The sequence below is a fragment of the Leopardus geoffroyi genome, chromosome D1 (assembly GCF_018350155.1).
Source record: "Leopardus geoffroyi isolate Oge1 chromosome D1, O.geoffroyi_Oge1_pat1.0, whole genome shotgun sequence".
Taxonomy (NCBI): Eukaryota; Metazoa; Chordata; class Mammalia; order Carnivora; family Felidae; genus Leopardus; species Leopardus geoffroyi.
Genome location: NC_059329.1, coordinates 57924106 through 58067822, shown reverse-complemented (window position 1 = coordinate 58067822; position 143717 = coordinate 57924106). Strand labels below are relative to the sequence as shown.

The 143717-nt window shown below is 39.6% G+C and overlaps 3 protein-coding genes, 1 non-coding gene and 1 pseudogene across 10 annotated transcripts; 2 read left to right on the top strand and 3 right to left on the bottom strand.

Annotated features, from left to right (window-relative positions):
• The first annotated feature begins 25310 nt into the window (after positions 1-25310).
• MRPL48 (mitochondrial ribosomal protein L48) lies at positions 25311-93568 on the top strand. The gene is made up of 12 exons (XM_045482469.1): positions 25311-25454; positions 31257-31362; positions 31572-31625; positions 39183-39364; positions 49235-49287; positions 52173-52210; positions 56363-56416; positions 64809-64897; positions 79582-79751; positions 89805-89907; positions 92020-92109; positions 93273-93568. Exons 1-12 carry the CDS (start codon positions 25311-25313, stop codon positions 93345-93347), a joined length of 1158 nt encoding a protein of 385 aa, XP_045338425.1. The 3' UTR covers positions 93348-93568.
• Positions 93569-101099: 7531 nt separating this feature from the next.
• On the bottom strand, positions 101100-104190 carry LOC123601185 (cytochrome c oxidase assembly factor 4 homolog, mitochondrial). Of its 3 annotated transcripts, none has more exons than XM_045484072.1 (2): positions 103960-104190; positions 101100-101947 (listed from the first exon to the last, which is right to left on the bottom strand). In XM_045484072.1, the coding sequence occupies exons 1-2, from the start codon at positions 104116-104118 to the stop codon at positions 101681-101683; spliced, it is 426 nt and encodes a 141-aa protein (XP_045340028.1). In that variant the 5' UTR covers positions 104119-104190; the 3' UTR covers positions 101100-101680. The 3 variants fall into 3 exon arrangements, with proteins under 3 accessions (XP_045340028.1, XP_045340030.1, XP_045340031.1); XM_045484074.1 differs by lacking the exon at positions 103960-104190 and adding an exon at positions 103838-103947; XM_045484075.1 differs by lacking the exon at positions 103960-104190 and adding an exon at positions 103661-103817.
• Positions 104173-142479, top strand: PAAF1 (proteasomal ATPase associated factor 1). 5 transcript variants are annotated; one of them, XM_045484059.1, is made up of 12 exons: positions 104173-104272; positions 108276-108316; positions 112079-112182; positions 116093-116182; positions 123231-123329; positions 123977-124127; positions 125589-125783; positions 130004-130119; positions 130248-130303; positions 131616-131698; positions 133634-133716; positions 137949-138383. In XM_045484059.1, the coding sequence occupies exons 1-12, from the start codon at positions 104226-104228 to the stop codon at positions 138024-138026; spliced, it is 1143 nt and encodes a 380-aa protein (XP_045340015.1). In that variant the 5' UTR covers positions 104173-104225; the 3' UTR covers positions 138027-138383. The 5 variants fall into 5 exon arrangements, with proteins under 5 accessions (XP_045340015.1, XP_045340017.1, XP_045340014.1 ...); XM_045484061.1 differs by lacking the exon at positions 137949-138383 and adding an exon at positions 128073-128164 and having other exon boundaries at positions 104175-104272; XM_045484058.1 differs by lacking the exon at positions 130248-130303 and adding an exon at positions 128073-128164 and having other exon boundaries at positions 104176-104272.
• Positions 136444-137307, bottom strand: LOC123602189 (annotated as a pseudogene).
• A 934-nt stretch (positions 142480-143413) lies between the features above and the next one.
• TRNAK-CUU lies at positions 143414-143486 on the bottom strand. The gene has a single exon. It is a non-coding gene; the product is annotated as a tRNA-Lys (tRNA).
• Between the last annotated feature and the right edge of the window lie 231 nt (positions 143487-143717).

Here is a 143717-nt window from a genome sequence, read left to right as displayed (position 1 = left end):
TCAGGTCATGATCTCATGGTTCATGAGTTCAAGCCCCACGTCAGGCTTTGTGCTGACAGCTCAGAGCCTGGAGCCTGTTTCGGATTCTGTGTCTCCCTTTCTCTCTTCTCCTCCCCTGCTTGCACTCTGTCTGTCTCTCTCTGTCTCTCAAAATAAATACACATTAAAAAAAAAAATGGGGAGTGATAACCTGGCTGATTCATTCAATAAAGCATGCAACTCTTGATCTCGAGCTGTGAGCTCAAGCCCAATATTGGGAGTAGAGATTACTTTAAAGAAAAAACTATCAAAAATACTTCCCAAGTTAACAATGAAATAAAATCTTACAGGATCAAACAAGCACCATCTCAAACTCAGTGATGAATTGCTGAACTAGAATTAAGGAGAGACATAAATTAAGGGGGGCTTTCTATGAGAACTCAAAATACTGTCTATTCTGGCCTATCAAGACAATAGCTGTATCTCCAAACCTCCTTCCCTATCAAAATTTACTCACTTTTGGTTCCTCACAGCCAAGTGGCAAAAGGATTTTGGAACACACCTCTAAAATGAAGTGGAAAATTGGGTGCCTGGGTGGCTCAGTTGGTTAAGCATCTGACTTCGGCTCAGGTCATGATCTCACAGTCTGTGATTTTGAGCCCTGCGCCAGGCTCTGTGCCGACAGCTCAGAGCCTGGAGCCTGCTTCAGATTCTGTGTCTCCCCGTCTCTCAGCCCCTCCCCTGCTCATGCTCTGTCTTTCTGTGTCTGTCAATAATAAATAAACGTTAAAAAAAATGTTTTTAATGAAGTGGAAAATAAATGATAAAAACCCAAGTCATGGTATGGACATTTGTGTTTTGTGTGTTGCTGTTTTTTTTTAATATTTGATTTAAAAGTAGCTTGTCAGGTCTGGTTGGGCCCTCCCCACCAGTAACCCAGAACCGTGGCACACACCAAGAGCAGCCCACACCAAGAGAATATTCAAAAAGAAAACCTCTTGCAAACATAAGTGAGTGGCTATTTTTTCTTCCTGATGGGTACCAGGTTTTCATTATATTTCCTGAAATAGCTTTTAAAGTAACATCTGAGGATTGGAGCTATAATTACTTTGTAATTCCTCCAGAACTTTATGAATCAATTCCTCCCTGTTGCCTCCCTGGTCCCTGTAGTCACCTAGACAGGTGATGCTTTTCTTATCATTTTGAAGAGAGATGTGGTATAATCCACCTCTTCCCTTAGCTGTTTCAATATTTAAGCTAGCATTTTGCATTGACACATACACAGCCTCACTCTTCTCTGAAGTTGCACTCATATTTATCCAGTTCTGTGTATAAGTCATATGTATTGCCTTCAGAGATCTTATGGTCTAAAAATTATATATCAAGTGCATGGGGTTCATCAAATGGAAAGTTACTTGCGGGGGTGGGCAGGGAGGAGGAATTAAAGAGGCCTTTTTCCAGAGTGCTTTCACCAACACTTTCTGCTCCATGATTTCTTATGCACTCTTCTCCTTACCATAAACACTTTCCCCTCCCTTTCTCTCTCCAATTCCTACTCATCCTTTAGGTATCATCTTTCAAAAGTCTTCAAGAAGAATTCTCTGTCTGCTCCATCCCCACCAACAGTGTAAATACTTCTACCTGTCCTCTTCTTGTACCTTATTCTTCCCTATCACTTAATTGTTATTGTTAATTGTCAGTGTTCCCCACCTGACTGTAAGCTCCATGACGTCAGAGCTCATGTCTTGTATACCCAACACTTGCAGAGTGCTTGACATAGTAAGCATGTGACAGTTATTTGCTGAATAAATGAAATAAATGGGAGGCATTATTTTTAGCTTTCATTAAAGGATGAATGAGATTTGGGCATGTGAAGATGGAAGGGCGAGAGCATTTTGGAGGAAGAGAACATCACCTAAAATCACATTATGTAAGGACGCCTAAGTGGCTCAGTTGGTTAAGTGTCTGACTCTTGATCTCAGCTCAAGTCTTGATCTCCAGGTTGTGAGTTCAAGCCCTGCGATGGACTCCATGCTGGGTGTGGCGCCGACTTGAAAAAAAAAATCACACTATGTAAATTGATACTACATTCCTTTTTTTTTTTTTTTTTTTTTTAATTTTTTTTTTTCTTCAACATTTTTATTTATTTTTGGGACACAGAGAGACAGAGCATGAACGGGGGAGGGGCAGAGAGAGAGGGAGACACAGAATCCGAAACAGGCTCTAGGCTCTGAGCCATCAGCCCAGAGCCTGACACGGGGCTCGAACTCACGGACCACGAGATCGTGACCTGGCTGAAGTCGGACGCTTAACCGACTGCGCCACCCAGGCGCCCCAATACTACATTCCTTAACACCACTTACGAAAAAGATGCTCAGAACAGATTTGTGACTAAAAATTTGGGACAACGAGAGAGGACAGCTTTGGCAGCTCCAAATCAAAACTATCTGGAACGGTTTTCTTTAAACAATTTTAAAGCGATCATTAGAGGCACCTGGATGGTTCAGTCAGTGAAGTTTTCCACTCAGATCATGATCTCATGGTTCGGTCCATAGGTTCCAGCCTGGAGTTGGGCTCTGAGCTGACAGCGCCGAGACTGCTTGGGCTTCTCCTCTCCCTGTTTCTCTGTCTCTCCCCCATGCTCTCTCTCAAAATGAATAAATAAACTTTAAAAAAAGTCCTCAAAAAAAAAGAGGTAGATGAGGAAAAACTGCCATTCTTCTGCCATTAGATGTGATTATATAAGGACATGATATCTAGAGCATTAAGAAAAAACCCAACCCATTGTTGATGGCGGAGCTAAAAGCATCATTGAGCCATTGTACCAATCCAGGAAATGGCCTTCCTCTGGATATCTTTTTAGCAAAACAACAAATGTCTTTGTATTTAATAATGTCTTCAGATGTCTTCATCATTGTTACTTGCAGCTGAAAGCATCTGACATTCTCATCTTCAGATCTCTTAAAACATCTCACACAATTCCTTGAGCATCAGTTATGCAATACTGTGTGTGTGTGTATACATAATACAGTGATAGTTATCAAAAGGAACTGCCCTTTTCTGTTTACTACTCCATAAAAAGAATTTATTAATCTTGGAGAGGCAGGAAATCAATAGAAGTAGAAAACTGCCCAGGTAAAAGGACTGTAATCATATTGTTCATATTTGAAACAAATAATAGCTCTGGCAGGAATTCAAATTCCATCAAATGTGAAGCCCTTCTAGCCCACTCTGCAGGTTATCATAATCATCACTGCTAAAAATAATAGTGGGTCAATATAGAAAGCATAAAAATGAAAAATGCTCAATAATTCAAGGTGACCAATGAAACGAGTAGAATTAACACAAAGTATGTTTTAAGTGAGTCTCATTTTTTTTTTAAAGACTATGAGAAAAAAAAAAAAGAGGAGGGAGGCGTCATGTCAAAATCAGTTTTCCAAATACCCTGACCTACAAAGATGTGCCATGGGAGAAGTATAAAGGTTATTCAGTCAAGGTGGAGGAGAAGGTGGTAAAACCTCAATGGAATCATCCTTCCTGTGATTATAGCCAATTCATAAGCTAAGTCAGAAGATATTTTTGCTACAGACTAATCTACAGAATCTATTTTTGATAATTCCATTTTGTTCCGTTCATGTGAATCATGGTCCTTGTTATGAATAATGTGATTTCTCACAGCCTTAGATGTGGGGTGTTACTTCCAGGATTTAAAATTGCAGTGGGGGAAGAGGTTGCTTCTTTTTATGCCAGTCCAGAATGTGTAATACCTGACACATTGCTAGAGCTCTCCTCTCCCCACACTGTATCCCCCACAGATAATAAAGTCTCCTCTAAGATGTATAGGAGAATGAATCACTCCAGTTACCACTAAGAGATAATCACTCTCAGAGTAGAAGAGAACAACTGCTTCTACTGCTGTTTATGTAAAGAACAGAGCATCTTAGGACAGAAAAGTGGGACCAATACTGTTTGCACTAAAATGCCAACAGACTGTACAGCCAAATTGTAACTTGCCTAAGAAGCCAAGAGAAGCCATCTTTTTGTGAACATTTCTCCCGATTTTTGAATAGCACAAAGTGACTAGGACTTATTTTTATTTAATTTAATTAATTTATTTAATTTATGTATTTATTATCTATTCAGTTTATTTATTTTACGAAGTCATTACATCCAGTGATGTGGCTGATATAGCTAGCTGAAACTATCCAGTGAGATAAGAAGCCACAACATCACTTGGGAAAATTAAACTAACTTCCAGTTACAGGATGAGAGATTAAAGATGTTTCTGCTTCCTTCCTTTTCTGGAATTGTTCTAAAACAAAAATAAAAAATAAAAATGCAAACTCTGGCTCTCTGTAACCCAGAGCCGTAATATTTTAAGTTGGGAGACAAAGATAGAACAGCAGTAACTGACTAAACAGAGCGTAGAAAGGGCTCCCTGAAGGAGAAAGTAACAAGAAGCAAGTCAAGTAACCAAACAGAACCCCAGAAAGGTTCAAGAATGTGAAGTACCAAGTACTACAGAAGGTAGGGGTAAGGAATGGGGCCAAAACCAAGGGAATTGTATCAAAGACTACATAAATAGTAGTCATGAACCCATCTGCGTCTATGGAAGAATTAAACACAAGGGGCTCTATAACCAGGCACGGTGTACTAGGAGTACTAGGCTCAGATAACCAGGCATAGTGGAGTGCTAGGGTAAGGTGCCACCAGAAGATAGGGGAATTGATAACCAAAGGTCTCTCCCCATGCCCCGTTCATAACACTGGCAGTGTTTTATATGCCCTCCCCAAAAGACTGAAAGATAAGCTGAAACATCCCAGAAAAAAAGACCTGTAAATTTTGAATATGGGGGTAACTTCGGTAAAAAAAAAAAAAAAAAAAAAGGCCAGGTGAGGGGCACCTGGGTGGCTCAGTCGGTTAAGCGTCCAACTTCAGCTCAGGTCAGATCTCATGGTTCATGAGTTCAAGCCCCACATCGGGCTGTCTGCTGTCAGCACAGACCCTGCTTCTGATCCACTGTCTCCCTGTCCCTCTGCCCCTCCCTGCTTACGTGCTCTCTCTCTCTCTCAAAAATAGATAAACATTTAAAAAAATTTTTAAAAGCTGTTTGACCACTAAATCATTCTATAATGAACCCTTCTAATCAGTAAATGCTACCTCCTCACATTGACCTTCCAATTAGTTTGATGTCTGCTATTAAAACTGAACAAACCTTAAAGGTTTCCCATATACTTGATAAAAGTCTCCAATATGAAACAAAGAAAATAAAACAAATAAACCAGCAAGAAATAAGTACGAAAGTCTATGATGAGAGAAAAGCTATTGCATTTATGAAAGAAGAACAAGATCATATAAAAAAATTTTTAATGTTTATTCATCTTTGAGAGACAGAGACAGAGACAGAGAGACAGAGAGACAGAACATGAGTGGGGGAGGAGCAGAGACAGAGGGAGACACAGAATCTGAAGCAGGCTCCAGGCTCTGAGCTGTCAGCACAGAGCCAGATACAGGGCTCGAATTCGCGGACTTCGAGATCATGACCCGAGCTGAAGTCTGACACTTAACCGACTGAGCCACCAAGGTACCCCAAGATCACATTTTTAAAAAAGGAACACAAACAAAAACAGGCTTTCTTAGAAGTTAAAATTATAACAACCAAACTTTAAAAATACAATAAAAGAGGGGCAGTCAGAAGAGCATATGACTCTTGATCTCAGAGTCATGAGTTCAAGCCCCACACTGGGCATAGAGATTACTTAAAGATAAAACCTGAAGAAAAAAGAAAAGAAAAAAGAATTGGAAGATATTAAGGAAATGTTCCAGACAGCACAGCAAAAAGCTAAGAGATGGACACTAGATAATTTGAGGAGTCTTTAAGATTAATCCAGGAGATGCGGCATACAAATAACAGGAATTATATGGAGGGAAAACAAAGAAAACTTTAGTATAAAAAAATTATAAAATAAATTATATAAATAAAGTTCTCACACCCGGGGGGCATGAGTTTACAGATTGAAGTGTATGTCAGTTGCCCAGCAAAAATAAAAGAAAACCACATCAGCTTATATCATGAAATTCCACAACATCAAAGACAAAAGGAGATCTTAAAAGTTCCCAGAAATTAAAAGCAGGACATATTGAAAAGATTGAAAACCAGAATGGCATCAACCTTCTCAACAATAACACTGGAAATTGGGAAACAATGAAGCAATTTCTTCTAAGTGAAAGGATTTTCCCAGCTATGCAAGGTCTCAAAAATTCACACTTTTCCAAAAAGCTATTGGAAGACCCAAACAAGGAGCTAAATGAAAGAAAAGTTACAGATCCAGGAATCATAAATCTTATACAGGAAAAAAGTAAAAGGTATTCTCAGGAAATGCAAAGAGTAGTCACAGGGCAACAGTTGTACAGCAGGCCTAGAGAGTAACCAGTAGAGATGCAGCAGAAAAATGGAAGTTAAATTTAACCACATAGGAAATGGAGTTGAGACAACTAGAGGAAAAGCTGCCAACAAGTGCAACAAAAACTAGGCAAATGGAAATAGCATCTTGGCACTATCAGACTTTTTTTTTAAAGATTTTATTTTAAAGGAATCTCTACACCAATGTGGGGCTTGAACTTACAACCCTGAGACCAAGAGTCACAATTCTACCAACTGAGCCAACCAGGTGCTTCGAGCGCTATTAGACTTTCTTTTTAAATTTGATTAATTAATTTGTTTGTTTGTTTTCAGTAGGCTTCACACCCAGCATGTGAATAAAGGGTTTTGAACTCATGACCCTGAAATCAAGACCGGAGCTGAGATCAAGAGTAACTGACTGAGCCACCCAGGCACACCCCCACTATTTTAAGACTTTCTTAAACGAGTCATATATACATAAATATGTATGTTATTATACAAAGATACATATATTTTCTTGATTAAACAATTAACTCTTTTAAGTTTTAAAGCTCTTCTCTAATTCTTATAGTTTGCCAGTCCCTCATTAAACACTAACCATATGCTACCTTCTATTGTTGTTAAACTTCTTTCAGAAAACTACTTATTGAGTATCTATTAACCACCCTAATTTATTTACACTTCATAACAATGCAATGAGTTAGATACCATTATCTTCACTTAAAAAATGTGGGATTTAGAAAATCAGTAATAGAGCTAACAGGAGATGGGAATCACTTAAGTCAGGAAAGTTACTGTCGTCCTTGACTTTTTCTTCTTCTGTATCATCCACCATCTAATCAGTCACCAAACCCTATGAAAGCTACTCTTTAACATCCTTCTATTTAATTGTCTCCATATTCACTGTTACCATTAATAGGATAATTTGAATGAATCTGGGCTTTCATGCTCCTACCACAGGCCCATTTCTCATGGCACTAGAGTCCAAAGGAACACAAAAATGTCACTTTCTGCACTCCACAATGTTCTCCAGTAGAGACTTTCATTATATCTACGATCAGGATCAATCTGAAGAACTTGTCAAAAATTAAGATGATAAAGCTCTAAACTGAAGCTACTAAGTCAAAATCTCTGAAAGTATGGCTTTGGAAACTGATTTTTAACGGGTCTAACAAGTGGAATTTTATGCACTTTAAGTTTGAGAATCAGTCTATTACTCCACACTTTCTTTGTGTCCTGGTTTGTCAATTTGATTATAAGCTATTTAAGGTAGGAGTGTGCCTGATGCATATAATGTACTTTCTGGGTCTTATATGTATTTGGTGCTCAGAAAAATATGCTAAGAACCGAATATTGAATCTATGTGCATGGCAATATATATAAAATAAGTTAAGCAAAGGGTGCCTGGGTGGCTCAGTTGGTTAAGTGTCCAACTTGATTTCGGCTTGGGTCCTGATGTCATGGTTCGTGAGATCGAGCCCCACATTGGACTCTGTGCTGATAGTGTGGAGCCTGCTTAGGATTCTCTCTCTTTCTCTCTGCCCCTCCCCTGCTTGCTTGCACTCTCGCTCTCTCAAAATAAATAAATATTTAAAAATAAAAAATAAATGCATAAAAAATAATAAAATGAGCAAATACCATCAATAATCTTTAGAACTTATAATTTTTGTGGTGCCTGAGTGGCTCAGTCAGGTAAGCTTCTGACTCTTGATTTCAGCTCAGTCATGATCTCATGCTACATGAGATCAAGCCCCACATTGGGCTCTGCACTGACAGTGTGGAGCCTGCTTGGATTCTCTCTCTCCCTCTCTTTCTGCCCCTCTCTTGCTGTTCTCTCTCTCTCTTAAAATAAATAAATAAACATTTTAAAAAAAGGAACTTATAATTTTTACTTGACTGCATCATTTACTCCTATATTAAGAGGGCATACATTTAAATGCAGAGTTGAATGTATATTAAATATTTACATAAATTATTACTAATTAAGATAAAAAATGTTACTAGAGACAAAGAAGCATATTTTATAATGGTAAAAGCATCAGCCCATCAAGAAGACATAACACTAATAAAGATAAATGGACCTAATAATACATGAAGATTTAATAATATATGAAGCAAAAACTGACAGAATTGAGGGAGAAATAGACAATTCAATGATAATAGTTGGACTTTAATACCCTACTTTCAACATGGATGCAACAAATACACATGGCCTAAGATAGGCCTGTCTTTATGGCCTAAGATATGGTCTATCATCATATCTTAGGCCATAAAACAAAGTCTCAATAAATTGAAAGTATTAAAGTCATACAAAATATGTTCTCTAACTACAATGTAATGAAATTAAAAATCAATTAACAGGGGTGTCTGGCTGGCGCAATAGGAAGAGTGTGCGACTCTTGATATGAGTCATGAGTTCGAGCTCCATGTTGGTTGTAGAGATTGCTTAAATAAATAAATAAACTTAAAAAAAAAACTTTAAACATCAATAACAGAAGGAAATTTGGGAAATCCACACATATGTGGAAGTTAAACACTACACTCCTAGGTAATCAATAGGTCAAAGAAGAAAGCACAAGGGAAATCAGAAAATATTTTCAAACGAATTAAAGAAAAACACAACACACCAAACCTTCTGGGATACAGGAAAAGCAGTACTTAAAGAAAAAATTTAAACTATAAATGCCTATGTTAAAAAGAAAGAGGACCACAAATCAATGGCCTAAACTTCCACCTTAATAAACTAAAAGAACAAACAAAAAAGCAGAAGAAAGAATATAAAGAAGATTAGAGCAGAAACATATGAGATAAAGAATAGCAAAACCACAGAGAAAATCAATGTAAACCAAAAGTTAATCTTTGAAAGTTTAACAAAATGTATAAACCTTCAGCTAGATTGAACCAGAGAGAAACAGAGAGAGGAAGCAAAGACTCAAATTACTAAAATCAGGGTGAAAGAGGGGACATTATTACCAACAATAGAGAAATAAAAGTGATTATACAGGCATACTATGAAGAATTAAATGACTATAAATTAGATAACCCAGACAAGATGATCAAATTCCAGAAACAACAACAACAACCATACAAACAAAAAAACCCATAAACTACCAAAACTGACCCAAAAAGAAATCTGAATACATCTTTAACAAGTAAAAAGAAAGAATTGGTAATCAAAACACTTTCCAGGGACACCTGGATGGCACAGTCGGTTAAATGTTCAACTCTTGGTTTCAGCTGGAGTCATGATCTCACAGTTCCTGGCTTTGAGCTCCACATTGGGCTCTGCACTAGAAGTGTGGAGCCTGTTCGAGATTCTCTCTTTTTCCCTCTCTCTCCCTGCCCCTCCTTCGCACTCTCTCTCTTTCTTGAAAAATATATAAATAAACTTAAAAAAAAAAAAAGAATTGTGTATCTGATTAAAAATACTTGATTATCAGGGCGCTGGAGACCTCAGTCCGTTAAGTGCCTGATGTCAGCTCATGTCATGATCTCATGGTGCATGAGTTCCAGCCCCAAGTTGGGGTCTGTGTTGATAGCTCAGAGCCTGGAGCCTGCTTCGGATTCTGTGTCTCCGGCTCTCTCTGACCTTATCCATCTTGCTCTCTGTCTGTCTGTCTGTCTCTCTCTCAAAATAAATAAACATTAAAAAAAAAGTAAAAAAAAAAAACCAAACCTGATTATCATTCATCCAAAATAAAAATATAATAATTAAAAAAAAACTTTCCAGGAACTGGATGTCTACACTGGTGAATTCTACCAAACATTTAAATTTGAATTAATACTAATCCTTTAAAAATTCTTCCAAAAAGTAGATAAGGTAATGTTTCCCAACTCATTCTATGAGGCCAGTATTAACCTGTTACTGAAACTAGACAAAGACACCAAAAGAAAAAAAAGTAAACTACAGACCAATACTCCTTATGAATATAGACACAAAATTCCTCAAGAGTATACTAACATACCTAATCCAGAAGCATATAAAAAGGATTATGCACCATGACCAAGTGATATTTATCCTATGAGAATCAATGAACATATTATACCGTACGAACCGAACAAAACACAAAAATGCGTTATCATCTCAACAGATACAGAAAAAACATTTGACAAAATCCAACACCCTATAATGAAAAAAATACTCAACTAGTAAAGGAAGGAACTTCCTCATCCTGGCAAAGTGCATCTGTGAAAACCCCAAAGTTAACATCATACATACTGAAAAATGGAACGCTTTCAACCTAAGATCAGGAACAAGAATATCCACTCTCACCACTTGTATTCAACTTTGTATTTGAGATTCTAGTCAGACCAATTAGAGAAGGAAAAGAAATAAAATGCATAGAGATTGGAAAGGAGAAAATATCCCTTTTTGCAAATGACATCACCTTGTATATACAAATCCTAAGGCTTCACACATACACACACACACAAGTAGACCTAATAGTAAGTTAGTTCCATAAGGTTGCAGAATACTAAATAAATATACAAAAATCAATTGTATTTCTATAGATAGCAATGAGCAATAGAAAGTGAAGTTAAGAAAACAATTCTACTTATAATAGCACCAAAAAAGAATAAAATATTTAGGAACAAATTTACAAAAGAAATGCATGATATTTACATTGAAAATGACACAATAATTAAAGAACTGAAAAAAATTAAAGAAGACCTAAATAAATGGAAAGAGTTCCCATGTTCATGGATTGGAATACTCAATACTGTTAAGATGGAAATACTCTCCAAATTGATCCACAGATTCAAAGCATTCCCTAGCCAAATATCAGCTGAGTTTTTTGGTAGAAATTGATGAGCTAATTCTGCAACTCACACAGAAATTCAAAGGACCCAGAAGAGCCAAAACAATCAAGACTGTAGTACTAGCATAAGGATACACGCATAAATCAATGGAATCAAATTGAGAATCCAGAAATAAACCTACACATTTCTGGTCAATTGATTTACAACATGGTGCCAAGACAACTTACAGGAAAAGAGTATGGTCTTTTCAAAAATTGGTGCTTGGACAACTGTATATCCATTATATATAGATTGTATGTATGTGTGTATATATATATATATATATATATATATATATATATATAGTCAAAAAAATTAAAAAGGGGCCCCTGGCTGGTTCAGTTGGTAGAGCATGTGACTCTTAATCTCAGGGTTGTGAGTTCAAGCCCCATGTTGGGAGTAGAGATTACTTTAAAATAAACAAATAAATAATTGATTAATTAAAAATGGATCAAAGACTTAAAAGTAAGAGCTAAAATTATAAAACTCTTAGAAGAAAATATAGGTGTAAATCTGTATGATCTTAGATTTAGAATGATATTTTAGATCTGACACCAAAAGCACAAGCAATGAAGAAAGAATAGATAAATTAACATTAAAATTTAAAACTTTTATGCACCAAAGAGTACTATCAAGAAAGTGAAAAGATAACACTCAGAATGGAGAAAATATTTACAAATCATAGATCTGATAAAGGTCTAGTATCCAGAATATATAAAGAACTTTTTTAAACTTTTTTTTTAATGTTTATTTTTGAGACACAGAGAGACAGAGAGAGAGGGAGACACAGAATCTGAAGCAGGCTCCAGGCTCCAAGATGTCAGCACAGAGCCTGACACAGGGCTCGAACTCACAAACTGTGAGATCATGACCTGAGCTGAAGTCGGATGCTTAACCGACTGAGACACCCAGGCACTCCTAAAGAATTTTTTTTAAAGATTTTATTTTATTTTTTGAGTAATTTCTATATCCAACATGGGACTGGAACTCACAACCCCAAGGTCAAGATCACATGCTCCACTGACTTAGCCATCCAGGTGCCCCAAGAATATATAAAGAACTTTTATAACTCAACAATAAAAAGACAACCCAATTAAAAATGGACGAAGAATTGAACACACACTTCTCCAAAGAAGACATATAAATGGCAAATAACCACATGAAAATACATTCAATATAATTAGCTATTGGGGAAATGCAAATAAAAAAATATAATGAGATACCACCTTACAAGTGGCTATAATAAAACAAAACAGAAAACAAGAATTAGAATTAATGTAGAGAAATTCAAACTTTCATACATTACTTTTGGGAATATAAAAGGGTGCAACCACTTTGGAAATCAGTTTGGTACTTCCCCACAATCTTAAACATATGGTTACCATATGACTCAACAATTGTACTTCTAGGTATACATCCAAGAGAATTGGAAACATATGTCCACACAAAAACTTGCACACTAAGGTTCACAGGAGCATTATTCTTAATATCCAAAAAGCAGAAACAACTCAAATTTCCATCAATTGATGAACGGGTAAACAAAATCAGATATATCCATATGATGGAGTATTATTTAGCCACAAAAAGGAATGAAGTGCTGATACATAAAACAACATGGATAAACCTTGAAAACATGCTAAGAACCTGGATGCAAAAGGCCTCATATTAGCTTTTCCTTTTGGGGATGATGAAAAGATCTGGAATTAGATAGTGGTGATGGCTGTGCAACATTGTGAATCAATACAAACCACTGAACTATATACACTTTAGAAGGGTGAATGTTATGATATGTGAATCATCTTTCAATTAAAAAAGTAAACATAAGTACAATAGTTTATGTTATACAGAAGCATTGTCACAGGTATGGTTTCTTCTTTATTTCTTATTTCTTTATTAAAAAAAAATTTTAAGTAACCTCTACACACAACGGGGAGCTCAAACTCACAACCCCAAGATCAAGAGTTGTATGCTCCACTGACTAAGCCATCTATGCAACCCTTCTTCTTTACCCTAATCGAAGGTAGGATGAAAAAGGGGTTTTAATGTTCATGATAACTGGATGTTTATGTTAAATATTCATGTTTCTGGAAAAATCAAAACTATGGAGACAGTAAAAGGATCAGTGGTTGTCAGGGGTTCAGAGAGGAAGGGTTGAAGAGATAATTTTAGGGCACTGAAATTACTCTGTATGATATTAAAATGGTAGATATATATCATTATACATTTCCAAATTCAGAAAATGTACAACACCAAGAGTGAACACTGGTGTAAACCATGGTCTTTGGGTGACAATAATGTATCAATATGGGTTCATCAATACTAACATATGTACCATTCTAGTGGAGAGTATTGATAATGGGGGAAGCTATGCATGGGTTGGGGCAGGAGATACTTAAAGAACTTTTGTATCTTCATCTCACTTTTGCTATGAACATAAATGTGCTCTAAAAAATAGTCTATTAAAAAAATAACAGTACAATAAATACCCATGAACCTAATCCCAAGTCTGTATACACTGTTTAATGTGTTTCAACATTTACTATGCACAAATGAAACACAAAGCAATGTGCCTTGTGCTGAGGAGGGGGGAGAGAAAACAAAGTTTGGACATCAACTTCATGTAAACACTGAAACAGGGGCACCTGGGTGGCTCAGTCGGTTAAGCATCCAGTTTCCGCTCAGGTCATGTTCTCATAGTTCATGAGTTTGAGCCTCACATTGGGCTCTGTGCTGACAGTGCAGAGCCTGCTTGGGATTCTCTCTCTGTCCTGCTCTCTTTGCCCCTCCCCTGCTCTCTCTTTCCCTCTCTCTCTCAGAAATAAATAAATAAAAACTTGTTAAAAATAACAAAAATTGGGGGTGCCTGGGTGACTCAGTTGGTAAAGCATCCAACTTTGGCTCAGATCACAATCTCACGGTTTGTGAGTTCAAGCCCCGTGTCAGGCTCTGTGCTGACAGCTCGGAGCCTGGACCTTGCTTCGGATTCTGTGTCTCCTTCTCTCTGTACCCCTCCCCAACTTGTGCTAGGTCTCTCTATGTCTCTCAAAAAATAAATAAATGTAATATATATATATATATATATATATATATATATATATTACAAAAATTAAACAAATCCTATTTTATTTGATTCTCTATACCTATTACCACTGAATTATTATATAATTTAGGATGTAAAGGAAGGATATTTTTGTAATCAAAGAAATGTGTTTAGTTCTTAGCAACAAAATACAAAGAACATTTCTAATGAGATTTCTAACTCCTTTGCCAAATCTCTTCTCTCTACACATTCTCAACATTTTAAATTAAAAATTGACAATAAAAAATAAACAATCATTTTGTTTATTTGATAATTTAATAAATTGACAATTTAGAGGCAACTGGGTGGCCCAGTCGTGAAGCCACCGACTTTAGCTCAGGTCATGATCTCACGGTTTGTGAGTTTGAGCCCCGTGTCAGTCTCTGTGCAGACAAGTTCAGAGCCTGAAGCCTACTTCGGATTCCGTGTCTTTCTGCCCTTCTCCACTCGTGCTCTGTTTCTCTGTCTGTCTCTCAAAAATAAATAATTATTAAGAATAAAATTAAATTGACAATTTATTAAAATTGTCAAAAAATAATTCGACAATTTATTAACTAATAGATGAGGTACTTGTGTGAGGATAGTTTGACATGTATTCAGCCATTGTGGAACTTAAAATGAAGTTGAAAAGGAAAGACATATGAAAAGCTTAAATGTTAACTATACTGGAATAAAAATAAAATAGTTTTTTAAATTTCAATTAACAAAATAAAAGTTTAATAAAGATTCGAACAACATTTTAAAACAATAAACAGAGATCTCACAAAGCATTGCATGTCCAAATAAAGTACTAAGGCAATTAAGAGGTTAGAGAAAAGAGAGGTTACCTCATGATGCATTATATTTATGACAAGGATGAAATCTCAGCTGCATCTCAGCATAATAGAATTTGAGTAGATGGAAGGGGAGTAGAAAAGGTAAAAGTTCTGAAACTTGTATAAAAATATTATAATAATATTATATGTTATATATAATTATCTTTTATATATAAAGCTGTGTATAATTATATACTATATATATTATATATATAACCAGTGTCAATATATGTCTTCAAGTCTCCTGAAAATTATTACTATTAAGACTGTTCCCTTGTGCTGAAAATGTCAGCATTGCATAGTAGAGCCAGGCTGAAAAGTCTCATTATTTTCATCAGAAAAAGTAAGATCCTAAATTGTTGTTTTTGTTGCCCAGATCTGAGATTATCAAGGTTAGTGTATAAACAGTCTTTCCAGAAGAGGCTTGAAAGAACATCTACACTGCAGCTGTATTCCAATACAGACAACAGGGTTGATATGTGCCCTTTGTCCACACTCCACTGTAGTCTGATGAGAGAGGAAAAAAAAAAAGGCACAGGTTGTTTGTTTTGTTATTCATTTACTAACATTGCCAGTTAGGAATCCTTCAGCGGAAAGAAAATCCAACTCCAAATAGCTTAAATAATAGGGCAAATCACATTAAGAGGTTCCAAGCTAGGGAAGCTTCAGATTTGGTTAATTTCTGCCTAGCAATGTCTGCAATGACGAGGTTCTTCTGTCTTTGCTCTGTTTTCTTCAGTATATGGACTTTTTCTTTAGATACTGGCTTCTCCAATAATGACAAGATGGATGTCATAGTTGAGGTTGACACATCTAGACACTATAAAGTCCAAAGAGAGAAGATGGCTCGATGTATCTCTATTTAGAAGTGAAAAACTTTCCCCAGAATCCCCCCTGCAGATTCCCTATTGCAGCTCACTGACCAGAATATATTCATATACCTATCCTAAATCTGTCACTGGCAAGAGAAATGGGATTACTATGACAAATACAAAAGTATATGACTTTGTGGAAGGAGACAGATTATTGTAATAAAACTATAATTTTGTTATAAAGGGAAAAGATTGAAAATGACATTTTGCAGCCCACCACCAATGTTCACTACACTAACACATCAGTTCAGTTTCAGGTATGCTCGTTTCCCAAACATTCATTTGTTCATTTATTCTACAAACACTTTTGCCTGTACCAAAGCACTATGTACCAAGCACTGTGTTTTCCTACTGGAAGGACAAAGCATTAAAACATTTGGTTCCTGCTCTCAGGTTTATATCAATCTCCTGGTCAGAAAGCTATGTAAAACTGAACTAAACTAAACTAAAATATAAAATGAAATAAGTTAGAATAAAGTAAGTAATAGAGATGCAGGTACGTTAAAACTAATTTACAAGATCTGCTAAGAAGAGTGTATTACTGTTTATAGACTTCAGAGATCATACATATATTTCATATTTCATCGACCACTTTGAAACTTAATTACATATGGGTGAACTGTAATTTCCTCCTCCGAGAAGAATAGGATTTATGTCCTATTTTGATGACTTTTCTATGTATATTTTATTATAACCCGAGCCCAAGAAAAGACTCACTGTTGGTGATAAGTCTTTTTGCTACTATACTATACTATACTATACTATACTATACTATACTATACTAGTCTGGAGCTCAGAACTCAAGTCCGAGCTAGAAGTATAGATTTAGGAGTCATCACTTTACAGGTGGTGATTGTAGTCATGAGGATGGATGTGATTACCTAAGTAGAGTATACGCTGAGAGTTCAGGAGAGAATCCTCTGGAATAACAGTATTTAAGGGCAGAGAAAATGGAGTGCCTGGGTGGCTCAGTCGGTTAAGAATCCAGCTTCGGCTCAGGTCTCTTGATTCGTGAGTTCAAGCCCCATGTCGGGCTCTGTGCTGATAGTTCAGAGGCTGGAGCCTGCTTCAGATTCTGTATCTCCCTCTCTCTCTGCCCCTCCCCCACTCATGGTCTGTCTCTCTCTGTCTCTCCCTCTCTAAAATAACTAAAAACTTAAAAAATAAAAATAAAAATAAAATAAAGCCAGAGAAAATAATCTGTGAAGAAATACCAGAAAGTTAGGTGGAAAACCAGGAGAGAGTGGTGATCAGAAAAGAAGGGAAGAGAAAGTTGCAAAAGGAAAGGTGTGGTCAGCAACACCAAATGCATCAGAGCAAAAACATATGTTGTAGACTGAAAATCATTCTTTGAAACTGCTCTCAAAAGATGAATGGCTGCAAATGGGCACAGGAGTCTTTTGGGGTGATAAAAATGTACTAAAATTGGATTGTGATGATGATTGTACAATTCTTTGACTAAAAAATCAGTGGATTACTGTGCACTCAACATGAGTGAATTTTACCATATGTAAATTATATATTAGTAAAGTGGATTTTTTTTTTTAAAGAGTCACCGGTGGCCTAAGTCAGAGAAGTTTCAATGGTGTGAGAAAAACAAAAACCAGATTTGGATTTAGGAGGACGTGGGAGATTAAGTAATAGCAGCAAGAAGTGAAGACTCATTGAAGGAATTTGGTTTTTAAGAGGAGGAAAGAAAACAAACAGATCAAGAAAAAGAGAAAGGTAGTGAGTTTAGTTGTAGGCATATTCCTACATACAGATCAAGAAAAAGAGAAAGGTAGTAAGTTTAGTTGTAGGCATATTCCATTTGAAGTAAGAATCCAAATAATTATAGGTAAATAATTACTACTTTTTCCTTTAGAAGTAGAAACTGAAGTAGTAGAAATTTAGTACAAGTTTCCACAGTAAGTGGAGATAGAGCTGAAACTACAAAGAAAGCAACACACAGCAGATTAAGTTTCCCTCTTTGGTCTCTAGGCAAACTCTTTTCCCAGAATTACTGAGCCATGAGAGTATCAATAGGGCTTTTTCATCTCTATCAGCTTCTAGGCATATATGATTCAGCTGATTTTTCAGTATATATAGTGAAGAAAATCTCTCCACTCTCATTTCAGTTCCTCAGTATGAGGAAGTTTTTCCTAATATTTAACCCAAATCTCTCCATTCGGAATTGAGTGCTTTAAAACTGTTCATCTAAGGCGTATCCTGGGTGGCTCACTTGGTTGAGTGTTGGACTTAGGCTTAGGACATGAACTCACGATTTGTGGGTCCATGCCCTACGTCAGGCTCTCTGTCTGGTCTCACAGAGCCTGCTTCAGAGCCTCTGTCTCTGCCCCTCCCCTGCTCATGCACTCTCTCTCTCTTTCTCTTAAAAATAAATATTACAGGGACGCCTCGGTGGCGCAGTCGGTTAAGCTCCGACTTCAGCCAGGTCACGATCTCGTGGTCCGTGAGTTCGAGCCCCGCGTCGGGCTCTGGGCTGACGGCTCAGAGCCTGGAGCCTGTTTCCGATTCTGTGTCTCCCTCTCTCTCTGCCCCTCCCCCGTTCATGCTCTGTCTCTCTCTGTCCCAAAAATAAATAAACGTTGAAAAAAAATTAAAAAAAAAATAAATATTAAAAAAATAAAATAAAACTGTTCACCTAAGGGGGAAAAAAATGTATGCTGTTGTGCTTTCTGTTGTCAATGTTTACAAGGTCACCAGATATCCTCCAAAAATATTAGATCACATCTCTAATCTCTCTAGCCTAGTTTTCTCCATAAGAATTAAATTAGTAATGCCTGTAGAGCATTTAGCCTATACAGAGAAAAAACTCAATAGATAGTTACTATCATTTGGAGGAGAGAGATGAAAAAAATAAAGAAAAAACAATTACAGATGTCACTCTCTCCCACCTTGGAATACCATCCCTTTTATAGTATTTTATGGAAAACTTAACATTAGTATCTAAACTACTAACCCATTTTCCTTATAAACTCGTAAATTAGGGAATTAAATTACTCACATTACAAAACAATCCATCAGTTGCCAAGGACTTACAAGGTTTCTTTTTTTTTTTTTTTAAAGATTCTATTCTTAAAAAAATTTTAATGTTTCTTTATTTATTTATGAGAGAGAGACAGAAAGCATGCACATGGCGGTGAGGGACAGAGAGAGAAATTCAAGCAGGCTCCCCACTGTCAGTGCAGAGCCCAATGAGGGACTTGAACTCATGAACTGTGAGATCATGACCTGAGCCGAAATCATGATTTGAGCCGAAATGAAGAGTTGATGCCTAACCAACTGAGCCACCCAGGTGCCCCTTAAGATTTTATTTATTATCACTATTATTTTTTTAATGTTTATTTATTTATTTTTGAGAGTGAGAGAGAGAGCACAAATGGGGAGGGGGAGACAGGGAGACACAGAATGCAAAGCAAGCTCCAGGCTCTGAGCTGTCAGCACTGAGCCCGACATGGGGCTGGAACACACAAGCTTCGAGATCATGACCCGAGCCAAAGTTGTACATTTAACCGGCTGAGCCAGCCAGGTGCCCCTACTTTTTATTATTATTTTTAAATATTTATTTTTTGAGAGAGACGGAGAAAGTCTGAGCGTGAGCAGGGGAGGGGCAGAGAGAGAGGAAGACACAGAATCTGAAGCAAGCTCCAGGCTTCGAGCTGTCAGCACAGAGCCTGATGTGGGACTTGAACTCATGAACTGTGAGATCATGACCAGAGCCAAAGTCTGACACTTAACCGACTGAGCCACTCAGGCGCCCCAAGATTTTATTTTTAAGTAATCTCTATACTCAACATGGGCTTCAAACTCACAACCCTGAGACTGAGTCATACTACCTACTGAGCCATCCAGATGCCCCCTCCCACTGCTGTTTTCTAAGATTTTTTGCATGTTTTTTTATTTTGAGAGAGAGAGAGAGAGCACATACCTGCATGTGTGAGTTAGGGAGGGGCAGAAAGAGAGAGGGAGAGAGAGAATCCCAAGCAGGATCCACCCCATCAGCACAGAGCCCCACCCAGGGCTCCATCCCACAAAATCCAACTGTGAGATCATGCCCTGAACTGAAATCAAAAGTCAGATGCTTAACCGACTGAGCCACCCAGGTGCCCCTTTAAGACTTTTAACAAAGTTTTGGAGTGCCTGGGTGGCTCAGTCGGTTAAGCATCCCCCTCTTGGTTTCAGCTCAGGTCATAATCTTACAGTTTGTGAGTTTGAGCCCAGCATCAGGCTGGGTGCTGAATGCACTGAGCCTGCTTGAGATTCTCTCTCTCCTTTCTCTACCCCTTCCCCACGTGTGCTCTCTCTCTCTCTCTCTCAAAATAAACAAACTTTCAAAAATATATATTAAAAACAAAAAGTTTTTTTAAGTTAAAAAATTTTTTAATGCTTATTATTTTTGAGAGAGAGAGAGAGAGCACAAATGCCCCCAAAAAGATTTTTAACAAGGTTTCTTTAAGCACCACCTTCTTAAGTATTTGTTTAGGGATCATTAAATTCCATTAAATTTCTACCCGAAAGAAAAACAAAAGTTCAAGTATAACAAACTACTATTGATTAAATATCAATCACAAATTAAGATAAAGCACATTTGAGATTTAAATGAAAAAAGAGTAAGTCGTTCTCGAGCTTTCCATTTTACTACACAGAGAATTAAAATATTGATCAATCCTGTTTAATACCAGATATTTATGCTTCAATAGCAAGGAACAGGCAAAAGCCATGCTGATTCCAAGACAGAGCTTGACTACAGACAGTGTACTCTCTTGCCCTTATAAATACAAATGCTGGAAGGGATCAGTATTCAAAATTCAAAGAAACAAACTACACACAGATTAACAGCACTTTGTAGAAATATTAGTATACATGTAGTTTTTGTTTGCTTATATGTAATTTCAGTGTCCTGACTTATATCTTCCAATAATTATAAATTTTTGAGGACACAAATTTTACCTTCATTTGACCTACATAAGCCTAATCCAATGTTTTACTATAGTGGTGTTCAATAAAGACATTGAAATAGGGGTACCTGGGTGGCTCAGTCAGTTAAGTGCCAGACTTCAGCTCAGGTCATGATCTCAAGGTTTGTGGGTTTTAGCCCCACATCGGGCTCTGTGCTGAAGCTTGGAGCCTGGAACCTGCTTCAGATTCTGTGTCTCCCTCTCTCTCTGCCCCTCCCCCCCCTCACGGTCTCTCTCTCTCTCTCTCTCTCTCTCTCTCTTTCTCTCTCTAGCTGTCTCTCTGAAATATAAATAAGCATTAAAAAAAGACATTGAAATAATAAATGTGTAATATTGGTATATTATAGATTGCATTGCCAGATAAAATATAGTATGCCAAATTAAATTTGACTTAAAATTTTATATTCAAATTTAACAGGGCATCCCTATTTTTATTTGCTAATTCTGGCAACTCTAAATATGGGTAACCTGTTGAAAAACAAAATTTCACTGAGTAAATTTTAAAGACTTTATTGGCTTTATTCAATGATTCATGAATCATGCAGCATCCAATCTGGCACACAGAAAGTGGCTCTGAGGAGCTGTACAAAATGAAAGACTTTTATAGGAGTGGAGAAAAGGAAGTTATACTAGACAAAAAAGAGGACTGATTATGCCAAGGACACTTTCCTTTAGGGGGTGGCAAGGGTCTATCAGGTAGATGACTTAACTAGTGCTGATTAGGCAATGTTTGATTGACTGGTTTAAGATTCCATTTTGGGGAGAGCCAACACTCTAAGTTAAGCCTCAGTTTGGTGGCACAGAGCTTAGCATTAAGTGACTCCATTGGGGCCTGTTGTCTTGTTTTTAACAAACCTTTAGTAAGAAATCAGATTTTGCAGCCACATAGACTAGCTAAGGGCTTCTCTCCTTAGTAGTGAAACTGCTCTAGTCTGAAAACCAAGGGATCCCACATGGTCATCCGAGAGTGAACTAGAAAACATGTTATACTATAATGGTCTCATTTTATAGAGAGGATAGAATAAAATATTCCCTATAATTCTCTGCAGAAAAATTCTCTACAGATAATTATTATGTCTTTTTATGTTGCTGCGAAGGGATACGCTCTGCAGGTAAAAAATCATATCTATATACACTTTTCTTTCAGATTAGTTTATTTTTAAAGCTGATTCTAATAGAAGATTGGCTCAAGAGATAGGAAGATTGGTAGAAAGATTTAAAAGAGGGAGATATTATTATTGGTAATTTCTCCACTTATAAAACTAAATGCTGAGTGAATGCAGCTTCTATTTTAGACACAAATTTTTTTTAAGTTTCCAAAAGTAAAAGCGTCCATATTCTTTTTAAAAGCACATCATAATATGTCAATGACCCCACCACCATTACCACTTACTTTGATTAGGACAGGTTCTGAGAATTCCTCCCTCCTCCCTTTCTGATTTCTAATTAACTGCTCCTCTACCAAAGCTTATAGTCTTGAAGGAAAAAAATGATGGTATTTAAAAATGTCCAGAAATGAATGTTATGGGGAAGCATGGGAATTACCTACACACCACATTCATCCTGACTTGGATATATGATGGGACTAGCCTTGTTCGAGTTCTAACAGGGTATACCATGTAAATGTCAGAGAAAGAGAAATTGCCAATACATACTTTACAAATTAATTGATAATATAAGAATAAAGAAGCTAATAGATTTAAAGTGATCTGTAGATATTTGTTGAATAAAAGGAATTTAAACTTCAGACATGTGTGCCTAATATTTTTAAAAAGACAACTTTTGGTAGTGCCTGGGTGATTCAGTTAGTTAAGTATCAGATATTTGATTTCTGCTCAGGTCATGATCTCACAGTTTGTGAGATCTCCAGTCTCTCTCTTTCTCTCTCTGAAAATAAATAAACTTAAAAATAAATAAATAAAAAGCCAACTTTTAGAAGGGAATTTCTTTTAATATACACTGGTGAAAAAATTAAAGTGAAATTGACGTTTTGGCTTTTGGCTTCAGTAGAAAGCCCCTCAGGTAGCTCAGCCAGGAAAGATTTAGATTTCTAAAATCCTAGTATTCCAGGCTATGAAGTAAAGTGCATTCTATAGATGTTATATCCTGAAGTGAGCCAGGATCCTATTTGTTTCTTTATCAAAGACATCAACTTTCATTTCTTTGTTTAATACTGACCCCTATATTATCCACTCAGAGTTGTCTACTGTCATAATAATTTGATCTTTATATACACCCTTCTCTGTTTAGACTAGGAGCAAAGTTGTTCTGAAGATTCTAATCTATTATGTTGTCTTATTGAAGACAAAACTCCACTAAATAACTTTAAGTGTGTGTTTTCTTTTATTTATCACTGGTTGTGAATAGAACGCTAGAGTTCAGGCCCAGCTGTTATTAACTTCCAGTGACCTTGTGTGCTCAGGCTTTCTCCCTGTACCTTTCAATTTTCTCCATCTGTAAAATGAGATGGGCCACATGATCTTGCATTTGGCAATAGTTCCTTAAATATGACACCAAAAGCACAGACAAGAAAAGAATAAATAGATAAATTGGACTTGACTAAAATAAAACACTTTTGTGCATTAAAAAAAAAAAAAAACACTATCAGGGGCACCTGGGTGGCTCAGTTGGTTAAGCATCTGACTTCGGCTCAGGTCATGATCTCACAGTTCGTGAGTTCCAGCTCTGAGTTGGGCTCTGTGCTGACAGCTGGGAACCTGGAGCCTGCTTCAGATTCTGTCTCCGTCTCTCCCTGCCCCTCCCCCACTCACACTCTGTGTGTCTCTCTCGCTCTCTCATTCTCTCTCTCAAAATAATAAATAAGCTTAAAAAAACCACTATCAAATGAGTAAAAAGACAATCCACAGAATGGGAGAAAATATTTTCTAGCCATATATCCAGGGTATATAAAGAAGTCCTACATACACTTCAATAATAATAATAAATAATTTTTTTTAAAAAATTAAAAAAACTCCTACAACTCAATAGTTTAAAGATGAGCAAAGGACTTGAATGGAAATTTCTCCCGAAAAGATATAAAAAATGACTAATAAGCACACGAAAAGACGCTCAACATCGTTGGTCATAAGGTAAATGCAAAACAAAACTACAATGAGATATTTCACGCCTACCAGGATAGCCATAAAAATTAAGACAAAATCAGAAAATAAGAAGTGTTGGTGAAGATATGGAGAAATGGAACCCTCAAACATTGCTGGTGGTGATATAAAGTGGTCCAGCTACCATGGAAAACAGCATGGCAGTTCCTCAAAACTTTGAATCATAGAATTACCATATGATCGAGCAATTCCATTCCCAAGTTATATACTCCAAAGTATTGAAAGCACAAAGTCAAATACCTGAATGAAAGTGTTTATAGTTGCGTTCATAACAGCCAAAAGGTAGAAAACAACCAAATGTCCATTAACTGATGAACGAATAAACAAATTATGGTATATCCATACAATGTAGTATTATTCAGCCATGAAACAGAATGAAGTACTGATATGAGCTACAACATGGGTGAAACTGGAAAACATTATTCTAAAAGAAGCCAAAGACAAAAGGACAAAAGCGCATAATTCCACTTAGGACATGTGAAATATCAATAGGCAAATTCAAAGAAACAGAAAGTGATTAATAGGAGGGGGCAATGGGGAGTTATCACTTAATGGGTAGTTTCCATTTAGGGTGATGAAACATTTTGGAAATAGATAATGGTGAAGTGAACGCCATCAATTTAATGCCACTGGATTGTATGCTTAAAAATGGTTAAAATGGAGGGTGCCTGGCAGGCTCAGTCAGTGGCGACTCTTGATCTCTGGATTGTGAGTTAAGGCCCCACATTGGGTGTAGGGATTACAAAAGAATAAAAACTTTTAAAAAATGGGTTAAAATGGAAAACTTTGTTATTTACATTTTTCCACAATTAAGAAAAAATAAAAATAAAAAGAGTTGGTCCTAGGATCAGTTAATCTCTAAGTAGGGTGGTTTATTTAAGTTCCAGAACAGCCCACACTTACAACTGTTGTACCAATCGTTAATTATTAATGGTATCCTCTTAGGCTCTGAAAGCTGTCTAGTTTGGATAATAAATTATATGGTCATCCTATCTCTAAGGATCTCTAATTTTCAATGGTTCTGAGATCCTAACCACGGGCATTAGGACCTTGGAAAGGCTTCATGATGACAACATCTCTAGAAAACTAAAACCCACCGGCCTCCAGGCAACTGGAGGCAGTGCGGGAGCCGTGAGCACTTCATACAAGCGCCTAGCTCCCAAGCGATCAATCAACTCTTTCTTTTGGGTTCCCAAAGCGCACGGCGGAGAAACACTGGGAGAATACGGCGATAGTGGATAGAGCCAACAGCCCCACCCTCCTCCGCCCCGCCACTCTCAGCATGGCTGCCCCTGTGGAAGTGGGCGAGGGAGCGGCCCACCTCTCTCGGGCCCCAGAGGGGCGGGCCCCGGAAACCAAAGGGCTTCAACGGACCAGTGGGGAGAGACAAGGGGCCGGAACTAGCGAGGGCGTCGGCTGCAGGGCAGTGAGGGATGGGGGGTGGGGGGTGGGGGTGGGTGGTTCTTGGGCCAGGCTGGACTTGAGCGCGTGTTGTGGTTGCCACGTTATCCCCAGCTTTTGCTGCTGGATTTTGCCCTGTTGGATGCCACCGTCAGAGCTTCCGGTTTGAATTCCAGCTGAGTTGATCAGTCTCCACCCTGTTCAGTGCTTGTCCCTCCCCTGCAAAGCCAGCCCTACTCAAATCCCAGCTGTCCCCTCCCACTCCTTTAAGATGACTCATCTCAACATCCCATCTCTGAGACAAATTGACGACTCCAGGTGTGGCCTGACGCTTTTTAACTTAAAACAATTTTTTCCTGATTGTAAAAATATACGCATAATTTAAAAGATTGTGATAAAGCAAAAATGATTTATTACTCCACCAACCAAACTCAATCAAGATTACAGTTTGTCATTCTTCCTTTTTTTGTTCAACTGTGTATCTGTTTTAACACAATTGGGACAATGCTGCATAAAATTATCTATTGTTGTTACATACTATTTTTCTTTGTCATTTTAATTATATGCATAGTATAAACTATTCCATGGATGAATGAGCCATAATTTTCATGTTCCCCCAATGAGCTTTTTACATTTTTTTAAATATTTATTTTTGAGAGAGAGAGAAAGTGTGAGCAGGGAGGGGCAAAGAGAGAGGGAGACAGAATCCTAAACATGCTCCAGGCTCTGAGCTGTCAGCACATAGCCCAATATGAGGCTCAAACTCATGAACCACGAGATGATGACCTGAGTCCAAGTCCCGCCAAGTCACAACTGACTGAGCCACCCAGGCACTCCTTCCCCAATGGCTTTTTAAACACTTGGAACTTTAAGTGAATAGTCAGTTGGAGGTGGGGCAGGTAGAGGAGAGATAGCTAAGAGCTGGGCTATTCCACAACTTCATCCTCCACAAGATGTAAGTTCCACAAGAATTAGATTTTAGAGCGTTCAGAGATGTTACAGTCTTAGGGTTCTAGAATATTACAGTCTTGAGAAACTCAGAACCATTAAATCTCAGAGTGGTAATAAGAGTGCTGAAGAAACAAATCCAAACTTTCACCAAGGCAGAAGTATCCAGAGTTGGAAGGCCTGGCTTCCTCTTAGCCAGACTTGAATCATTTATTCACTTGGACTAAGCCTTAGTTTCTTCATCTATAAAATGGAAATAACAACCACAGAATTTTTCTTTAACTGGTTATAGTCTACTATGGCAGAATAAAGGAATCCATGGTCATTAGAGATGGAAGGACTTTAGGAATATGTGTGTGTGTGTGTGTGTGTGTGTGTGTAGTGTATTTATTGTATTATATGTATAATAATGGATAAAAAGGAACCACTTCTAGATAAAGAAGAAAGCAAGAGTTTGGGAGGGTAGCCCCATTCACTTGGCCTTTTCCTCATCTGAGAGCTTCTAATGCATCACCCTCCTTTTATAGATTTCAGTACGTAGATTTGGGTACAGATTTGAGGTGTATACAGTGGAAATGACTTTCTCCATGTCACATACTGGTAGTTTTTCTTAATTTTTATCTATTTTTGAAAGAGAGAGAGACAGAGGATCTGAAGCAGGCTCTGCGCTGACAGCCCAGAGCCTGATGCGGGGCTCGAACTTACATACTGTGAGATCATGACCTGAGCTGAAGTCGGACACTTAACCAACCGAGCCACCCAGGCACCCCTAGTTTTTCATGATCTCCAGTTCTTTCCCTGAACATGAACTATTTCCTAAAACATAAGAATGTGTATAAAAGACTGAGATTGCAGGAATAAAAGCATTAACACCAAAGGAAAAATAGGTTACAGACATAAACAGGCAATTCACAAAGGAAATACAATTGAATAACAAAGCGTGGAGGAAAGGTTCAACCATACTAAAAACCAAAAAAGAAAACATGATTTATGAACAACCAATTCTCAAAGATTTGATTTTATTGAGATATAACTGATATATAACATTATATTAGTTTCAGATACATAACATAATGATTCAGTATATGTATATATTGTGAAATGATCACCATAATAAGTTTAGTTAGCATCCATCACCACACCTAATTATAAATTTTTTTCCTTGTGATGAGAACTTTTAAGATATACTCTCTTAGCAACTTTCAGATATACCAAAAGCATTATTAACTAGAGTTAATACATTACATTACATTACAACCCTAGGACTTACTTATTTTGTAACTGGAGTGTATTTTTTTTTATGTTTATTTATATATTTTGAGTGTGTGTGTGTGTGTGTGTGTGTGTGCATGCTCTTGCACTAGTGGGGGAAGGGCAGAGAGAATCCCAAGCAGGCTCTATGCTATCAGCAGATCAGCGAATGGGCACCCCCATTCACAAAGATTTTTGATATACTTCCACAAAGTATGCATTCACAAATATTTTTGATTTTTACTTACCAAATTTGGAAAGTTTTCAAATATATTAATATTCAATGCTCGTGAAGATGTGGCAAAAACAGGATTTGGTGCCTCTGAAATAAAGTTTGGCAAAATGAATCAAAAGTCTCAAAATGAATCTGTCTAGAACTAATTCTGCTTATCATGATAGCTATCATAAGAAAGTAATCTTAAATATGAAGATTAGTATAATCTGCAGTACTGGGGCACCTGGGTGACACGGTTAAACTTAAACGTCCAACTCTTGATTTTGGCTCAGGTCATGATCTCATGGTTCCTGGGATCAACCCCTGCATAGGGCTCTGTCAGCATGGAGCCTGCTTGGGATTCTCTCTCTCCCTCTCTCTCTCTGCCTCTCCCTCTGTTTGCACACGCGTGTGTGTGCATGTGCGCACTCTCTCTCTCTCAAAATAAGTAAATAAACTTAAATAATAATGATAATGACCTGCAGTATTGAAAGTAAACAATTTAGGATCCAAGGATACATTTTTTTAAAGATATGCATTTTCTTTTTTTTTTTTAAGTTTATTCGTTCATTTTGAGAGAGACAGTGCAAGTGGGGGAGGGGCAGAGAGAGAGGTGAACAGAGGATCTGAAGCAGTCTCTGTGCTGACAGCAGACAGCCCCATTTGGGGCTCCAACTCACAAACCATGAGATCATGACCTGAGCCGAAGTCAAAGGTTTAACTGACTGAGCTACCCAGGTGCCCCTCTAATGATACATTTTTTTAAGTTTGTTTATTTATTTTGGGGGGGGGGGAGGAGGGGGAGTGAGGAAGGAGAAGGGGCAGAGAGAGAGAGGGAGAGAAAAAGAATCCCAAGCAGGCCCAGCACTGTGAGGGAGGAGCCCAATGGGGGTCTTGACTCACAAACATAAGATCATGACCCTAGCCGAGCCGCAGTTAGAGCCTTAACTGACTGAGCCACCCAGATGCCCCTCTAATGATACATTTTTATAATAGAATATTATGCAGCTACAAAGTGATATTTGGAATGAGTTTTTAATTTTAATTTTTTTTTTTGAATTTTACTTATTTATTCTTTAATGTTTATTTATTTTTGAGAGAGAGAGCATGAGCAGGGGATGGGCCGGGGGGTCGGGGGGAAGGACAGAGGATCTGAAGCGGGTTCTGTGCTGACAGAAGTGGGCCTGATGAGCTTGAACTCACAAACTGTGAGATCATGGCCTGAGCCAAAGTCAGACGCTCAACTGACTGAGCCATGCAGGAGCTCCTTTAGGATTTTATTTTTAAGTAATTTTTACACTCAACATGGGACTCAAAGTCAACCCCGGGATCAAGAGTTCCATGCTCCACTGACTGAGCCAGCCAGGTGCCCCTGCAATGAGGCTTTTTTAAAATATTTTTTTTAATGTTTATTTTTATTTTTGACAGAGAGAGACAGAGCATTAGTGGGGGAGGGGCAGAGAGAGAGGGAGACACAGAATCGGAAGCAGGCTCCAGGCTCCGAGCTGTCAGCACTGAGCCCGACGGGGGCTCGAACTCACAGACTGTGAGATCATGACCTGAGGTGAGGTCGGACACTCAACCGACTGAGCCACCCAGGCACCCCATGAATTTTTAATAACCTAGGGAAAATGTTTATGTCATTATGTACTGGAAACAAAACTGCCCCTAAAATTGTATGAAGACTGTGTTAAAACTATTTTTTAAAGACATGGATAAAAGAAAAATACAATAAAATGTTAAAATAACAGCTATCTTTGGGTAGTGTAGATTAAAAAAAAAATTTATTTTCTGTCTTCTCCAAATGCTTTACAGTAAGTATGCCCCACCCCTACCCTTTTTCAGAAAATGCTCTCAAAGGCTCAAGGAAGTGTAGATTATTATAAGAACCATTTACATTTTGGTTAGCAAACCTTGGAGACAAAGGTGTTAAACTTCTACAGCAAGCTCAATTTTTGTCCACAAGTATTTTTGGGGGTGCCTCTGATGTGTAAATGCTATAAAGATGCTGGGAGAAACACATGCTGAATCAGACAAGGATTCTAAATCAGGCAGCATGGTCTGGTAGTCAGACACATAAAAAAATCTGTAAAAGCTATAAAATAGATAATAAAGTCCATAAAGAGAGTATAGGAAAATATGTTGCACAGTTATCAGTGTAGTAGGAGTAATGGGTATGTAACAGAAGTGGTTAGAATGGTAAATTGGAGGAGCACTTGGGTGGTTCAGTTGGTTAAGCGTCTGACTCTTGATTTTGGCTCAGGTCATGATCTCACAGTTTTTGGACTCTGCCCAGCCTGCTTAGAATTCTCTCTCCCTCTCTGTCTGCCCTTCCTCTGCTTGTTCTCTCTCTGTCTCAAAAATAAATAAATTAAAAAAATTTTTTAATGTTTATTTTTTTAACGTTTATTTATTTTTGAGACAGAGAGAGACAGAGCATGAACGGGGGAGGGTCAGAGAGAGGGAGACACAGAATCTGAAACAGGCTCCAGGCTCTGAGCTGTCAGCACAGAGCCCAACGCGGGGCTCGAACTCACAGACCGGGAGATCATGACCTGAGCCGAAGTCGGATGCTCAACCGACTGAGCCACCTAGGCGCCCCTTAAAACAAACAAACAAACAAACAAACAAATAAATAAATAAATAAATAGTGGTAAATTGGAGATGGATCATGAGAGCAATGAACGCCAAGGTAAGGAGTGTGTTGTTAAATTAGAGAACTGTAAGGAGCTATTGAAAGTTTTGTTTGATTTATTTTGTTTGTTTAAATTTTTTCTTTTAATGTTTATTTATTTTTGAGTGAGAGAGACAGAGCATGAGTGGGGGAGGGGGAGGGGCAGGGAGAGAGGGAGACAGACTCTGAAGCAGGCCCCAGGCCCTGAGCTGTCCAGCCCAATGCAGGGCTCGAGCCCAGGAACCATGAGATCATGACCTGAGCTGAAGTCAGATGCTTAATCAACTGAGCCACTCAGGCACCCCATTTTTATTTTGTTTGTTAAATCATAATCTCCGTTATATGTGCTTCAAATGACTGCTTTTGGAAATGAACTGGGGTGGGGATGAGACTGAAGGTTTGCAGATCAATGAGAAGGCCAGCACAATAATTCAGGTAGAAGACTGTGAAAGTGGACCTTGGGCAGTATGGAGGTAAAGAAAATGAGCATTCAAATAAAGATAGAGGATAGCTGGAGATGAAAGTTAGAAACTCCTATCTGAGTAGTTCAAGGAGGTAGTATTATTCTATGAGGAATTTATTTCAAAATCTGCCTCCACACCATGATCGTGTAAAATCTGCACCTGTGTCTCCTCATCCCAAGCTACCAGGCAGGAGAATTGCGCTAGAGGTTATGAATAGTTTGCTAGGGTGAAATTATGTTCTTTCTGTTTTTTGTTTTGTTTTGTTTTGTTTTTCAGTATACATTTGGTATCTGGTGCAAGGTACAGAAGGAGGGGAGGAGGATGGCCTCTCAGGTGTCCAAGTATCCTAGTGGCCCTGTGCTGGCCGAGCTTTGTGCACCAGGTACTCTCCCAGTATCCCTGTGCTAGAGGCTGGGCTGGACTAACCTGAGCACAGGTTCTGGGTTTCTGGAAGGATTGACTGAGTTGCACACCTAGCTGCCTGATAAATGGTTCTTTGTACCCTTCCTTCTTACAGCCTTCTATGATCTCACTAACCATTCAAGCTTCCCTCTTGCAGCCTCTTTCATCATCCTTTCTCCCTTTCTCCAGGGTTAGGTAATCCCTTCTCACTGGGCCTAGCCCTGCACAAGCAGAAAATCCCTGGTAAAGTGTAGGCTGGTGAGTCAGCATCATTCCCTTCTGGCTTTCCTTCTGGTAGCCAGCTCTCTTTCGCCTCTGGCCTTTTATCTTTTGATTTTTTCTTGTAAGTATGATTTTCTTTGTACCAAAACCATTCCAAAGAATAGAAGCTGAGAAGTTCTACCGAAGTTAAAATAGTTCTCAATTGGAGGTAGCTTAATGCATATATATTTTACTTTAGCCATAAACTAAGAGCTATTTGGCAACGTTGGGAAATTTTTTATAACAGGTACCATAGAATTATTACTTTAAAGGAAGTTTAATCTGAGATCAAACATGTTCTTCAAAAGGGCCTCCCTTTATTCTCTCTTCTTCCCTAAGGCTTTCTCTGATGTGGCTGTGCTGAGGACTGGAGCAGGGTTTTTTTTAAAGCTTTTATAGAGGGGGTACCTGGGTAGCTCAGTTGGTAAAGTGTCCAACTTCGGCTCAGGTCACGATCTCACGGTTCACGAGTTCAAGTCCCATGTCACGCTCTGTGATGACAGCTCAGAGCCTGGAGCCTGCTTTGGATTCTATGTCTCCTTCTCTCTCTGTCCCTCCCCTGCTCACGCTCTGTCTCTGTCTCTCTCTCAAAAGTAAATAAACATTAAAAAGAAATTAGGCTTTTACAGAAGGTTGACTTGTAAAAATAAAGCCAGAAAGGCAAAGTTCCTCCATGTTTTTTTGGTGTTGCAAGATCTTGGAGAAATCTAAACTCCATAATTATCACTAAGAACTTTTAAATGTTCTTTCATTCAATATTTGTTGGAGCCTCATTATGTTCTATGACCTGTGCTAAATTATTGGGATACGAAGAAAAATGAAGAATACTCCTTTAAGAATACACTGCTCAGGACTAAGTATGAGATGAAGTTGGGGCTCCTGGCTGGCTCAGTTGGTAGAGCACGTGACTCTTGATCTCAGGGTTTTGAGTTCCTGCCCCACACTGGGTGTAGAGATTACTTAAAAAAAAAATCTTAAAAAAAAAAAAGATAAAGTGGACAAATATTAGGAGACCTCTGTCTGGAGCGGGAGGGGAATTTACAAGGCTAAAGAAGTTGGTGCTTCAGTGCACTTAGCCTCCGTTCTTATCTGGGAAAAGACCTCACTGTGAGTCCCTCAGTAAAGTTGCTTGTGGCCCAAATTCATGTGTACTGTATAGACACCAGTTCACCAAGTGTTTTTTGAGATTGGCAATGGGAGGATCTCAGCACTTGTAGTTTGCTTTTGGTGTTGGTGTTGTTGACCATTAGAAGCAACATCCAGAGCTAGAAATATATTGTCATTACCCTGTTTTTTGCCACGTCCAAGTTGTTTAAGCTTAGGCAAGCCACCTATCTTCTTCCCTTTGGTTTTTTATCTACAAAGTGAGAAAACTTACCTATCGTAACTTTGATAAAATTGCATAATGTTCATGTAAGTTGTTTGAAAAGTACAAAACAATAAACAAAATAATATCTGTGTTAATCTTTTAGGTGAAAAAAATTACTCCTTTAAAAATGCTCACAATGCAAATAGTGTGTTGAGAGAAAGTGACCTCGATGTGGGGGAGGGGCAGAGAGAGAGAGAGAGAGAGAGGAGAGAGAGAGAATCCCAAGCAGGCTCCATGCTGACCATGCAGACCCCAATGTGGGACTTGATCTCACAAACCTGAAAGATCACAACCTGAGCATAAACCAAGAATTGGAGGCTTGACTGACTGAGCCACCCAGGTGCCCCAATAATTTTTTAAAGTTTGTTTGTTTGTTTATTTATTATTTATTTTGAGAGGGAGAGAGAGAGCGAGAGAGAGCAGGGGAGAGGCAGAGAGAGAGAGGGAGAGAGAGAATCTCAAACAGGCTCTGTGCTGTTAGCACAGAGCCCAAGTCAGGGCTTGAATTCAGGAACCATGAGATCATGACCCCAGCTGGGAGGACCAGTCAGATGCTTAACCAACTGAGCTACCTAGGCACCTTGCCCCAATAATTTTTTTTAAGTTTATTTATTTATTTTGAAAGAGAGAGCATGCACAGGGAACGGCCTAGAGAGAGAGAGGGAGAGAGAGAATCCCAAGCAGGCTCCACAAACACAGAGCCGGATGCAGGGCTTGATCCCACAAACCTTGAGATCATGACCTGAGCTAAAATCAAGCATCGGATGCTCAACCAACTGAACCACCCAGGTGCCCCGTAATCATTTTTTAAAGTTAAGTGATCACAAATTACTATTTGGTTCTGTTATCCTTAGCCCTACTATCTTAGCTGCCTCTCTTATAATATCCACTCATCATGAAGGCAAAACTATCCAGAACATGGACCCAAAAGGATTTGTTTCAGGCAACCTTTACAGGTGGCATTCAAATGTTCTACCCCTTTTCTTCTATTTCTCCCACTGGGGAGGTCAGGAGGAATTTGGTGAGCCTCAATCTATTTCCCACTCTAGGATGATGGCCCAAGGAGCTTCAGGAAATAAAGTGGGGGGTGGCAGCAGGTCACATGCCAGGGAGAATGTTTCTTTATATACACATTTCAGTTAAACTTGAAGTTTCTGAAACATTCACTAGTCTCTCTTTTTCAAAATCACACCATGAGTGGGGCACCCAGCTTGGCTCAATTGGTAGAGGGTGCAACTCTTGATCTCCAGGACATGAGTGCAAGACCCACATTGAGTGTGGAGCCTACTTAAAATAATAATAATAATGTTATCAACAATAATAATAATAACAAATCACACAGTGGGTAAATGATGGAAGCAGGGTTGGATCTGAGCCCATATTCTCCGCACATTCTCCCATCTCTATGTGTCTACTATGCCACTTATGGATGTACAGACAAGAATGATGTCATAGAGGTAGGAGAAAAAAGAGAAAGAAGAATAGGAAGCTTTCATTTCAGTTCACCAGATGCATATTACTATAGGCCAGGCCCTAGACTAGATGTTGAAGATACAAAGATGAATAAGGTACATCCTTTAACTTGGGCAGCTCATAGTCTGTAGGAGGATAAAGCAAGAAAGCAGGAGCCTTGGTACCTGGAAAGTTGGCCTGTGTTGAGCTATCTTGGTTTCTCTAAGGGAGTCTTAGTTTTTAGAGGCTAGAGACAAAATAAGCCAGAGAAATTACAGAATAGCTGGAGATACAAGGATTTCTGGCCACATCTGTATGTAAGTGTCTTTCTGGCAAACTCAGCAAGCTCATATTCCTTTATAACACATGACATCATCAACTGAGCTTGGAAACAATAATATCCATTCCAACACATTAATAGATATGCTGCTATGGTGTCTTTACATCCATATATGCTGATTTCACCTTCCTTTTGGGTCCTAGATTCCTGACCTTTTAAAGTATTCTAGTTGTCTTGAAAAATCCTTGTGCTTTGCCAACAGAATTAATTGTCCCTTTCTTCCTTCTTATCCCTCTTCCCCTCAGCTTTCTCCCTCCTCAGAGTGTATGAACAGTACAAAGATAGGTTTTGTATCTTATCAGGTTACATTTGCCTGGGCTAGACAAGGAAAGAAACTCTCTGGCCTAGCCAATCTGCCCTTTTGGAAACCTATAGTCACCATCCAGTGGAACAGAAGGAGCACAGGTGCTGAAATCAGGTAGGTCATCACCTGCAGTGTGACTTATGTTAACTAGGTAACTTCTTTGTTTCTTTGTTCCTCATCTATGAAACAAGTGAGTGATTCTCAACTTCACACAGGCATTGGGGGAGTTGAATGAACCTATATACCTGGAAAGACCTGACCTGGCACAAACTAAGAACTCAATAGTTTTGTTTTTTGTTTTTTTTTTTTTTTTTTTCTAAAATCTCAACAGCTTTTAGATACCCCGTGCAGGCAAAAAACAAAACAAAACAAAACAGTCACTGTGGTGGAGGAGGGGTGACTTATCTGCTATTTCTCCAGGCAGAATTAATTGCCATCTCTGTGTGGTCCCAATATTTTGCACATAATTCTGCTATTTCATTTACTATACTATATATTAATTATTTGTTACTATCTCCTCCACATATTAAATTGTGAGTTCCTCAAGAACTGAGCTCCTATCTGATTAATTTATTCTAGTGGCTAGCACAAGACATGGAGATCTGACTTCTAGCCTTGATTTAAAAGCTGATTGAGGGGTGCCCGCTGGCTCATTCGGTAGACCATGCAACGCTCGATCTTGGGGTTGTGAGTTTGAGCCTGATGTTGGGTTTAGAGATTACTAAAAGAAAGAAGTAAACTTAAAAAAAAAATAGGTAAAAGCTGATTGACTCTAAGTGAGGCTTTCTGACATTCAATTGCTTCATAATAATTTTTTTAATGTTTATTTTATTTTTGACAGAGAGAGACAGAGCATGAGTGAGGGAGGGGCAGAGAGAGAGGGAGACACACAATCCAAAGCAGGCTCCAGGCTCTGAGCTGTCAGCACAGAGCCTGACGCGGGGCTCGAACTCACAGACCGCGAGATCATGACCTGAGCCGAAGGCAGACACTCAACCGACTGAGCCACCCAGGCACCCTGTTTGCTTCATAATAATTGATAACTGCCTTCTATTAAGTGACCACTATGTGCAATGCTGTATGCTCAGAGCATCACTTAACTATGAATTTGTCCCTTTAGATGATCTCTTAGCAACTCTGCCCCTAAGAGATTAAGGGCTACCTTTGGGGGGCATAGATTTACCTACTTAGCCTTTTGCAGCTCCTTGGAATTTCATCATAGGAAAAATTGATAAAACAATAGGTTAAGGGATCTTGACAGGGTTTCTGACACCAAAGCAAACTCCCTATCACTGAAGCCCCATTCATATTTACCAGGTTTTACATCTTTTCCTTGTTAAGGAAAACAATAACAACAAAATCAGTAGCAGCAATAATAACAGCAACAATAAAAATAATTGCATATTTATTATTTCACTTGACGTTGACTTTATGTGACCATGTACTCCCTTCATACACAGAGTTCATGTGCATATCTCTGTAGTTAGAATCCCTTATTGCTTTATAATTGTTTATAATTTGACTTCCCTACTGATCTCTACCAGCCACTTAAAAAATTATAAATATTTAGGGTGTGCAATATGATGATTTGATATATATACATAATGAAATGATTATTGTGGTTCAACTAGTTAACATACCATTTCCTCATATAGTTATCTTTTGCGACGAGGGCACCTAAAATTTACTCTCTTAGCATATTTGCAGTATTCAATACAGTATTATTAATTGTAGTTATCATGTAGTACTTTAGATCTCTAAACTTAATTTATCCTGCGTAACTGGAACTTTGTACCCTTTGATCAACATTTCTCCATTCTGCCCCCCGGTCCTGCTCAAGCCCCTGGTAACCACCATTCTCTACTCTGCTTCTATGAGTCCAACTATTTTAAATTCCAAGTATAAGTGAGATAATGGAGTATCTGTCTTTCTGTGCCCATCTTATTTCATTCAGCATAATATCCTCCAGTTTCATCTATGTTTTAACAAATGACAGGATTTCCTTCTTTTGAAAGGCTGGTATAATATTTCATTATATATTCGTTATTTATACTGTTTTCCATTGTGGATATACCAACTTACGTTCTCACCAACAGTGTGCGAGGGTTTCCTTTTCTCCACATCCTTGCTGAAAGTTAGCTTTTGTCTTTTTGATAATAGCCATTCTAACAGGTGTGAGATAATATCTCATTGTGGTTTTGTTTTGCATTTCCCTGATGAGTAGTGATGTTCAGCATCTTTTTACGTACTGTTTGTGTGTCTTCTTCTGAGAAATGTCCATTCAGGTCCTCTGCCCATTTAAAAAATTCTCGATTTATAATTGACATACCATGTTATATTAGTTTCAAGTGTACAACATATATATTGATTTAACACTTCTATGTACTACTCAGTGGTCACTATGATAAGTGTAGTTACCATCTGTCACCATACAAGGTTATTACGATATTATTGCCTGTGTTCCCTATGCTGTACTTTTCATCTCCGTGACCTATTTTATAACTTAAGTTGGTACCTGTTAATCCTCTTCATCTATTTTGCCCACCCCCACCCATCTCCCCTCTGGAACACTGATTCGTTCTCTGTATTTAAGAATCTGTTTATTTTGTGTTTTAGATTCTACAGATAAGTGAAGTCATATGGTAATTGTCTTTCTCTTTCTGACCTATTTCACTTAGCATAATATCCTCTAGGCCCATCCATGTTGTGGCAATTGCCTTTGTCCATTTAAAATAGAGTGCCATTGGGGTGCCCGGGTGGCTCAGTCGGTTGAGTGTTGGTTCTTGATTTTGGCTGAGGTTATGATCTCACGGTTCATGGGTTCAAGACCCACATCCAGTTGTGCCCTGACAGCACTGAGCCTGCTTGGGATTCCCTCTCTCCCTCTCTTTCTGTCCCTCCCCTGCTCGAGCACGTGCATGCGTGCTCTCTCTCTTTCTCTCAAAATAAATAAGTAAACTTAAAAAAAAAATTTGAGTGCTATTGAGTTGAATTCCTTATATACTTTGGGTTTTAACCCCTTAGCAGAGGTATGGTTTGCAGATGTTTTCTCCCATTCTGTAGGTTGTCTTTTCACTCTGTTGATTGTTTCCTTTGCTGCACAGAAGCTTTTTAGTTTGATGAAATTCCCTATGAGCTACTTAAGTTCAGGGACCATGTAATATTCATCTCTGTATTCCCAAGATTCAATAAAAGGACTGGCACTATGTTATGATAAGTAAATGGTTAATGTGTGTAAAGTAAATGAATGTGCAGTGTCATCATTATCTCATGTGAGAAGGCTTATATAAGAGGGAAAACACTTTGCATAAGGAGACTGAGTTTGAAACTCAGCTCTGCTTCAGTTGGTTGGCCTGGAAGAAGTCTCTTAACCTCTTGGAATATCCTTATATCTAAAATCAAGTGATAATATTTCACTAACAGGCTTGTGGGGAATAAATTAAGTGATGCTCTGAGCACAATGCATTGCACATAATTGTCACTCAGTAGAAAGTAGTTATTATCGGGGTGCCTGGGTGGCTCACCCAGTTGAGCATAGGCTCAGGTCATGATCTCACGGTTCATGGGTTCCAGTCCCAAGTAGGGCTCTGTGCTGACAGCTCAAAGCCTGGAACCTGCTTCAGATTCTGTGTCTCCCTCTCACTGACCCTCCCCTGCTTGTGCTCTGTCTCTCTCTCAAAAATAAATAAATACTAAAAAAAATTTTTTTAAGTAATAAAAAAAGAAAATTATTACCAATTATTAATTACAAGGCAACTGAACGTCAGAAAAACTCGCTTAGGGCCAATCAGCTTTTAAATCAATGTTAGAAGTCAATTCTCCATGTCCTGTGCTAGCCACTGGAATGAATTAATCATACAGGATCTCAGTCCTTGAGGAACTCACAAATATGTGAAAGAGACAGTAACAATTAAGTAATACATTGTTATGTTGGATGAAATATCAGAATTGTGTGCAAAACACTGGGACAACACAGATGTGGCAATGAATTCTGGCTGGAAAAATTGCAGTGAAGGTGACATTTAAGCCGTGGTTAGGGCAGTCTTGAAGGGATTTCTAGATACTGAGTCTCAGAAACTACCGGAACCAAGGTGCTGCAGGGATTGAATGTGTCTCGGTCGGATATTGTTACTGGACCCAGGCGAGGTGTTCCGTCAGTGTTTCCAGACGCCGGGAGATCGCTGCAGCTTGGGCGGGTCTTCAGCTTGCACAACTACCGGCCGCAGCAGCAAAAGATGAACGGAGCTCTAGGAAAGGTAGGTTCCACGCACGCTAGGCGCGGCGGAGGTGGTGGGGAGACTAGAGGTGGGTGGTGGCCGCCAGGCTATCACGGCCTCTGCAGACATCCGGGTATGAAACACTGGCGAGAACAAGGTTCTCCCGGCAGCACCCGCGGCTCCTTGCGGTCAAAGGGTTGTGTTTCATCCACTCCTCCCCGGGCGAGCACAGCTGCGATTACCCGTGGGCCACGCCCCCTCCGCTAGCCACGCCCCCTCCGCTAGCCACCCTCGCCACCCATTGGCCTGGAAAGGGAAGAGCCGCACAGTGGAAAACTCTTAAGAGATTGTCGGAACCTATGCTGGTGCCGACAATGTCTGTGACCTTGAGCAGGTCATTTTTATTTTTGCGTTAAGTAATCAACTTCCAGAGTGTTTTAACTTGGTGACCTGATTAGGATGTGAGGCTACTTGACGATAAGAAAAGGATAATAAGCTAAAATTTTACCTAACAAAACCCTATTTAAATGACTTCAGTAAAACCGTCTGAATCACGGTAAAGGCAGTCCTTGGTCTTCTCTTGCCCTTTTAACAGACGAACAGATTACAGGTGTGTTGTTTTAGATATATCATGATGCTTAGAATGATGTCTTACTTTTAGCGATTTTTGTTAAAATTGTATTTTAGCCGTTAATTGTAGAGATTATGTCTCCATGATATACAGATCAGCATGATCTTTGCTGTTCATGGATCTACCAGTAGGTATCTTCGGGTGGGCCCTGAATGTCTTTAGGCTTGTTTCCTTAATGGTGCACACCTTGCTTCTTTATGAAATAACTCACTGATGTTCACCTCAGCCTAATTGTGAGAATTTGGCCAGATCTGGTGAAAGGATAATAGAAAAAAATCAGGAAGTTTCAAAGTTCCATTGTTAAAGATAATCAGATTGGTGACTCTGTGCTCCTGCTGTATTTCTTTTTATTCTGAGGACTGCTGAAAGGGAGGGATACTTTTTCAAAGAATACTGTTTTCTACCATTCTCTACTACAGGAGACCCCATGGAAATCTGTCATTAGGGCATCACCTAAAGATTCAAGGGCAGATAGGACCTCTCCAAGTCTGATGCCACTGTTACCTTTCAGACACCTTTGTTATTGATTTTGTTCTTCCACTCTGCTCTATTGCTTTGGCCAGAGAGTCTTCACTTGGAGTGTCCTCACCTTCTCACCACCCATCCAAATGCTCCATCCCTCAGCACCCAGCTCAGGTCTCATCTTTTCCATAAAACCTTTCTGACCACACTGTCTAAAATGCCTCAACTAGCTAGTGTTATCCTTTGGCATCTAATCATATGTAGTCTTGTGACCATCTTTGCCTCAGCCTGTCTGGAAGTGTTAGTTAATACTTTACGTTTATAAGGAAAAGCCATGCGACTTGCATCACACCCGGATTGTATCTCTTGTGAGGTATATGACCTTAGGTGGGTTATTTGAGCTCTCTGTGCTTCAGTTTCATATCTATAGAATGCAGATGATAATGCCCACCATATGGAATTGTTGTAAAGATTATACAAGATAATGTAAATAAGATTAGTTTGTAAGGTGTGAAGGAATATATGCAGGAATATTGATATTATTTCACAGTTTATATACTGCTTTCATTTGCATAATTTCATTTGATTTTCACAGTATTATGAGATAATCTTGGCAGGCACAACAAATCAGGAAATGGAAGCAAGCTACTGGCACAGTGTCTGGTACATAATAGTTCTCAAATATTCTACTGAATGCCTGAGTGAATGAATGCTCTTTTTTTAAATAGGTCAACAGCCATTTAAGTGGTAGAGCTGAGACTGGAGCCAAGATTTTCTACCTCTCCTAAGACCCAACTACTTTTCCTTTTTCATTCCTCATTTCACAGATGAGGAGAACCAAAACCTTCCTTAACCTTCCCAGTCCTTTCCATCTTTGTGACCTGTACAGCCCATTATACTGCTCTCACATTGCAGTGTAATAAATAATTTGCACATCTCCTGCCTTCACTAGAAAGATTTGAGAGTAGGCAACTGTATTTTTTTTTTTTAACGTTTATTTATTTTTGAGACAGAGAGAGACAGAGCATGAACGGGGGAGGGGCAGAGAGAGAGGGAGACACAGAATTGGAAGCAGGCTCCAGGCTCTGAGCCATCAGCCCAGAGCCCGACACGGGGCTCGAACTCACGGACTGTGAGATCGTGACCTGAGCTGAAGTCGGACGCTTAACCGACTGAGCCACCCAGGCGCCCCCAACTGTATTTTCTTTATGTCTATATGTACCCAGCCCACAGTGTACTTGGCCTAAAGTAGCTCCTGATAAATATTGAGTGAATAAGTGACTGAACAAAAATTGACATTACATGCAAGTAAATGGTAGAGCTGGGACTAGAACTTCAGACTCTTAGCTCAGTGTTCTTTCCTTAGGAGCCCGAGGAGTTTTTAGCTTACAGTCATCTCCCATTTTAGGTGAGTGAAAAGCCCTGCTTTAGTGGAATAAAACAGGGTGGGATTACATACCTCTTTGGGTCAATAAAAGTAGTAAGTAGAAGTAGTGTTAAGACCATAATGCTGATATTCATCAACCCCCAGAAAACATACTGATTGATCAAGATGGCAGGATGATGTCTGTGGAAGTCAGAACGTACCAGGGAATGAGTAATGACTCACCTGTGGAGTTACTTTACACATAAAATGGATGGTCCTGGAATATCAGGCTTAGGTCTGAATGTCACTCACCCTGAGATTACTGTTCTTCCCTCTGGGATTACCATACCTCTGAGCCACAAGGATATGGTTAGGTGAGGTGTGGTGATCACAAAAGGTATGCCAGAAGGAGCAACCTTGGGTACTGATCTCATTGTAAGATGTTTTCAACTAAAAACATTGAAGTCTAACGTGGGGTAGAGTTCATGTAAACAAAGAGCAGTGAGGACTGAAGCAAATGACAAACCAACAGACATGAATTAGGAGGACATAAGATGTGACATAGGAGGGCACACGTTTCAGGGTGCCTAGAAAGGCAGGGAGTCCCAAAGCCCAGGAAAGTGGTCAGGAAGTTGGCTATTTTCTGGTTACTATTAGACTGTAAGCTCTGCAGGACAGGGATATTTTACTATTTTGTTCATGGTTTTCTCCTTAACACCTGTCACACACTAAAGTACATATTGTTTAATAAATGAGGAGCTGAACAATCACCACATCATCATCACTGCTACCAATTTGATCATTAACAATGTGCCTTGCACTTGATAAGTCCTTTTTATTTATTATCTAATTTAATCGTATCAACAACTCTTATGAGATAAATATTTTTATAACCTCTTTAAAGATAAGGAAATGAGGTTTGGATGGATTTATTAATTAAAAAAAATTTTTTTTTTCAACGTTTATTTATTTTTGGGACAGAGAGAGACAGAGCATGAACGGGGGAGGGTCAGAGAGAGAGAGGGAGACACAGAATCGGAAACAGGCTCCAGGCTCTGAGCCATCAGCCCAGAGCCTGACGCGGGGCTCGAACTCACGGACCGTGAGATCGTGACCTGGCTGAAGTCGGACGCTTAACCGACTGCGCCACCCAGGCGCCCCGTATTTATTAATTTAATCAGCAGATGTTTACTGACCACCCACAATGTGCCAGAGTATGGTAGGTGTTGGGATGTAGCAGTTTCCTGTCTTCATGGAGCTTATATTCTTAGCAAAATAGACAGGCCAATTAAGCATATAACTACTTAATTAATTGTGATAAATGCCCCAAAAGAGATTCTGGGTGCTGTGTGAGTGTATAACAGCAGGATCCGGGCACATCTGAGCAGTAAGGAAAGTTTTCTTGAGGATGTTACATGACTAAGACTTAAAGAATGCTAGAATTCAGACAGACAGAGAGTATGTGCAAAGGCCCTTAAATGAGAACACGTTTGGAGTTCCAGAGGGCCCAGAAGATACTGGGAATGAGAGAAGCAGTGGGACTTGAACCAAGGGAGAATGTGCAGAGAAATGTGGGGATGAGACTTGGGGAGATGGTAGGGGATTGGACTTAAATTTCAGGTAACCACAGGTGTTTTGAAACAGTTTAGCCCTGGAGGAAGGTAGGAAATTGGGCTTAATGAAGGTCAACTGTGGCCTAGAAGTACCATCCAGCACTGGTGGAAGGCCAGACGTTTCTTTCTTTTTAAAAAAATTGAGATATCATTCATATACCATAATATTTGCCCTTTTAAGATGGACAATTGAGTGGTGTTTAGTATATTTACAGAGTTGTGCAGCTATCATCAAAATCTAATTCCAGAACATTTTCTTCTCTGCAAGAAGAAACTCTGTACCCATAAGCAGTCATTCCTCATTCACCCCTCTGCCCATCCCCATGTAATCACTGATCTGCTTTCTGTCTGTATGGATTTGTCTGTTCTGGTCATTTCATGTAAGTAAATCATAAGTATGCAGAGCCAAGTATATATTTTTTTTTAATTTTTTTTTTTAACGTTTATTTTATTTTTGAGACAGAGACAGAGCATGAACAGGGGAGGGGCAGAGAGAGAGGGAGACACAGAATTGGAAGCAGGCTCCAGGCTCTGAGCCATCAGCCCAGAGCCCGGCGCGGGGCTTGAAGTCACGGACCGTGAGATCGCGACCTGAGCTGAAGTTGGACGCTTAACCGACTGAGCCACCCAGGCGCCCCCCCAAGTATATTTTTTAACATTTATTTATTTATTTATTTATTTATTTATTTATTTATTTATTTGAGAGAGAGACAGAGAGTGCACACATGCAAGCACGGGCAGGGGAGGGGCAAAGAGAGTGAGAGAGAGAATCCCAAGCAGTCTGTGCACCATCAGCACAGAGCCTGATGCAGGGCTTGAATTCATGAACCATGAGATCATGACCTGAGCTGAAACCAAGAGTCAGATGCTTAACCAACTGAGCCACCCAGGTACCCTGAAGCAATGTATTTCTTCCTAAAAAAAAAAAAAAAAATTAATGTTTATTTTTGAGAGGCAGAGAGACAGAGCATGAGTAGGGAGGGGCAGAGAGAGAGGGAGACAGAATCTGAAGCATGCTCCAGGCTCTGAACTGGCAGCATGGAGCCCGATGCAGGGCTCGAACCCACAAACTGAGAAATGATTTGAGCCAAAGTTGGACACTTAACCGACTGAGCCACCCAGGCGCCCCAGAGGCCAAATATTTCTTAAGTGACTTGCCAAAGATCAGACAGCTAGCTATTAAAATGGAAGTTTCAGTATTTAAACCCAGGTTTGTGTGAATCTATAATCTGTGCTCCTAATAGCCATAAAGACTCAGTGCAAAGATGGACTTGGACAGTCAACATATTAAACATATGAGGAAGAGACTTGGCCAAAGGGAAAACTACAAACAAAAGCAATTTTGAAAGAATTTAGGAAAAAGTTGGCCAGAACACCACTTGCCAGCTGCGTGCTTTAGGCACATGAATTCACCTTTCTGAGCTTTGGTTTCCTCACAGTTAAATGGGGGTAGAAATACCTACCTCACAGAATAGTTGTGAGGATTAAGGGAAATGATGTTTGGCATATAGCAGGTGCTCAGCGAATGGTGGGATTATTGATGCCATTATTATTAGCATATGAATTTCATACTAATATAAATTAGTATCATTCTTTTGAGAGGTAGTGTGGTAGAATGGAAGGCGTGGACTTTAGATTCACTCAGACTTGGGTTTGAATTCTTGGTGCCTCTTATCAAACCTATAACTTTGGGCAATTTTCCTAAACCTTTGGTTTTTCCTCTATAAAATGGATGCAATTATCTCAATTATGCCTCTATCGGAGGATTAGTTTAAAGATGAACTGAAATAGTATATGCAAAGTGCTTACCACAAAGAAGGTACTCAATACATGATGTAACTGCTACTTTAAATATTTGTTGATATAGAAATGTATTCTGTTAATATTTGTAAAACAACTTTCAGTTGCTTTCATGGGCCCCTGACTCACTGTTGTCACCACTCACCCTGGGATTCTGGGTGTGTGAAGATACTCATTCCGTATAGATTTCTCCCCATGACTTCAGTTCTCTGTAGCTGCGCAGTCCCCTGGTTCTTGGCTCCTGAGCTCATGGCACAAGTATTTTTGTAACCCACTGCAGCAGCTGTGTCCTCATTCATTCATTCATTCACTAGCGTCACCACCTCCTCTCCCATTTGCTGTGGAGCTATTGCTGCTTTTCATTTGCTGATTGGGAGGGAGTGGGTATTTGTGGATACAGTCCCAAAATAGATTACTTTTGTTCTGATAAATAATGCCGAGCATTGAGCATCGAGCATCGCAGGGAAGAGGAATCACATTTCCCAGAGCTGAAAGGGAGAGTTCAGGCTACAATTTGAATGTCTTCCAGAAAGTTGTCAACCCTTAATCCTGGCTTTTAGATAATTAAATCCTTTGGTTTTGTAGAGACTCAGAAATCTGAATGATTAAAGTGAGGAAAATTCAGTGTCCTCTAGATCTTTCTTCCCATCCAATTCTTCTGTATGAGGTAACCCACTTAATATATTTTCTTCACTCATTTCTATTCTGTTTGTCACGATTGATAGACCTTGGGCCTGGAGGAATCTTAGACTAATCTGCTCCAGCTTCACAGAGGGGAAGTACTGGCCAAGGTGTGATGGCTGGTGGCTGGAGCTCCTGTCTCCCAAGGCTCCCCGTTGCCTACCTGGTTTTTATGCTGGCTAATATTAGGTTAAGCATATTGTGCACATAATTACAAAGTCTTTTAGTATCTGGTTAATTGCAGTTTTAAGGATTGCCTATACATTTTGCCTTTCCTTCCATCTATTCATATCCTTTCCAATCTTCATGACCTCACATTCTCTGAGAGACTTTTCCTAAATTTGATCACCCCCAGCCCAATTTCTTAAGCACTAACACATATGAGAGAGGATATAGATGGTGGGAAAATTATGGACTTTAGAGTCAGAGAATTCTAAGATCGTATGTTAGTTCTGATAATGGCTGTTTGACTTTGGGTAGATTACTTAACATCCATTTCTTCACCTGTAAAATGAGGTAATAATACTTATTCTGATTCAGATGCATGGTAGGTACTCAACAAAATAGATGTGGGTGCTTAATAAATGGCATTCATTCACTTTCTAATCATTTATTTATTCACAAAAACAAACCTTGACTGAAAGTCTACAACGTGCCTGAGAAGAATACATGACCTCTGCCCCTGAGGAGCTCTTAGTTTAGCATAGTGGTGTATGGGTGAATCTTCTGGGGAGAATGTTCATGACTTTGAGCAGATTCTCAGTGTCTGTATCACCCCAAACGCTAAGGACTTCTGCTGGCCATCTCCACCTGAATTTCCTGCCAGAGGTGCTTATTATTCGTATCACGTATTTTGTCTTAAATCATATAATGCTTGTGGTATATTGCTTAGCTGTTTATTTTTATTTTATTTTATTTTTTAAGGCTTATTTATTTTTGAGAGAGAGAGTGCAAGAGGGAGAGGGGCAGAGAGAGAGAGGGAGACAGGATCCCAGGTAGGCTCTGCACTGACTGCAGCCAGCTGGATGCCAGGCTCAAAGTCATGAACCATGAGATCCTGACCTGAGCCAAAGTCAGACAGAAGCTCAACCAACCAAGCCACCCAGGTGCCCACTTAGCTGTTTAATATAGATGTATGTCTGTATCTCCAGCCATTCAAACTCCTACAGGACAGGGATTGTGCTGTTTTTTTAGCAGCTCTGTTGAGATACAATTCATATGCCATACAATTCACCCATTTAAAGTGTACAATTCAATGGCTTTTAATATATTCAGAGTATGGGGTGCCTGGCTGGCTCATCCAGTAGAGTATGGAAGAGCATGTGTTCAAGCCCTACATTGGGCTTAGAGATTACTTTAAAACACACACACACACACACACACACACACACACACACACACACACACACACAGAGTGTGCATCCTTCACTACAATCTATTTTAGAACATTTTGGTCACCCCAAAAAGAAACCCCATATCCCTTAGGTGTCATCCCCACCATCTCAGACTCTAGCTGTAGGCAACCACTAATCTACTTTCTTTCTCAATAGGTTTGCCTGTTTTGGGTATTTCATATAAATGGAGTCATATAATATCTGGCTCTTTGTGACTGGCTTCTTTCACTTAGTGTAATATTTTCAAAGTCTGTCTATGTTGTTACATTTTGTTTTTATATTCCCTTTAATACTTAGCACAGTAGTTGGCATATAACAGCCTTTTAAAAAATAAAATTTAGGGGCGCCTGGGTGGCGCAGTCGGTTAAGCGTCCGACTTCAGCCAGGTCACGATCTCGCGGTCCGTGAGTTCGAACCCCGCGTCGGGCTCTGAGCTGATGGCTCAGAGCCTGGAGCCTGTTTCCGATTCTGTGTCTCCCTCTCTCTCTGCCCCTCCCCCGTTCATGCTCTGTCTCTCTCTGTCCCAAAAATAAATAAATGATAATAAAAAAAAAAAATAAAAAAAAAATAAAATTTATTTTATTATATTAAAAAAACTATTTTTTTGTTGTTTATTTTGAGAGAGAGTGTTTGTGAGCAGGGGAGGGGCAGAGAGAGAGGGAGAGAGAGAATCTCAAGCAGGCTCTGTGCTGTCAGCACAAAGCTTGATACCAGGCTCGATCTCACGAGTCATGAGATCATGACCTGAGCTAAGATCAAGAGTCGGAAGCTTAACCAACTGAGCCATCCAGACCCCACAATAAAATTTATTTTATTTTAGTTTTAGAATTACAGAAAAGTTGCAACGATAGTACAGAAAATTTCCACATACCGCACATCCAGTTTTGACTATTATTATCTTACACTTTTCATAAATTAATCAACTGATATTGATATATTATTAACTAAAGTCCATATTTTTTCCTATTTCTTTCATTTTTTTTTAAATCTAATGTCATTTTTCTGTTCCAGGATTCCATCCAGGATATTATATTACATTTAGTCATTACATTTAGTCACCACGTCTCCTTAGGCTTCTCTTATCTATGACAGTTTCTCAGACTTTCTTTGTGTAATAGGTTTTTAACATGTACATGTTGAAGGGATTTAAATTGTTACCCGTAGAGGACAGGACTGTCTCTTTACATTAGAGAGTCTTAGGACATTTAGTATTTATTATCTAGTTATTTTATAAAAAGACCTCTATGTTAAACACTCCCTTAGTAAAGTTATACCACTGATCTTTCAAGTGGATGCCAGTAGGGCAGAGTGAGCTTGAAGTAACTGGGGAGGGTGGAAACTCAGGGAAGTTGCCACTGCTACTATCTCCTGTCATTGTTTTGTTGATATTGGCATTTATTATTATTATTATTATTATTATTATTATTATTATTATTGAGACTGTGCTGTAACAGAGGCATAGCCTCTGGAGTAAAACAGTCCTGTTAGGCCCTTATTAGCTGTAATTTCTTAGAATATAAATTCTGTGGGCCCCAGCTGTCTCACCTGTAAAATTGCCTTGCAGTGTGTTGAAAATTAAGGAAGAATTAAGAAAGTCCCTTGCATGGTGCCTGTGCTTGGCAGATGCATAGTTGTTGATTGATATTAGAAAAAAATTAGATTAAATTGGAAAGGGAAAATACGGTAAAAAAAAAAAAAAAAGAGTAGCATGGGAAGAGAACTTCTGGGTGTTTTGTTTTGTTTTGTTTTGTTTTAGCATTTTCTATAGTGGGTGGAATAAGAAAGAAGATGACTTTGGTTTGCCTACATATTTGTTGTCAACTGAAGGACATCATCTTTCCTAGACAAGAGCCTTTGGGTTCTTTTTGGTTTGTGTGCTTTGAGTTTCTAGCCTCTTTATGAAGAAGTGCTTGGAAGGCTATGAATGGTTAAGGTTGTCCTAACATGGCTATTTTGCTGTAGGTGCTGTGTCCAAGGAATGATACCATTTTTAAGCAAGTCTTTTCTCTCTTAAGGTAAGGATATTAATAACAGTGGTTAAATATAGCCAATATTTGCACTCGGCTAGGGTTTACCCATCATTTGTCTTTCATCATTTCCACTTGTGTGTCTGCTAAACATCTCAAGTATTAACTCTCCTGCCATTTTTCTCTTTCTCCATTCTCAGTAAATGACAACTCCATTCATGTAGTTGCCCAGGCCAAAGTTCTTGCAGTCAGTCTTGACACTGTTATTTTTCTCACTGTACATCCAATTCTTTAACAAATCCTCTCAGCTCTACTTATGAAATATATACAGAGTCAGACCATTTCTCACCTCCAGTTTCAGGTCTCATGCTTTCTGTTTTGCTAAACTACTAGGGACCAGTTCCTTCTAATCTTCTTTATTACCATCATCCTGTCTCCTAACTGTTCCTCCTTCTTTTTGATTTTAGCATGAAGGATAGAAGACAAAACTTAGTTTGTATTTGACAAAACTTAGTTTTGTCTTCTAATCGGAGTGGTCCATTTATTTATTAATGTTTCTTATTTATTTTGATAGAGGAAGAGAGAGAGAGAGGGAGAGAGAGAGAGGGAGAGAGAGAGAGAGAGAGAGAAAGAGAGAGAGAGAGAGAGAATCCCAAGCAAGCTCTGAGCTGTCAGTGCAGAACCCGATGTGGGGCTTGAACTTATGACCAGTGAAATCATGACCTGAGCCAAACTCGAATCGGAGGCTTAACCAGCTGAGCCACCCAGGTGCCCCCAGAGTGGTTCTTTTTAAAATCAAGTTTCTCTTTCAGAACTCTCCAACGGTATCCCACCTTACTCAAAATAAAATTTACACTCCACCATATCCTGCAAGGCTTTACATAATCTGTTCCCTCATCTGCATACTACTTCTTACTCAGTTTTAGCCACACTGGTGGCTCCCTTTCTAGTCCTTGATGATCTAAGCACTCTCCTACCCCAGGATCTTTGCCCATTCTTCCCTTAGATATCCATATGGCTTGACCCCCTTACCTTATTCAGGTTTGTGCCCAGATGTCATCTTATCAGAGAGGTCTGCAATGACTACCCTATGTAAAATAGCTCCCTCCACCCCAATCAGACTTTATTTCCTTACCTTGCTTTGTTTTTCTTCATTGCAGGTATCACCACCTGACACATTTTATATATATTGTATGTGTACAGATACCAGATATTTAAATTGTCTTCCCTATCTGTCCCCTAGAATATAAGTATCATGTAGATAAGGATTTTGTTAGTGTTGTTTCCTGCTGTATCCTTAGAGCCTAGAATGGTGTCTTGCACGTAGTAGGCATTTAATAAATATTTGTTTAATGAACAAATAGATCCTTATAGTGATCTCGTGAAACAGGTCATATTATCTTAATTTTATACATAAATAACTTAGGTACAGAGAGGTAAATTAATTGCTCCAAGATGACTTAGCTAATATGTTGTTGGAGTTAGGATTCAAACCCAAGTTCTTTTTTCACTGCCTTGCATATATAGTTTGCTACCTCCCATCTTCTCTAGATGATAATGAATGGCATTTGGTGGTTTATTTCTCTATTCAGTAGAGATATTCACTGAGTGTTTTATGTGTGGCGGCCATATAATATAAAACAATGAATTGTATATCTCCCTGGACCACATGACAGTCATGAGACTGAATGATTTCTTTAATCCTTTACATTTATTGAGGCCTCTCTTCTATTATTCCCTTTCCATCTTAATCTATTTTTCCATCATTAATCAGTCAACTCTTCAATAAGTAGTTACTGTAGAACCATTTTACATGTTCTATCTAATCTTTACAAAAACATGACAGGACAAATATAAATATTGTCATTTTACAAAAGAGGAAACTGGCTCAGAGAGTTTAAGATAGATTTTCAATCTCATGGGATTATACTATTATTATCTGCATTTTAAAGAGGAGATAACTGAGTTACAGAGATCTAAAAGAACTTGTTGAAGGTCACAGTTTGAACATGGTAGAGAGGAAGCATTTAATCACAGATCTGCTTGTCTCCCAACTTGTTCTGCAATTTAGTTTCAAAACTTCGCAGGATGCTGAACCTGATAACCTAGTGAGCTGACAGAGCCGCATTATTCTCTTCCATGTTCTTTGGTTTCTGTATTCAGTCTGCAGTCATTGCTGTCCTTTCCTCTCCTCTCCCTGGGCATGTTCTAATAATGCAAGACTACCACCTCACTAGTTCTTTTGCCTCAGTCTCACCTCTTCCCATTCATTGCTCACCTGCTGCCAAGGTTAACTTTCCAAAGCTTAATTTAACTTGATCGTGTCACTCCTGTGCTTAAACTCGGCGAGGAGCTTCCCACTGCCTATACAGAGTAAAGACCAAACTCCTTATCACAGCGTACGAGGTTCTTCCTCACCTGGCCCAGGAGAACCTCTTTCACCAACTCCCCTTTTCCCTGCTGCTTAAGTTCTACCCATATCCAGCTGCTTGCTGTTCCCCAAACATACCACTTTCATACCTCTGCCTGGAATGCTTTTCCTTAAGGCTAAATAGTTGAGAACGGTTCTTCATTTTTAAAACTCCAGTCAAACAGTTTTACCCCCCTAGCAGAAATGACCACATTTTCCTTCATGTTCCACCAAATCTTGTATAAGCTTTCATTCTGGATCAGCAATGTATTGTGGCTCACATTTGTTTACATGTCTCTCTCCCAACTAGACTATAGAGAGAGACATTTTACTTATTTTTATATCCTCAGGATGTCTGGCACACAATAGGCACTTAATAATGTTTGTGGAAAGACGGGAAGGAGGGAATAAGGGAATTTCTAGCATTGACTTATCCTTAATGAGACGCATACACGTTTTGGTAATGGTATAGATTAAATGTGGGTATCTGATTTTATTCAGCATACTCTTTCCCTCTTTTTAGATTCAGAACTTCAGGAGAAAATCCCATCTGTTCTGCAGGTATGTGGTTATTTCCTGATATAGTCTGCCTGCTTTAAGTGACCCTCTAATGCTCTGTAATAATTTTGTCTAGAAATATTCCTAACATATCTTTGAGAAGAGTGGCTGGGACCACATTCCACCCCTCACGTGGAATTGGGCAATGGGCAAGAATCTAGAGTAGTGGTTAAGAGCAAGAGCTCTGTAGGAAGTTTGGATTCCAGCTCTACTGCATACTTACTCTGTGACCTTTGGCTACCTCGCCATAGCTTGCTTTCCTCACTTAAAACAATGAGGATAATTATAGTACAAGCTACAGTGAATTATTTGAAGATTCAATAAGATGAAATACCTAAAATTAATTATTGTAATTGTAATTGCTACTATTTCAGACCTGTATTTCATGTCTATCATCTACCAGGCAAGGGCTTTTCTTACAGTATTTTGTCCAAAATAAATGTCCATTCAATCTGATTAACTCAATAAATTTCAATATGCTTCAACCCAATTACTTTCCCTTTTTACTTTGTCTATTATGTGAGAAGTTTCAAAGTAGTTGTTTGATTTTAATGACATCTGTCATCTGCCTAAAGAGTCAGAGGCAAAGGAAAGGGAGAAAAGAAGGGAACTAACGTTTACTGAGCGCCTCACATAATGTCAGGCAGTACATGAAGAGGTTTTACATCTATTATTTTTTTTCAGAAGATGGCAGCAGTTATGTAGAGCATCACCATTTCTACCAGCCCCACTGCCCAGCATCTCAAAATATGGGCTTATTTTTATTTATTCATTCTCTCAACAAATATTTATTGTACCAAGATGTGTTTCAGGTGCTGGGATACAACGTTGAGAGCATACAGTCCTTGCCATTTGGAAAGCTTACAGTCTTGAAAGAATTTTTTCCCTAAGAACATATAGTGAACACTTTTCTACCCACCAATTATTTATTTTTTTAAATTATTATTCATTTTTTTGAAGAGAGACAGTGTGAGCAGGAGAGGGGCAGAGAGAGAGGGAGACACAGAATCTGAAGCAGGCTCCAGGCTCTGAGCTGTCAGCACAGAGCCCAACGTGGGGCTCAAACCCATGAACAGTTAGATCATGACCTGAGCCATAGTCGGACACTTAACCGACTGAGCCACCCAGGTGCCTCTCTACCCATCATTTAGAATAATTTGTTGTTAACATTTTGCTTTCTCTATCAGGCATCAAGACACTTCACTCTTTTTTTTTTTTTTTTTTTTTTTTTTTTTTTTTTTTTTTAAATTTTTTTTTCAACGTTTATTTATTTTTGGGACAGAGAGAGACAGAGCATGAACGGGGGAGGGGCAGAGAGAGAGGGAGACACAGAATCGGAAACAGGCTCCAGGCTCTGAGCCATCAGCCCAGAGCCCGACGCGGGGCTCAAACTCACGGACCGCGAGATCGTGACCTGGCTGAAGTCGGACGCTCAACCGACTGCGCCACCCAGGCGCCCCGACACTTCACTCTTAAACAGCTCAGCATTTCTAGAAATAAGGACATTCTCTACATTCTGTTAAAGAACTGCAATACTATCATCTTACTCAGGAAAATTAATAGTAATGCTCCCATATCATCTAATACTCTATCCATTTCCGTAATTACCTGCAAAATGTCTTTTCTGGGCATTGTTTATAACCAAAAGCCTGTGAAATTTCCCACTTTGTATTTCAATGTTATGTCACTTTTAATCTAGAGCAGTTCTACCACTTTTTTTATTTCTAACAGTAACATTAAAAAAAATAATTTATTGTCAAGTTAGCTAACATACAGTGTATACAGTGTGCTTTTGGCTACGGGAGTAGATTCCCATGATTCATCACTTACATAACAGTAACTTTTTGACTAGGTCAGACCATCTGTCTTATAGAATGTCCTCCCTTCTTGATTTGTCTGATTGTTTCCTACTGGTGTTGTAGAACATGTTCTGTCTCCTTCCTACAACCTGGAAGTTAGCTCTAAAAGCTTGACAAGATTTAAATTAAACCATTTAAGCAAGAAAATTTCATAACAGATGCCCTGAACTTCATTTTTAAAAAAATGTTTATTTATTTTTGAGAGAGAGTACAAATGGGGGAGGGGTAGAGAGAGAAGAAGACAGAATATCTGAAGCAGGTTCCCTGCTGACAGCAGAGAGATGGATGCAGGACTAGAACTCACGAACCAACCATGAGATCATGACCTGAGCCCAAGTCGGACGCTTAACCAACTGAGCCACCCAGGTGCCCCGATTCAGGTGCCCTGAACTTCATATGGCATCCTATCAGGAGATTAAAAAAAATAACTAAGAATATCTAATTATAAAATTGAAAGACATGCATTTAAAGAATATGGGAAATAAACATACATATACACAAGAAGAAGCTGAAGTAGACAGAAAATAAAAATAATACTATTCAGAAATTATTGTTTAACATTTTGTTGTGTATCCTAACAGGTCTTTTTCTAGGCGTTTATATCTCTTTCTCCATAGATAGATAAATACATACATACATAAGTAGGTGGGTAGAGAGATGGATTTTGTTTGTTTTGCAGTGATGGGAACAAATGATGTAATGTTTTATAATCTTTTTTTTTTCTTAATCCATAGTGAATATGTCTCTACTACCTTGAAGATATAAGTATAGTTATTTTGAATGTACTGCCTTATATTGGACAGTTCGAAGGGGAAGATTTTGTTTTTTAATTTTTTTTAACGTTTATTTATTTTTGAGAGAGAGACAGATCGTGAGTGGGGCACGGGCAGAGAGAGGGGTAGGCACAGAATCCGAAGCAGGCTCCAGGCTCTAAGCTGTCAACACAAAGCCTGAAGGCAGGGCCTGAACCCACAAGCAGCAAGATCATGACCTGAGCCAAAGTCAGGATGCTCAACTGACTGAGCTACCCAGGTACCTGAAGGGAAGATTTTGAGTCTGGCTTTGAACATGTTGAATTGGAGTGTCTATGGGGAGGATAGTAGCCCATTGGATACATTGATACTGAATTCAAATTATAGGTCTGGATTGAAACTGTACATTTGGAAACCATCATATTGTCAATGTTAATTGAAGTCATGACAGTGAATGGGATCATGTGAGGAGAACAAATGGAGAAAAGGCCCAAGAATCAGGCCCTTAGGAACCCCAACATTTAAAAACTGGGTAGAGGGTGAAAGAGATGGCTAATGAGGTTGAAAAAAGGAGGCCAAACTGGTAGGAGAAAACCAGCATAGTATAATTTCATGTCAGACACAAGGAGAATGTTTCAAGAAGGAAAGAGTGGTCAACTATGTTGGAGTTAGCACTGGGTGCTGCTGAGAGATCATGAAAGATAAGACCCTAACATTCTTTGTCTTTAGCAACATGGAGGTCACTGGTGATCTTAGGAAAGCAGCGTGTTGTGTAGGTGGGGTGGGGCTAGTTGTGGAAGTCAACTGTGAGTTGACAAGTGAATAGGGGTTGGAGAGCTAGAGAGGGCTGTTACAATGTTTTTATGACTTCTGAGCAGGAGCAGAGAGAATTAGAAGGAGGTGGAGAGGGATGTGGGGTCCAGGAAAGGTGTTGTGTTTGTTTTTTTAACGTGTTTTTTTTTCTCTTTTACACTTTTTATTTTGAAGGATTAAAAAAATACGGAAGAGGAAAAAAAAAAGATAATATATCACATAAACCCAGATTGGGCAATTACTAACATTTTGCTAGATGTTCATTTTATTTTGTTTCGTTTTGTTTTAAAAAGAGATTATGATCAAGTGCACTTATTTCCTAGCTTTGGTCTCTTCTCTTACCTGTCAATTAGAGGCAAAATTCATTTTGAACTGGTATGTGTTCTGAGTAAAGTTTTTTTTTTTTATTACAATTAAAATTATCAACTAAGAATTGTAAATGCACTTATATGGATGCATAGGATAAAAGTAAATATAAACTGTACAAAAAGGTGTATGATGAAAAGTTGAATTTTCTATTTCCCAGTCTTACTTCCCAGTGGTATCTACTGATCACAATTTCTTATATATTTTTCAAGTTGTGTTCATATACGAGCATATATATTTTACATGTGTATAATTGTGTCTTAATGCTGGACATTTAGGTTGTTCTTAGTTTTTGCTATTTCAAAAAAATGCTGCAGCAACAATCTTTATACTTCTTTGTGAACTTGTTCCTGTACATTTGTAAGATAAATTCCTGAAATTGAAATTGCTGAGTCAATGGATTGTGATTAAAATTTTTGGTAAGTATCATCAGATTGCCCTTCAGAGAAGTTGTATTAATTTACATTTCTATTCTCTGGTCAAAACTAGGTTTAAAAAAAATCTTATTTTTTTGATAGTAAAAAATTATGTCTCATAATTTACATTTCTTGAGAGAGTTTATCATCTTTCCATATTTTTATTGTCTATTTGTATTTCTTTCCTTATGAACTGCCTGTCTATATTTTTTGCCCATTTTTTTATTGGATTGTTTGCTTTTTCATTTTACATAGTTTTAATATATTAAGGAAATTAGCATTTTTCTGTCATCTCTGCTTTGCATCGCCTCTAGTTATCTGTTTCTTGACTTTTTGTGTTTTTTGTTGGAAAGAAGTTTTACGTTTTTATATACCTAAGTTTATTAATCTTTGATTTCTAGATTTTGATACTTGCTTAGAAAGATATCTCTTCCAGGATTAGTTTAATCTTCATGTTATCTTCTGGTATTTTCCCCCCCTTTATATATGTAACCCATGTGGAATTAGAAGTGAGTAGGGATGCAATCCCACACCCCCCCCCCAAAAAAATGGGTAGTCAGTTGTTTCAACATTTATCAAAACATCCATTTATTGAAAAGTCCATAGGTTGAAACTCATATACTAAGTTTCCATATAGATCTGGGATTATTTTAACTTTGTTCCATTGATTTGTCTGTATATTTGATGCCACTACTAACCCTTCTTAATATTACTGGTTACTATAGTTTTATAGTATATTTTGGTATTTGAAAGGTACTTAAATCTGAGGATTTGGGGGGTTTTATTTTGTTTTTAAAGCTAGGATCAAATAGGGCATGTTAAAATCTATTGAAAAAGATCCTGTAGGGATCCTTTTGAGTAAACATAATTTACTCAAACAGTTTTCTATTTAGAGAAATTTAAGCTGTCTCTAGGATTTTTGTTGTTGTTATTGTTCTACTACTTAATTTTATTTATTTATTTATTTATCTATTTAAAATTTACATCCAAATTAGTTAGCATATAGTGCAACAATGATTTCAGGAGTAGATTCCTTAGTGCCCCTTACCCATTTAGCCCTTCCCCCCTCCCACAACCCCTCTAGTAACCCTCAGTTTGTTTTCCATATTTAAGAGTCTCTTATGTTTTGTCCCCCTCCCTGTTTTTATATGATTTTTGCTTCCCTTCCCTTACGTTCATCTGTTTTGTCTCTTAAAGTCCTCATATGAATGAAGTCATATGATATTTGTCTTTCTCTGACTAATTTCACTTAGCATAATACCCTCCAGTTCCATCCACGTAGTTGCTGAAGGCAAGATTTCATTCTTTTTGATTGCCGAGTAATACTCCATTGTATATATATACCACATCTTCTTTATCCATTCATCCATCGATGGACATTTGGGCTCTTTCCATACTTTGGCTATTGTTGATAATGCTGCTATAAACATTGGGGTGCATGTGTCCCTTCAAAATAGCACACCTGTATCCCTTGGATAAATACCTAGTAGTGCAATTGCTGGGTCATAGGATAGTTCTATTTTTAGTTTTTTGAGGAATCTCTATACTGTTTTCCAGAGTGGCTGCACCAGCTTGCATTCCCATAGGATTTTTCAATGTAAAGAACACTATGATAAACATCCATGTACATCAGTATTTGTATTCTTGTCTGATTATTAACTTAGAATCCTTTTTTTTTCAAGAATTTTTAATGTTTATTTATTTTTGAGAGAGAGAGAGAGAGACAGACAGAGCTCGAGAGGGGAAGGGCCAGAGAGAGGAAGACACAGAATCTGAAGCAGGCTCCAGGCCCCGAACTGTCAGCACAGAGCCCGATGTGGGGCTTGAACTCATAAACCGCGAGGTCATGACCTGAGCCAAAGTTGGATGCTTAACCGACTGAGCCACCCAGGCGCCCCTTAGAATACATTTCTAAAAGTCAAACTGGTTGGATCAAAGGAAGTGTGCATTCTTTTTTTTAATGTTTACTTATTTATTTTGAGAGAGAATGAGAGCGGGGGAGGGGCAGAGAGAGAGAAAGGAGAGAATCCCCAGCAGGCTCTGTGCTGCCAGAGTCCATCACAGGGCTTGAACCCATGAACCATGAGATTATGACCCAAACTGAAATCTAGAGTCGAATGCTTAACCAAGTGAGCCACCCAGGTGCCCCAGGAAATGCACATTTTACAGCTATTGATGTGCATTACCAAATTGGTCTCCAGAAAGATTGTGCTATTTTATACTTATTTGGTATTTGAGAATCCCCTTTTTTTACACTCAACAACGTTGAATGCTACTATTTTTTTTTTTTTAATATTTGGAAATATTATGGGGTGCCTGGGTGGCTCAGTTGGGTAAGTGTCTGACTTCGGCTCAGGTCATGATCTCATGGCTCATGAGTTCAAGCCCCATGTCAGGCTCTGTGGTGACAGCTCAGAGCCTGGATCCTGCTTCGGATTCTGTGTCTGCCTCTCTCTCTGTCCTTTCCCCATTCACACTCTGTCTCTGTGTCTCCCAAAAATGAATAAACGTTAAAAAAATTTTGTTAATATTTGGTAATATTATAAGTTAAAAAATGCTATCCTTTGTATTTGTAGTTTGCATGTCTTTGATTACTAGTTGGTCGACTGTATTTTCATATATTTACCTGCCATTTGTCTTTTCCTTTGCCCATTTTATAATTGTTGTCAGGGAATCCTTGTGCCTAGAAGGCCCAGAGAAGCTCACCAATGCTGGCATGCCAAGATAATTTTACTTGAAAGGACATAGTTTTGTTGATATTTTTCACGAGTTCTTTGAGATATCCTTAACGTCAGAAATTGCAAGATTGAATTATAACGATTTTCAGAAAAGAGTGGGGAGCAGTGCCCTATTCTTACCTTTACCCGTCATTCTCTCTGTGGGCTTGGGTACCATCCCAGCTGCTCTCTCCAAGAGATGGGCATGGTTGTAGTGATTGTCTTTTTCTTACTGATTTAAACGTACATAGAGAGGTAGAAGTAAATACATAAAAAGAAGTCTAAGGAGCTTAAATAAAGAGAACTCAGAGTCCTCTCATTACAGCATGAGCAAAAAGATGGAATCAGAGAAACCTGGCACATTCAAATCCAGGTAGTTCAGTGTACTATAATTAGAAAAACTGGAAAAGTTTTTCATTGTAGTTTGTCTTGGTAAAATATCTTAAAAACCTTTAAAAAAAAAAAAAGAGCAATTTCTGAGCACATACTATTTGTCAGGTGCTGGGGTATACCTGCCCTTGTGTTGTGTAAGGATCTGAATGGAGAGAATATCCTGTAATTAATCCTGACTGGGGCTACCCCAGTAATTTTCTCTTTCTCTCCAGCACAGTCCTGCTAAAATTACTTGTGCTAATTTTGAAAGAGAAATAAGTAAAATTACATTGTTTACCCCATCCTAGATTAATGGGTTTAGTTTTCAGTTTAATAAGCAAGGACACTGAAGGACAGTCACGCTGGCATATATAAAGTAAAGGGATGTGATGTGGGAGAAGTCAATACTGATTACATCCTATAATTGTGCTAATTGAAAGATCTTCAGAGCCTCCTTTTGAAACCCTGGGGTTCCGTGTCTTCAGTGAAAAGAGTTGCCTTTCCTCTTAGGAGGCTGCAATGTTAATGTGACAGCAGGAAAGCCAGTTTGATGACTAGGAGCAGGAGAAGAATTCAGTTGAACTTATTAGAAATCAGAGGCTTTCAAACTGGTACATTTTATAACGTAAACAACTGGCTAATTAAGCTGTTTAAACACTGGTAATTTGACCAAAACCTTTCATTTAAGGGGGAAAATGGTTAATTTAACAGTAGCTTGAACCAGCTTTTTAATTAACCAGCTGCTCTAATTATAGGAATTGCCCTAAACTGAATTTGAAAATGCTTATTCGCCAAGGAATTCCAGCGGATGAGAGGCTGAGGCAGGCAGTGTGGCGCTTTCGCCTAAGATGTGTCACCATCTCAAAGATCACCTTTTTGAAACCAGTGGGGGGGGAGGGGGGGGGAGGTGGCAGTGATTCAGTGTACTTAAAGATGGTGGTTGGAATCTGAGTTTTCTTCTTTATTTACATAGAACGTTTCACTATAAAGCGGAAGTATCCAGGAATTATAACCACGAAGTAAATTCGATGGTCTTTGTATGTTTAGGGCAACAGAGTAGGTTCATGGAGATGGTGATATTTGAGCTGGCGCTGGAGGCTGGCTAGGATTTCACTAGTCTGAGAGGTGTAGTCCCGGCAGGGGGGCCGCCCAGCATGGCACAGAGGCACGACAACTGCGTCGCTTATACAGAATGGCAAGCGTTCTTTCTGTGGCTGAGGAGCAAGCTCTAGAGGATGGAATGGGGGCGATGTAGATACAGTGAGATCAACAACAACTTAGCCAAGGCTACTGCTTGAATCTCCTAACCTACCCACGTTCTCTTTCCCCACCCCCTTGTCCATACATCAACCAAAGAGATCTTTTAAAAACATACCAGTCATATACTTTCCCTGCTTTAGGCTGTTCAGCTTGAAATCCAAACCCTTCACAAGGCCGAGAGTGGTGTGTGTTCCCACCCCTGCTCTAGTCTCTGGTATCTTCTGTGCCCTTTTCACTTTGCTTCAGGCACACTGACAGCATTTCTCTTCCTTGAATGTGCCAAGTGGTGTCCCACAATGGGGCCTTTGCACATGCTGTTCCCTCTCCCTGGAACATTTATCCTCTGTCTTTTGCCTAATAAATTCCTTTCAGGTCTCAATTTGTTTTATTTATTTTTTTGAATAGATAATATGTGTATATCTTTATCTACAATAAAGATACAAAAGAATATAAAATAAGCAGTAAGTCTCCCACTCCTCCTGCTTTTTAATCACTTCCCATCCTTGTGGATAACCACTATTTTCCTCTGAATTCTGGTCTCAGTTCACATGTCATTTTTTTCAGAGAGGGCTTCTCTGATCTTTCAGTCTAAAATAGATCCACTGGTTGTATGGCCATAGCCTTCTGTACTTTTTTTTTTCAGTATCACAATTTGTAATTTTATATTTATTTTGTGACTATTCCGTTAATGATTCCCTCCTCCCACTAGACAGTAAGCTTCATACTACAGCTCTGGAACCTGAAGACTCAAAGGGTCAAAGGTCTTAGATTCAGAGAGACAGAATTGGGATAGTAGCCAAGAAGATACCTCAGTTGTGTTCAGTGCTCCTTTGGAACCTCTGTCAAAAATACCTCCTTCTTCCTTGAATGGTAAATTCTTACTCCTCTTTAAAGAATGCATTTGTTACCTCTTCTGAACCTATTCCCATTACCCTCCCCTACTCCCACCACCTCCCCCCACCGAGGCAGATTCATTGTTCCTCTAGGCGCTCACTACCTTGTTCTCATCTCTATTAAAGTAATTTGTGCACCATAAGGTAATTATCTGCTTTCCTGTCATCTTTCCCTAGTACCCATTGAGTGTCTCCAGGGAAAGGGGCATATTCTAGTCATCTTTGTCCCAGTGTCTATACAGTTTTTGGCATGTAGTAGTAAATGTGGAGTAATGCATATCATGGAAGGGACTCATGATATCTAGGGTTTGTCTTGATGAAATAGTGTGGGTTGTAAATGCAGGATTGGCTCTGAAGCCAATCTCTGATTGGCCTGGCATAGGGCAGACCTGCTTGGAAGTCCATTTTAGAAAAGAGAAGCCTAAGAAACATTTCACTTCTCCACACCATTTTCTTTTTAACCTCCCTGTAGAATGGTGGCCCCGGGGAAGATGAGGGCAGGACCACAGGAACTAGGAGGAAAGGGAGCAGAACCTAGGACTAACACTTCTCCAGAAGGTAGACAGTGAGTAAGAGAGACAGAGAAGAGCTGTGGAGGGCTGGTTCTAGTGAAAGAGTAGAGATAAGAAACTGATATCTGAGCTAGGAAAGATCATATCTAGCCAGAATTTATATTCCAGAAATTCAGACGTTATAATAACCCATCTGAGTACAGGCTGTTCAGTGAGATAGACCTGGGTTTAAGTTGCAGTTCTGCCTTTCACTTGCTGGATGACCTTGGCCAATTCACTATATCTTTTGAACTATAGTTTCTTTTTTCTTTTTAATTTTTTTAACATTTTTTATTTTTTGAGAGAGACAGAGACACAGTGCAAGTTGGGGAGGGGCAGAGAGAGAGGGAGACACAGAATCCAAAGCAGGCTCCAGGCTCTGAGCTGTCAGCACAGAGCCCGACGCAGAGCTTGAAGACACAAACTGCGAGATCATGACGTGAGCTGAAGTTGGCCACTTAACTGACTGAGTCACCCAGACGCCCCTCTTTTTTCTTTTTAAATTAAGTTTTTAATTTTAATTCCAATTCCAGGGCTCCTGGGTGGCTTGGTCAGTTGAGCATCTGACTTTGGCCCAGGCCATGATCTCACAGTTCATGAGTTCTAGCCCCGCATTGGGCTCACTACTCTCAGTGCAGAGCCTGCTTCAGATCCTCTGTCCCCCTCTCTCACTGCCCCCGCTCTACTCATGCTTTTTAAAAAATAAATAGTTCCTTGGGGCGCCTGGGTGGCTCAGTCGGTTGGGCGTCCGACTTCGGCTTAGGTCATGATCTCACAGTTCGTGGTTTGTGCCCCGCGTCGGGCTCTGTGCTGACAGCTCAGAGCCTGGAGCCTGCTTCGGATTCTGTGTCTCCCTCTCTCTCTGACCCTCCCCCGTTCATGCTCTGTCTCTCTCTGTCTCAAAAATAAATAAACATTAAAAAAATAATAAATAATAAAAAATAAATAGTTCCAGTATAGCTACCATACAGTGTTATATTAGTTTTAGGTCTATAGTATCGTAATTCAACAATTCCATACATTACCCTGTGCTCATCATGGTAAGTATACTCTTTAATCCCCATCACCTATTTTACCCCTCCCCCATGCACCTCCCCTCTGATAGCCATCAGTTTGTTCTCTAAAGTTAAAAATCTGTTTCTTTGTCTCTCTCTTTTTTTCTTTGCTTATTTGTTTTGTTTCTGAAATTCTACATATGACCAAAATCATATGATATTTGTCTTTCTCTGACTGACTTATTTCACTTAACTTTATACTCCCTAGATCCATCCATGTTGTTGCAAATGGCAGGATTTCATTCTTTTTTTATGGCTGAATAATATTCCTTTGTATATATACACACACTACTTCCTTTCATCTATCAATGGGCATTTGGGCTGCTTCTATAATAATGCTGCTATAAACAGGATGGATGTATCTCTTTGCATTAGTGTTTTTGTATTTTTTTTTTTTTTTTTTTTTTTTGGTAAATACCCAGTAGTGCAATTATTGGATTGTAGGGTAGTTCTATTTTTAGCTTTATTTAAAAATTTTATTTTATTTTATTTTTGAGAGAGTGTGTGGAGGGGAGAGGCAGAGGGAGAGAGAGAAAGAGAAAGAGAGAGAGAGAATCTTAAGCAGGCTCTATGCCCAGTGTGGAGCTTGACATGGGGCTCTGTCTCACAACTGGGAGATCATGACCTGCACCAAAATCAAGAGTTGCATGCTTAGCCAACTGAGCCACCCAGGACCCCCTTATTTTTAACTTTTTTGAGGAACCTCCATACTGTTTTCTACAATGGCTGCACCAGTTTGCATTCCCACCAACAGCGCAAGAGGGTTCCTTTTTCTCCATATCCTTGCAACGCTCGTTTCTCGTTTTTTTGATCTTGGCCATTCTGATAGGTTTTGACTTGCATTTCCCTGATGATGAGTGATGTTAAACATCTTTTCATGTGTCAAGCTACAGTTTATTTGTAAACAGGGATAAAAATAATTAGGATTAAAGGGCTTCCCTGAAGGTAGATCCAAGTGGTGCATCTCTGGGCCTACCACAATAAATATGTATATGGAGATCCTGGTTTATGCTTAGTATACATACACACTGTTCTGTATCTTAGGTTTTTATTTTTGTTGTTATTCACTTGGCAATGTGTGTTGGAAGTTGTTCTATATTAGCACAAATAAATAGATGGTTTGTAAAACTTTGTGGAAATTTGTGATTGTCCTCTTACCTGGCTATATTTGTCACCCATCTCCTTCTCTGTATGGCCCATATGAGAAACTTTAAAAGGATTATTGCCTGTTGGGGGACAAGAGAAAACAAGAACACTGTGAGAAAGTATTTTGTCCTCCTACCACCAGTGGCTGTAGCAGGAGATAATTTCTCAAGGAAAGATAGGTAGTGGGGATTGGATATAGTCCAGGGCCCAAAAGTTGAGAAAAAAAGGGGTAAACTGAGAGTCAGTCCAGGATTAAGAAGTAGCTCTAGTCCTTTAATCAGTAAGTGGCCTGCTGTCCTCAAATATTCCCAGTCTTGTGGTGGAAAATTTGTCTCTTCGTGTGTGATCTGTCTGCCCTGGAAGAGTTTTGAAACCGGTTTGTCTTATTTTCTGTCTTTTAGGTGGCATTCTGTTGAGCACCAGTCGGCACTACAAGACAAAACCTACCCATGGCATTGGAAGATATAAGCACCTAGTTAAAGCCCAGGAGGTAAAGGGAACAGGGGTCCATTTTAGAAAAGGACAGTGTACAACTTTTGCCAAGAACTAAAGATCAGACACACACTGGTTGGATAATATTGGAGGTAGAAAAGATGGGGGGGGTCATCCTTTAGTCGTCTCCAGTTATTTCATTTGGATATTATCTACGGTGGGGCTGCTTCTGCCAGCTCTTGATCTTGTCCATATACCAGGTTATCACAGGGAAACGCAAATGATTTGGCTTCATTACTTGTGGTACTTTAAAAGAGTATCTTCTGGGGCGCCTGGGTGGCTCAGTCGGTTGAGCGGCTGACTTCAGCTCAGGTCATGATCTCGCGGTCCGTGAGTTCGAGCCCCGCGTCGGGCTCTGTGCTGACAGCTCAGAGCCTGGAGCCTGTTTCAGATTCTGTGTCTCCCTCTCTCTGACCCTCCCCCGTTCATGCTCTGTCTCTTTCTGTCTCAGAAATAAATAAACGTTAAAAAAATTAAAAAAAAAATAAAAGAGTATCTTCTTAGTACTTATTTCAGTATGGACCTCACATTAAATGATATGCACTTGACTTGAATGGTTTGTGGCAAGTAGAGGCAGATTACATTTTCAGGCAAATAGTTTTATAGTATTTGCAGATTTAAAATATGTTGATGTTCCTTGAATCCATTATCACAGATAACTGGGAGTTAGTTCCAAGCATTCTAAGATTATTTAGCCCATTTCTTAGGATTCCCATAGCAACAGGATTGCTTCAGTGGTGGTTAGATTTCTGTGGATGTGCAGAGGATTTTGTTGGTGAGGTGGACACAACACCGGCCTGAAAGTCAGAAGGTCTGGCTTTGAGTCATGATTCTAGCACTTCCTGTAAACAGTACAGTTAAGAAGGATTTTGCTCTTCTACTTGGGGAGACTTCAACATCACTTTTGGTTCTTTGGTTTATTGTAATGCTTCCATGTAACCCTGAACATCTCCCGCTGCCCCTCTTTCTCCTTGGCAGAGGTCCACCACTGTCTTTGGGCCTCAGAAGCCACTAAACTTGCATGTTCTCCTGAGCGTCATCTTTGTAGTAAGGAATTTCAGAGGAACATTGCCACATCTGGCAGCCTCCCAGCAGGGAACAACCCAAATAAATTGTTCATTTGTAGTTTGTAGTGGGAAGAGACCTTAACTGGGAACCAGGAAACTTGTGTTCTAGGCTTGGTTATGCTACTTATTACACTTTCACAACTCTGGATAAGTTAACTTTACCCCTCTGGGCATTGTAGGCCCTGAAATTATATGTAAAATGTTTTCTGTGTGTGATTTTTTTCTGGGAAGAGAGTGCATAGCTTTTATGAGTCTTCATAAAGGCTGAGGAACTGGATTAGAATTATCTTTAAGACTCTTTCAGCTCTGAGGGAAGCCTGGGTGGCACAGTTGGTTAAATGTCTAACTCTTGATCTTGGCTCAGGTCATGATTCACAGTTCGTGGGCTCAAGCCCCGCATCAGGCTCTGCACCATCAGTGCAGAGGCTGCTTGAGATTCTGTCTCTCTTTCTCTCTGTCCCTCCCCTGCTTGTGCTTGCTCTCTCTCTCAAAATAAATAAATAAATAAATAAATAAATAAATAAATAAATAAACTTTAAAAAATTAAAAAGAGTCTTTTAGTTCTGATATCATGTAACTCTGGTGTTCTGAAACAATTGTTGAATGTCTGTTATGTGCTAGGCATTGTTGAGGGTGCCTTGCCTATTCAGACTGGGTTGTAATAAAATTTTATAGGATGAATGAACAAGACCTGGTTCACGCTCAGAGGGCTGATAAACCATTGGAGATAAGACACAGATACTTATGCTCCCAAGCAGAAAGCGACAGGTGCTAAAAGGAAGATAACAAGGTGCTATTAAAATTTATAAGGAGTGACTTACACCCTCTTTGAGTTGTGACACCTTAAAGTAGTTGTTGGAGTTGTTTTATTTTGGGATATCCCTCTTCTAAAAGTCCCACGTAAATTAGTAGGAAGTAAAATTCATTTTGTTTGAGCCTGTGTTCTTTGTTTTTTTGTTAATTTCTTGGGATTTTTTTCCTCTAAAAGATAATTTTCTGCAGGTGCCATGCTCTGACCTTCTCCCTAATTTTGTATAAAAGGAAGCTCAATGCCACATTAGTGCCATCTGTCCCTGTCTTTCTTCCTACTCTCTTCTCCCATCTCAGGGATACCATGCTTTAACTGCATTGGGCCTCTCGCTTTTCATCCAAATCATCATACCGTTTCAAGGCTGTTCTGTCTACTTGGAAGGTCTTTCCCTTTTCACTTGGTTAATATGTCATCAAACCTTTAAATTCTTGTGGGGAAATGGGGTGAGGAGGAAAACGATGAATCTCCCCTTGTGAGAAACCTTCCTGGGTTCCCTGTACCTGGGCTACTTGTCCTACCATGAGCTGCCAGAATTCCTTGTGCTTCCTCGTCCTAGGACTTACTGCTCTGTTGTAATGATCTGTTTGATGACCATCTCCCCTTCCAGATGGTGAGCTCTCTAAGGGTAGAGGCCGTGTCTCGTTTTTCTCTGCACCCTCAGAGTGTAGAAGAGGGCCAGGTATCAAGTAGAGGACAGGAAATATTGATTGAGCTGAACTGAAATGTGGTTATTGGAACTGCCCCGAGGTTTTGTAAATCAAAGCTGGCAAACACAACCCACTATTTGCTAACAGCTGGCTCCAGATGACCTTAGTTGCTTGAAGGGAGTGATGCTCTCTTTGGTTAGTGCTATAGGCTTTTCTCTGATGTCATTCATCATCCCTCTGTGTCTAGCCAGATAGTAGTGGTCACTGCTGCAGGCCCCTTGCTTCCGACACAGGACAGCACATGAAAGCTCTTGTCTGCCAACTTGCAGAGGCTCTGTCCCAGGTCCCTGTCTTTTTTGCCACCCCCCCCCCCCCAGGTATATTTGACTAGAAAAGCTAGAAAGGATCTTGTGGTCCCTTTCTTTCCCTAAGCATAGCACCTAGAAAAAACAATAAGCAGCCAAAGTCCCTTCCTTCCCTCTCTAGTATCCAGGCTGGGCCCTCTACTCTCTTGAGCCCCCATCCTTAAGACAAGAGTTAATTCTCATGTACAAAGTGCCCAGATCTTGTCCCATTTCTGCTGGTGTAATCTCACATCCTGTAAGACCCAGCTTGACTGTGGCAGTGAGAGATCACATTCAGAGATAATCTCCAGGCCTAACACTGTGTCTGAATGTATAGATCTCATTATTTCCTCAAGGCCCTGAATCATTCTATTGAATTTAAAAGGCTTTGGATTGTTTGGAATGTTTATTTCTATGAAATGAAAATAATGTAGTCCTTCATATTGGTGTAGCACTAGGTTATTTCTCCCAAGACCACAGACTTGCCCTCAGCTGTTATTAATTGGGGTATTAATCCAAGACTCAGAGAACTGCTAAGAGGAAGGTATGGGAGGATGAAATGGAGGCAACATAAATTGCTGTCAGTTTGTAATTGTTCTGTGTTCCATTTTCTAGGCCCTGGGGCAAGAGAGTAATGTGTATCTTTTGTAATGTAGGCAATTTACTTCCCCTTTCTAGAATGGCCTCCTAGGAGTCAAGATGTCTTCTGTCTTGGAAACTGTTTGCACTGTTGACATACAGGAGGTGTCTGTCATTTATGACACCTATTTAGTTTATTGTAACACCCATAGATAGATTAGCTCCCACAGCCACAAGGCTGTGAGGAGACTGTGGCATCGTTCCCAGAAAAATCAGCAAATCAGAATCACTTGATAGTGACAGTCCTAGCTTCCTGGGAACAGAAAGATTGGTTTTGCCAGTGCAGTAACCATAGGGCTAGACTTGGATTTAGGACTGGCTTAGGGAAGAGTTGTTTTAAATTAGCATCTATGTTTTTCCTCAAGTCTGCCTCTTGTAACTCACTGAAAAGTAAAGCCATCATTGAGCATCTACTATGTGCCAGGCACTGTGTGAACACAAGTGATGCTTGGGTGAATGGGACACAGTCGCTTCTTACCCAAAGCCTACAGCAGGCTAGGAAAGGTAGTGCTCAAAAATGTAACTAACCGTACATGGTAAGTGCTTTACTAGCAGAATGAACTGACAAGAGAACAAAATTAAGGAAGCAATTCTCCCTGAAAGGGTCAGTGAAGGTGTTATGGAAGTCAGCTCTACAGACATTTACTAAATGCCACCTACATCATACACTGAGTATGTAAAGTGAACTGACCCTAGGAATAACCAGCTGCTTGGGATACACTGGGAAACACTGGGGCTATAAAGAACATGATAGAGTTCCCCAGAACTTTTCTGCGTGATTATTAATGATGACCTGACTCTTAGCCTGTGCCATTAGAGTGCCCTGGTCTCTAGCCCACCAGTCTCATTCTGCCTTGCCTGTTCTGCTGAATTACAATAATGTCATAGAGGGAGTCATGTTTGATATGAATAGTAGTAATGATCCCTTTCCATTTCCAAAGTGCTTTCACATCCATTATCTCAGTGCCTCTCAAGCCATGTGCTTTTGGAACACTAGTGATCCTAGAGCCAAACCTCTCCTCAAGTGTACTAATGGCAATCTTCCGCATTTTAGTTTCCACAATTTAGAACCTAAATTTCAGGTTTTTTCCCCAATCAGTTTTACTTGATGAAAACAAATATTAACAGAGAAACTCAGATATGTCTTCCTTTTTTTTTTTTCATATTTTTTGAGATGCAGAGAACTCCATTTATATAATATAACCATATTTTCTGCTAGTAAAGTCATTCTTGTTGTATATGATCCATGTATCTTGACAAACATTTTATGGTGTTTCACAAAGAAAAACATGGTTTTGTTAGGCCCTTTGCAACCAACAAATTTGAAAACCATGCCATTTGATTCACCAACTATCCTGTGAGATAGGCAGGGTGGAAAAGGAAACTGATTGAAGGGCATTAATGATTTCTCTATGACATATATCTAGTGAATGACGGAACCCAAACAAGAATTCAGTTCAGTCCAACTCAACATTTAATGTTTCTGGGCTCAAGGAATAGAGAAATGAATGAGATGTAGTAGCTTCTTATAGGAATTGAGATAGTAGTTTGGTTGCCATAATAGAGAGATCCACTTAATCTAGAGGCATAAACAAGATAGAAGCTTACTTCTCTCTCACATAAAAGTATAAGTAGATATTCTAGCTTTTGGCTTTGCCACACCTATCATACTGCTTCTAACCCATAGTCCTGCGATGGCCGCTCCCTCTTCAGCCATCATGTCCACATTCCATCAAGCAGGCTGGAGAAAGGGAAAGTAGTGTACATAAGCTCTTGTCCCACTGGCCGGAAGTGAGTCATATAACCATACCTAGCTACAAGATTGCTTGGGACATGCAGTTTTTATTATAAATGGTCATATTCCCTGCTAAAATCCAGCAGTTCTGTTATTTTTTTTTTTACTTTGATTTCCTTAATTATTCTTTCATGAATAAAGTTTGCCATCTGCCAACTGTTGTGTTTCAGCAGTTATCTTATTAAAGGAGAAATGGAGAATAGATATTGAGGAAACTGGCGGGCTCTGCACACTTTGCCTAAAGGGAAAGACAGAGGTTAAGAGAAATGTTTTGGAATTAGGCAGACCTGAGTTAAAGATTCAGCTCTGATGCTTACTAGTTGTACGTCCTTGGATACATCATTTAACTTTTCCAAGCCAGAGTTTCCTAGGCTTTATGTAGGAATTATACTTCCCAATGTTGTTGTGAGAAATAAATTACGAAAACTTTAAGTACTTAGCACAGTGTTTGAAACATAGAGCCCATAAGTGGTAATGATGATGGTGATAGCATTAGTCTACCTTTTTACAATCCCGTAGCATTCTATTTTCCTCTCGTAAAACATGCATCTCCTTAAAATTACTTGTTCTGTATATGCCTTTCCTTATAGATTGTGTTAGTGAGCAGAGACAATGCCTGTCTTATTACCTATCATATCCCTAATGCTAACCATGGTCTTGCTCATCACTAGTGGTCAGTAAATATTTGTTGAATAAATGCAGAGGCATACATGTGATTGGTAGTGGTATATATGGTGGAGGGTTTGCTATGGGAACACATAAGAGTGGTACCTAATTTAACCTGAGGAATCAGGGAGGGCTTCCTGGAAGAACATGAGCTCAGTCTTAAAAATAAGTAGGAGTTGCTCACATTAATCATGTGGGGTGAAGAGTCAAAGACTCTGCAAGGAGGGGAAACCTCCTGGGTGAAGGTAGGAAGACACTGAGATGCAATTGGGAAACTTAGGAGTTTTTTATTTTTATTAAAAAAAAATTTTTTTTTAACCTTTATTTTTGGGACAGAGAGAGACAGAGCATGAACGGGGAAGGGGCAGAGAGAGAGGGAGACACAGAATCGGAAGCAGGCTCCAGGCTCTGAGCCATCAGCCCAGAGCCTGACGCGGGTCTCGAACTCACGGACCGCGAGATCGTGACCTGGCTGAAGTCGGACGCTTAACCGACTGCGCCACCCAGGCACCCCCAATAAATGGTATCTTTTAAAAAGGACTGATTTAGACCTACCTACTTCTCAGGTCTTATGGTCCCTCATCCCCTACCTTAGACCCCATGATTAAAAAACTCCTTGGTGGGGCGCCTGGGTGGCGCAGTCGGTTAAGCGTCCGACTTCAGCCAGGTCACGATCTCGCGGTCCGTGAGTTCGAGCCCCGTGTCAGGCTCTGGGCTGATGGCTCAGAGCCTGGAGACTGTTTCCGATTCTGTGTCTCCCTCTCTCTCTGCCCCTCCCCCGTTCATGCTCTGTCTCTCTCTGTCCCAAAAATAAATAAACGTTGAAAAAAAAAAATTTTAAAGATACCATTTATTGGAGCACCTGGGTGGCTTAGTTGGTTAGGCGGTTGACTTTGGCTCAGGTTGTGATCTCATGGTTTGTGGGTTTGAGCCCCGCATTGGGCTCTATGCTGACAGCTTGGAGCCTGGAGCCTGTTTCAGGTTCTGTGTCTCCCTCTCTCTCGTTGCCCCTCCCCTATTTGTGCTCTATCTCTCTCTCCCTAAAAATAAATAAACATTAAAAAAAGATACCGTTTATTAAGTAACTACTATATACCCTTAAGTCTGTCTGCTTACTGCCCTTTCAACTGCAACCAGCAGCTTGGGGAGTTAATCAGCATGGTCCAGCAAAGTAGCTTGTGCTGAACTTGCCATGGAGGTGGGCTGCTCTTTAGTTTAAATTGAGATTTGGTCTTTCACGTGTCTCTTCTCTCTCTCTGAACTGTAAATTCCTTGAGGGCTGGGACTGTGTTTTCTGTTTTGTTGGTGTCTTTGCTGAGAGTGATTGAATTAGTACTTTGCATACAGCAGGTGCTTAATAAGTGTTTCATTCTGTAAAGCATGCCAGTAGGATACCAGGAGCATGATTACCTCCAATTTATAGTATAATAATGCTCTATTGGTATGCATTACTCAACCTTTTTTAAAGATACCATTTATTGGGTAACTGCTGTATACCAGATGCTGTAACTACTAGGTACCAGGCTTTAAAAGCATTATTCTATTTTATAATATTATAGTATACTTAACACAATGAGCACTGAGTAATGTATAGAATTGTTCACCTGAAACTAACATAACACTGTATGTTAACTATATTGGAATTGAAATTTAAAAACTTATTAAAAAAAAAAGAAAGTAAAAAAATAAAATAAAAGTGTTACTCCATTTTATAACATTATAAATAGTGTATTTTATTCAATCCTCAGATATCCTAGTTATTAAAGGCCCTGTCTGAGGATTTTAAGACTCAGAGAGATTAAATAACTTGCCTAATTGGCTAGTAATTTCCAGAGCCAGCATTTGAACCAAGGTGGTCAGAACCTATGTGATGTCTATGCTATTTCCATTTCATATAAATTTACTATTTCAAGCATCACAAGAACTTTAGGTGTTACAGGTGAAGAAACTGACACCTAGAGAGGTCATTCAATGTCATTTAGTGACTAAGCAGACAGGATTTGAGTCCAGATTTTCTTTGGCTTCCATCTAAGTATAGTGTTCTTTATGCAGTACCAGGCTGTGACTTTTGGCCATCCTAGTCAGGGCCAGGCCTTCTGTCTGGTGTATGTCTCTTGAGTATGTCACATTGAGTTATAAACATAGTCACTTGATTTCTGTGCACCTCATAAACTCAGTATGGACTGTTCAGAGTACCATCACCAAATCATTCAGGTCCCCAGGTATAAATTAAAAAAAAAATTTTTTAACGTTTATTTATTTTTGAGAGACAGAGACAGAGCACAAGTGGGGGAGGGGCAGAGAGAGAGGGAGACACAGAATCTGAAGCAGGCTCTAGGCTCTGAGCTGTCAGCCCAGAGCACAACTCAGGGCTCGAACCCACGAACAATGAGATCATGACCTGAGCCAAAGTCGGACCCTTAACCGACTGAGCCACCCAGGTGCCCCCTCAGGTGTAAATTTTTAAATTTTCATCACCAGAATTTTTGGAAGCTAAATATGCTGCAGGCATATTTGCCTTTTCATTTGAGGATTAGGATGGTACTATTCCTTCCCAATTTTCCCACCTGGAAAATGCCACCTATTAGGCAGATATTATCACTTTCACACAGAATCTAGAGGAGAGAGCCTGGGCTTGGGGCCACAGACCCAGCTTCCAGCCATGGTTAGACATAAAGTGGTTATCTTTGCCATGTCCTTACTATTGTGACTGTAAACAAGTCATTTCCCCCTTCTGGGTTTCAGCTTTCCCCTTGGTTAAAATTAGGGAGGGAAAGAAAGAGACTGTATTGTTTCTGAGATCCCTTGCAGTTACAGCAGCCTGTCATTCTAATCTGACTCCTTTCACTATCTGCCTGTTCCCAGCAAAGCTTCCTAGTAACCTTGGGCAAGTGAGGTACTTTCAGAGGATCTCAGTTTTCTCTCTGTAAAATGGGGATAATAATGTAGACTTTTTTTTACAAAAATGGTTTAGTAATATATCCCATGGCCTATTTGGAAGGTCATAGTACAATCCTATAGGGATCTAAGAATGGCCACCCTGGGCCATCACACACTGAATACAGGTCAGTCACAGGAATGCCGAAGTTTGATGGTGGATACTAGTAGTCCATTGTCCCTGCTGCCTTTCTCCTATCTTCTCTTCCTTTCCTGCCTGACTCTCCTCCATGTGCAACTAGGGTGGGCTTCCCCAAACACAGCTCATGTACATCCTTTGCACATTATCTTTGTTTTTTTAATTTTTAAAAAATATTTATTTTTGAGAGAGGGAGAGACAGAGTATGAGTGGGGAAGGGGCAGAGAGATGGGGAGACACAGAATCAGAAGCATGCTCTAGGCTCTGAGCTGTCAGCACAGAGCCCGATGTGAGGCTCGAACCCACGAACTGTGAGATCATGACCTGAGCCAAAGTTGGACACTCAACCAACTGAGCCACCCACACGCCCCTGCACAATATCTTTAGTAACTCCCCATGGTGGTCATAAGGTCATAAACTCAGGCAGTAGGGTTAGAAAGGAGGGGATGGATATGAGAAAGATTGTACGGGTAAAATTATAGGAACTGGTGACTGATATTATATGAAGGCAAGCTCTTGCTGGCTATGCTGTGCCCTGGCTCAGAACTGAAATATAATGTCACAGTGGGCTCCTGATAGTGTAGATCAGTCCAGGCATATCTAGGCCAACACAGAAAAGCAAGTGAGATGCCAAGAGGGGTACTGGAATCAGCTTTTTTGGTTTTGTTTTGTTCCCCTAAAGTGACACCTTTGAAGAGCCTGGCATTTTCCCTGGTTATAAAAGCTTTCTAAAGGCTTCAGAGAAGCTCCTCCCCTCTCTGCTGGAAAATTTTAGCAGCTCCTCATTGCATTCCTACGTTAGCATTCTTCACAGCTCTGACTGCAGTGCTGAATGTCTTGATGAGAAGTCTGGATCATTGCATTTGGCCACGAATGTGGTAGGCTCTGAAAAAGAGAGAGACAAGCTCCTGTTCTTTGATGGTTGGTCTCTAGAGGTTGGCTTCTCACTCATAGCAAAGTCTAGGACCCTGGGGTGGCCACGACTGTTAAGAATTTTAGCAATGAGAAATTATAAGAGACTATATACATAATAAAGAAGTGGGGAAGACTTTCATCATAAAGATAGGAAATCCAGAAACTATAAAGGTTATAAAAAGAATTTTAGCAATGCAGAGACTGCAGTGGAAAAATCCCTGTATTGGGGGTCAGGAGGTCTGGGTTTTAGTACCTAGGATCTGCTTGCCTGGCTGTGTGACTCTGGGGGACATGTTTAATTTCTCTGGGCTTCATATTCTTCCCCTGCAAAGATGAAGAATTGGGACACAATTGTCTCTAAATGCTGTCCAGTTCTAAAATTCTAAACTTGTGATTCATTGCATGTTTTCTCTTTGCCAGGCCCTGTGCTAGATTGGAATATAAAAGTGAAAATAGCAATAAAAGTTTATATATATTCAGTGTTTAATTATGTGGCACAGATTGTATTAACCACCTTACATAATGTTTTGTTCAGTTTTCAGAACATCCCTGTGAGATCAGGTCTGTCATCAGTATTACTGGTCTTGTGAAAGGATCATTTCTTGGTCTTCCTCCTACTCTCCTAGATTGGGCCTCCGCTATCTTGGACTGACCCAGGGAGCAGTGATGGGAGAGAATCATTCCAGGTGCTTCGCCAGGAACAGTTCTGCTGTAGCAGCTACCAGGCTGTTGCCTGTTAGATAGGGGTGACTTAAGACATGTAAATAGAGATAGATTTTTGACCTTTTTCTTCAAAAAACTATTTCTTTTTTTTTAAATGTTTTTATTTTTGAGAGAAAGAGAGCACATGCTACATGCAAGTGTGCACACCTGTGAGTGGGGGAGGGGCAGAAAGAGAGGGAGGCAGGATCCCAAGCGGGCTCCGTGCTGACAGCAGAGAGGCTGATAATGGGGCTCGAACTTACAAACTGTGAGATCATGACCTGAGCCGAAGTCAGACATTTGACCTACTGAGCCACCCAGGCGCCCCTTAAAAAATCTATTTCTACCAAATAGTAGGACTTATCGTAAATGTTCAATAGTTAAGATGTGGTATTGGCTCAAGGACAGACAAATAGCCCAACAGAACAAAGAGTATAGAAACTGATCCACATATCTGTGGGCACTTAGATGACAAAAGTGACACTACCGTCCAATGGTGCTAAGTCAACTGGACTGGATGACTGTGAAAAAAAATTACTCTTTTAAAAAAAATTTTTTTTTTTTTTTTTAGGGGCGCCTGGGTGGCGCAGTCGGTTAAGCGTCCGACTTCAGCCAGGTCACGATCTCGCGGTCCGTGAGTTCGAGCCCCGCGTCAGGCTCTGGGCTGATGGCTCAGAGCCTGGAGCCTGTTTCCGGTTCTGTGTCTCCCTCTCTCTCTGCCCCTCCCCCGTTCATGCTGTGTCTGTCTCTGTCCCAAAAATAAATAAACGTTGAAAAAAAAAAAATTAAAAAAAAAATTTTTTTTTAAATATTTATTTTTGAGAGACAGAGAGAGGCATAGCATGAGCAGGGGAGGGGGAGAGAGAGACACACACAGAATCCGAAGCAGGCTCTAGGCTCTGAGCTGTTTGTTAGCACAGAGCCCGACATGGGGCTCGAACTCATGAACTGCAAGACCATGACCTGAGCCGAAGTCGGATGCTCAACCGACTGAGCCACCCAGGCACCCCGAAAAAAACTACTCTTGACTCCTATTTCATACAATACACAAAAATTACTTTAAGATGGATTGTAGATCTAAATGTAAATATTAAAATAATCTACAACTAGAAGATGACATATGAGAATATCTTCACAATATTAAGGTAGAGATTTCTTAAACAGGACACGCAAATCACTATAACTGTAAAAGAAAGAATGAGTAAATTGAATTACATAAAAAATAAGAACTTCTACTCATCAAGGTGCACTATTAAAATATGAAAGGGAAGCTATAGGGAGGGAGCTGATATTTGCAGTATGTATATTTAACAAAGGATCATATCTAGAATATAGAAAGAATCTACACATCAGTAAGAGAAAGGCAGACAACCTAATCTAAAAAATGGGCAAAATACTTGAATAGGCATGTTACAAAAGAAAGTATCCAAATGGAAAGGTGCTCAGGCTCAATAGACCCAAAAGAACTGCAAGTTAAAACCCTAATTCATTACCATTTAATACCAACCAGGATGGCTAAAGCAAACCAGAAAACTCAACTACACTAAGTTTTGTGTTGGCAAGAATGTAGAGCAGTTAGAACTCTCATTCATCCTGGTGGGAGAAGAAATTGGAAACATCTTTGTAAAACTGAGAGTACTTATTAAAGATGAACATATGCATACTCTATAATTCAGTAGTTCAGATTGTAGGTATTCATGATGTACTATTAATTATGGACATATGTTAGAAACAATCCAAATTTCCATCAGCTGTAAAAAGGATAAATTGTTGCATATTCATACAATAGACTACTAGAGCAATGAGAAGGAAAGAACTGCTATTTCACCAAATACATGATGAATCTTACAAATATAATGAATGAAAGAAGGCAGACACAAAAGATAACATAGCGTATCATTCCATTTACATTAATTTCAAGAACAGGCAAAATCATTCTATGGTTTTAGAAGTAAGAATAGTGGTCATTTATTTGAGGAGCACGAGCTTTTGGGGTGCTAGTAGTCGTCTATGTGTTATTCAGGATACTGATTATACAGATATTTTCACTTTGTGAAAATTCATTGAGTTGTGTACTTACTTATGCATTGTTTTCAGTATGTGTATTTAAAAATTTTTTAAAATGTTTTATTCATTTTTTGAGAGAGAGACAGAGAGACAGAGTGCAAGCAGGGGAGGGGCAGAGAGAGAAAGAGACACAGAATCCAAAGCAGGCTCCAGGCTCTGAGCTGTCAGCACAGAGCCCAATGTGGGGCTCGAACTCATGAACCGAGAGATCATGACCTGAGCCAAAGCTGGATGCTTAACCAACTGAGCCACCCAGGCACCACTTTAGTATGCGTATTATATTGCAATAAAACTTTTACTAAAAAAATTTTCTTAAAAATATGGTAGAGTTTAAGATTCTAGTTTTGAACTCACAAAAGATTAACTTTATTAAAAATTCAAAAAATATACAAGAGAAATAGCTAAAAAAGTCTCCTTCCCTGTCCTATGCCCAAGCTATCCAGTTCCCTCACAGGGAGCCAATGATATTAGTATTTTTGTGCATCCTTCCAGACATATTTTTAATATATGAGCAAATAAATACGTATGTAATTACACACACATGCGCGCGCGCACACACACACACACACACCCTTTTTTGGTATGCATGGCAATATTCTGAGCATGTTATCCTACAGTTTGCTTTTATCATTTATTTTAAAGACTTTTCCATATAGTACAGAAAGAAATTCCTATTCCTTCTTAAAGCTGCATAATGTATACTATTGTATGAATGTTACATGATTTATTTAACAAGTCCCCCCCTCTTGATGGGGATTCACGTTAGATTATTTCTGGTTGAGAAGATTTCTTGATCCTGATCTATGTTGGGTTAAATATCTTTTTTCCCAGGCCTCATTTTAACTTTTTACCACAGCCTGCACAGGTTGATATGTAGTGAAGCAATATAAAAGGGTAAAGTAGAAATAATTTGTCTATTTCTTGAGGCGCCTATGTGGTTCAGTTGGTTAAGAGTCTGACTTCAGCTCAGGTTATGATCTCATGGTTTGTGGGTTCAAGCCCTGCGTTGGGCTCTGTGCTGACAGCTCAGAGCCTGGAGCCTGCTTTGGATTCTGTGTCTCCCTTTCTCTCTGTTCCCCTCCTCAACTAATGCTCTGTCTCCTTCTGTCTCTCAAAAATGAACGAATGTTAAATTTTTTTTTTAATGAAAAAAAAGAAATAATTTGTCTATTTCTCAATTTTTTTAAACAAAGATTGGGGGCTCCTGGGTGGCTCAGTTGGTTAAGCATCTGACTCTTGGTTTCGGCCCAGGTCATGATCTTGCAGTTCATGAGATCTAGCCCTGCGTAGGGCTCTGAGCTGATGGTGGGGAGCCTGCTTGGGATTCTCTCTCTCTCTCTCTCTCTCTCTCTGCTCCTCCCTGTGTGCACACTCTGTCTCTCTCTCTCTCAAAATAAATAAACTTAAAAAAAAAAAAAGGAAGACTAAATGCAGAAATTGAAAGCTGCAGGGGCTGGAAGAGAACTAATCCTGGGTTTCCTTGCAATTGATTTAAGATTCTAATGAAAGCTAAGGATTCTTTCCTTCAGAAAAATATGCATGCTGGTAAAATTTTGCATATAAATTTTGGGGTTGATAGACCATTTGAAATTCCTCCATGGATTCTAGATTAAGAATCAAAAAACCCACCAATTTGAAAATTGGGAAACTGGGGGCCAGAGATGAGAGATGGGTTTCATATCAAGTTAATTGCAGAAGATAGTCACTTGTATTTGTGTTAAAGGAATGCCAGCAATATTCCCTCTCCTTTTGTTGGCTGATGTCATAGCCCAGACTTGTAAGGGAAGCTACTCTTTCCTTCCCAAAGAAACTTCAATTTGAAGGTAGGGTAACCTAAGACAAAAATGGTAAATTTATTTGAATGATTGATTTCTTTGATAACAAGATGGGATGATTAGAATATTTTGTGTAATACTTTGATTTATTTTCTTTCTCCTTTTGTTTTTGGTTCAGCCCAAGAAGAAGAGAGGAAAAGTGGAAGTGAGACCCATTAATTTGGGAACAGATTATGAATATGGGGTTTTAAACATTCACCTGACTGCATACGACATGGCCCTGGCAGAGAGTTATGCCCAGTATGTTCACAACCTCTGCAACCATCTATCCATTAAAGTTGAGGAAAGGTATGAAGGATGCCTTTGCATGGGATGTTTTTGGTGTGAGTGGCATGCTCAGCTTTGTCGTTAAATGAGGTTTTGAGGTATAATTTACATTTAGTAAAATTCATCCTTTTAGGTATATAGTTTACCACAATCAGAATGTAGAACAATTCTATTAACCCCAAAATTTCCCCAGTGCCCTGGTGTAGTCAAATCCCAACCAACAATTGATTTGCTGTCCCTGTTGTTTTAATTTCTCCAGAACATCATGTAAATGGAATCATACAGTATGTAGCTTTTTGTGTCTGTCCTCTTTCACTTAGCATAATACGTTTCATATTCATCCATGTTTTTGCAAGTATTTTATTGCTGAGTAGTATTCCATTAAATGCTGGACCTTAATTGGTTTATCCATTCACCAGTTGATGTACATTTTCATTGTTCTCTAGTTTATTGGTAATTATAAATAAAGCTGTCATAAGCGTTCTCATGTATATATCTTTTCTCCTGGATAGCTACCTAAACCTGGGATTTGGAGATTGTATGGTGAATGTATGTTTAACTTCGTAAGAAACTGATGTCTGTTTTCCAAAGTGGCTGCACCATTTTGTTTTCCCACCAACAACGTATGAGAGTTACAGTAACTCCTTTTCCTGGGCAGCACTTGGTATTGTCATTTTTTTCCCTAAAGATATACCTAATAGATATATAGTATTTCATAGTGAGTGGTCTTAATTTTCATTTCCCTAATAAATAATGATTTTGATATCTTTTCATGTGCTAATTTGGTGTATATTTGCTTTGATGACTGTTCGGATCTTTTGTCCATTTTTAAAATTGGGTTGTTTGTTTTCTTATAATTAAGTTATGAAAATTCTTTATCTATTTTTGGATACCAGTTCTTTTTCAGTATGCTTTGCAAATATTTTCTTCCTGTCTGTGACTTATCTTGTCATCTTCTTAGCTGAGTCCTTTGGAAGGCAGACTTTTTTCAAGTTTGATGAAGTTCAGTTTATTATTTTTTTTTTATTCATGCTTTTGGTGTCATATCTAAGAAAGTATTGTCTAACCCAAGATCACAAAGATATTCTCCTGTGTTTTCTTCTAAAGGTTCTATATTTTTAAGTTTTACTTTTAGGCCCATGATCCATTTTGAGTTATTTTTGTATATGGTATGAGATATGAATCAAAGTGTTTTTGTTTTTTTTTTTTCATGTAAATAGCCAGTTGTTCCAGCACCATTTGTTAAAGAGATTTTCTAGCTTTTATCAAATTGTCTTAGCACTTTTTGAAAGTCAGTTAACCATGTATGTGTGGGTATATTTCTGGACTCTCTTCTGTTACAGCGATGTATGTATCTATACTTATACCAATACCAGACTGTGTTGATTACTGTAGCTGGATTACTGAAACTACAACTTTTTTTTTTTTTTTCAAAATTATTTTGGCTATCCTAGGTCATTTGGTTTTCCTTAAACGTTTTATAATTATAGTTTGTCGATTTCTACAGAAAGGAACCTGATGGGATTTTATTGGGATTATGTTGAATCTGTAGGTCATTTTGAAGAGAATTGACAACTATTTTGATTCCTCTGATCCTTTAACGAGGTATATCTCCCCATTTATTTAGGCTTTCTTCGCCTGCTCTGGTTTTCATTTACTCTTTGGATTTGTTGGAAAACTGTAGGGGAAGAGAACTAACAATTACTGGCTATCTACTCCAGGCCAGGCACTTTACATATCTTATCTCTCAGGGTTTCAGAAGGTGTGAGATGCCCTGTAGTTTGCTTTAAATAACATTAAATCACATGGTGAGAGATTTCTTCCCTTTTTAACTCTCATTCATCCTAATTATGTCAAGGAGAGATTTTTTAGTGTGGTTCTGGTATGTCCTTAACACCACTCTAGCACCTCCTAATCTTTATAGCAGAGAAAGGACCTCAGACTCAAGAGTCTTTGGCTAGCAATCATGTCTAACTAGAATTTTATACCATTATTTTGTTTCTGTTGTACTTTTTAAAAGTAAGCTCTAGGCTCAGCATGGGACTTGAACTCATGATCCTGAGATTAAGAGTCATGTGTTCTGGGGCACCTGTCATGTGTTCTGTGGTTCAGTTGGTTGAGTGTCTCACTCTTGATTTCAGCTCAGGTCATGATCTCATGGTTCGTGAGTTGGAGCCCCACGTGGGGCTCTGCGCTGACAGCATGAAGCCTGCTTGGGATTCTCTCTCTCCCTCTCTCTGCCCTTCCCTCCGCAAAATAAATAAACTTAAAAAAAAAAGTGTCATATAGTCTACGGACTGAGCCAGCCGGGCACCCCCATTGTAATTTTTTTTTAACTTCTATGGATGGCAGCTGATACTGGTCTTCCATTTACAATAGTGATATAAAGTCAGGCTTACTGAGATATAGTTTAAATTCAGTAAAATTCACCCCTTTAGTGAACAATTTCTGAGTTTTGACAAATGACAGTATGTACTATCATCATCCAGATGTAGGACATTTACATTATCCCAGGAAGTTCCCTCCCACGTTTGTAGTCAGTCCCGCCTCTTAGCCCTAGTCCCTCACAACTAATGATCTGTTTTCTGCCCCTATAGTTTTTTTTAATACTTTTTTAAAAAAATGTTTACTTGGGGCGCCTGGGTGGCTCAGTCGGTTGAGCGTCTGATTTCAGCTCAGGTCACAATCTCGCAGTCTGTGAGTTCGAGCCCTGCGTCGGGCTCTGTGCTGACAGCTCGGAGCCTGGAGCCTTGCTTCGGATTCTGTGTCTCCCTCTCTCTCTGCCCCTCCCCCGTTCATGCTCTGTCTCTCTCTGTCTCAAAAATAAATAAATGTTAAAAAAAATTAAAAAAAAAAGTTTACTTATTTTTGAGAGAGAGAGAGAGAGAGAACAAGTGGGGGAGGGGCAGAGAGAGAGAGAGGGAGACACAGAATCCAAAGCAGGCTCCAGGCTCTGAACTGTCAGCACAGAGCCCAACATAGGACTTTAACCCATGAACTGCAAGATCATGACCACAGCTGATGTTGGAGGCTTAACTGTCTGAGCCACCCAGGTGCCCCTATAGTTTTTGCCTTTTCCAGAATGTCATATAAGTGGGATTATACAGTATTTTTCCTTTTGAGTCTGCTTCTTTCACTTAGGATAATGTATTTGAGATTGATCTATGCTGTTGCCCGTATCAGGTAGTTTGTTCCTTTTTGCTGCCAATTAGCATTTCATTGAGTGGATGCTTGTTTGTTTATCCATTCAACAGTTGAAGGACATTTGTATTGTTTCCTGTTTTGGGCAGTTATAAATAAAGCCACTATAAACATGTACAGCTTTTTGTGAGAACATGTTTTCATTTCTCTAGGAATTTGATTGCTGGGTCGAATGGTAAGGGCAGTGGATGTTTAAATTTATAAGAAACTGCCAAACTGTTTTCCAAAGTGGCTTTACCATTTTCTTACACATCAGCAACTTGAATTCCAGTTGCTCTACATCTCAAGTCTCTCTTTTATTTTTTTTTAAGTTTATTTATTTATTGAAAGAGAGAAAAAATGTGAGCAGGGGAGGGGCCGAGGGAGAGGGAGAGAGAGAATCCCAAGCAGGCTCCACGCTCACTGTGGAGCTAAACGCAGGGCTCAATCTTATGACTGTGAGATCATGACCGGAGTGGAAATCAAGAGTTGGATGCTTAACCAACTGAGCCACCCAGGTGCCCCTCAAGTTTATTTTTTATTTATTTTTTACTTATTTTTATTTATTTTTTTTTAAACAATTTTTTTTTAAATTTTTTTTTTCAACGTTTATTTATTTTTGGGACAGAGAGAGACAGAGCATGAACGGGGGAGGGGCAGAGAGAGAGGGAGACACAGAATCGGAAACAGGCTCCAGGCTCTGAGCCATCAGCCCAGAGCCTGACGCGGGGCTCGAACTCCCGGACCGCGAGATCGTGACCTGGCTGAAGTCGGACGCTTAACCGACTGCGCCACCCAGGCGCCCCTAAAACAATTTTTTTTTAATGCTTATTTATTTTTGAGACAGAGAGAGACAGAGCATGAACGGGGGAGGGTCAGAGAGAGGGAGACACAGAATCTGGAACAGGCTCCAGGCTCTGAGCTGTCAGCACAGAGCCCGACGCGGGGCTCGAACCCACGGACCACGAGATCATGACCTGAGCCGAAGTCGGCCGCTCAACCGACTGAGCCACCCAGGCGCCCCTCAAGTTTATTTTTTAAATAACTTTTTAAGTGAACTGATTTAAAGAAAAATCATTTTGGTGGTTTGCCATTTATTGCCATATTATTTAAAGAATAATCATTTTGGTGGTTGGCCATTGTGGCAAGTAATACGTGGCCCGGTGTGTGGATATGGTAAAAATTATACTTTCTTACTCATTAGATAGCAGTATATTCCCATTTTGCAAATGAGGAAACCAAGGCCCAGAAGGCCCAAAAGTCACAAAACCAATAAGTGGCCTAGATTTAACTCATTTCTGCCTGACTCCCAGTATTTTTAATCCTATAGGGTCTTATTTTAAGTTCTTAAGCTAAATTTGAACTTTTAAACCTTGGTAACTTGGAATATAACTGTGCTAAACATGCACTTGAAAAGATTGGATAATAACCTGTGACTTTAGCTCTCACAGCTAATAGTACTTCAATTGTTTTAGGCCTAAAGATGTGCTTTATCTTTTCCTGATGCCCCAGAGAGTTGGTTGCTCTTTCAGCACTTGACGCATACTTCTATCATGTCACTTAGTGCTTTGGGCCGTAATAATCTATTCATGTGTCAGCTGCCCTCCCTACTGACTAGTGGGAACTGTGTTCTTTTTTATTTCTTTAGCATCTAGCACAGGACCTGCCACATGGGGGACATTAAGCCGTTGTTGAAAGAATGACAGGTTCTTGAATGTGACTGAACAATGCAAGTGTGTGGTGTATATGGTATACATTTCCTAAAGTTTAATGAAAGTGTCTTTAATTAATGAATTAAAATACTGATCGAGTCTATTCCTGCTGTATGGTTGGTATTGTACTAGACATCCTGACTGGAGGATATCAAGGAGAATGTCCCTGATTTTAGGGAGTGTGTGTGTGTGCGCATGTGTGTGTGTGTGTGCGCGTGTACAACGTAATGTGGAAGGTGGTAAGTGAAGGATGAAATGCAATGTCAGTTCAAGGAGGCTGAACAGCATGATAATTTAGAACAATGCTTCCTGAAAGTGCCACTCTGCAAAGATATCAGAAGCTAATGCCAAAATGTACATTAGTGCTTTGCTTCCTTCATCAAGAAAGTCTCACTATTGAAAAAAAAAATGTTGGCTGAATTAAATGTTGGTGTGTTTAATGACTGTTGCATGCTTCTTATCTTGTAACAGACTGATAGCAAGCAGTTTGTTCACCAGCAACTTAACTTGCCTATGGACCATACTTTGAGTAACAATTGGTTAAGAGCACAGGCTCTGGAATCAAACGGCTTGTGTCCAAATTCTAGTTCTACCAGTTGTTGGCAATATGACCTTCGGAAATTGTGAACCTCAGTTTCCTCATCTATCTAACTGGGATGATAATTTTCTTATTCCTTTAAGTTCTGAAAATTAAATAAGAAAGTGTATGATAGCACTTAGCAGAGAGGCCAGAACATTGTAAACACTCTGTAAATAATATTGTTATTAACAGCTACTGAGAATATATATTTTTTTAGCTGGCAGGGATTAGGGGTAGCTTCTCAGAGGTTGTGGTGGCAAAGAGGCATTAAGTGTCATTTACAGAATGTTATCATACCTATAGTGGGTTAATTCCCTGAAATAGTGTTTTACATTTTTAGAAGGACTTTTTAAAAGGTGCTGTTTTTAAAACCTGGCTGTGGAAAGCTCTGGCTTCTTTTGAGTAAAGGCAGGAACGCAGTAGCATTTGTTGAGCACCTACTATCAGCCAACCATTCTGGCTTTTTTTGTATAATGTTGCTTGATTCCAAGAAGCACCTAAGCACTTAACACATAGTGAATCAAAGTATCAACTCTGTGGCCAGACTGCTAGGGTTTTGCTCTGGTTCTGCAGCATTCTTATTGTGTGGCGTTGGGCAGTTTACTTAAACTCTGTATCTTGGTTTCCTCATCTGTAAAATGGAGTTAATACAAGTTCCTACATACAAAGGCTATAGTGAAAATTAAGGGAGATAATATATTTAAAGTGCTTCTAACTGTTCCCAACGAGAGTTGGCTGCTACTATTATTATTATTTATTAATATAATAGAAGCTTGCCTATGGTCATACATCTAATAAAAGGCAAGGTCTGGATTTGAATCCACGTTTTTTTCAAATTCTCAATCCTTTGTAATTGGTTCTACATGCAGCTTTCAGTGTGATCTTTCTAGAATGGAAGTATTATCATGTTACTACCATGCTTCAAATCCTTCTATGGCTTCCCATTCCTTTAGGATCAAAATGAAAGTTCCTCACATGGCTTGCTAGGTGCTCTATGGCCTGGGCTTGCTTCTGTTGCCTTAACTCATATTTCCCGTTCCGTCTTCCTCTCCCTCCAATTAACAGAGGCTTTGATTTTATCACTTTCCACCTCAGGACCTGTGCATATGCTTGCTCTCTAAAGCTTAGAATACTCTTTCCCCTTTACTTAACTAACCCCTGCTTTTTTCTTAGCTTCTTCAGAGAACCTCATTGAATTAAGTCTTTATGTTAAATATTTGGGAGAAGTAAAGATTATATAACTTCCCTTTCATGGCACTCATTCCTTACCCTCGTAATTACTTGTCTCTTATTGGTCTTCCTTCTTAGACTCTAAGATCTATAAGGCAAGGACTTTCGATCTCCATTAGCAGTGTAACCCTAAGACCTTTCCCAGTACCTGACACATAGTAAGCACTGAATAAATATTCATTGACTTGGATTGAGTTTTAATAGTCATTGGCATGATTCTTAGAACAGCAGAACGAATGATGTGCTGCTTTTTGCCTCTTTTCTAGCTCGTTTCTCCAAATAGCACAGAGCATAAAGAGATGTTCGTTTTCAGCAACTCCCTTCTCTGCATTGATTGAGGTTTTCAGACCATTGTATTGTCAGGCATTCTCACTGCCCAGCTTTTCAGAGATAAAATGATTTTCTTTTCTTCTGATTTTCATTTCATCATGATCCATTTTTCCTCTGGGAGTGGTGGGGTAGGGCTCTGACCTTGAGATGGAATTGGGCAGGGGAGCAAAGTGCTGGCTTTTGTTCTATAAATGGTCTGCACTGCTGCAGCTGCAACTCACCCAGGAGGGGAGAGGAAGAAGGTCCTGCAGGTTTCTTAATCTGCCTGCGTCCCTTGCTGAGCAGCTGCCTGGAGATGGAAATCTTATTCATCCGGGAGCAGCTTCCAAGCCTGAAGCTGATGTAGCCCCTGTGCTTTGTGGAGACTAAAAGCATCACTCAGCATCACTCTCTCTAACGCTACTTTTTTTTTTTTTTTCCTTGAAGTCCACTTACATTGCTTAAAATGGAGCTATGATTTATATTTAGTGGAATCCATGGATTCTAAGTTCCCTGATACCCCAACAGGCTCCCTTGTGTCCTGTCTCAGGCAGTAAGAATGCTATCCTGAAGGTAGCATTATTTTGTCATTTTAGATTGACTTTTGACAATTATTTCATTTCTTCCCTTCTGCTTTCCCTGTCTGATCGTTCAAGTTATGTTTATTGCAGAAAATTTGTAAAATACAGAAAAGTGTAGACACTGAAGAAAAATTACATGTATTCTTACTACTCAAAGGCCTATTCTACCTTGGAATGACCAGAGTTCCCAGTATTTCTTTGTCAAAGTACGTCAAACTATGGTTTTTCTGTTGGTTTTCTCTGAGGGCTTATCAATAGCTGCTTCACTTTTTTGGAATGCTGCCTAGGCAAATGCCTATATGTTCATTCTTTATAACTTGATAAAATGCTACCTCACCTGTGAAGTCTTCCCTGAGCTCCCTTTCTCTCTCTTGTCCCTGTAATATTCAGTACGTGACTATTATTGCCTTTTTCTTACTGTAGTGAAGATGTTTGTGTACTTTCTTGTCTCTCCAAAACACTCTTAGTGAGCTCCTTTATTTATTTATTTATTTATTTATTTATTTATTATTTTTTAATGTATATTTATTTTTGAGACAGAGCAAGAGACAGAGTGCAAGCAGGGGAGGGGCAGAGAGAGAGGGAGACACAGAATCTGAAGCAGGCTCCAGGCTCTGAGCTGTCAGCACAGACCCCAACGTGGGGCTTGAACTCGCGAACCGTGAGATCATGAGCTGAAGTTGGACGCTTAATCAGTTGAGCCACTCAGGCACCCCTTAGTGAGCTCCTTTAAAGGATAGGCTACATATTGCCCAGTAGTGTGCCTAGGACAAAACAGGCTTTGAGTAAATGTTTGTTGAATGAATGAATGAATGAATGAATGAGTGAATGAACAAATGAACAAAATCTTGTGAAGTAAGTGTTGAATAGAATGCATGCTCAGTGGCAGGAATGGACAGCTCCCACTTTAGTTAGTCAGTCTTATTTGCAGAATGTCAAGAAAGAAAACTAGCGTTTTAGAATACTTTTTACTTTCCTGAAAGCTTTTGGAAGAGGAAGTCAGAGATTGCTAGAAAGTGGTAAGGAATGTTATTTAGGGAGGTTACTTGGAAGTTTGCAGTACCTAGCATTTACTCCTTATAAGGGCAAGGGAATTGGCATTTGTAGTCATATTACTTATATAATCTTATTTAATCATTGCAACAACTCTATGAACTAGGTATCATTATTCTCATTTTGTAGCTGAAGAATCTGAGACTCAGAAAACTGAATTAATTGTCCAAGGTCAAATAGGTAATAAGGGGCAGAGCCAACATTTAAATCCAGGACTATCATGTCTCTAATCCAATTCCATTATTTCCATTATTCATTTCGTAGAGAGCCATGCCCCTTGCTATCAATTGATGAAGCTTTGTTTGGCATGAAAATTCAGGAATTCTATTGTTATTATTCCCTTTATCTTCATTTTGATGACCTTTTTGACAAGATAACACTAATACCGTATTTCTGTGTAGCCATCGATCCTATTTTATCACCACACCTGATCTTCACACGTCTATTAATTTAGACCTAGATTATAATCCCCTTTATTGTGGAATAAACTGAGGCCGACAGAGACAAGTAACTTGCCTTAGTAAATATTGCTAATAAGCTAGAGGGCCAAGATTTGACCCTAAATCCAGTGTTCTTTTCACTGCAGCATGTAGATCTGCTGAAGCTTATTATAGCAAGCATAGTCTCTACAACAGTATTTCTCAAGCTGGGGACATTTAATAATGTCTGGAGATAATTTTTTTTATTAAAAAAATTTTTTTAATGTTTATTTTTGAGGGAGAGACAGAGAGCAAGCAGGGGAGGGGCAGACAGAGAAAGGGAGACACAGAATCTGAAGCAGGCTCCAGGCTCTGAGCTGTCAGCACAGAGCTCGACGCAGGACTCACGAACCGTGAGATCATGACCTGAGCCAAAGTCAGACGTTTAACCAACTGAGCCACCCAGGTACCCCTGGAGATAATTTTTATTGTCACCATCTCAGGGGGGTACTGTTGGCATCTTGTGGGTAGAGATTAGGGATACATAGGCCAGTCCCCCCGCAACAAAGAATTATTTGGTTTAAAATGTCAATAGTGCTGAGGTTGAGAAATTTTGCTCTTTTAAAACAGTTGGGTTTCATGCCTCATTTCTCCAGAAGAGGTGAAATACCCAAGGTTAGCCTCCAAAGTGATGAGATTAATTCTTTTAGAATTGGCTTTTCTTTAGTAGCAGTGAATAGTTATTAATCACCAGATTTTATTCAATGTTCTATCAGGCAAGAACTAGGGATGCAAAAGGCATTAGACATGGTCTGTTCCTTCAGGGAGTTTAGAGGTTTCTGGAGGAGGTTTAAGAGGATCTGCTTACTTTACCCTGGTTGCAGATAAACTGCCCTAGATTCCAGGAGTCACTGCATTGCAGGAGTGGCTGTACTCAGGGACCACCCTGATTCAAGTGGTGCTGCTAACTTAAAGGAACCCTCCTCATAGCTGACTCTTCCTTCCCATAGTTATGCGATGCCCACCAAAACCATGGAGGTATTGCGGCTGCAAGACCAAGGCAGCAAAATGTTCTTGGACTCAGTTCTTACCACCCATGAGCGAGTGGTTCAGGTAGGCACTCTGGGAGAAACTTGAAATGTATTTGCCTCTCCTGGTTCTTCTTCTATTTTTTTCTCCTTCTACCATGCCCTTCTCTTCCTGTTGCCTGCCCCCTGAAATGATGATGTTCTCCAGGGTTTAGTTCTTGATCCTTCCATCTCTCCTTGTGTAATACCTTCCCTCTATGCAATCTCACTCATTCCCCGGGTCTCAGTGGCCATCATAATATACCGACAACCCCCTATACATATCTCCCAGTCCTGATGGGTTATATACTAATAACCCCTAGCTAACATCTCCAGTCCTGATCTCTCCGTTGAGTTTCAAACCTGATATCCACTTATTTACTGGACTTCTCCACTGGGATATTCCACAGGTGTCCTACACTCAGCATATATAAAACCAACTGTAGAGGAACTGACGTTTTGCTTTTTAAGGTTTATTTTTTTAGGGGTGCCTGGGTGGCTCAGTTGGTTGAATCTGTGACTTTGGCTCAGGTTATGATCTTGCGGTTTGGGGGTTTGATCCCTGCTTCCAATTCTGTGTTTCCCTCTCCCTCTGCCCCTCCTCTGTCACACTCTATCTCTCTCTCTCTCAAAAGTAAACACTAAAAAATTTTATTAAGTTTATTTTTTTTAATTTATTTTGAGAGCAAGAGAGAGGGAGCTTGTGAGCAGGGGGAGGAGAGGGAGGGCGAGAAACTGAGAGACCGGGAGAGAGGGAATTCCAAGCAGGCTCCCTGCTGTCAGTGCAGGACCTGATGTGGGGCTTGATCTCAAATAGTGACATCATGACCTGAACTGAAATCAAGAGTTGGAGACTTAACCAACTGAGCCACCCAGATGCCCCCTAACAGCTTTATTGAGAATTTTATTCATATACAATTTACCCATTTAACATGTACAATTAAATGGATTTTAATATATTCACAGTTAGGCAACCATCACCACAATTTTAGAACAATTTCATTACCCTGAAAGGAAACTCTACCCATTTGCAGTCACTCCTCTTTCCCTGTCCCCCCAGCTCCTGGCAACCACAAATCTGTTTCTGCCTCTATGATCTTACCTCTTCTGGACATTTCATTTAAATGGAATTATACAATATATGGCCTTTTCTGTCTGGCTACTTCCACTTAGCATGTTTTCAAGGTTCATCCATGTTGTAGCAGGTATTAATGCTTCATTCCTTTTTATTGCCAAATAATATTCCAGTGTATGGACATCACCCCTTTCTGACCCACTCAAGAAGTATATCAACAAGACGTATATATTCCGTAATATATGTTCCGTAATATAACATTCCGTAACAGAATGTTAAGGTAGTAACACCTTAAATCTATTATGCTAACTTTAAAAATTAAGTACTTAACAATCTTTAGTTCTTTAAATATTATCAGAAATAAATTATTTGAGATACAGATCTTAAGAAAGATCTATCTTGCCACTGAGGCCCATAGGATACAGTTTGATCTCTTTAGTGCCTAAATACCTTTATGATTCTCTTCCTGCTTTTCCTCTTCTCACGCCATTCATTCCAGCCATACATGGAACTCATTTTAATTCCCTAGTACTGTGTGATGCAACCACACTTTACTGATTTCTTCTGCTTTGAAAACCCTCCCTATTACTGCTGAATTCTCCTAGTTTACTCCTGTTTTTCTTCAAGACTCCACCTAGAAGTTACCTTTTTTTGGAAGCTGTCTTTCACCTCCTTAGGTTAGGAGATATTTGTCTTGTGGATTCCTGCAGCCCCCTGCATGCCCTTCTACTACACATCTGATTCGCCTCTGGATTCTCCACACAGGGTCTGACACTAGTCCAGTCTATGTGGGTACACCTGAGTTGAATCAGAAAGTCATCCTGGACTTGATAACCTCTTGGTCCAGTTATGACATCCATTGTCTGCAGGAGCAGACACTAGCCATGACTACTGTGTTGGCAAGCAGACACTTTGATGGCAAGAGGAATCCTGTAGAGGTTGGCTCTGAAACTGGCTCTGGGTGTTAATCCTCTACCCAAGGGCCCTGTAGCTCTGCTGAAGCTGACATCTGAGCCCCTGCCATGCCTGCCCAATCACCTGGCTTTCAGTGCTCTCTCTTAGAGCATCTTCTTTCCTTTGCAGATCAGCGGTTTGAGTGCTACATTTGCAGAGATTTTCTTGGAAATAATCCAAAGCAATCTTCCTGAAGGAGTCAGATTGTCAGTGAAGGAGGTATGTGCTAGTTTGAGAAGAGGCCCCCTGGTGGCCCACCTGTGTTCAATATGGATAAGAGCATCTGGCTTTAGAAACAAGACAGAAATGTGGGTAATTTAGCCCAGATAATAAACAGGAAAGGTTTGCAGACTGGTATAACTGTGGTCATTATCCTGCCTCTTCCAATGGATCAGGGATGATCCTTTATGGACCACAGGAGCAGAACTCCATCACAATATCCTGGTGTTAGGGGTGAACCCATAGTTGTGTGCAGAAATAACATGATTTAAGATTACATAGAGTCTAATTAATCAGAACACAAATAAGGAAATGTACTTTAAAGAAGAGTTTCCTAGACCTTTAAGGCTTGACTGTAGCCTGACTGAAGAATGCCAATCAGAAGGAAATTTGGCATGCAAAACTTAGAAAACATTAGGAACTTCAGCCTAAATACTGAGTATTTGGGTCCATATGCCAAGGCAAGCCTTGTTATGACACAGATACATCAGGTCATTTTAGACTGATGCAATTTGCTGCATCCAGCTCTCCTTGTTCTGAGCCCATGCTTGTTAATTCTTTTCTTGTTATTCAGGTTTCACACAGATCTGTATACAGGAGAAAATGTGCTGGTCATGCTGACTTAAATATTCCAGTCCTTATGTCTTTCCTATTGTAGATGGAGAATTTGGGCATTGCCTCTCTTTAAATGCTTCTAATGGTATACTCAGCATTCTGACATTAATTCTTTATATGTCTGTCTTCTCTCACCAGACTTAAGTTCATTTAAGGCAGGGAGGAAGTCCGATTCAACTTAGAATCCCTAGTATCTAATATAAGTCTCATGAAAAGTTAGTTGAATCTGAATCATTCTCTACAGAGATGTCTGATGGCTTTTTTTAACGTGTATTTATTTATTTTTGAGAGAGAGAGAGAGTGCGAGCAGGGGAGAGGGACAGGAAGAGTGGGAGAGGATCCCAAGCAGGCTCCATGCTCAGCACAGAGCCTGACTCAGGGCTTGATCCCACAAACTGTGAGATCATGACCTGAACCAAAATCAAGAGTCATATGCTTAACCGACTGAGCCACCCAGATGCCCTGCTTTTTTTTTTTAATGCTGTGTATGTATGAATAACTGAAAGTTCTGTAGTAATTCCCACTTACTTTCTTTTTCTTCTCCCCAGCACACTGAAGAAGACTTCAAAGGAAGGTTCAAAGCTCGGCCAGAACTGGAAGAACTGTTGGCTAAGTTGAACTAGCTCATTGCAAACCCTTTTAAGCCAGGACTGGTGATATTGAGTGCCAAGGGGAAGAGCTTCCTGGGTGGTTAAAATTAAGAAGATCCTTTAGATATTGTAACTGCCCATCCCCATTAGCCAGGAATGCCTCCTCTCTTATATGGAGGAGTGTTGCCGATTACCACTTTCCTTTGAGCCAACCTAAGACATCCTTCATCTAATAAAAATCTGCAGCTGGTGGACATGTGCGTATGTGAGAAGTCCGTCCATCCTGTGGAGTATCTTTTATTTTTTTATTTTAAGATTTTATTTTTAAGTAATCTCTATACCCACCCAGCAGCGTGGGGCTTGAACTCACAACCCCAAGATCAAGAGTCATATGCTCCACCGACTGAGCCAGCCAGCTGCCCTGTGGAGTATCTTTAAGGGATTCTATTTTCTCTTTAGCACAAAAACATACTTCCCTTCAATATTTCTCCAGTTAGAGTGATCTCATTCTTTAAAGCAATCTGGCATTGTGTCTTTTAGTGAAACAGAGGATCATAAGTAAACTTGGGTAGAAGGAATAGGGACGGGGCTTTTGGTTTTGCTTATGAAAAAAGCTCTCCAGATAGAAACAAGGTCTGTCCATAGTGAAAAAAATTGCTTTGTGGGGCAGTGAGTGACTTGTCATATTCAGGCAGATGTTACATAACTGCTAATTAGGGTTACCTGGAGTGGGTTTAAACAAAGAATTAAAGTTGATTTTGGTCAGGGGTCAGAAAACTACTGCTTGTGAGCCACGCCCCACTGACTGCCTGCTTGTTTATTTGTTTTAATGTTTGTTTGTTTCTTTCTTTCTTTATTTAGAGAGCATGAGCGGGGTAGGGGCAGAGAGAGAAAGAGAGAGAGAGGAAGAGTGGGAATCCCAAGCAGGCTCTGCGCTGTGAGTGCATCTGACACAGGGGCTCAGTCTCATGAACTGTGAGATCATGGCTTGAGCTGAAATCAAGAGTTGGATGATTAACCGACTGAGCCATCCCGGCACCCCGCGCTTTTTTTTTTTTTTTTTCTTTTTTTAAGTAATTCATTGAGGTGAAATTCACAAACCACAAAATTAACCATTTTAAAGCAAACAATTCAGTGGTATTTAATGCATTCACAATGTTATACAACTACCACCTATATCTAGTTCTAAAACCCCATTGCCTATTTATTGGAACAGAGCCATGGTCACTCATTTACATGTCATCTATGGCTGCTTTCACACTGGCAGCTGAGTAGTTGCGACACAGACTGTAAAACCAAAACATTCATTATGTGTCCTTTATAAAAACAGTCAATCCCTGATCTAAGTCACTGATTCTCAAACTTAAGTGTGTATCAGGATCACCTGGAGGGCTTTTTAAACATAAATTGCTGCTCTTACCCCCAGATTTTCTGACTTAGTAGATCTTGAATGAGGGCCTATAATTTGAATTTCTTACACATTCCTAGGTGATGCTGATGCTACTGGTCCAGGGTTAACTTTTTGTTTTAACGTTTATTTTTGAGAGACTGAGCAGGAGATGAGCAGGAGAGGGCAGGAGGGGGGCAGAGAGAGGAAGACACGGAATCCAAAGCAGGCTCTGGGCTCTGAGCTGTAAGCACAGAGCCTGACGCAGGGCTTGAACTCATGAACCATGAGATCATGACCTGGGCTGAAGTTGGATGCTTAACTGACTGAGCCACCCAGGCCCCCCCAGGATTACCTCTTTGAGAACCATTAGTCTAAGTGACCTCTAATGTTTTTCCTATTTTGAACATTAGTTCGTTCATACTTTTGTACATAATAGCTATCATTTATTGAGCTAGACCCTGCTCAAGGTACTAAATGAGCGCTAATCCTTACACCAGTCTTTTAGGGTGTGTATAGGAGTGTGCATGTGGATGGGTATCTGTGTATGTGAAAAGGTTATGTGTGAGTGGTGTGTCTGAGTATGCATGAGTGTATCTCACATTTACTGAGCCCTCATTATATCTATGTACTTTATAAAGATTATCCTTGAGATTGATAGTATTCCAGTTTTATACATGGAGAAACTGAGGTTTGGAGAGATGAAGTGACTTCCTTTTCCTGAAGGGTCACATAGCTAATAAGTGGCAGATCTTTCTCCTCGCTTCTGTGGGATACTCCTACACAGAGGTCTGTGGGAGCCCAGAGCAGTCTTAGCATTGCAGGTACTTTTCTGAAACCCAACAGTTTCAGTCCTGATGTTATTATGGTTTCTTTGCGTTGGTCTCTAAAGGCAGTAAGAAGAAACTCAAGATTTTCTTCCAAGGTATAACCCTAAGGGGTCAAGAGAGCAGAAACCCTCAATTAAAATGCTTCACTGAATTCCCATTGGAGGTTCAGCAGGCTAGTACTTCCAAGTGAACCCCACTGGGAGTGTGGGCAGAATTTTTTAGGTGAAGACTGGTATTTTGGTTGTAGAATTATTCATTGCTGAGTCTCCTTTAGAGAAGATAAAAGAGAAGTTGCTAACAATGAGTGTAAATTTGGGGGATGTATAGTGACATGAAGGTAAAAAGATGAATAAACACATGTTTGCAAACACACACACACTGTCCCCATATCTATCATATGGACTCCATTTAGGAATCTGGAAAACAGCATTTCTCTTCAGTTTCCCACTTTTCCTTGTTATTGATTTGTGGAAGAAGGACACAGGATTTCATAAATTGAGAAGATATTAGAGCTGAAGAACATTAGGACCCAGCCAGCCTAACCCTCTCTTTTAGCAGGTGTGGGTTAGGGGCCAAGGAAAGGCCGTGCTTTACCCAAGGTCACTGGGCACCTCATTGGCAGAGCTGGGAGCAGGATTTAGATATCTTGATTCCCAGTCCATCCCTTTCCATTACATCATGGAGGGATGAGTCAGGCTTATCTCGTAAATAGGAGGCAGCTGGGTTCTGTCACCTTGGAGTCTTATGTCACTGACCTCGTTGATTTTTCCTCTTGCCAGAGTCAAAGAGCTTTTGTTACTCATTAGTCTGCCCTGAAATAAGTGGAAATTGCTCCTAATGTCTTATCCTGGCAAGAAGGATGGGAGATATTCTGATTGCTAGAACCTCAGAGTTACGATGACAAGCTTCATTTGACTCTCTAGAGTGAGGCCCATAAGGAAATGGACTTTCCTAGAATCACATAGCAGTGAAATCAAATGGAATGCAAGTCTTCTGGCTCTAGGTTGAAAATACCTTGGCCACCCTCCCTGAGAAAACTTATTATAAAGGAAAGAGTCAGACAAACTTGGGCTATTCCTAGTTTCTGCACTTATTAGTCTTAAGGCCTCAGGTGAATTATTTTCACCTCATAAACCTCAGTTTTCTGATCTGTAAAGTGGAAAGAATCCCTTTAGCAGTTTGAGATAGAGATAATGTATACAATGGGCTAGCAAGTGCTCAGTAAATGTTGGATTACCTTCCCTTCTAAACTTCTTCAGCATACTTTTTAAAGAGTTTTTTAAAGAGTTTTTTTAAGTATAACTTAAAAAATATATAGTAAAACAACCTATCTTAAGTGTATATTTGATCAGTTTCAAAAAAAAATAGTCACCCCTAGAAGTACACTTCTAGCAAGATAAAGAATACTTCCATAACCCCAGAAAGCTCCTTGACATTCGTTCATTCTTCCTCAGAAGCAACCATTAATATCATTTCTAGTGCCACAGATTAGTTTTGCTTTTCTAGTATTACATATAAATATCACAGTATATACCCTTTTGTGTCTGATTTCATTTACCCTGTTTTATCCATGTTGTTGTGTCTATCAATAGTTCATCCCTTCAGCATACTTTTAGTTTTCAATGTCCTGGTTAGCGTTAAACTGTGCCCAGAACCACCGTGAAAACATGAGGGGTAGGCAGAAGAGACAAGATGGAAGATCAATGGATTGGGATTCAGAACATCTGGGTGCTAGTTTTGGCTCCATCAATACATAACCTTCGGGATGATCCGTTTTGGTCTTCATTTGAAAGATGAGATAATTGACCCAGCAGGGAAACCGACTTGTCCAAGGTCACTGTGTTAGCCAGTGAGAGCCAGAGATAGCTCCAGTTTACTCAATTCCTGGTCAGTGCATATCACTGAGATTTTCAGAAATGAATCTTTATGTAGATCAGTAACTTTCAAGAAGGACTGAATGCCTGGATTGAATGGGCAGTCTTCCTAGGTAAGGCCAGCAAATTCCTTAGCTTCATGTTTTAGTCCCTTTCTTCTAGCTAAGGATGCCTTGTTCTGCTACCACAGAAATTGGCAGCTGGAAATTGGCAGCTGTGGATTCTGAGAGTGTTTTAGTTGCAGGTAAAGAAATGGAATCTGGACATTTTGGGCATTCAAACACTGTAGCAATGCTCAGAGACCCCTATTTCTAGGGTGTAAATTGTACCTAAGGAAAGAAAGCTGTCTGCGCAAGCACTAGGTATGTCTAGAACTAGACCTGCTGGAAAGGCAGTGCACACAGAATTGGCCAGTGTGTCTTGTGCTGGTTTAATCTGTGCTTTGATATCTTTGTGCCATTTTTGTCTTCAAATGTCTGGTCTCCCTGGAGAATCTGAAATGACTCATTTAGTTCTTATAAATCCCCCTGGAATGACTTTCATTCCCAGTCATTTCAGATTTAGCTCACCATTTAGACAGAATGCCCAGGCTCTGAAAGATGCCTGAGCTCCAGAGAATGAAAACTCTTCAGAAGAAAGCTGCTGGAAAAGAATCCCTCCCACTTTTGCCAGCTTTAAGTCCCTGCTGGAGCAGAGTAGGGAACTCTATCATTCTATACAGCGGACAGTGTAAGGTTTCAACCTGGACTGGCTCCAGTTCTCTTTAGATTTCTAGTCAGCAGCCCAAGGACTTAGCCTCGCAACTTTACCTGAGGAAGGGAGTGGGAGGCATCTCTTATTACTCATCTAGTAAAATGCCATTACAGTGCACCTTTGTCCTGAGCACAGGCCAAGTCCCCAGCTAAAGACCTTGCAGGAAAGGGCCAACTCTTGAGTCTGCCCTAGGCCTAGCCAAGGGTGGCATCCACCCAGCCAAGAGGTCTCTCCACTCATCCCTGGCATCAAGCCTCTGTACACAGGTAAGTATAGGTTATATAGGGATAAGCACAGACCACCTTAAATTACAGCTCCATGGCTATGGCTCCAGAGCTGAGAGACTTAAAAAACATGCCAATCTATAACCCTGTGGGCAATGTGTACTGGTTAATCTTTAAGTAAAACACTAAAAAAAGAAAACAAAAGAAAGAAAAGGTAGTATTTACATAGTCTATGTAGTTACTATTTGTTAAACATTATACTAAGCACTGGATGACTATGAGAACACAGAACAGAGAACAGCATAGACTTTAGAATAAGACTTGAAAGTCTGACCCCCAAACTGACGTTTATTTCCTCCTCTGTAAATGGGAGCTAATGGAATTATTATGGGGATTAAATGAGAAAATGTAACTCAGGAGAGTGCCTAGCACACAATAATAATCACAATAGGCAACATTTAGTGAATGCTTCCTGTGTACCACACAGTTTCTAACTCATTCAACAACTTTATAAGGAAGGTCTACATTTATTAGTTTTAAGGCCTATGGTGTGTATTTTACAGAAGAAAAAAACAGATCCTGAGATGTTAACTAATTTGCCCCAAATCACACAGCTTAAGTGGCATAGTGGGATTTGAAAGCATTGTATCATAGGGATTGAGAGAAAACGATGGAACCAAACAGCCTGGGTTAAATGCTTCATAACTATTATAATATATAACATAACATTTATATTATATATGACACACATATATAATATACATAAATATAATATTTATAAGAGTTTTAATAGTTCAAAATACGCTAGTAATTTATATTTGCTATTTATATATTGTCCCTCATTTAATTCTCTAAGTATGTGTATTAAACAGGAATTATCCCCATTTACTTTGAGGAAACAGATTTGGGTGGTAACAGAGCCCTCTTTACCCAGATATATCCTGTGACCCACCCAGTGTTAGCTCCCTGGTAGAGCTGGAGTCCTAAAAAAGTTACACTTAGCTGGTTTAGTTTCCTCCTGCTAAGGAGGTCCTTCTAACCTTCCCCTTTGCTAGAATCCCACCTACCTTACCCACAGTCTATCATTTCTATTTTAATTACACAAATTAACACATAGATACATTCCTGTTGTAAAAGACTTGAATACATAAGCAAATATAGTTCTTATTGATGGAGTTTTACATTGTGACCATTTATCCACTCTTTAAACAATGCTGCAATGAACGTAACAGTATATACATCTTGTAAAAATATATTTAAGAGGGCTCCTAAAAAAGGAATTTCTATTAAAATATTTTAATTTTTTCTAAGTTTTTATTTTAAGTAATCTCTACACCTAAAGTGGGGCCTGAATTCATGACCCTGAGATTAAGAGTTACATGCTCTTCTGAATGAGCCAGCCAGGTACCCCGCTGTTGAAATATTTGTTTTTTTTTTTTTAATTTTTTTTTTTTAACGTTTATTTATTTTTGAGACAGGGAGAGACAGCATGAATGGGGGAGGGTCAGAGAGAGAGAGAGACATAGAATCCGAAACAGGCTCCAGGCTCCAAGCTGTCAGCACAGAGCCCGACGTGGGGCTCAAACTCACGGACCGCGAGATCATGACCTGAGCCGAAGTTGGACGCTTAACCGACTGAGCCACCCAGGCGCCCCTGAAATATTTAAAGTATTTATAGATCCCATCAAATTATCCTCCAAAAGCTTTACTAATTTATTATCCCTTTAAGTGTGATTGTGCCTGTTCTTCATCCTCACCAGTACTGGTCATTATAAATACTTTTAATTTTTGTCAATAGAAATAGCTAATAACCACTTTAATTTTTTTATGTTTCAATTGGGTTGTTTGCTTTTTCTCACTGATTTCTAGGTACTTTTTACTTGTGCAGATGGTTTTCTGTTACATATGTTACAAATAGGTAATGTCTCCTTTATCATTAAAGGTTCAACTCAACTAACTCCCTTGAGATTCTTGCTGACAGCTGCAGTCCACACTGCTCCCTCTGATGACTCAGCATTGAGCAGACATGCACCCCAAAGAGATTCATCTCTCTCTATATGTCCAGTCATCCCATTCTAATTGGATTTTATTGTTCTTTAAACTCGTATTCCTCCTGTCTTCTACCCTCTTCTCTTTCCTCCTCAGTCACCAACAAAGACTCAAAGTAGTTTTAGGGCCTACAATACTTCAGATTTGTGCTTCCAATATATAGATGCTCAAGAAATGTAACTGATGATGAGAGCATATGCCCCTTTGCATTCCAGCTTCTGTGGCAAGAGTCACTCTTCTAACTCCCTTCCCACTCCCAAATGCCTCATAGGGCTAGGCAGAAAGTAACAGAATGGGTAATGTAGTTTCATGGAAGGAAATGAAAATCAATGGCAACTGTTAACAACTGGAGAACATAACCACCTAAAAGAAGCATCCATATTCAGCTCCAGCAAATTACTGTCAAGTAGGAATATAAGCTCCATGTTGATAGCTTCTCCAGTTTTTAAAATCTGAAAATCTGTATTTTATGTTAAATGTGCCTTTTAAATGTCAGGCCAACATTGTGTGTTTCCTGGGCTGGAAGCACGCTGAGGTCAGACTGTATCTGTCTGCACATAAGAGGCACTCGATGTTTATTTTCCCATTTGTTTTCTTCCTTCCTTAGACTGAATGAAATGTCCAGAACAACTAATGAAAGATAAAGGCACTTATATAATGGCCAGTAATTAGTTGTTCTAATGCTGTTTTATTTATTTCTATCTCTCAAACCAGACTAAGAAACATGAAAGAAGAGATCCTATTATTTATCACATCAGATCACATTATTCATTCACACAGTACCTGGCACATGGGAAGGTCTCAGAAAAACTTGCTGTGTTGAACCAATTACTCAATAAATGAAGACCTGATTAGGTAATCAGTTTACATTTAGATTGTGAATTTACTTTTAAAATTAAACATCCATGTAATCGGCTCGGTACCTGGCACACTGACCCAAGATGTAAGGTAAGAGAGCATCCCTTAACCCAACTCTTTGTTTTACTTGGCAAATATCAGTTGACATTTAATATCGGTGTACAATGGTAGGTGAGGATGTGTGGGATTGCACAATGAAAATATGACAGCTCTTTACAGCAGTCATGTCCAAACCCATGGCTGTCTGGCTCTCAAAGTCAGTCTTGGCCAGGGAATCCCCATGTTTTACACCTCTCGGCCCAAACTTCCACTGTTCAGGACCTCTTCCTCCTATGATCTCTCTGGGCTGGTTTCTTCAGGGACATCCTCTGGGGATAGGTGGTTTGGGGTCTCAGTGGTGAGCACTGCCTTGCTCTTTCCTCCTCTGCAGCTCTTCCCGCCGCCTTGCCTGATGTTCACTCATGCAGTTCCTGAAGGCCTGTACCTGTGGCTGACACTGTCGCCAGTCCTGGTGTTGGGCCATGCACTCCTGTACTGCATAGTGGGAAGTAGCACAACCAGAGCGGGAAATCAGCTGGTCCAGCGGATCCTCTTCCTCATCCTCCTTCTTCACCTGTCGGGCCCAAGTATGGCCTTGAGTTGACATCTTTGAGAGTCTCTGGAATAATGGAGACAAAGTTAGAGTAGGAATGTGATTATGAGGTTCCATTACTATCAATAACATTGACCAAACTGCACTGTTATAGCCTATCCGTGCATCTGTCTCCCCTTGCAGAGTGTAAGCTTATTTGAGAACAGATATTGGGCCTGATTCATTGGTGCCATCAGTACTAGGCCTGGCAAGAGAGCAGATCTGCAAAACGGTTTGAACTCAATAGAATGACATAAAGTATATGAGAATGTTTAGCACAGCACTAAATAAGCTTGAATGGATTTTGCTAACGGAATTTGAATTAGGTGAAATGTCACCTTTTTGCGGCAGATGTCTCCCCAAAAGAATGAATCTCTCCTTTCCTCCTATTAGCCTTTTCCTATGGCTGGAAAAGAACATAGTTTAACACTTGGGAGATTACCCAAATATGGGTAGCGTTTGACATACAGGAGGAACGGAGAGTTCAGTTTAGCTGTAGCAGAGTGTGCATGGGTGCATAAGTCTGTGAGATGAGAGTACTTAATGTGAGGTGGATTTGCCCAGACTGTCTTCCCAAGATCATCTGCCTCAGAGCACCCAGCAGAAAGCAGCCTACAGAAGGAACTTGAGAAAGCTTTGAAGGGAAATAACCTCAGCCTTTGAACAAATTTCACCATGACAGGCTTTAAAGGAACTAGCACTCTTCAATGCCTTTCCTGTTTCTCTGATTCATTCAACAAATGATTATTGAGTACCTATCATGTACCAGGTACAATGCAAGAGTTGAGGATACAGGAGTGACCAAGACGGATATAGTTCCTGCCTTAATGGAATTTACCCTTCAGTGCCTTTCCTGTGTCTCTGATTCATTCAACAAATGATCAATAAGAACCTATCATGTACCAGGCACTATGCTAGAGTTGAGGATACAGGAGTGACCAAGACGGATATAGTTCCTGCCTTAATGGAGTTTACAATCTAGACAATGAACAGGTTACTACACAGTGTGTACAGACAGCTAAGATTGGGAACACACTAGAGGAACACCTAATCCAGACATGGCAGGAACAGGCTGAGTAGGCTTCCTGGAAGAAGTGATTTCTAAACTGAGACTTGAAGGATGAATAGGAGTTAGCCAAGGATGGGGAGAAACAATACGGGTAGTCATTGGAAGAGCAGGGTCAGGGGTTGAGACAGAATTTGGCACAGGAGAGGAACTCAAAGTTCTGTATGACTAGGGAATAGCAAATGAAATCGGCACTATGAAAAAATATCTGATCATAGCAAGGTCTTGTTGGCCACGTTAAGCCAACATAGCCTACCCAAAACTCATTTGCTTTGGAGGCAGTAGAACTTAAGGAAGGAGGTGGGTAATAGGTTTTGAAAAGAGACTAAGATTGGAAACCTAGCTTTGTTACTGACTCACTGGGTGACCTTAAGAAAATCACTTCATAATCTCTCTTGAAAAAGAGTTCACATCTACCTCACAAGACTGTTGAAGACTAAATGACATAGTGCACGTAAGCCTGGCATGTCCAAAGACTTCAATAAATAAGTTTTTATTACTGTACAGAAAAAGTGCCCTGGATTCTAAGCCAAGAGAACTAGGTTCGAATCCTGACACCACGTTTTACCATACAATCTTCTTAACTTCCTCCTTAATAATACTGAACTCATACAACTAATATAAGGATTAATATGACAATGGACAAGAAATGCATGCGCGACAACAGGGCTCACAGTAAATGCGACGGTACTCTTTCCCCATCACATCCTGGCTTCAGTCTTCCCTGAAGGAAAAAGAGGAAGACTCATGGTTGGAGATCAGGGCAAGCAAATGGTCGGCAGCGGGATGGCTGAGACTGGCCTGGACTAGGAAGTCATAGGAAAGCAGAGAAATTCATGTGTCCAAGGCACCTGCAGCTTCCACTTTAAAGTCTCCCACTTTAAGAAGACTCAAGCGCGCTCGCGGCAGCCAACCGCAGCCCCGCTGTGCCGGCTAAGCCTTACAGCGCAAGGACGCGGTACAGAGTGCTCACCGAGCAACAGGTGGAACACGAGAATTTGGACGCGCGTTCCTGCACGTCGCCGTCCGTCTCGTAGGCAGTTGTAACACTCCCGACACTCCGACCGGAAACCAGCCTGTAAGGGAGCTTGAGAGCGGAAGTGGGGAAGAGGGACCCGCCGCGCATAATCATTGGCTGCCTCTCAGTAGAGATTCCGCCCTTCAAACTCGTCGCAGCCCCTTCTGGGACCCACTTCCGGCGAAGAGCGGAAGAGGCGGGCAGGTGGAGGCGGGGTTAAGATGGCGTCGCCTTTGAGGATTCAGAGCGACTGGGCCCAAGCCCTCAGGTGAACAAAGGCCCAGACCCGGGACGGAGGAGGCGGGTAACGCATGTTGTCTTTGCGTTAAGGAGCGCTGTACCCAGTCCAGGATAGGGATTACCTCATCGATTTTTAAGGGATCCCTGGGTGTAGAAAAAGAAGTCACACATGGTCATAGGTTTTCATCCTCAGAAGAGCTGTCCTGAGGCCAAAGCAACACGTACGTGCTGTGTGATCCCAGCACCAGGATTAGGATCAATGAGTGGACAAAGACAGGCAAACTGGGAGGCAGGGAAACTCTTGGCCAAGTAGTCCTAGTCATTTAGCAAATATTTACTGTATTTGCAAAAGTCCTAGTACTCAACCACCTACCTCCACATTGTCTTTGAGTGTATGATGGAATCCTTGTATTCTCTGACCCCCAGTGCTATGTTAGACATATTGGGCAGTTCTATTCAGGAAACAGTGTAACAACCACTATGTCCAGACCCTGTGAGTGTGGAGTTGTTTTTTTTTTTTTTTTTAATTTTTTTTTTCAACGTTTATTTATTTTTGGGACAGAGAGAGACAGAGCATGAACGGGGGAGGGGCAGAGAGAGAGGGAGACACAGAATCGAAAGCAGGCTCCAGGCCCTGAGCCATCAGCCCAGAGCCTGACGCGGGGCTCGAACTCACGGACCGCGAGATTGTGACCTGGCTGAAGTCGGACGCTTAGCCGACTGCGCCACCCAGGCGCCCCAGAGTGTGGAGTTTTAAACAGTGGTTCCTGCCTTCAAGAAGCTGACAGCTTAATTGGGAATGCACAGCAAACCATTTATTCAATATCTATTTATTCATGGTATACTGTGCAAGTTATTACTGCATGCACCAGGATGAGTACAGCATTGCCATGAATGGCAACTGTTACTACTAAGGGTTTTTCAAATCGGAACAGTGGTGAAGATGAATAAAACATAGCTTTTTGCATTTAAGAAACTTACACTTTACTATGTGGACTAAATTACTTACTACAACACAGAATGTGTGACATGTAATAAAGGAAGAACACTAACCTTTACTGAGGGCCAACCAGGAGAGAATGCAGGAGAGGAATAAAGAAGTAACTTGCTTAGAATTTTGCAGCCAGTAAGTGACAGAGAGTTACTTAGTATCAACCTAGATTTTTCTGTCTTAAAAGTGTAAGTCTTTTTCATTATATCCTAAAAGTGTTAAGAGTGATGAGGTAAGGATTTGGATGATTGGAGAGGAGCATTCTAAAACATGTAAAAAGTCAGTGACCTGTTAGAATGCAGACATTGTGTACTAGTCCCTTGTTTCAATTCGTTTTCCAGATAGCTAGGTGACCTTGAGCAAGTCACTTTTTCCTGAGCCTTAGGGTTTTTTTTAAAGTCAGTTTTCTTAATAAATGTTTATTTATTTTTATTTTTTAATATGAAATTTATTGTCAAACTGGTTTCCATACAACACCCAGTGCTCATCCCAACAGGTGCCCTCCTCAATGCAAATCACCCACTTTCCCCTCCCTCCCACCCCCTATCAACCCTCAGTTTATTCTCAGTTTTTAAGAGTCTGTTATGGTTTGGCTCCCCCCTCTCTTTTGTTTTTCCTTCTCCTCCCCCCAAAATTTTTTATTTCTTTTGAGAGAGAGAGAGAGAGAGAGAGAGAGAGAGCACACACAAGTGGGAGAGGGGCAGAGAGAGAGAATTCCAAGCAGGTTCCGTGCTGTCAGCACAGAGCCCATTGCCGGGCTTGAACCCATGAACCGTGAGATTATGACCTCAGCTGAAATCAGTAATCAGATGCTCAACCGACTGAGCCACCCAGGTGCCCCTATAAAAATTTTTTAAGTTTATTTTGAGACAGAGAGACAGAGCAAGGGGGGGGGGGCAGAGAGGGAGAGAGAGAATCCCAAGCAGGCTCTGCCCTGTTAGCGTGGAGCAGGACGTGGAGCTCAATTCTAGGAACTGGGAAATCATGACCCAAGCTGAAAGCAAGAGTCAGATGTTTATTATTATTTTTTTAATGTTTATTTATTTTTGAGAGACTCAGAGAGATAGAGTGTGAGTGGGGGAGGGGCAGAGACAGAGGGAGACACAGAATCCAAAGTGGGCTCCAGGCTCTGAGCTGTCAGCACAGACTCTGACGTGGGGCCTGAACCCACAACTGCGAGATTATGACCTGAGCTGAAGTTGGATGCTCAACCGACTGAGCCATCCAGGCGCCCCAAGAGTCAGATGTTTAAATGACTGAGCCGTCCAGGTGCCCCTGAGCTTCAGGTTTTTTGTTTGTTTGTTTGTTTTTAATGTTTGTTTGTTTGTTTTTAATCTTTAACACGGGAATAATAAAAGGTATTTTGTTAAATTGTGAGGATTAATTACACTGTTTGCAAAGTGTCTGGCACAGGACTTGGTTTCCAGTAATCCCAATAAATATCTGCATATAAAGTGTTTTTTTAAAAAAAAAATTTTTTTTTTCAACGTTTATTTATTTTTGGGACAGAGAGAGACAGAGCATGAACGGGGGAGGGGCAGAGAGAGAGGGAGACACAGAATCGGAAACAGGCTCCAGGCTCTGAGCCATCAGCCCAGAGCCTGATGCGGGGCTCGAACTCACAGACCGCGAGATCGTGACCTGGCTGAAGTCGGACGCTTAACCGACTGCGCCACCCAGGCGCCCCAAAAGTGTTTTTTTTATTTTATTTTTTATTTTTTAAAATTTACATCCAAATTAGTTAGCATATAGTAAAACAATGATTTCAGGAGTAGATTCCTTAATGCCCCTTACCGATTTAGTCCATCCCCCCTCCCACAACCCCTCCAGCAACTGTCAGTTTGTTCTCCATATTTATGAGTCTCTTCTGTTTTCTCCCCCTCCCTGTTTTTATTTTTGTTTCCCTTCCCTTATGTTCATCTGTTTTGTCTCTTAAAGTCCTCATATGAGTGAAGTCATATGATTTTTGTCTTTCTCCGACTAATTTCACTTAGCATAATACCCTCCAGTTCCATCCACATAGTTGCAAATGGCAAGATTTCATTCTTTTTGATTGCCGAGTAGTACTCCATTGTATATATATACCACATTTTCTTTACCCATTCATCCATCGATGGACATTTGGGCTCTTTCCATATTTTGGCTATTGTTGATAGTGCTGCTATAAACATTGGGGTGCATGTGTCCCTTCGAAACAGCACACCTGTATCCCATGGATAAATGCCTAGTAGTGCAATTGCTGGGTCATAGGTTAGTTCTATTTTTAGTTTTTTGAGGAACCTCCATACTGTTTTCCAGAGTGGCTGTACCAGCTTGCATTGCCACCAACAATGCAAAAGAGATCCTCTTTCTCCACATCCTTGCCAACATCTGTTGTTGCCTGAGTTGTTAATGTTAGCCATTCTGACAGGGGTGAGGTGGTATCTCGTTGTGGTTTTGATTTGTATTTCCCTGATGCTGAGTGATGTGGAGCATTTTTTCATGTGTCGGTTGGCCATCTGGATGTCTTCCTTGGAGAAGTGTCTATTCATGTCTTTTGCCCATTTCTTCACTGGATTATTTGGGTTTGGGATGTTAAGTTTGATAAGTTCCCTATAGATTTTGGATACTAACCCTTTATCTGATATGTCATTTGCAAATATCTTCTCCCATTCTGTTGGTTGCCTTTTAGTTTTGCTGATTGTTTCCTTTGCTGTGCAGAAGCTTTTTATTTTGGTGAGGTCCCAGTAGTTCAGTTTTGAAAGTATTCTTGATTTTTCAAAGCTGTGCAGCTGTATGGATAGTGAACTCCCTATTGATGAAATATTTGAGTATTCATTTAACCCGTAGATATCTATGCATTAAGTGCTTAATCCATGAATATTTCTTCAGTAAATAAAGTTTGTCTTAGAATAATCTATGCCTGGATGAGATGTTATACTGGATCATACCTCAGTACTATGTCCAAACTGAAAATTATATGATCTTCTTTCCCCCTTGCACCAGTGGCATCCTTTTCAGCATTGAATGAGCCTAATTAATCTTTTGTTTCTCTTCATAGGAAGGATGAAGGGGAAGCCTGGCTGAGTTGTCACCCCCCAGGTAATGTCCATATGCCCAAAACTATATGCCTTCCCTTTAGAGAAAGGGGATTTACTACCCCTAGAAGAGAGCTTCATACTTTGTCTTGACCCAAACTCCTTGCATAATGCTCATAGTCTTCAAATGTTCTTGACCATTCACACCAACTCCTCCATTTCAGGGGAAGGCCTTAAGATTAGTTTTCCGTTTGGAGGACACAGACTTACTCAGGGAGTGATTAAGTCCCTTAGCTATATATTATTGTATTCTAAGCAGTTCTGTAGTTTCATTTGTGATTTCCTGATGATGATTCCTAGATGTATGGCTCCAGCCCTGAACTCTCTTCAAGTTCAAGCAGAGATTGAACAATTACCTGCTAGACATTAATGCTTGAAGCTCTCACTGTTCTCTTGATTTTATCAAATCTAAAACCAAGCTGAGCACTTCTCTTGTCAAACAGGCTTTCTTTCTTGATTTTCAAATTTAAGTTACCACCATTCTAAGCATCAGAATGAAAAACCTAGTCACTTCACCATGTCACATCCAGATAGCTCCCAAATCCTATCAGTTATTTCTTTGAATGACACTTCTGTGTTAGTCTTCTCCATTTGTTTGTAGTTATTGTGGTACTATTAAAAAAAAATCATGGGGCACCTGGGTGGCTCAGTCAGTTAAGCGTCCGACTTCACCTCAGGTCATGATCTCACAGTTCGTGAGTTTGAGCCCCACGTCGGGCTCTGTGCTGACAGCTCAGAGCATGGAGCCTGCTTCACAATCTGTGTCTCCCTCTCTCTCTGCCCCTTCCCTGCTCATGCTCTGTCTCTCTCTGTCTCAAAAATAAATAAACATTAAAAAAATCAAACTTTTTAATAAATTTGTGAGTTTTGTTTTACTGATTATCCTTAACCTCAGATACCTTTGATTCTTTATATAACTATATTTCTCTGAGAAATAGAATTTTATTATTTTATTTATTTATTTATTTTAACGTTTATTTATTTTTGAGACAGAGAGAGGCAGAGCATGAATGGGGGAGGGTCAGAGAGAGGGAGACACAGAATCGGAGGCAGGCTCCAGGCTCTGGGCCATCATCAGCCCAGAGCCCGACGCGGGGCTCGAACTCACGGACCGTGAGATCGTGACCTGAGCTGAAGTCGGACGCTTAACCGACTGAGCCACCCGGGTGCCCCTGAAAAATAGAATTTTAAACAGTCTTTTGAGGAAAATGATGCTGTATAGAAGATAGTAGCTAGGTCTCATAGTCAAGGATTTTGCTTTTAAAGATGAGAACTAATTGTAGAGCAATTAAAATACAGGTTATATGTAGAGGAGAGAAGGGCTAACTGAAAAGCTAGTGTCTTAAAGGAGAGAGAGAGATTAAATTAACTCTAAAAGACTAAGATGAAAGAAGGTGAGGGTAAGTGCAGATGTAGATAAATGCATTGGTGTGGACATAGACATTTAAGAGTGTCTTCCTTCCTCCTTTCCTTACCCTTCCTTCCTTCCTTCCTTCCTTCCTTCCTTCCTTCCTTCCTTTCTTCCTTCTTTCCTTCCTTCCTTCCTCACTTCCTTCCTGTAAGCTCTATGCCTTAATGTGGGGCTTGGCTTAAACTCATGACCTTGAGATCAAGATTCCTATGTTCTACTGACTGAACCAATTCTATTTTATAAACAGAAAACCAAGACTGAGATCATTTCAGTGACTACAGATGTAGAAAGGTCATTTTGAGGGTGTTGACACAAGATTGGTTAAAATGATATACCCTGTGGACCAGGCATCATGGGGCAGTGGGTGAAGCCAGGAGGGAATTGTGGAGGTGGACAAAAAGCACAGTTCCTTTGATGCTATTTTTGTGGCTTCTTTCTGAACTAGCACTTCACACCACTTTCCTTCCCAAAGCTTCTTTGCTAGATTTTCTCTATTCCAGACCTTTATCCCAGATTGTAAGTTCCTCCGTTAATATCCTTCAACTACCTTTTTATGACTGTTTTAACCAAACTGGTATTTTGTTGTTGTGTTTTGTTTTTTTGTTTTTTTAAATTATTTTTTTCCAAACTAGTATTTTAAAAAATTTTTTTTAATGTCTATTTATTTTTGAGAGAGAGAGAGAGAGAGAGAGACAGAGTGTGTGCAGGGGAGGGGCAGAGAGAGAGGAAGGCACAGAATCCGAAACAGGTTCCAGGTTCTGAGCTGTCAGCACAGAGCCCGATGCAAGGCTCGAACCCACAAACTAGGAGATCGTGACCTGAGCTGAAGTCAGAGGCTTAACCGACTAAGCCACCCAGGTGCCCCAAACTGGTATTTTTTTAATGTTAATGGCAAAGAAACTTATTTAAAACATTTTTTGTTTTTAATATTTATTTATTTTTGAGAGAGAGCAAGAGAAACAGAGCATGAGTTGGGGAGAGGCAGAAAGAGAGGGAGACACAGAATCCAAAGTAGGCTCCAGGCTCTGAGCTGTCAGCACGGAACCCCTGTGGGGCTCAAACTCATGACCCACGAGACCATGACCCGAGCCGAATTCGGATGCTTAATAACTGAGTTACCCTGGCACCCCTGCAAACTGGTATTTCAAAACAATTTTTAAAAAATTATATATAGAGTGTGGGGAAGGGGGGGATAGAGGGAGAGGGGAAGAGAGAGAATATCCTAAGCAGGCTCCATGTTCAGTGTGGAGCCTGATGTTGGGCTTGATCTCACAATCTTGACTCCATGACCTAACCAACTAAGCCACCCAGGCGTCCCTAACCAAACTGTTACATTAATTGATGCCTCCTCCCTATCTTGTTCTTTCTAATTTTCTTTTATTCTTGACATGCTCCTCCCTGACTTGGAGTTCCCTTTCCCTTATATTCTGCCTAGCCCTATCTTTCTATCCTCTGTCTAGGTGTAATCTTTCAAGGTTCTACTTAAATCCCACCCTCTCTAGGAAGCACTCCTACTCTGTGTGAATCCTTGATGTTTTCTACTCCCCTCTTACTCCTAGAATTTCAGTTTAGTGCAATAATTATTTACTGAATAATTTGTAGACCCTGATCATTTCTGAACTCAAGGACTTTATAGTCTAATAGGGAGGTCAGACATATAAAGTGTATTATGGGCTCTTACAGAAGTGTATATATAAAGTGCAGAAGAAGAATAGAAGAGAATGGTTTAACTCCATTCTACCATCTGCTTATGTTTACGTGTAGGATGTCTTATTTAGCCCTCATCACTGCAAAAACAGTGGTCTACTTAGGCAAATTTTCTAGGTTACTGAAGCTTAATTCTTTGCTATGTATTATATATATTTATCTACAGTATATATATACATATATATTTATATGTATATATATACTGTAGATATATATACATATAAATATACATATACATATACATATATATACTGTAGATATATATATATACATATATATATTTATATGTATATATATACTGTAGATAAATACATCTGTGCATGTTGGTCTTTATCTTTCATTCTGAAAGAATTCCATTTCACAGTCCGTAAAACTGAATTAGAGATCACTCTAGTAGCTTTCTTACAAATGCCGTATCACATCTCTAAATCTTTGTCCTAGGTTTTAGCTCTTGAGTGTACTCCCTCCCAAATTAGGTTCACTTAGGACAGTGCTCTTTCCACTTCACGTCACTTTAACACAAGTACCTTCTATTCTTCCATGGGCCAATTTCCTACCATAAGTACAAATGCCTGAATTGGGTCTTCAAGGAGAACAATGTTGAGTTCTTATTATTTTCTTGAGACATGCTTCTTTTGTGCTATGTAGGGAAACCAACTTTGTATGGTAGCCTGACTTGTCAAGGAATTGGCCTCGATGGCATCCCAGAAGTTACAGCTTCAGAAGGATTTATTGTGAATGAAATAAATAAGGTAGGTTTTTATGTCTTCTAGATGACACCGAGTCCAAAACTGGGTAGTACCTATATATCTACTGTAAATATTTATACTGTTATTTGTATATCTGTGTTATCTTTACTTGTATAGTAATCACAGTTTTTATGCGTTTGAATGTCAAGAGTTTTTTTTTTTCTTTTGTAGTTACATATACTTTTAGATACTTTTAGTTACGTATACTTATTCTTACTTCCCTTGTATCAGCGCTATTCAGTAGGTAAAATAATGTAAACCCCATATGTAATTTAAAACTTTCTAGGAACCACATAAAAAAGGTAAAAAGCGCATGAAATTAATTTTAATAATATATTTTATTTAACCCAGTAGATCTAAAATATTATTTCAACCTATAATTAATGTTAAGAAATTGTTAATGAGATATTATACATTCCGTTTTTCTTACTGAGTTTTTGAGATCCTGTGTATATTTTACACTTACCACACATCTCAATTCAGACTCTAATTTTTTATTGAAAATACTTGATAAATGTATTTAGGTTCTATAAAATTTACAGGTGAGAACACAGATTCACATAACCAAGTAGTTCCAAATATACTTAAAAAGTTTTCCAAAAACTGAGTCAAGTATTAGTTTTTAAGTTAAATTTTAAATAAAATAAAAATGCAGCTCTTCATTTGCACTGGCCATATTTCAAATGCTCAGTAACCTCATGTGGCCAGTATCTACCATATTGGACAGCATAGCCTTTATCTGGCTAGGCCTTGATGAAGACCTACGTTAATAGTACTTAATAGTTTTTCTCATTGGTCTTTGAAGTGAGTAGATGGCCAAACTAAGTACAGTAAAGCCTTCGATTGCGAGTAACCTTTTCTGTGAGTATTCTGAAAGATGATTAATCATTTCTCATAAATTTTAACTTGTTAAACGAGCAATGTCTTGCAATACGAGTAGAATATGACGCCCAATATCACATAATCACAACTGAGCCAATGGTTCTTGAAATTTGCCTTGATAAATGAATGCTTTGGATTAAAAGCATGTTTCTGTAATGAATTATGCTTGGGGTTTTACTGTATTGCAGAACCCAAGATCTGACTTTCCTTACTCATTCTGATGGCTGTAGTCAGTATGCTCTGGTGGGTAACCTGATTCCCAAAGGAGAAACCAGCCTTTCTTTTAATGTGTAATTAAATGGAGATGATATTCTACCTATAGGCTGGTTAATGGGGAGTGAGACTGCATGTGAATGAAACTATAAAATATTACAAAAGTGAATTTTTGCTTATTATAACAATCCCGTGGGATTGATATTTTAAATTCCCATTTTGCACATAAGCAAACAGATTGAGAGGTTAATTAACCCTAGTAATCAAATCTAGTTAGACTGTATGCCAGAATTGAAACCAGTTCTATAAACTTCCAAATATGAACACCAGCTTGCAAGCCTACATTTTTCCCAGGTGTTTTGCCAGCCACAGCGTCAGTTCTGATTTCCTTTCTTCCCTTCATACATAGGCCCTGATACAATCCTTATCTCTTCCAACCTCATTGCTAACTTCTGCCAGTGTACCTGCTAGGTAAGACAGTAAGGAGTTATAGTTGAACATTCATTTGTTTCCTAATTGCCCTGAGTCACTTTGCAGTCAACTTTTGCAGTTGCTACATCATTCTATTAAACAGTAGATTATGCTTAAATACATAATCCTGGAGTATAAAAAAGTTTGACTTTGGATTTTATCTTAGCATGGAATGCTCACACTCTTCCCCCAAACCTTGCCCTGAATTTTATGTTTTGATATCCTGCAGCTTTTCATTAAAATATTTTCATTAACAGCATGATTTTCTACTGCTGATATTGGAAGGTAGCTTAACATTTCTTTTCCTCCATAGTTTGTTTACGGATTAAAGGCTGAATTGCTTGATTGATAAGTGAGAGAATGCTACTGATTGGTGAAATCTTTCATATAATTAGTCTCAAAGAAATGAAGTCTTCTGAGAGCAAACCCAGTTCTTACAGATGCCTGAACACTGAGTTCATGGAGTTCCTTGAATCCTTGCTGATAGGAATATTTAAACCAGGAGAGTTTAGCTGACGCTTTAATTTTGGATACAGGAGGCAATTCCAAATCCAGGTCAGCTCTCTTGCTGCCGTATGGGCTTTGTCATGTGGTTAGAAGCAAAAACTAATTTAATGAAAAACCTGCGGGCAACCACATATGGATATGCTGGCTAAGAAAGTGCTGTTTGTATAGGTAGATATTCTGATGGTGTTTTTAAAGTAGAATACTTGTAATAAGAGTATTTTGATTTTTAGTGATGAGAATATTATAATTTTGAAAGTTTTTAAGAAAATATTTTATTTTTCATCCCTTCTATTTTAATTTTTTGTTTTTACTTCAGAGAGAGAGAGAGGGTGCACAAGCAGGGGAGAGGGACAGAGAGAGAGAGAGAGAGAGAGAGAGAGCAAGAATCTTAAGCAGGCTCCACATGCAGCACAGAGTCCATTGCGGGGCTTGACCCCACGACCCTGGGATCATGCCCTGAGCTGAAATCAAGAGTTGGGCTTTCAACCGAATGAGCCCCCCGGGCACCCCTGAAACTCTTCTTTCTAATGAACTGTGAGGACCTGTGTTTATAGATTAGTTTAGTTTATAGATAGTTTATAGATTAACCTTAGAAAAAGGTTTGGAAAATCTTGATTTTTGAAGACATTTTCATTGTTCAGCAGAATTTCCAGAAACTTTGAAGTACTGCTGCAAAAGAGATAACAGGTTAGGAATCATTGGGTGAATGTGGCTCCTCAGCTTCCCTGTAGGAGATACACACTTAGATGGTGGTGCTGGTATTCTGGCAGTTAGAATAAAGCGCTGTCCTATTTGCAAGAATCCTTGAAACGTTTACCAAGCCTTTTATACCTGTATACATGCTACCTTGAAATCTTAAATGGTTACAAAGGCTGCCTTTGCAAGTTATGTCACCTGAATCTAACATCTAGTTCTAGGTGCGGTTTCCCACTATGTCACCAGTTTTCTTGCTACAACAGCTGAAAGATATGTGGTAATGACTAAGCAAAAATACATGGGGAATTAATACAGCTATGGGGCGATGAGCAGTCAGTGAACATGTGTAGTCAGTTTAAGTCCTAGGTAGGAATGAGCACTGAAGTCCTGACCAGGCATACACATTGTATAAGTATACCATAATTTGCTAATTTTCTCTGGTAACTATAGATATCAGTAGTCTAGCATTTTATCTAAAAGTTCTTAAAGGCGGTAAGTTTACTTTTAGACTGATTGTTTAGGCCCTAGACTTGGAATCTGGTGCTCTTTCCTCCTGTTAATCCTGTTCCTTGCCCCATTGCTAATTGACAGTACTGGTATTAGATTTTCTCATAAAAATTAATGCTTTCATGTTTGTTATTTTTTTAAAGTGTTTTTAAGTGTTATTTATTTTGAGAGAGAGAGCACACACATGCCTGGGAGCAGGGGAGGGGCAAAGAGAGGGAGAGAGAGAATCCCCAGCAGGCTCTTATGCTGTCTTGTGTAGAGCCCCACGTGGGTATTGATCTCGCGAACCGTGAGATCATGACCTGAGCCAAAAGCAGGAGTCAGAAGCTTGAGTGACTGAGCCACCTAAACACCCCTCGTGTTTGTCATTTGTACTTACTGTTGGTTTGTCTTCTGTGGGAGTTTACTTCACCATAAAAAGATAATGGCATCTAAGCAATACAAAATTACATTGCACCCCTTTGCAGTATAAGGGCTGCTGATCTATAGGGGAGTGGTTGTGTTGTGAGCTGGGAAAGGGCGATAAGAGCGGGTACATTTAAAAGATGAAAATTTCCTATCATCCTGATGTTTTAAGAGGCTTTAATTTCACTGGAGTAACTTTATTGATGAATTTCATCTTTCCCTCTCTATTTAGAAAAGCATTCATATTTCTTGTCCGGAGGAAAACGCATCCTCGAAGTTTTTGGCACCATACACTACTTTTTCCAGAATTCATTCCAAGAGTGTAAGTATTTTGATAAAATGAGGAGAAAATAGGGGCGCCTGGGTGACTCAGTCAGTTGAGCGGCCGACTTCGGCTCAGGTCATGATCTCACGGTCCGTGAGTTCGAGCCCCGCGTCGGGCTCTGGGCTGATGGCTCAGAGCCTGGAGCCTGTTTCAGATTCTGTGTCTCCCTCTCTCTGACCCTCCCCCATTCATGCTCTGTCTCTCTCTGTCTCAAAAATAAATAAACGTTAAAAAAAAAAATGTTAAAAAAAAAATGAGGAGAAAATATAATGGCATGTTATTTTTTCATTTTATCTGCTTGAGTGCTTATAGACATCCATAATTAATGTGCCTTTCATTTACTGTGCATTGTTAAGATAACATAGCTGAAGTGTGATGTTTGCTAAAACCGGTATTTGGGTCCACATAGAATATGTACATAAATCCACTCACTGTTAATCTTAGAGAAAGGAATTGTCTGAAGTTTATTTATATATGTTTTAGCAGAGCTGCTTAGTGGTTTTTGGGTAATGCTGGTAACTGTGTTTGTATAATTTGTCACTACTCATATTTCTGTCTCATTGCCGACAAGGCAGGGACATTTTCTCAAAATTCCAAGTACAGCATATTGAGGGATAATTTTCAGAGGTCGTTGTGATAATGCTCTTTCTAACTACCATGGAAGCATAAATGAGAAATATGTGGATAAACTGATTATATTAAAACCTTCCATTTCTTATTTTAAAAATAGCTAGTTTTTACCCATATTATAAAACGAACATAGATTTAGTAATGAAAATTTAGGAAATGTAAAAAAGGTGAAAAATCACTCACATTCTACTACTTGAAGATAACTAATGCGAACTTTTGGTACAAAGCCTGTATTAATAATAATTTTAGTAGTAATAGCTAACATTTGCCTACTATGTGTCTGTACCATGCTAAGCTTTATGTATTATTTTACTTGATTCTCCCTGTCTTTAAATATTTTATCAAAATAGGTTTTTACAGTATATGCTGTTTTATCACTTGCTTTATATTCCTTAATAATATGTTATGTACATCATTGTACGTCACCTTTTTATATATTCTGTTAAGAACTGCATAGTATTCTGCTGTATGATTTTCACAGTTTATTTTTTCCAATCTTACTGGACTTTCAGGTATCTTTGATTTCCTGATTTCATATTTTGATAGTATACTTAGAGCTAACCCTTTACTCACAAAGATAGGAAGAAATTAGAATACATTGGTAAAATAGACTTGTCGAGTCACAGGAAATGCAAATTATAAAGCTTTTGGTATGTTTTAACTTCCACTTAACTAATTTATTGAGCTAACTGTTTCTCTGCATTTTCCATATAAAACATACTGACTGATGCTCACAGCATATTCGCGATTTATGAGCTCGTTCCTGAGATCTGCATATTGTTGACACTACTGGTTCAGTTGAATGCTTACCAAGGATCAGTTATAATTCCAGTTATATTGTTTCTGAAATTATGTTAATGAATTAAATATGTCCAACCAATGTAATATAAGTGAAAACTTTGAAAACTAAGTTGATTGCATTATAAACACTTGATAAAGGAGAGGATTTTTAAAAAACTGCTGTAATGATATGTGTAAGCAAAATAAATGCAAAATATTAGGGAAAAGATTTTTTTTTCTTTAAAATTTATTTATTTTGAGAGCAAGAGAGAAAGGGGGAGAGAGAGAGAGAGAGAGAGAGAGAGAGGAGAGACAGTGGATCCCAAGAAGTCTTCATGCTGTCAGCACAGAGCTCGACTGAGGGCTCGAACTCACAAACTGTGAGGTCATGACCTGAGCTGAGGTCGGATGCTTAACCCACTGAGCCACCCAGGCACCCTCTGTTTTTAGTTTTTTTTTTGAGGAACCTCCATACTGTTTTTCAGAATGGCTGCACCACTTTTCGTTCCAGTCAGCGGTGCAAGAGGGTTGCCCTTTCTCCGCATCCTCTCCAGTACCTGTTGTTACTTGTGTTACAAATTTTAGCAATTCTGACAGGTGTAAGGTGGTATCTCATTGTGGTTTTGATTTGTATTTCCCTGATAACGAATGATGTTGAGGATAAGAGCTCTTATATTAAGGGTATTGACCCCCTCCCATATATTTTTCAGATAGTTGCTTCTTATTATTGTTTATTTATGGTGTCTTTTGACATACAGATATTTAATATCTCTAGATAATAAAACCCAGCAACTTATTCCTTTATGGTGACACTTTTGGGGTCCTGCTTATGGTAGTCCATGATTTTTATATATTCACTTTGGGTGTAATGGTAAGCATAATGGGTAAGAGCACCGACTTTAGGGATAGACTCATTTGATTTGCTTCTTTGGCATTGAATGTTGGTTCTGCCACTTACTAACTGTGACCTTAGGCCAGGTACTTAACCTCTGTGTGCCACAGATGCTTTATTTGTAAAATAGGGGTAAAAGTAATATCTCATAGGGGTGTTATGAGGATTGAAACAGTTAGAATTCGGTCTGAAACATAGTAAGCACGATATAAGTGTTAAATACAATTATATAGTATTTTCTTTGAATGTTTTATTTTTTTACATTTCAAACTTTATTTTTGTTATTTAATTTAATTTTTTTTTTAAAGTAGGCTCCATGCCCAGCGTGGGGCTCGAACTCATGACACTGAGATCAAGAGTTGCAGACTCTACCAATTGAGCCAGCCAGGTGCTCCTGTTACTTAGTTTAAAGTAGGGATCTAACTTAATTCTTTTTGAAGTGATTAGCATATCACAGCACTATAAAGTAATCCATCCTTATCTCACTCGCTTGAATTGTCATATTTATCCAATATTTAGAATTATCCAATTCATCTGGGTTTTTTTGCCATAACTAAGAAATAGATCTTTAGCTTTAGACCCGGACCTACGTTTACATCCTGGCTCTGTTGTTTCACCTTGGCAATATTATTTAATCCCTTCTTAAACCCCAGATTTCTCAGCTGAAAAATACAAATAATATCTATCTTATAGATTGTTGAGCATACTAGATTTGGGTAGTGTCTGTTACATGTCTGGTACATAATAGCTATTCAGTAATGTTAGTTCCCTTTCCTCTTTAACAAAAGTTTGGAGAAAGGAGACAGTTGGTATGACCTATAATCGACTCTTCAATGTTTTCTCACTTTGGAAGAACTGAGTAGTTCAGATTCAACTAGTTTTTATATCAGGGAACTAGGTCCCCAGAGATATGTAACACACATAAGGTAACAATATCCCTGTCCCCTCCAGGGACAGTATATTAACTGAGAAGATACAATAGAATATATCAAAGTTTCTCGATCATGGCACTATTGACATTTTGAGCTCAATAATTCTTTATTGTAGTGAGCTATTCCCCAAGTGTGACAAGTAAAAATGTTTCCAGACATCACCAAATGTGATGAGGTAATTTGCCCACGGTTGACCACTACAATATACGAACATAGTGCTGCAGACTTACTAAAGGAGGAAGTGATAAACTTTTTGGCAGAGTTGGGAGAACCTTTGAGAAGTAGGTAATTTTTTTTTTTTCCTTTTCTCTAGCTCACGTTATTGTAAGAATACAGTGTATAATACATATAATATAAAACATTTGTAAAAAAAATATATTTGTAATTAAATTAAATTTACTTTTTTTTTTTAAAAGTAAGCTCTGTGTCCAATGTGGGGCTTGAACTCACAACTCTGAGATCAAGGATCATGTGCTCTATTGACTCAGCCACCCAAGTGCTTCAAATTTACTTATTTTTATTTGAGTATAGTTGAAAGAAGGTCATTTAAAAAAATTATTAATGTTTCTATTTCTTATGCTATTTCTTATTCTTTTTCTATTTCTTACTCTCCTTTTCTCTTATTTGAGTTCATCAGTAGGTAATTTATCCAATTATTAATCACCTGCTATATTCCAGGTACTTCTCTGGGCACTGAGACTACAGCAATGAATAAAACTGTGATGTAGAGCCTACCTTCTTGGGGTGTAGAACTAGACATGATTTGCTAATGATGTGGGTGTGAGATGTAAGAGAAAATGAAGAGAAGGGATGTTTCCAAAAATTTCCAAAGAAGTGGGTAAATAGTGGTGCCATTTACTAATGAGGTCAAGTAGTTGTATTTGTGTGGAGCAGGGAGAAATGAGAGTTCTGTTCTGAACATGTTAAGTTTGAGATGACCACTATAAAGCCAAAGGTGGACGGATGCCTAGCTGGCAGTTGGATAGACTACCTGAGTCAGGAAAGGGGTTGCGCTTTGTTGCTTTAGGGATTAATTCTATTTCAGAGAGTGAGTAGGAGAGTGTTTAAATGTCTTTGTTTCTTGGGCCCTGCAAATGAGGACTGTGGTTGCTCTTATGGATATAGGTCAGATGGCTTCACTTTCCTACCTAGTGTTGTTTAGGTACTTCATTCCTCTTTTTTTTTTTTTTTTTTAATGTTTATTTTCGAGAGAGAGAGACAGAGTGCAAGTGGGGGAAAGGCAGAGAAAGAGAGGGACATACAGAATTTGAAACAGGCTCCAGGCTCTGAGCTATCAGCACAGAGCCTTAATGCAGGGGCTCAAACTCACGAACCGAGAGATCATGACCTGAGTCGAAGTCGGATGCTTAACCAAATGGGCCACCCAGGTGCCCCTGAGGTACTTCACTCTTATTACCACATTGCTGTTGGTGGTATTTGTTGAGTTGTTACTATGTACATAGACTATGATTGTGTTAAGAAGGTGCTGGACACGGACGCCTGGCTGGCTCAGTTGGTAGAGCATGCGATTCTTGATCTCAGGGAAGTAAGTTTGGAGCCCCACGTTGGGAGCCGATATTACTTAAAAATAAAATCTTTCAGGGGCACCTGAGTGGTTCATTTGGTTGAGTGTCTGACTCTTGATTTTGGCTCAGGTCATGGTCTCATGGTTTGTGATTGAGCCCCATGTTGGGCTCTGCACTGACAGTGCGGACCCTATCTCTCTCTTCCTCGCTTTCTGCCCCCCCCCTCCCCCCGCGTGCGCTCTCTCTCTCTCTCTCTCTCTCTCTCTCAAAATAAATAAATAAAAAGAGCACCTGGGTGGTTCAGTTAGTTAAGCATCTGACTTTGGCTCAGGTCATGATCTTATGGTTTGTGAGTTTGAGTCCCACATTGGGTGAGCTCAAGCCCCGCTTCAGGTGAACACGAGCCCCACTTCAGGTAAGCCCTGCTTTTCTCTCTCTCTTTCTCTCTCCCTCTGTCTATCTCTCTCTGCCCCTCGTGGGATTCTCTCTTTCTCTCCCCCACCAGAAAAATAATAAACATAAAAATTTTTTAATAATAAGTTATTTTTTAACAATATTGATTCCTTTATGTTAATTTTTTAATGTTTATTTACTTTTGAGAGAGAGAAGGAGAGAAAGAGAGAGCGAGCATGAGCGGGGAAGGGGCAGAGAGAGAGGGAGACAGAATCTGAAGCAGGTTTCAGGCTCTGAGTTGTCAGCACAGAGCCCAATGCGGAGCTCGAACTCATGGACTGCGAGATCGTGAGCTGAGCTTGGCAGACACTCAACCGACTGAGCCACCTAGGTGCCCCTCAAAAAAAAAATAAATAAATAAATAATGAATAAATAAATAATTAACAAACATTAAAAAATTAGAAAAAAAGTTATACAAATTTTTAAAAAATCTTTCAAGGAAATAAAAAAAGAAAGTGCTGGACATTGTTCTGACACTTACAGAACTTGTCATGTAGCTGGGGAGCCAGATATGGAGTTGAAAGAAGTTAATTGGCAATACCAGTAGTTGGGCTTAAGGCCCAAGATCAGGGTGGTAGCAGTGTCTTGGAGAAGAAAGATCTGGGAGATAGTTCTCCTGCACTAGAATGTGAAGGCAGGGCTGTCCGATTTACCTCTGTGTTGCTATTACCAGCAATAGGAAACTAGGAGCAGAATGGGATTATTATGAAGATCAAATAGTATAATGTATTTGAAATGTTTTATAAATGATAAAACATGATATAAAGGTTAATTGTTGTCATAATCCTTAAAATTAAAGGATCCACAAGTAAGTTAACAGTACTTTTATTCCAAGGAACCAAAGTAAAGAAAAGGGCACCTGGGTGGCTCAGTCAGTTAAACATCCAGCTCTTGATTTTGGCTCAATTCATGGTCTTGTGGTCATGTGATTGAGCCCCATTAGACTCCACACTGAGCATGGAGACTGCCTGAGATTCTCTCTCCCTCTCTCTGTGCCCCTCCCCCACTTGCACATATGCTCAAAGTCTGTCTCTTAAAACATGAAGAAAAAGTCTTAGATTGTGTTAGAGTTGATAGATGTATCCCTTCAGTTCTTGCCAGATTTACTCATTATGGCTCAAATGGCATAGAAAAAAGTAAAATGGAAGGTTGGATAATTTAAAGCCAAAGTCCCAACTTTCTCCTTAATAATTTAGGTCACATGGGAATCACTGTTGCCAGGAATATATCTGGGATTATATATCTTAGTCCTACATTTCTGGAATGTTTGCACCTGGGTGTTTTTTAATAAAAAGGGTATGTACGTATACATGTGTATGGTCATTGCTTATGTATGAAGTCATTGTTAATGTTGAAACTGCATAAGTGAATTAGAATTTTTTGTTACTTATTCTGAAATAGACATATACACATAATTAGGATTTTACAGAGAGAATGTAAAATAGTAAATTGGAAGCATCTTTGCTTTTCCTTGAATCCTTCTGGTACATTTTAGTTGACTTTATTTTGTGTAAATAGGTTCCTAAGAATTAGGTATCTTCATTCTAAAATAGCAAAAGATGAAAATGATGGAAATGGTATGGGGATAGGAAAAACTGTTTAAAAAGCTGAAGCAGGAGACTATATAGATGATTAGAAGAACATCTTTTTGTTTTGAGAAATAAAAGGTATTGGCACTAGCCTTGTTAGGAGACAGGTGATGTCCTTTGTGCTGGGAAGTGTAGGCTTGAAGAAGTCTTGGGGGAATGTGAAACAGGGAAATCTTTAACATATTTCAAGAGAATAAGAGCATTTCGTTATTTATAACACCAGTTGTTTTGTTTTTTGAATAGATAACGTGCCTGGACATTTCCAGTGGAGGCGGCCTTGGTGTGTCTTCTAGTGCTGATGGGAGCATGAAGATCTGGCAGGCTTCCAATGGCGAGCTCAGAGTAAAGGCTTTGAATATGCTTTTTGGGTCTCATGCCTGAAGGGTGGTCTGAGAAACCTTAGACTGGGTCATGGGTGGAAGAGTGGCACATTCTAAATTTGTAGGACCACTGCACTTCAGTTGACCTTTGTTCTCCCATATGTTAATCTCGGAACCATCCTCAATCTTGGTGATTTTCCAGAACAAATTGGGGCTGGAACAGTGGAGGAGCCACTGTGAATGTCTAAATGGGTGGTCCCTTGGTATGAACTTCCTTCAGTGATCAGTTTCTAAGACAAAGTAACTAGACTGTTATTACTAATTATATGGCTGAGCTCCTCTAACCCATACAGAGGATTTTAAGAAGAGGTAAGACTCCTCAAGCCTCCATGTATGTAGAAGTAGACTTAAAGATGGCTGTGAGAACCTCGGACTTCAAATCCACAACATCTGTAGCCAGAGCTACAGGAAAGGGAGTCAGCAGCTCTTAGAACACTACCTGGTATACAAATGAGCTAAAGAGTTCCTTTTTGACCCCCATAGTTCTAAAACCCAGCATGTAGGTATAGCAGGTAGATATTTCATTAAAGGGACCAAGGATATAAGAGGTAAGAGAAAATCAGGGGATGGACAAGAGAACTAGCATGGAATTTTCTTTTGTTTTTCCAGAGAGTATTGGAAGGACATGTGTTTGATGTGAATTGTTGCAGGTTTTTCCCATCAGGCCTTGTGGTTCTGAGTGGGGGAATGGATGCCCAGTTGAAGATCTGGTCAGCTGAAGATGCTAGCTGTGTGGTGACCTTCAAAGGTCACAAAGGAGGTATGAAGGGTAATTTCTCCAAAAGGCTTCTCTAATGATCCCCGGAGACGAATCACCAAAAGGTAGAAACAGAAGCTAGTTATCTACAGAAACACAAATAATTCCTCCAACTGGCCATTTAAATGAGCTGTTTCCTCAAGGATTAGACATTACTTTGACACTGAGTCTTGTTATTACTAACTGCCTTACACAGATAGTTGTTTTCCACAATAGACAAGTGAAAAAAAATCCTCCCCAGGAGGTCATCAGCTTGTGTGCTGGGAGAGACAGAGATGTGTGCCAACATTTTCTCATTAATCCTTTGGCTGAGGTGATAATAAAAGCTGGGTGGCAATGGCTGCATCACTAGACAACAAAGATAGAGCGTGGTACTTGTCAGGTCCCATGGATTTAAGTCACAGTTCAGATACTAAAAATGGATTAGCCATACAGCCAGTTGATACCAGGTTATAGAGACAGAATGAGAACATTTTCCCCTTGTAACTGGTTAGTTTGTTGGAAAAAATGATAATTTAGAAATGTTTTATCCTTAATCAGAATGTTAAAAAGCTTCATGGGATCAAGCCCCACATCTGGCTCTGTGCTGACAGGGCAGAGCCTGCTTGGGATTCTCTCTCTCCCTGTCTCTGTATACCCTTCCCCTCCTCTCTCTCTCTCTCTCTCTCTCTCTCTCTCTCTCAAAATATTTTTTTTTAAAAGCAGAGGTAAGATTTGTGTATGGTTTTTTGTTTTATTTTCGTTTTGAGAGTGATGGGGGTGGGTACAGAGAGAGATGGAGGGAGGGAGGGAGGGAGGGAGGAGGAGAGAGAGAGAGAGAGAGAGAAAATCTTAAGCAGGCTTCACACTGAGGGTTCAGTCTCACAACCATGAGATTGTGCATGATTTGAGCCCAAATCAAAAGTCAGTCGCTCAACTGACTGAGCTACCAAGGTGCCCCCATCTTTCAGTCTTCTTATACTTTCTGTCTTATGTCCAGGTTTTTTTCATTTACAAGGGGAACGACCTGAGGGAGATGGGGCTACTCTATCTTGTCCAGACTGGAAGTCACATCTTTTTGTAAAATGGGGAGATTAATCCTTTCAATTAGTTCTCAATGGAAGCAGTAAGACCGTGATTTTCAAACTGAACTAAGATGTCTTCTTAATTTTTATTTAAAACACATGTTTTAAAGCCAAAATTGAAGCTTCAAAACCACTGTTCCAGGACACTACACTAAGAATTAAATCCAAACCTTTTTCCATGTCTGTCTCTAAGGGCTAGTCTTTGAACCACTGGGAAACAAGGACTCTTATTTATTTCTGTTTTGTAGCACTTGAACTTGCCCAGCATGTAGTACGTATCCAGTGTGTGTTTGTGAAGGAATGGAGTCATTATGCAGATCCATCTTCTCTGCCCTGTAATTCCTTTTCTACCCACTCCATCACAGGGTTGTTTTGTTTTTTTTTTTGTTTTTCTTGCCAGGTATTCTGGATACAGCCATTGTTGATCGGGGCAGGAATGTGGTGTCTGGTTCTCGAGATGGAACAGCACGACTTTGGGATTGTGGGCGCTCAGCCTGCCTGGGAGTCATTGCAGACTGTGGTTCTTCCATCAATGGAATGGCTGTGGGTGCTGCTGACAACTCCATAAATCTTGGCTCCCCTGAGCAGATGCCCAGTAAGTTGATAATGATATGTTGAGCTTATTTTGTTACCTTAGGCACCTTCAGTGTTTGCCTTAGCTTCTCCTTCCTCATCCTTTCCTGGTCTTTGGCTGGTATTTGATTATTCTCACCATAAGGTTAATATTTATTGCGTACCTATACTATGTTCCTGTTGCTTTGGAATCTACAAAAGAAGTATATGTCATTGTTAACTACATTTGAGTGAGTACAGTCTAGCTTAGCAGACGAGACTGATGCCTATAAAATAGAAAAAAATTTTTTAGCTGAAACAATGATTCTTAATGCAAATGTAATGGTTTTTTGGAAGAAGAGAGTATTTTATATTTTAGGTTAGTGTACATGAGACAGATGTCAGAAAGAAGTTGACTTGAACCTTGAAGGATGAATTTGGGTTGAACAGACAAGAATGGGAATAATGGGAGATGGGGGGGAGGAATAGGGGCAGTTCACATTAAGACGGTTTGGAGGTAAAATTGACTTGGGTAGAAAGATATGCATGGCCGGGGCAGAGGTTTGATTAAGAGTAGTAGTAGTGGGGGGCCCCTGGCTGGCTCAGTTGATAGAGCATGTGACTCTTGACCTCAGAGTTGTAAGTTCGAGCCCCATGTTAGGTGTAGAGATTACTTAAAAAAATCTTTAGGGGCGCCTGGCTGGCTTAGTCAGTGGAACGTGCAACTCTTGATCTTGGGGTTGTGGGTTCAAGCTCCACATTGGGTGTAGAGATTACTTAAAAATTATTTTTTTTTTTAAGTTTTTATTTTTATTTTTGAGAGAGAGAGAGAGAGCAAGCATGCTCAGGGGAGAGGCAGAGAGGGGAAGACAAAGAATCCCAAACAGGCTTAGGTTATGATCTCATGGTTCAGTTTGTGAGATTGAGCTCTAGGTCTAATGTATAGACCTCTTTCCTGAGTTTCAGACTCTTTAGATGTCTGATAGACAGCTCAAACTTAACCTTACCTAGCATGGAATATTTTATTTTCCTCCACCCCAAATCTGTATTTTGTCCCGTCTCAGTAAATGGCACTACCATCTACCTATTTGAATGATCATTCACAATCCATCCCACCTTTTCTCATGTCCTATGTTAGCAGACTCTGTCATCTCTACCTACAGTCTACAGATTGTTTCTGATTTTTCCACCTGCCCTCTTCTTCTCCCTTCCTCCTAGCATCGTGTTCTGGTCTGTCATCATCTGTTGCCTGTACTCATCTCCTGTAATCCATTCTCCTGAGAGCAACTTTTGTGGTCATTTAAAAAAACATAAGTTATGTCTCTCTCCTTTGTTCCTACTCTCCTCCAGTAGCCTCCTTTTATACATATATTAAAATCCTAGCCCCTTCTTTGGCTTATCACAAACCCTTACACTTTCTAACCTCCTCGTTCCTCTCTAGCCTCATGTCATACTGCCCTCTGCTAGACCCGCCACGTTCCAGCCACAGGCCTTCTGTCTGTTCTTTCATCACTACAAACTTTGCCAGCCTCTTGGTCTCTGCCTTGTTCTTCCCTTAGTCTGGAATGTACTTCCAAAAGTTCTTTGCATGACTACCTTTTGGTTACCATTCAGGTCTCAGTTGAAAAATGGCCTCCCTGGAGTTTTTTTAAAGTTGAAGTTTAAATTTAAAGTTACCTTCCTCACTCTTCTTCCACTGTCTACTCACTTTTGATCATACTTTTCTGTTTTGTTTCCTTTGTGGAACTCATCACTGTCTGAAAATATCCTATTTGTTTATTTACCTACTCCACTATTTCCTCTTTCCACTAGAATTCTTGAGAGTAAGGACCTTGTCTGTTTATATATTACTGTTACTATGTTATTATTTGTGTATGCTATTTGTATATTACTAGGATAGTGTCTGATATGTAGTAGACCCTCACTAAAGATTTGTTTAGTGAATGAATAAATTTCATTGACTACAGACCATAAGAGCCTTGAGGGGAGAGACTATTTTGTTCAGATTAACTTATTTATTTATTAAGTAATCTCTACCCCCATCATGGGGCTCCAACTTACAATGCTAAGATCAAAAGTTGCATGCAGTACTGACTGAGCCAGCCAGGCACCCCAAAAGTCATTCTTTTTAAAATGTCAGTTCTGTGAATTTTGACATATGTGTACAGTCATATAAACAATATCAAAAGTCCAGATATAGAACATAATGTTTTTTTAAGTTAGTAAGTTAATCACTAACAGTAATTCAGTAGACAGCCATCAGTATCTGCTTTCTGGGCACAGCCAGCTGATCAGCCTTGCCCACTGTTAACTTGGCTCATCTGTCATGCAGGTGAACGGGAGGTTGGAACAGAGTCGAAAATGCTGCTGTTGGCACGGGAAGATAAGAAACTTCAGTGCTTGGGACTGCAGAGCAGGCAGCCGGCAAGTGGTTCCTCTAAGACTTTTGAACTCTGGTGCAACCTGGGTCACTCTGATTTTTGAAAGGCTGTTTTGGAAACATTTCTGTTTGCTCCCTGTGTTCACCTTTTGAGGAAGCTGCAGGAATAAGGAACAGTAAAGTGTAATGATTAAGAACAGAGGTTTTGGGTTAAGGGCAACATTCACATCCTAGCTCCTCCACAATGGCTGTGACATTGAACAGGTTACTTAACCATTCTGAGCCTCAGTTTCCTTGTCACCAAACTAGGCATAGTAGTACTCACCTTCTAGGGTTATGTGATAAGGATTAAATGCTCTACTGCATTGTGAGCTTTGTTTAGTCACTTTCTCTCTGGGCCTTAGTATGCTATATATAAAATGATGAGGTTGTGTAGATTCCCTTCTGTGTCCAAAGTAATGTGAAGAAATTCTGAGTAAAGGACTCATACGTTCAGGGCTTTTGATCAATTAGTGGCCAGAATGTCTTTTATGGAAGAATTAGTTTAGTTTTCTTCCTTCAGGCTCTGAGGTTTTGCTGGGCAAGACTGTGCTCTTCATTAAGCTCTGAGTTCCCTGGGATTCAACTTTTAAATTTTCTTTCCAGTTCCTGTCAACATCACCCAAACAACTTTAATGATTGGGTTTGGCCACAGGTTTTTTTTGTTTATTTTTTTAATGTTTATTTATTTTTGAGAAAAAGAAAGAGAGCGGGGGGGGGGGGGGGGGGTGGGGGGCAGAGAGAGAAGCAGTCTCCAGGCTCAGAGCTGTCGGTACAGAGCCTAATGCAGGGCTCAAACTCACGAACCATGAGATCAAGACCTGAGCCAAAGTCAGACACCTAACTGACTGGGCCACCCAGACACCCACAGGTTTTGTATTTCATTTCTTCTCGTTACTTCATTGTGCTAGTGATGTTTCCATTTTCAGAAATGACGTTCCAGGAACATCACTCTTTTTTATCATATTGCTTTTGCACTCTGAATTTCCATGTTGACTTTTCCTTCCAATGAGAAATCACAGGTTTTGTTTGCTTGGCTGGGTTTTTTTCTTTCCTTTTTAGAACATTTGAAGGAGAAACGATCACATTGAACTAATAGTACAGAATACATAAAAATCTGATAATTTCCTTTTTCAGGCACATGGGGAGAATTATAATTTTTAATTTTTATTTTTTAGCAATATTTTTGAGAGAGAAAGAGAGTGAGTGAGTGAGTGAGTGAGCAGTGGCGGGGGGGGGGGTGCGGGGGGCAGATAGGGAGAGAGAGAATCTCAAGCAGTCTCCATGCCCAGTGCTGAGCCCAACACGGGGCTCGATCCCACAACTGTGAGACCATGACCTGAGCCGAAACCAAGAATCGGACACCCAACCAACTGAGCCACCTGCGTGCCCCTGTAATTCTTTAAGTTGCCACTTCATTGAAGCTTGTTTCTTTTCCTACATAGTGTCTCCCTTCAAAAGGTTGTTAGAAATGACACGAAGCAAAATTTAAATGTGTGAATTTCAAGTGTTTCTCAAATGGAAGGTTCTAATGAAAAGCAGGAGAAGAAGGATTTGGGGTATTGAGGATCCTATGAGTCAATGTATTGAGGGGTAATAGTTTGAAAACTGCCACCTTAGGGTATGGTATTACATAAACTGCTGAAGTACTCAGGGAGCCTCAGGTTCCTGAAATCATGAGAGTGGTTCCTCCTCCATTGTTGGTGAATTTAGATCGAGAATGTTAAAAGGGAGAAGAAAGAAAATTTCTCTAAAAATAGGAGAATTTTCTTTTTTTGGTGGCTGTTTATTCCTGAAAACAAATTCATCTTTAAACAGCAGTTTTGGCTCCTGCTTGTTCCCAGGTGTTCCTCTTTGTTGGCTCAGATGCCTTCAACTGCTGCACTTTTCTCTCTGGCTTCTTGTTATTGGCTGGGACACAAGATGGAAACATTTATCAGCTGGACGTGAGGAGTCCGAGGTGAGTCACCACTCATTTGCATGATGCAGGTCTTCTTACAGAGTGGAAATTTTTATTAGCTTTAACATTGATTTAGGATAGCATGGAGATGACTGTTGAATCAAGGGTGTATTTTTCCATTTATAAAGGTTTTCCGGTTTGAGTTGTCTGATTGTTCTTATTATTCCTGGAATCATATTAAAAGGTAATTTGATTCATGCTGTCATGATTGTTCTATTGTAGTGATTACTGTGGAATCTAAGCTTAAATAATGAACTAACATTTCACTTAAATGATTGTGTAGAACTTGTAATTTTAAGGAGCTCAGTATTTTACTCAGTGGTATTAAATCTGGGTTGGCCTAAGATTGATCATTTTTAGTTCATGCAAGCCAGCTGTGTTTCTTTGTTTAGCTTGGATCATAACCTGTCTGAAACAGGCCTTATTCTGGTCTTACAGATACCCAGAGAAAATCAAGCAACCCCTCTGCCCCAGGATTTAACAGTTTCTCCAATTTCTGTCCTTTCTTCCTTTCATTTCTTTTCTTTGTTCAGTTGACATTAAATGAATGGCTTTTGTGGGCACTGAAAAACAGAAATAAAAGATACAGACTCTGCCTTTGAGGCAGTTGGAGTCTGACAGTAAAAATGGGCAGCTAAAAGACTGTTGTGATGCAGGTGTGATCAGTGCTCTACACAGGAATTTGAGAAAGCACCTCTTCTCCAAGGAAATGAGGATTTTATTGGATTTTGTCCAGTAGAAAGTTAACAAATAAAGAAGAAGGGGCCTGCCTTGATAGAATAACATATAGAGCAGGGTGAAGACACGTATGGCACTTTCAGGGATCTCTAAAATATGACAAATATGTATGATACAGACTGGGTAGGAGGGAGGAGTGATGCCAGACAGGAAAGCAGGAGTTTGTTTAGAAAGAACTTGCAAGCCATCCAGAGGAGTTTGGACTTTATTCCAAGAGTAGTGAAGAAATTCCAACGAAGGAGTGATCACCTTGTACCTTTTCTCCCATAATTTAACTTACTTTACTTTTTTACTTGTTTTTGCCCTGTGGGGATAGGGAATCTCTGATCATTATTAGAAAATCAGCCTTACATATATATTAAATTGATTCTCACCTTTGTCTTTCATTTTAAAGAGTCCTGACATTTTTAATATTTTGCAATTGTCTTAATTCTGTCTATAAGCAAAATAATTAACATGTTGTTAACATTGTTGTCTTAAACTCTTATCAGGGCTCCCCTAAAAACTGGAGTTATTTGTGGTGGCTTAGTTCATTTGGCTCAATGACTTGTTTAGTTAGTGACATATTTAGATTCGCTTCAAGGCAGTTTTGCATGGATGACCTTTAAGGATCTTGCCAAGAAAGAAACTGTGTGAATGTTTAATCTCTGTCCACATTCGTCTTGTTTGCTTTTGTATGGTTAGTACTATATGTTGAATACTGTCAAGCATTGCTTTTGAAGAAAGAAAGTGCAATCGCCCCTTTTTTTGAATCCTAGGGTTCCAGTACAAGTCATCCACAGGTCAGGAGCACCGGTTCTGTCCCTGCTAAGTTTCAGAGATGGATTCATTGCTAGTCAAGGTGGGTCCAGTAGCCAGATGAGAGAGTTTCCTGTAGTTCATTTAAACATGGATTTAGGGGCACTTGGGTGGCTCCCTCAGTTGAATGCCTGACTCTCGATTTTGGCTCAGGTCAAGATATCATCGTTTGTGGGATCCAGCCCCACATTGGGCTCTGCGCTGACAGCACAGAGCCTGCTTGGGATTCTCTCTCTCTCTCTCTCTGCCCTTACCCCACTCATGCATACTGTCTCTCTCTCTCTCTCCCAAAATAAATAAACATTTAAAAAATAAATAAATAGGGGCACTTGTGTGACTTGGTTAAGTGTCCAGTTTTGGCTCAGGTCATGATCTCACAGTTTGTGGGTTCAAGCCCCATATCAAACTGTGCTAACAGCTCAGAGCCTGGAGCCTGCTTCAGATTCTGTGTCTCCCTCTGTCTCTGCCCTTCCCCTGCTCGTGCTCTGTCTTTTTGTCTGCGTCTCAAAAATGAATAAACATTAAAAAAAATTTTTTAATAAATAAATATAGGTTTAAATGCCTGGTCTATGGCAGGGTTAAGGGCATGGTCCTCCACCATTCTTTGGCATACTTTGTTTATCATATAGTGTTTATCACTCTACATTATAATTGTCTATATCCCCCTCTAGTCCAGGTTCCTTGAGAGTAATGACTATACCTTATTCATCATAATATAACTCTGTTTTCAGATGACAAAACTAAGGCTAATAAAAGAAAGTTATTAGAATCTCCTGCCAGATTAAACAATTTTTATTATAGAAATTGTCAAACAGATACTAAGGTAGAGGGAATAGAATAATGAACCTGACTATCCAGCTTCAACTATTACCAATTTATGGCTATTCCTGTTTCATCTTGTTTTGCCCATTCCCATACAATCTCCAACCCTTAATATATTTTGAAACATATCACAAACATTGTATTATTTCACCTGTCAATATTTATCTCTAAAAGATAATTCTTTTATTAAAAAGATGATTTATAATAATAACATAAGAAAGGATACAGTCTCCTGTATGCTGTTGGTTGGGATATAGATTGGTTAACAAATAACTTAAAATAAAATTGATTAACAGATAGTTTTGGACCGCAGTTTTTCAAATTTTAAAAAGCTTGAAAAGGTTAATTAAATCAAAAAAATTTTTTCCCGGGTTCTATACAAAGTCACAGTGTTGCTCAGAAAAATTTCATGCATAAAGGTATTCTTTTATGCAGTATGCTCTCAACCATGTAAAAGAAAAATTTTCACAGAAAAGATTGGAAAATAACATTAAAATATTAGCAATGATTATCTTTGGTAGATTATGGGTTATTTTTTTTTACTTCTGTTTCATTTTTAAAGTTTTCTTCAATTAGCATGTACTATTTTTATATTAAGTAAAAAAAACAAAAACAAAAATTACCTCATTCAGCAGTTTATAGATCATCTCAAGTCTCATTTGTCCACATTCTTTTGAGAAAATTAAGTTTAAAAATTAGATATGCTTTTATTTTCTTGTTATAACAACTTTGCTCCTTTGCCTAGTTTTATGTGGTCAAATTTATAGATTGAAGAATAATTTGGGAGCACAGATTTTTCTTAAAATATTTGTGTAGACCAGTTATCTGTTAAAAAATCCTTGTCCAGGATAAGTTTGTAATCAGACATATAACCCGCAGTTGCTTGCTCTGTGCCTTTGGCAGGTATTGCTAATCAAAGACGGCCCTTTTTCCCACTGAGCTTACACTTGGCCTTCAAATCCTCTAGCTCAGCATTCTAGGCAACCACTGTAGGTCCTCATATTTGACCCATATAATGAGATCTATTTGCCATTCTCAGTCTTGGGACAATCTTCTTTCGGCTAGTGATGTACAGAAATAAACTAAAATACTGAGTTTAAACTCCTTTGTATGCAGCTTTCTCTTCAGTTATCTGATTTTTTCTTTTGCCTTTTAGGTGATGGAAGCTGTTTCATTGTCCAGCAAGACCTAGACTATCTCATTGAGCTCACTGGGGCTGACTGTGACCCTGTGTACAAGGTACAGGCCTGGGTGATTCTCACCTGGGATCTAAGGCTTGTGAGGGGATTGAATCCAGCTACTTGGTGGGCATTCAGGATGATAAAATACTTAGGGGTGAGATAGAACACAGAAAGAGTTTTGAGTCAGAAGTGGTTTTACATCTGTCATTATTATTATTTAAAGTTCACTCATTTGAGGGGCACCTGGGCGGCTCAGTCGGTTAAGTGTCTGACTTCGGCTAAGGTCATGATCTTGCATTTTGTGAGTTGGAGCCCCATGTCGGGCTCTGTGCTGACAGCTCAGAGCCTGGAGCCTGCTTTGGATTCTGTGTTTCCTCCTTTCTCTGCCCCTCCCATGCTCATGCTCTGTCTCTCTCTGTTTCTCAATAATAAATAAACGTTAAAAAAATTGTTTTTTAAAGAAATAATAAAGTTCACTCATTTGATTAGAGCGGAAAGAGAAAAACGAAAGGGGAAATATCTATTGACCAGACATTCTGCTGGATGTTTGGATGTTTTACGTGTATCATCTTGTTTTGTTGCTATTATTGTTAAAGTATAGGTATTATGATTTCTCTTGTTTTTATACATTTAATACATACCTCTAAAAATTCAAACAGTACAAAATTATACAGACTTAAAATTAAAAGTCTCTTATAAGAACTTTTTAGTTTCACTCTTCTTTCCAGAAGTAAGTAGCATTAATAGTTCGGCATGTATCTTTCAGACTATTTTTGGACAATCTGCACTTACATCTTGTGTTTATGTATTTATGTAAATAATACAGTTTTATTTTTAGTTTGTACATAATTGGGATCATTCTATATGTATTGTTGTATAACTTTTTTTTTTACTTAACATCTTGGAGCTCTTTTCAGATAAATGCATATAGATCCACTTCATTTTTTTTTAATGTTTTATTATTTATTTTTGAGAGAGAAACAGAGCATGAGCAGAATGGGGGCGGAGAGAAAGGGAGACACAGAATCCAAAGCAGGCTCTGGGCTCTGAGCTGTCAGCACAGAGTCCAATGCGGGGCTCAAACTCACAAAATGTAAGATCATGACCTGGGCTGAAGTTGGACGTTTAGCCAGCTGGGCCTCCCAAGCGCCCCTAGATCCACTTCATATTTATAAATTTCTTTTTTTTTTTTTTTTTTTTTTTTTTTTAAATTTTTTTTTTCAACATTTATTTATTTTTGGGACAGAGAGAGACAGAGCATGAACGGGGGAGGGGCAGAGAGAGAGGGAGACACAGAATCTGAAACAGGCTCCAGGCTCTGAGCCATCAGCCCAGAGCCTGACGCGGGGCTCGAACTCCCGGACCGCGAGATCGTGACCTGGCTGAAGTCGGACGCTTAACCGACTGCGCCACCCAGGCGCCCCTATAAATTTCTGTGTAGTGTTCTATATTGTGATTTAACATACCATACAAGTGAGAAAAGTGAGTTGAAAAGTTGCCTTAGGTCCTGTAGCTATGGATTTGCAAATCTGAGATTAAGTTCCCTCCAGAATTCCTGCTATTTCCACTAAATTAGTGGTTCTTAACCTTTGAGTTTCAGGCTTCTTTTTTTTTCTGAAGGGTGATACATCTTGGATTACAACTGAGATTCCATCTACGAACTATTTTGCTAGTCTGCATGGGTACATTAATCCTAATGAGTTTAGATTTATGATGAGTGGACTCAGTTATACAACAAAAAAGACACACACATTGTTTTAAAAGAGCACATATGTTATGCTCCTCCTATAAGGCCAGTTTTCATTAATAAACACTGGTTTCAAAGCTTAGTCTGATTTTGAAGATGAACCAAGATACACACTGTATGATTCTAAAATCTAGTTTAGCCATTTTGTACAGTTGCTGTTTTATTGGACTACAATATATGTTGTTTTAAAAGGACGCTGGGGGCACCTGGGTGGCTTGTTCATCTGGCTCTTGATTTTGGCTCAGGTCATGGGATTGAGCCCTGCATCGGGCTTCATGCAGAGTGTGGAGCTTGCTTAAGATTCTCTCTCTCTTCCCCTCTGCCCCTCTCCCACTCACATTTTCTTTCTTTCTAAAAAATAAATAAGGCCCAGGTCCTCCTTTAATTTTCCCATACTGTTCAGCTCACAAATGGTTCTGAAATTAGAACCTTCAGTGTTGTACTTAAAAACTTAGGGATGTGGGGGGCACCTGGGTGGCTGAGACGGTTAAGTGTCTATTTTATTTTACATATTTTGTTATTTTTGAGCGAGAGACCGTGAGTGAGCAAGGGGCAGAGATAGAGGAAGAGAGAGAGAACCCATGAGGGGGCAGAGAGAGAGAGAGAGTGAGAGTGCAGAGCCTGAAGTGGGGCTCCAGCTCACCTGATGCGGGGCTCAGGCTCACAAACCTGAGATCATGACCTGAACCAAATTTGGATGCTTAACCAACTGAGCCACCCAGGCGCCCCAATCATCCAACTCTTGATTTCAGCTCAGGTCATGATCTCATTGTTTGTGGGATTGAGCCCCACTTGGGGCTCCATGCTGTCAGCTCAGAGTCTGCTTGGGATTCTCTCTCTCCTCTCTCTCTCTGCCCCTCCCCTGCGTACAGGCACATGTGACAACATGCTCTCTCTCTCTCAAGATAAACAAATTTTTTTAAACCTTAAAAAAAATTTAAGAACATGGAGAGTCAGATAGAACAAGGGAAAAGAAAGTCATAGGTCAGCATACGAAGAACCAAGCTTCTGTGTCCCAACACCTGTGTTACGTGTGGTTTAACTAAATGAACACAGCAGTAGACCTGCTTGATTCACCTTCCACAATCCGAAAAATAAGACTAAAAGCTCAGGCTTGCGATTTCTGCTGTGCATAATTCCACCAGTGACGAGGACCTCATAAGCCAGATCTCTACTCCTGCACAATATGATGCGTGCACACAGCCTGCCTAGCAGCTGAATAGCTGGAAGTGCCAGCACTGCCCAGATAACATGCACCATGATTTCTTGCAGCTTTTTCACAACAGGAGCCTCACATCCCTCAGCATGGAGGTTGGAGGAGTGGGCCAACCTGCCGTTATAGCTGCTGGCTGTCTTTTGGTTTATTTGTACCAGTCTCTATTTCTCCAGTATGATTGGTTGGTTCCATTGTAGGGTTCCACTGAATGCTGTGATCAACCTCACTTTCCACCTTAGCTCTGTAATCGTATCCCGAAACTGCTACAACTGCTATGACAAAAACCAAGAGTAGGATGATGACAGACATGGCAAGTCTGCAACAGCTTTCCTAGATTGTGGCACAGCAGCCAATCAGCCCAAAAATGAAAAGTCGGGCTCCACAGCTGTGATCACTGCAGCAGGGAAGAGAGGATATACATCTGCAAAGTAGTGGTCAGAGTCATTGTAAGTGATGAAGACATGGGCTTCCACATAGCGCAAAATGCCAGCTCCCCCTGAAGATGAGGTTGAGAAACACCAGTCCTGGAGGAGGATGAGCAGCTCCGAAATCTTGGAGGAGATGATGCTGCACTGGCCCATCCGTGGTGCCGGCAGCCTACTGGCACCATGCGCACACCAAGCGAGGTGGCAGGGGCAGCCGAGCCTCCCCACTGGGAGCTGCACAGCCTGAGTGGCACTCACCATAGCCCCCAGTACCACTGCACAGCCCCAGCAGTGCCTCACTCCTCCTCAGACACATATTGAGAACTTCTTTGAATGTAGTTGTACAAGGTTCAGGGATACCCTGGCCCACCTATGGATCATCTCCTTTCCCAGGTACAGACACTCTGCCCTCAAATATGTACCACACTAATAGGTTTGCTCTCTACTTGGATAATTCATTTCTCGGTTCTGTAGTCATAAGTACCCTGAACCTTCACCAGCTATTTTTAAAATACCTATCATGGATATAATTCTCCTCTTGTCTTTGGAGTTGGTAGAGCTTCTTAGACTCACTTGTACTAAAGGGGGTCAATGACAGGGCTCTTTATTTTTTAATAAGCTTAAAAAAAATTTTTTTTTTAACGTTTATTTATCTTTGAGAGAGACAGAGCACGAGCGTGGAAGGGTCAGAGAGAGGGAGACACAGAATCCGAAGCAGGCCCCAGGCTTTGAGCTGTTAGCACAGAGCCCGACGCGGGGCTCAAACTCACGAACTGCGAGATCATGACCCGAGCCGAGGTCGGATGCTCAACTGACTGAGCCACCCAGGTGCCCCAGGGTTCTTTGTTTTTGAAATGGAAGAATCCCAGGCTTATTCTGAGCTGTGAACTCTTGTGTTCCAGGTAGCTACATGGGAGAAGCAGATCTACACATGCTGTCGAGATGGTCTTGTGCGACGCTATCAGCTCTCTGACCTCTAACTCCTTGGAAAGAGGAGTCCCAGTTAATGAAAAAGATTGGCCCTAGTTGACAAAGAGAATAATCATTAGTCCTTCTCAAGGACCATGGGCTTTTATTGTCTTGGGCACCCTTGGGAAGTCACAGAAAGTCAGCTACATTGGCCCATGGAATATGGAATATCATTCCATGATAAAACCAACTGTGAACTAAGTAAGAAGCTCACATATGCTCCATATATAAACTCACCCCCAACAACACAGGGCAAGGGTATGGATGCTTATAGTTTGCTCTTAACACCATTTGTGTTAATTGTTTACAGTGACCAGAGGACTAAAGCCTGTTCTCTGAAGGAAATAAAGAGAATGTGTTTGAAGGAATCTGAATTTGAAAAACTTGGTTAAATATTCTTTCTCCAGTAGAGAGTCATTCAAGTTGATTGAGTACCTGTCTTGGGCACTTCCTGTGGACCTGGCCATAGAGAAAGACTGCTTGTTAGCGGTAAATATCCTATAAGTAGCAATCTGGGAAAGATTCTTACACAGGTAGGGAAACTGTCTCAGTTTGGGCAGGGATTTTCTGCTACATGTGACTTTCAGTCCTAGGCAAACTGACATGGTTGATCATCCCAAATACAGGTGATAAAAGTTGAATCCTATCGTTGTAAAGGCAGTGGCTGTCCAAGTGTGGTCCCTGGAACAGCTGCATCCGTATCATCTGGAAATATGTTAGAAATAGAAATTCCTAAGCCCCACCTCGGCCCTAAATCAGAAATTCTGTGGGTAGAGCCAGCCAGGTGATTCTGATGCATGCTAAAGTTTGGAACATAGAGGAAGAGATAGTGAAGGGCACTTTAGGCATAGCTGGAACACGGTGCTCGTAGGATGGTGAGGCTGGTCTTTAGGAGATGAGGCTGCAGAGGTTGACAGGACCCAGATTGAAAGGGCTTGAGTGCCAGGTAAGAAGCTTCAATTTCATTTGGTTCATGAGAAGCCCATGGAAGAGTTTTAAGCAAGGGTATAACATGGTCACCTCTTTTTATTTTTTTCCTAAATATAAAAATGGAGTCATAATGTATATATTCCATGTTTTATTTTCACTTAGAATCTCTGAGTTCTTTTTAACTTAGTACATTTAGACCTTTGTACTTTTTAACACTTTCCAGAGTATGAATACCTTATCATTTACGCTTTAGAAATTAGACACTTGAGCTGGGCAGTGTAGGCTAAGATCTGGATTTATTTAAGGGGAAAAAGCCAATTCCTGGGTGGAATAATAGTATGGCTCACAGCATGTAATCTTTATAACTTCACTATGACATGAAGGTAGTGAGACTCAGATGAATTGATTTGCCAAGAGTCATAGAGAACAGGAACTTGAACACGTTTTATCTTTAAATCCATTTTTTTCTACCTGTTGTGTATGCCTAAATTGTGAAGATAAAATACTGTTACTTGTTGAGTATAATTGGGTATCTACTCTATTTTGGGGACTATATTTATATATTTAATCCTCATAACACTCTTAAAAAGGAAATGGTATTGTTTTTTTTTATAGACAAGGAAACTGAGAGTCAAGAAATTAAGTACTGGGGCACCTGGGTGGCTCAGTCAGTTAAGTGTCCAACTTCAGCTCAGGTCATGATCTCACAGTTCTTGAGTTCAAGCCCTGCATTGGGCTCTGTGCTGACAGCTTGAAGCCTGGAGCCTGCTTTGGATTCTTTGTCTCCCTCTCTCTCTCTGCCCCTTCCTCACTCACATTCTGTCTCTCTCTCTCAAAAATAAACAAACATTTAAAAAAAAGAAATAAAGAAAAATTAAGTACCAAACCCTTGTTTTGGACCTTGCTTGGTCTGTCTCCAAGGCCTGTGCTCCTTCTACTATACCACATGGTCACAAGACCTCTGGGACTAGACCATTTTCATTTAAGGAGTGATTTGTGATAAGGTCAGGTAGACCCAAAGGGACCTATTCCGGAGCTCAGAAACATTGGATCCAAAGAAGTTCAAAGGGAACCTCTAAGAAGTCAGATGAAGAAGACAGGATGAGGGAGGATATGGCTGAGTTCACATAGCAGGTGTGTCTGAGTTCCTGTTCCAAGATTCACTCTTTTCCACTGCCATCACATCCATAAGCCCCTTTTCATAGGTCTCCAGAGTTGATATCCTGGTTGTGATGGATGCAGCAATCCTTGATAGCTGCCCTAAAATCCAGATTCAAACAGAAAGAGCAGAGGCTAGCTCTCAGGTGCCAAAAGCCTTGTCTTCTCTGAATGGAATAGCCCCAGTATGCAGCAGACAAAGCTTTTTTTTTTTTTCCTTTTGGGTTGAAGAGTGCATTCTGGGTAAGGAAGGATGGACAACCCCCTTCTGCAGCTGTGATGGCCCAGGGAAGCTCCATCTTGTTTCCTGGCTTTCAGATGCCCCCTTGTGACTAATTGTGAGAAGTGCCTCTTCCTGAGATCTGGAAAGCTGTCAGTGGCATCAGCTACTGAGCGTATATTCGGTGCCAGGCACAGTCTTCACAATAGCCTTGCAAAGTAAAGGTTTCTTGTTCTTTTTTCTTTTTTAAAATTTTATTTATTTGGGGCGCCTGGGTGGCTCAGTCGGTTGAGCGTCCGACTTCAGCTCAGGTCACGATCTCGCGGTCCGTGAGTTCGAGCCCCGCATCGGGCTCTGGGCTGATGGCTCAGAGCCTGGAGCCTGCTTCCGATTCTGTGTCTCCCTCTCTCTCTGCCCCTCCCCCATTCATGCTTTGTCTCTGTCTCAAAAATAAATAAACATTAAAAAAAAAATTTATTTACTTTGAGAGAGAGAGAGAGCGTGCAATTGGGGAAGGACAGAGAGGGAGAGAGAGAATCCCAAGCAGGCTCTGCACTGTCCATGCAGAGCCCAGTGCTGGACTTGGTCCCACAAACCATAAAATCAAGACCTGAACCGCGATCAAGAGTTGGATGCTTAACCGACTGAGCCACCCAGGTGCCCCGTAAAGGTTTCTTTTTCTTGAACACGTCTCTTTGTGGATACATTTTTTTCTAATTTACTTTTCACTTTGAAGTAATTTCACACCTTCAGAAAAATTGCAAGGATATAGTAACTCTATGTTTAGCATTTTAAGACCGCCACCTGTTTTCCGAGTGGCTGCACCATTTTACATTCTCAGCAGTGGTGTATACAGGTTCTTATTTTCTCCATGTCCTTGCCAACACTGCCAACACTTGGTTTGTCCATCTTTTTTATTATAATCAGCTGGTTAAAATGGTGTCTACCAGGTTTGTCCATGGCAAAGTTACTATTTTGTGGAGAGCTACTTTGAGACTATAAATATCCTATTCCTCATACAACTTGCATCATTTAGTTTCAGCATTTGTTGATTTCTGTCTGAGCCAGTTATTCCTACTACAATTGCCAAAAGGTGATTTTATAATTTCATCATTCTTTTTCATTTATAATTTGCTTTCTACTATAAGGTAGAGCTTTCCCTTCTCCCCCACTTACTTAATTACTAATTCACTCATTCATCATAGATCTATTAGTGTGGACTACACATGGATTCATATTTTATTCTATGGATTATAATCCATTATTACTATGATTTCTTGTGGTGTTTAAATTGTCCCAGCTGAGCCAGTGGTAGCTCCTTCAAGCTGGATCCTATGTCCTTTTGACATGTTTCTATCTTTCTTTTAGCACTTCCATATTTTCTGATACTACAAGATATTCAAGCTTCATCTTATACTTCCCCACCCCAGTCCTGGAATCAGTCATTTGTCTAGATGGCTTCAGTTCTTTTTAGTGGAGAATGGATTTGGAAATCAAGTCTGGGCACTATATGTATATTCTTTGTTTGGGGGGTATTATTGCTTCTAGTCCCTACCAGTGGACAGTACATATATATGTCTATATTTCTACATCCAGCATTCTAGATATACACTAAAGTTCATGAGTTCACACTGGTGTCTCCCAATTCCAGTCCAACTCCACTGGGATTATTCTAGTCTGCATATATACCTCCTTCCTCCAACAGTGAGAAACTTGGCTCTCATAATCCTCAATATTTCACTTATTTGCTCAATACTTCTGTGAGTAACCAATCTGACAACTACACAAACCACCTCCCCTTTCACTCCAGCCCCTGCACACTTGGTGCTCCTTACATGGAGTCCCCTGCATTCACCTCAGCCAGTCCCAGGCTGAGCAAGGTTCTCACCCAACCCTCTGGGTTTAATTTTTAATAACATCTTTTTTTCTGGTAATAAAAAAGTAAAATATGGCCAATCACATGAAAAGATGCTCAACTTCAGTGGTTAAATAAATGGAGATTAAAATTCACAAGAAAGCTCAGAAATGCAAAAAATAAAAAATAATGCCGTATTTTTACTTTACAAAGAGGCAACTGTGGCTAAGAAATCAGTTTAAAGGGGCGCCTGGGTGGCTCAGCTGGTTAAGTGTCCGACTTCAGCTCAGGTCATGATCTCATGGTCCATGAGTTTGAGCCCCGCATCGGGCTCTGTGCTGACAGCTCAGAACCTGGAGCCTGCTTCCCATTCTGTGTCTCCCTCTCTCTCTGCCCCTTCCCTGCTCATACTTTGTTTCTCTTTCTCTCTCTCTCAAAAATAAATAAAACATGTTAAAAAAAAAAAAAAAGGAATATTCTTTATTGAAGGAATGTTGCCCCTGTGTGCCCCTCTCTGTTTAGTATTCTCTTGCTTTTATTTATTATTTTACTTACTCACTACTATGCATGTACTTGTTAATATTTAACTAGCTCACCAGAAGGAAAAAAATAGCCCTGATAGCATTTGCCAATTTGTTCCAAGCTGTTACAACCAGCTCCAGCACAGCAATCACTACATGTATTCCTAACAACATATTTATCTTTTCATATTTTTGAACATTATATAAGTGGCATCATTTATGCAAATGGTATGTATTTGTGTGTGTGGCTTATTTGCACAAAGGCTGTATAGTATTCACTGTTAATGCTGAACATTTGGGTATGCGCATCAACTTTGCAAGGGAATGTCACAGTTTTCTGATGTGGTTATTCTAATTTACACTGACAAAATAGCAGTGTCTGAGAGTTCCTTTTTGTTTTACGTACTCACCAATTCTTGATGTCAAGTTTTTATTTTATTTCAATTTTCTTTTAAATTTCTTCTTTTTTTAATTTTTTTAATGTTTATTTAAACATTAAAACTTGTGAACCGTGAACCTTGAGATCATGACCTGAGCCAAAGTGTGATACTTAACCAACTGAGCCACCCAGGCGCCCCTCAATTTTCTTTTAAGGTACGTGTGTGTGTGTGTGTGTGTGTGTGTGTGTGTGTGTGTATTTTTATTTCATTTCATTTCATTTCATTTCATTTCATTTCATTTCATTTCATTTCATTTCATTTCAGTTAGGCTCTATGCCCAACATGGGGCTTGAACTCACAACCCTGAGATCAAGAGTCACATGCTCTACCCACTGAGCCAGCCAGGCACCACTGAGGTCAAGTTTTTAAATGTTTGCCAGTATAGATGTGAAATAGCATCTCATTGTGAACTTTAATTTGCATTTTTTGTTTGACCATCTTTTTATATTTACTGGCTATTTGTTTTTCATTGTAAAATGCCTATTTATGCCTTTTGCCTATTTTTCTATTGGGACTTTTTGTGTGTGTGTGACGTTTCAGGTTTTCTTTTATGTTTCTTTGTTTAAAATATAAAATAC

What these genes read in the sequence shown, in the direction of transcription:
- MRPL48 (XM_045482469.1), top strand. Translation starts at nt 25,311, where the DNA reads ATGGCTGCCCCTGTGGAAGTGGGCGAGGGAGCGGCCCACCTCTCTCGG. An exon ending in CCCATGAGCGAGTGGTTCAG is followed by an intron (nt 89,908 to 92,019) that starts GTAGGCACTCTG and finishes TTTCCTTTGCAG; the next exon opens with ATCAGCGGTTTGAGTGCTAC. An exon ending in TCAGATTGTCAGTGAAGGAG is followed by an intron (nt 92,110 to 93,272) that starts GTATGTGCTAGT and finishes TCTTCTCCCCAG; the next exon opens with CACACTGAAGAAGACTTCAA.
- LOC123601185 (XM_045484072.1), bottom strand. Translation starts at nt 104,118, where the DNA reads ATGATTATGCGCGGCGGGTCCCTCTTCCCCACTTCCGCTCTCAAGCTC. An exon ending in CGTGTTCCACCTGTTGCTCG is followed by an intron (nt 101,948 to 103,959) that starts GTGAGCACTCTG and finishes CCATTATTCCAG; the next exon opens with AGACTCTCAAAGATGTCAAC.
- PAAF1 (XM_045484058.1), top strand. Translation starts at nt 104,226, where the DNA reads ATGGCGTCGCCTTTGAGGATTCAGAGCGACTGGGCCCAAGCCCTCAG. An exon ending in CTTCCAATGGCGAGCTCAGA is followed by an intron (nt 123,330 to 123,976) that starts GTAAAGGCTTTG and finishes TTGTTTTTCCAG; the next exon opens with AGAGTATTGGAAGGACATGT. An exon ending in CTCCCCTGAGCAGATGCCCA is followed by an intron (nt 125,784 to 128,072) that starts GTAAGTTGATAA and finishes TCTGTCATGCAG; the next exon opens with GTGAACGGGAGGTTGGAACA.